Genomic DNA, 144,179 nt, shown 5'->3' on the forward strand with positions numbered 1-144,179 from the left:
TCACCCCTGGCTGGGGTTCCCTGGAGGAGTGGGGACCCCTTAAATCAAGGGGTCCCCCCCCTCCAGGCACCCAAGGGCCAGGAGTGAAGCCTGAGGCTGTCCCCAGCACCCCTGGGCGGTGGGTGCCGGGCTGATAGCCACAAGTGTGTAAAAAAATAATGTTGTTTTTTGTTATGGAACTACAAGGCCCAGCAAGCCTCCCCCGCTTGCTGGTACTTGGAGAACCTCAAGTACCAGCATGCGGGGAAATAAAGGGCCCGCTGGTACCTGTAGTTCTACAACAACAAAAATACCCAAATAAAAACACAACACACACACCTTGAAAGTAAAAATGTATTATACCACACTTACACACTCACACATACTTACCTGCATCCCACGCCGATCACGTCCACTTGTCCATGTAGAATCCAATAGGGGTACCTGTAAAAATGAGAGAGAGTTTACTTACCTACATCCCACGCCGATCATGTCCACTTGTCCAGTAGAATCCACTACCTGTAAAACATGAAATTTAGACTTACAAACTTCAATCCACAGGAGGGGGGGGGGGGGGAAGGAGAGAGAGGAGAGAGAGAGAGAGAGAGAGAGAGAGAGAGAGAGAGAGGAGAGAGATAGACCTGCTGCTGCTGGCTGTTAAAGGATGGAGCTGCGGAGGAGGACAGGGGAGAGCTGCACACTGACCTGCTGCTGCTGGCTGTGGCTGTGAGTGGGAGGGGAGGACGGAGCCGGCGGAGGAGGACAGGGGAGAGCCGCACACTAACATTCTGCTGCTGGCTGTGGCTGTGAGCGGGAGGGAAGGATGGAGCTGGCGTAGGAGGACAGGGGAGAGCAGCACTCACTGCAGGGCCACCGCTGCTCCCGGTTACCTCCAACAGACAGTAACCGCCGGTACCCGTCCTAACTTCTGCCTTGCGCCGCGTGTGGATGATTGGACGGCGGATCCAGCATTGGATCCCCTGTCCAATCACAGGTGCCTCGCTGACATAGGGGTGGTGTCCCTGTCAGCGAGGCACTTGTTTTAGTGCCGCTTTACCTATCTTTTTCAGTGGGCTTTTACAGCCCAGTGCTTGGCCCCACCCCCCGCACCGTCCCCGTTCCTATTATGTATGGGAGGCACTGCTATCAGTGCCTCCCAAAGTCATTTAAGCAAAAAAAACATATTTGCATTAAATCAAGAAGATACTTATGACACCGAATATGTGTCATAAGTATCTTCTTTGTATTATTTTACTAATTATTCACAGGGGAGGCACTGCCTCCCTTGATTGCACATCCCTGCTACCCACCATATTTTGGGTCCTTTGGGTCGCAGCGGCTGTGTGTTACACCACGCAGCTGCCATGGCACACCCCAGCAACAGTCCAATTCCTGCGTTGTCCGGACTGCGCGCCCCCAACAGCATTCCAACGCTGATGGCACGTCCCCTCCTGCCCCGCAACCACCTCTGCCTGTCAATCAGAAATCACAAAAGGATTCAGAGTGCGATTGCTGCCATTGCAGTGATCACTTCTGACTTAGGCCCACTGTTTATTTCACCAAAAATGAGTTGGTTGCAGTGTCGGACTGGGACATGAAGGGCCCACAGGGGAATGCAGTTGTAGCCACCACAGAGATTTGTCTAATCACTGGAAAATGTATGGTCTGGGCCCCTTGATAAATATATATAGTAAATACAGCTAGTGCATGCCTGATAATGTACCAGAGTAATACACTGTAGATATTACACCATAGTCCTGTGCAGTATAATGCAACACATGTACAGTGTATAACTCAAGTGCACAGTCTGGACCCTGCTACCTAGAGAAGGATGTGGGCCCACAGGCAGTGGGGCCCACAGGTGGTTTCCCCAGTACCCCCTGTGGGCCAGTCCAATCCTGGTTGGTAGTAGGGACTGGTGACTTGAAGGGGTGCGCGCGCGTGTGTGTGTGTGTGTGTGTGTGTGTGTGTGTGTGTGTGTTTGTGTGTGTGTGTGTGGGGGGGGGTATTTTTACTACTTTATTTTCAAAACAGTTAAAACTGCAACTATGAGCAGTAGAATAAGCAAGTTACACTTGAAGCATTTTGATGAGACTGTATGTGTGCACTGTGCTGTATTTTGAATTACACATGTCTAAACATACATGTAACTCAACATAGGCCGGTAAGAATACAATTTTAAAAAGGAATCAGTTTGAAGCAGGTGCACTCATTACATTCGACTGGATAATATTTCACTTCTATTCATGTGTTTAAAACTTTGATTAATTTTGCATTAAGCTATCAATACCCATATGACACTTGCTTTTTTTAATAATTATTTCACATGGTGTATCATATATAACCTTGTAATAGGGTTATATAAAGTGAAGTATAAGCATATGATAGAAATAGAATAACATTATGAAAAGAAAAAAGAAAATGTTTTCTGTGAATAAAGAATCATTTTAAAACACAATACTGTGTGCCGTCTCTTTATCTGTATTGTAATTAGTACATCTTTAAGTATTATTGGGTAATATATTCCCAGTGGTCAAAGTAGAATTTTTTCTTGTGGTACTGATAGTAAAAATAAGCATGGTCACGTGTCATGAGGGGGCGTGGTCACACAGAATTAGGGGAGTGGCTACATGACAATAGGGGCATGGCTGCATTATGCCACACACCGTAATGCCCCTTACACATTATGCCAAACAAAGCTGGCCCTAGGCATATGGGAACTAGGAAAAATCCTAGGGGCACATACAGATTCTGATGATTAAAATGATATAGCATGCCTATATTCTGTGTGTGACTGCAGCTGTATCTGCATATGAAATACTACATTACAGTGTATTCCTGGAAATCACTGTAATTCAGCATTTCATATGCAGATGCAGCCACAGTCGCGCACAGAATATAGGCATGTTAATTAAAATTTTAATCGGCAGAAGCTGCTTGTGCATCCTACTCACATAGCAATGAAAATAAGGTACATTTTCTGCAACAAATAAAAGGCGATCAACGTTAGCAGAGCTGGACGGGAGCTGCATGGCATATTGAGGCAAGCTGTTTGAGGAAAAAACTGTATCCAAGCAGAGGCGGATGTCACAATGTTAGCAGCCGTGTGAGTGCTGTGTGTGGGTGGGTTTGTTGTGCTATAGTGTTCGGTATATGTGTAAGGGCATTATTTGTCACGTGTACAAATGCATTAATAATGTGTGACATATGTGTAAGGGGCATTATGTGCGTCATTATGTGTATAAGGGCATTAAAAAGGTTGGCATAATGTGTAAGGTGCATTATGTTTCTAAGAACATTAATAATGTGTGTCATATGTGTAAGGGGCATTACTGTGTGGTATTATGTGTATTAATGTGTGGCATTATGTGTATAAGGTCCTCTACTCTTTGGCATAATGTATAATAAAGGCACTACGGTGTGGTCTAATGTGAATAAAGAGCAATATGGTGTGATATAATGTGAAAAACAATTCAGTGTGATGTATTGTGAAAAATGATCAATTCAGTGTGATGTAATGTGAATAAGGAGCAATATTGTGATTAGTAATGTACATAAAGTGGTACTATTGTGTGATGTAACGTGAATAAGGAACACTATCACATGTTAAACTGTGAATAAAGTTGCACTACTGTGTGGCGTAATTTGAATTGGGGATACTATTGTGTGGCCACGCCCCTTCCCTAAAAACATGCCCCTTTTTGGGTTGCGCGTCAAAAGTGTGCACTGTTCCTGTTTAAAATATAGGAAGTAGGAGCACCAAAATGAGGACTGCTATGACTGAGGGGTGATGGTGATGGGAAAGAGGTGCAGGGTCAGGCGGAACTAGCAGCGGTACTAGGGGAAACTAGCCAAAATCTTGCCTGGGGCATCATATTGATTAGAGCCAGCTCTGATGCCAAACACTGTAATGCCCATTACACATATTCCACACACTGTAATGCTTATTACACATTATGCCAGACACTGTAACACACATTACACATTATGCCACACACCATAATGCCCATCACACATTATTCCAGACACCGTAATGCTTATTACATATTATGCCAGACACTGTAACACCCATTACACATTATGCCAGACACCATAACACCCATCACACATTATGACACACTCCGTAATGCCTATTACTTATTATATCACAGTTATGCCACTGACACCATTTTACAAAAATACCCCTTATAAATGATGCCTCAACGGGGTGCACCATATTTCTTAATGGTACTTCATACCACCCCCTACCACCGTACTTTCAGCACTGTATATTCCCTTAAATTCAGTCTTATGAGTATATTCTCTCTTCTCTCAGTGAAATCAGCTAATGGTTACAATTTCAACCTGTTTGTGTTACAAATATATATTGAGTAGTTACTGTATTGGCAACTAAATGTTGCAAATATGTGTCTAGTTTGGTTGTGTGGTTATAAGTGACACAAGTTTATTTTCAAACTGACAGAGCAATAGAATTCTTTTTAGAGACAGTGCTATAGTTTTCACTGTGGTCCCTTAATGTCCACAGGATGTTGGCCCAAATGTATTAAGCCTTAACAAGAGATAGAGTGAAGATGGATAAAGAATGATAAATCACCATCAAATCATCTCCTAACTGTAATTTTTCAAACACAGCCTGTGACATGGCAGTTAGAAAGCTGATTGGCTGGTTATTTATTACTCGTTATCCGTCTCAACTTTATTTCTTGATAAGGCTTAATACATTTATATGGATTTCATTATCATTTGATAACACAATCTTCTGTGTCAACTAATATTTATTGATTTGCTCTAATTATCCTAATGAACCTTTGATGGAATATAGTATTATTTATAACTGGTTCATTAGTATTTGTGCCATCCAATCTGTATATTATATATACTGTAATTCAGGTTTGATGATAGGTACCTTAAAAGATACCACATTCAGATTATATGGCTCAATTAATCATATATGTTATGCATAAATATGCATCAACTAAATTTGGTGATATTGTTTTTTTATTATTGATATAAATTAAATATCTATTCTTATATTCGTCTCCCTTTATAGGGAGAATAAGATTTTATTGATGAGTCTGGTATCTCTCAATATGTAAATCACCTAATATTAAATCACATCAGCATTTATAACCCTTTACAAGTCATATGAGGTTCTGTGAATTAGTGCTGCAAAAACTTTGTATGCATCATGCAACCTGGCTCCAAATAAGTATAGTTAATAACTCTTTAGACCAGCCCAGTCATCATTGAAGTAAATCTCTCACACTGATCATGTTTTTGTGTTATATATATATATATATATATATATATTACACTAGCATATACTTCAGAATTTTAACTGTACATATGTCTTAATCGACAATAGGTAGACAAATAACATAGTATGAATGGCACATAGCAATGCTGCCAATGTGCATTTCGCTTAGTACTAAAGCTTTTTTCAGGGCTCTGTTTCTATCATTTGCTTATACTTCGCTTTATATAAGCCTATTACAGGGTCATATATGTTACACCATGTGGAATAATTATTAAAATAAGCAAGTTTCATATGGTTATTGATACCTTCAAAAAAAATATTAATGTAAAATTAATAAAAATGTAATAGAAGGAATAGACATGAAATATTGTCCAGTGGAAGGGAATGAGTGTACCTGCTTCTAACAGATTCCCTTTTTTCTTTCTTGTTGCTTTCATGTATATATTGAATCAGTGTGTAGCACCGAGATAATACTCTACACATGGAAATAGCAACCATATGAGTAATATTAATAGAACTTTATAATTCCCTCAAGATTAAAGAACATCTATGAAGCCCCATACACACTACATGATCCCAGCCGATGCTGATATTGGCGGTGGTAGGGACCCGTTGGGGTGCTGGCATCGGCAAGTGCATACACACTTGCCAATGCCAGCGAGGAAAGGGACTGATTGTTATGCACACCAGTGCCTGCAGGAATGTACTGGTGTTTGAACTGTTATGCACACCAGTGCCTGCAGGAATGTACTGGTGTCTGAACAGAGAGGGATGCAAAACAAATGAACTCACAGACAGACTGGGAAATATGACATTACGTACACAGAAGGTGATAGGGTAACAAAACCAACACAAAGTGAACAGAGAAGCCCAGAGGCTAAGAAACTGGGTGTCTCCCTAGTATTAGAAATGCTCAGATGGAAAAAGCAAGATGTTGTGTTTTAATACGTAGAGAACCCGAAATGCTGTTGCTAAGGGCAACAGCAAAACCCTAAAGGGTTACCAACGGGTGTGGCAGTAAACTCCTTGGTTAGAGATGGAATAATAGACACAAGGAGAGTCTCCACAATCCTAATTCTCACTTGCAGGGCCCAGGTTCAGTTTACTGCCACTAAACTGACACATGGACGCCCTGCACTGTGAGAGAGGATTAAGCAGGCAGATCTGAAAGTACAGCCACAAACCTGCTGGGTTCACATAATAGCAAAAGAACCTCAGCAGGCTAAACGACTGACTCCAGTCTTACTGCTAGGTCTGGATTGGCAGAGTATAGTACCAAATCCCCAGGCCTATTTGCAGTAAGCAACAACAAATACAAAGCTACACAGTACTGGCTAACTTTCAGGAACTAACTAACCAACCAACAAAGATTCAGCAGCATCTGCTTAACCTGAGAAGAGGCCTTATAAAGCAGGTGCTGTCCACGCCCCCCTCAGACCTCACAGACTGTGAGCACAAAAACCAGCACCGGATCCCCTGCCTGTAACCACTGCACAGCAAAAGACCCGAACCGGAGTATCAGCTGCGCTCAGGTTACTCCGCTAGCACTTGTCTCCCGGTTGCCATGACGACGTGGCAGCACAGGGCAGGAGACCCTAACACTGATGTGGGGGGAGCAGCAGGAGGAACGACACCCATACTGCATCTGTAGCATAGCTGTCCTTAACGAAGACCTCTCTCATCTGTACATGTTCAGATGAGGGAGGGGGTTATTAGTGATGCGCAGGAGCGCACATCATTAACGACATTGAGTGTACACACTGTATGAGATTGTCCAAGATCTCACTCAGATTGGCCCATCTGAGCGAGATCTTTTACTTTCTCATGCAGTGTGTATGGGTCTTTACATTCTTAGCGCAGGATTTTCCATCCAGTTAAGAATACAATTTTGCAGCCCAACCCCAAATCTTACATTTGCATTCAGGCTGCAATATTGCTTTGGGAATTTACTGATTGGTATATTCTGATCTCTCTCTCTCTCTCTCTGTCTCTCTCTTTCTCTATCTGCTCGGAATGCAGATTGACATGCTGCATGCGTGAACAAGTCCTTATTATTGAAGCTGCAGCTGATTTTATGTTGCTTCTGTAACTCAGTCCCAATGACCTGTCACGCTCACTATGTTATAAATAATATATATTTACTATTAATTAACTTAGCATTGTACAGATAAATTGTATAGTTTAGCTAAAGTTATCCTGAACATCTTCTGGTTCCAAATAAATCAAATAGAGTTGTAAGAATAATGTTATGACATTGATAGCATATAAGGGTTCATTAAGGTTTGTTAGCGAACCGAAAAAGCACACTAATGGGCAAAACCAGATGTAACATGTGCATAGAGATTAGATGTGGGTGGGTTGTGCTCAAACTGAAATCTAAATTGCAGTGTAAAAATAAAGCAGCCAGTATTTACTAGAGATGAGCGGGTTCGGTTTCTCTGAATCCGAACCCGCCAGAACTTCATGTTTTTTTTCACGGGTCCGAGCGACTCGGATCTTCCCGCCTTGCTCGGTTAACCCGAGCGCGCCCGAACGTCATCATGACGCTGTCGGATTCTCGCGAGGCTCGGATTCTATCGCGAGACTCGGATTCTATATAAGGAGCCCGCGTCGCCGCCATTTTCACACGTGCATTGAGATTGATAGGGAGAGGACGTGGCTGGCGTCCTCTCCGTTTAGAATTAGAATAGATTAGAGAGACACTTGATTTACTAATTTTGGGGAGCATTAGGAGTACTCAGTAGTGTACAGTGCAGAGTTTTGCTGATAGTGACCAGTGACCACCACTTTTATTTATAATCCGTTCTCTGCCTGAAAAAAGCGATACACAGCACACAGTGACTCAGTCACATACCATATCTGTGTGCACTGCTCAGGCTCAGGCCAGTGTGCTGCATCATCTATTATCTATATATAATATTATATATATCTGTCTGACTGCTCAGCTCACACAGCTTATAATTGTGGGGGAGACTGGGGAGCACTACTGCAGTGCCAGTTATAGGTTATAGCAGGAGCCAGGAGTACATAATATATTATATAGTGAGTGACCACCAGACACACAGTGCAGTTTATTTAATATATCCGTTCTCTGCCTGAAAAAAGCGATACACACAGTGACTCAGTCAGTCACATACCATATCTGTGTGCACTGCTCAGGCTCAGGCCAGTGTGCTGCATCATCTATATATATATTATATATCTGTCTGACTGCTCAGCTCACACAGCTTATAATTGTGGGGGAGACTGGGGAGCACTACTGCAGTGCCAGTTATAGGTTATAGCAGGAGCCAGGAGTACATAATATTATATTAAAATTAAACAGTGCACACTTTTGCTGCAGGAGTGCCACTGCCAGTGTGACTAGTGACCAGTGACCTGACCACCAGTATATAATATTAGTAGTATACTATCTCTTTATCAACCAGTCTATATTAGCAGCAGACACAGTACAGTGCGGTAGTTCACGGCTGTGGCTACCTCTGTGTCGGCACTCGGCAGCCCGTCCATAATTGTATATACCACCTAACCGTGGTTTTTTTTTCTTTCTTTATACATACATACTAGTTACGAGTATACTATCTCTTTATCAACCAGTCTATATATTAGCAGCAGACACAGTACAGTGCGGTAGTTCACGGCTGTGGCTACCTCTGTGTCGGCACTCGGCAGCCCGTCCATAATTGTATATACCACCTAACCGTGGTTTTTTTTTCTTTCTTTATACATACATACTAGTTACGAGTATACTATCTCTTTATCAACCAGTCTATATATTAGCAGCAGACACAGTACAGTGCGGTAGTTCACGGCTGTGGCTACCTCTGTGTCGGCACTCGGCAGCCCGTCCATAATTGTATATACCACCTAACCGTGGTTTTTTTTTCTTTCTTTATACATACATACTAGTTACGAGTATACTATCTCTTTATCAACCAGTCTATATATTAGCAGCAGACACAGTACAGTGCGGTAGTTCACGGCTGTGGCTACCTCTGTGTCGGCACTCGGCAGCCCGTCCATAATTGTATATACCACCTAACCGTGGTTTTTTTTTCTTTCTTTATACATACATACTAGTTACGAGTATACTATCTCTTTATCAACCAGTCTATATATTAGCAGCAGACACAGTACAGTGCGGTAGTTCACGGCTGTGGCTACCTCTGTGTCGGCACTCGGCAGCCCGTCCATAATTGTATATACCACCTAACCGTGGTTTTTTTTCTTTCTTTATACATACATACTAGTTACGAGTATACTATCTCTTTATCAACCAGTCTATATATTAGCAGCAGACACAGTACAGTGCGGTAGTTCACGGCTGTGGCTACCTCTGTGTCGGCACTCGGCAGCCCGTCCATAATTGTATATACCACCTAACCGTGGTTTTTTTTTCTTTCTTTATACATACATACTAGTTACGAGTATACTATCTCTTTATCAACCAGTCTATATATTAGCAGCAGACACAGTACAGTGCGGTAGTTCACGGCTGTGGCTACCTCTGTGTCGGCACTCGGCAGCCCGTCCATAATTGTATATACCACCTAACCGTGTTTTTTTTTTCTTTCTTTATACATACATACTAGTTACGAGTATACTATCTCTTTATCAACCAGTCTATATATTAGCAGCAGACACAGTACAGTGCGGTAGTTCACGGCTGTGGCTACCTCTGTGTCGGCACTCGGCAGCCCGTCCATAATTGTATATACCACCTAACCGTGGTTTTTTTTTCTTTCTTTATACATACATACTAGTTACGAGTATACTATCTCTTTATCAACCAGTCTATATATTAGCAGCAGACACAGTACAGTGCGGTAGTTCACGGCTGTGGCTACCTCTGTGTCGGCACTCGGCAGCCCGTCCATAATTGTATATACCACCTAACCGTGGTTTTTTTTTCTTTCTTTATACATACATACTAGTTACGAGTATACTATCTCTTTATCAACCAGTCTATATATTAGCAGCAGACACAGTACAGTGCGGTAGTTCACGGCTGTGGCTACCTCTGTGTCGGCACTCGGCAGCCCGTCCATAATTGTATATACCACCTAACCGTGGTTTTTTTTTCTTTCTTTATACATACATACTAGTTACGAGTATACTATCTCTTTATCAACCAGTCTATATATTAGCAGCAGACACAGTACAGTGCGGTAGTTCACGGCTGTGGCTACCTCTGTGTCGGCACTCGGCAGCCCGTCCATAATTGTATATACCACCTAACCGTGGTTTTTTTTTCTTTCTTTATACATACATACTAGTTACGAGTATACTATCTCTTTATCAACCAGTCTATATATTAGCAGCAGACACAGTACAGTGCGGTAGTTCACGGCTGTGGCTACCTCTGTGTCGGCACTCGGCAGCCCGTCCATAATTGTATACACCACCTAACCGTGGTTTTTTTTTCTTTCTTTATACATACATACTAGTTACGAGTATACTATCTCTTTATCAACCAGTCTATATATTAGCAGCAGACACAGTACAGTGCGGTAGTTCACGGCTGTGGCTACCTCTGTGTCGGCACTCGGCAGCCCGTCCATAATTGTATATACCACCTAACCGTGGTTTTTTTTTCTTTCTTTATACATACATACTAGTTACGAGTATACTATCTCTTTATCAACCAGTCTATATATTAGCAGCAGACACAGTACAGTGCGGTAGTTCACGGCTGTGGCTACCTCTGTGTCGGCACTCGGCAGCCCGTCCATAATTGTATATACCACCTAACCGTGGTTTTTTTTTCTTTCTTTATACATACATACTAGTTACGAGTATACTATCTCTTTATCAACCAGTCTATATATTAGCAGCAGACACAGTACAGTGCGGTAGTTCACGGCTGTGGCTACCTCTGTGTCGGCACTCGGCAGCCCGTCCATAATTGTATATACCACCTAACCGTGGTTTTTTTTTCTTTCTTTATACATACATACTAGTTACGAGTATACTATCTCTTTATCAACCAGTCTATATATTAGCAGCAGACACAGTACAGTGCGGTAGTTCACGGCTGTGGCTACCTCTGTGTCGGCACTCGGCAGCCCGTCCATAATTGTATACTAGTATCCAATCCATCCATCTCCATTGTTTACCTGAGGTGCCTTTTAGTTGTGCCTATTAAAATATGGAGAACAAAAATGTTGAGGTTCCAAAATTAGGGAAAGATCAAGATCCACTTCCACCTCGTGCTGAAGCTGCTGCCACTAGTCATGGCCGAGACGATGAAATGCCAGCAACGTCGTCTGCCAAGGCCGATGCCCAATGTCATAGTACAGAGCATGTCAAATCCAAAACACCAAATATCAGTAAAAAGCCTCTTTTTTTCTTTGCGTCATGTGCTGTTTGGGGAGGGTTTTTTGGAAGGGACATCCTGCGTGACACTGCAGTGCCACTCCTAGATGGGCCCGGTGTTTGTGTCGGCCACTAGGGTCGCTAATCTTACTCACACAGCTACCTCATTGCGCCTCTTTTTTTCTTTGCGTCATGTGCTGTTTGGGGAGGGTTTTTTGGAAGGGACATCCTGCGTGACACTGCAGTGCCACTCCTAGATGGGCCCGGTGTTTGTGTCGGCCACTAGGGTCGCTTATCTTACTCACACAGCGACCTCGGTGCAAATTTTAGGACTAAAAATAATATTGTGAGGTATTCAGAATAGACTGAAAATGAGTGTAAATTATGGTTTTTGAGGTTAATAATACTTTGGGATCAAAATGACCCCCAAATTCTATGATTTAAGCTGTTTTTTAGTGTTTTTTGAAAAAAACACCCGAATCCAAAACACACCCGAATCCGACAAAAAAAATTCGGTGAGGTTTTGCCAAAACGCGGTCGAACCCAAAACACGGCCGCGGAACCGAACCCAAAACCAAAACACAAAACCCGAAAAATTTCAGGCGCTCATCTCTAGTATTTACCCTGCACAGAGACATTATAACCCATCCAAATCTAAATCTCTCCGCACATGTTATCTGCCCCACCTGCAGTGCAACATGGTTTTACCCATTAGTGTGCTTTTTTTGGTTTGCTAACAAACCTGAATAACCCCTGTAGTGTCCTGTTTAAAAGCTTAAACTGTTTTTTACATTGTTGAGGGAGCAGAGGCCCCGTGTGCTGACACCCCCTAACCCTGGCACATCATGATGTCACTAAACAATGCAGAGTGAGCACTAGAGCAGAAAAATTGGTCCTTGGAGATGTGACTTGTGTCTTGTAGTGCGGTGCCTCTCAAGGCTCCCTGCAAGTTGGAAAAGGATACCGTCATGGGAATATTCATGTTGCCCCCTCTGCCTACTCTCTGGGTGATGGCAGTGGTCACACCCCTAGTTAGTACCCTTTTTTTCAGGACAGTAAGACTGTGTTCACTATCAGCGGCGGAAGTGACGCACCAGAGATGGCGGTGCGTTCTACCGGCTTTCTAGACGGCGGTGCGTTCCAAAATGCGTTCCACCGCCGTCTTCACACTATATTCATCTATAATCGTGATTTAGTATGTAGATTTGTAATTTCAAGCACATTTCACTATTCCCCTAATGATTAGGAACCACCAAAGGTTTTTTTTTTAAATTCTTCTTTGTCTCTTAACGAACTGACATCCATGAGAACATAGGAAGTGATGTCAGAATGAACAGACATGTGCAACCACCATTTGGATGGTATAAATAGAGCCTCTTGGGCTCACTAGACTGATCCTCTTGAAGAAGTCCAGACTCTGACGGACAAAACGCGTTGGGACTGTTTGCTGCTGAACTCCTTTGATGGACAGATAAGCGATTGAACTTTTTTAATCCTGTACGCATGTTCTCTAGCTATTTTATGTCCTTGGAACAGTTTGCTGCTGATCTCCCCTTTTATGTTGGACAGATAAGCTTTTAATAATTTTAAATCTTGTACGTGTGTTGTCTAGCTATTTATGTTTTTGTATATTAAATTTATATTATGTTTTACTTTGTTAAGTCTGGGCTACGAAATATGTCTTATTGGGAATAAGCACGTTCCCTAATTTATTGCCCTTTATTGCAAATGACATCACTTAATTTTGAGAACGGTACACACTATGTTCTGTTGTATTTCTTTTACATGTAAATCCTAAATGATGAACACCTGTTGGAAGTTCTTATTAACCAGATAAGTGCCCTTGGCCAGAACTATATCCACCTGAGTTTTTCCTTTATATTTGTTATTACACTCACAAGCACTTATTTTCTCTACTACCTATTTTTGTCTATGTGTATACCATACACTAACTCTGTATTAGAGCTGCTACTCTTAAAAGGGTTAAGGAGTGTTATCTATAACATCTTATCACTGCACTATTATCTGTACTAAAGCACCTAGGTCTCTGCTTTTATATATATATATATATATATATATATATATACACACACACACACACACACACACACACACACAGTAGTACACACACACACACACACACACACACACACACACACACACAGTAGTACACACACAGCATACATACACATGGCAGACCAACACATAGCAAACTTACACACACACACAGCATACATGTACACACACATATCATACATACCCACAGGGCATACTTACTTACAAACACACACACAACATACAGTACATATCCGCACACACAAACACAGAGACACACACACACACGCACACAGAGCATACTGTACATGCACATATAGCAAGTATACCGTGCTTACACAAACCACAGGCTGCTGAAGAGAGGAGCGGTCTGGCCTCCGAAGTCTGAAAGAAGTAATGTGGGCGGAACGCTGCTGCAGGTGGTGGCTGCTGTTTGCTGCTCCCTCTTCCTGGCTGAGCTAGAGTCCGCTGCTCCAGGAACTGCCGCTGACTCATCAGTGAGTGCAAGGAGGCTGTTGGATGGCCAATGTATCTGCCTGCGAAGCCGCAGGAAGGCAGGGTGACAGGCTTAACTTCCATTTTGCGTTCTGCAGCGGAACGCAAATACCGGAAGCCCGGCGGCCGGGCCGGCCGGCAGGTGACATACGCGTGCCGAGCACATGGAAGGGTGGGCCAGGCCAGCGGCAATCTCTCCCGCTGTCCCGGTGGCCCAATGTGCCCCTGACTGCACGTTTTATTTCATTCTACCCTCTGGCCGCGGGTGACACCGCCAGGCGGCGACCCTCCTCTGCCGGCGCCCCTGGCAAGTGCCATCCTGGCCAAAGGATAGATACGCCCCTGAACATATGTATCAAATCTTGGAGAGTGATAAAGTGAAAAGTGATAAAGTACCAACCAATCAACTCCTGTTACCATTCAAACACAGCATGTACCATGGCAGTTAGTAGCTGATTAGTTGGTACTTTATTTCTGTCCACTTTATCTCCCAATGAAGATGTACTAAGGGGTCTATTTACTAAGCCTTGGAGAGAGATAAAGTGGACAGAGCTAAAGTACCAGCCAATCAGCTCTGAAATGCCATGTTATAGGCTGGCTTTGAAAAATGACAGTAAGGAGTTGGTTGGTAATTTATCTCTCTACACTTTACCTCTCTCCAATGCTTAGTAAATTGACCATTAAGGGGGATATCCAATTAGCCCCGGTAATTTCCCGGGGCTAATTGTCCCGCCGGGGGCTATCCTATTACCCCTGATAAGCCAGCACGAGCGGTGGCTTATCGGGGTTACCTGATGCTGCACCGGGTGCCGGCTCCTGACAGCTCCCGTTGCAGCGCGCCACCGCTGACTGCCCGTGAGACACACAGACATGGCGCTGCACGCAGACCCCCAGCAGCGGCCACCCGCCGTCTTCCCCAGCCAGTGGCCACACAGCACCGCGTCATAGGGACACCGCAGCTGCACGCAGATCCCCAGCAACAGTAGCAGTCACCCGGCGGCTTCCTTCAGCCAGCCACACAGCATCTGCGTCGTCAGCAGGAGAACGGGGACGCTGCAGGTTTTACCGGTCATCAGGGATTTGGTTTCGCCTGCCTCAGGCAGGTGAAACCAAATCCCCAGAAACAGCCCTGTTCTTGTGTGAAAACGGGTCTGTTTCTACCGAAAACACACAGGTTTCACTGAATATGTGTTTTTTCTGGAGAAAGGGCATTTTTTACAGGCGATCAATCTGGATAGCCTGTAAAAAAAAAAAAAAACGGTGAAACATCTGGAAAAATCACGTAAAACAAACGTTTTTCGCACCCGATGTTTTACCGGGGCTAACAGGATATCCCCCTAAATCTTGGAAAGTGATAAAGTGGAGAGAGATAAAGCATCATGGGCAGACTACACGGGCCAAGTGGTTCGTATCTGTTGTCAAATTGTATGTCTCTATGTTTACCAGCCAATCACCTCCTAACTGTCATATTACAGGCTGTGGGGGTCATTCCGAGTTGTTTGCTCGTTGCCGATTTTCGCTATATTGCGATTAGTCACTTACTGCTCATGCGCAAGGTTCGCAGAGCGCATGCGCTTAGTTATTTTACACAAAAGTTAGGTATTTTACTCACGGCATAACGAGGATTTTACATCGTTCTGGTGATCGTACTGTGATTGACAGGAAGTGGGTGTTTCTGGGCGGAAACTGGCCGTTTTCTGGGCATGTGCGAAAAAACGCTGACGTTTCTGGGAAAAACGCGGGAGTGTCTGAAGAAAAGGGGGAGTGTCTGGGCGAACGCTGGGTATGTTTGTGACGTCAAACCAGGAACGAAACTGACTGAACTGATTGCAATGGCTGAGTAAGTCTGGAGCTACTCAGAAACTGCTAAGAAATTTCTATTTGCAATTCTGCTAATCTTTCGTTCGCAATTCTGCTAAGCTAAGATACACTCCCAGTAGGCGGCGGCTTAGCGTGTGCAATGCTGCTAAAAGCAGCTAGCGAGCGAACAACTCGGAATGAGGGCCGTGTTTGAAAATGACAAGAGCTGATTGGATGGTAATTTATTTCTCCCCACTGTACATCTGCCCCTGCAAGCTGTGATGGATATGCCCCATAATCACAAAATAGTTGTTTAGTGACTTATACATAATTGTGAATGGTATCTGGACTCTGGGTCGACACCACTTGGGTCGACACTCATTAGGTCGACAGTGAACAGGTCCACACTATAAATAGGTCGACACAACCATTAGGTCGACATGAACAAGGTCGACATACAAAAAGGTTGACATGAGTTTTTCACATTTTTGTTTCTTTTTTTGAACTTTTGCATGCTGTACTATCCACGTGGACTACGATTGGGAACGGTAACCTGTACCGAGTGCAGTGGTAGCGGAGGAAGGCACTTTGCCCAAAGCAAGGCGAACAAAGCAAGCCATGCGAGGGGACACGGTGCACCAATTGGGGTTCCTGGCCACTTTACAAAGAAAACGACACAAAAAACATCAAAAACTCATGTCAACCTTTTTCCATGTCGACCTAATGGCCATGTCAACCTAATGGCCATGTCAACCTATTTCTAGTGTCAAACTAGCCACTGTTGACCAATAGGTGCTGACCTAATGGGTGTTGACCTAAACACTGTCGACCCTGAGTCCCATACCCATTGTGAATATAGGGCCTTGGACAATGCTAAAAAAAAAGAAAAAAATTCTACATAACCGAACAATAAAACTTAAATCTAACCTAAGAATAAAAAAATAAAAAAATAAACGAAAAAACATTTGGGAATATAGCAATTTTCTGTAGATAAATTATATAATTTATATTACTCATATCTTTTTTAGGGGATTTTATAAAGATTTTCTGTAAAATCTCCATGAGGATAGAAGGGAAATATGTTGTGATTGGTGCGAGTTAGGGAAGCCAATCCCGAGCCATTTTTTCAATCCCGTGTATCGGGATTGAAAAATGGCCAATCCCGGGATTCCCGGGATTGGCTTTTAGCTATGTGGCCGCCCCCTCGCCCCACCCTGCTCCTCCTGCCCCGATCACATAACTCACCATATACCGGGGGCAGGCGGGTGGGGAACACACTCTGTTCGCTGCTGGCGGCTCCCAGCAGTGGCTGACGGCGCTACGTGACCTCTCACGCTGCGCTGGGGAGCCGGAAGAAGGAAGCCGGGCAGCGTCTGAGTGTCCTGTGGACGCTCAACGCTGATCCCTCAATCCCGAGGATTGGAGCTTCCGATCCCGGGGTTGAATCCCGGACATTTTTGGCCCTAAATCCCGAGATCCCACCGATCCCGGGATTGGTCACCAAAGTGCGGGTCATTATCACACTAATCACATTAATAGGGAGGATATTAATAAGTCCCTGTAACTGGTCATTGAAAGGGCACCTGACCCTGCTGTCCTTAAATATGGAATCAAATATTAATGCCTAGTTTTACCCGATGTTAATGTAGGAATGATGAGATATTGCTAAAATCTTGTAATACCATAGATTACACAATAGTTACACAATAGTTACACATCTTCACTGCATTATACATAAGAATGAGAAAAGATTGATTGACTTGAGAAATGATTCAGGATATTGAGGTTTGGCCTTTTCAATAACTGATTAACAACTTCATTAGCCTGAAGCTAGTAGTTATAATATAGTGATGACTGGACTGGTTTGACTTGTTTCACTGTGCTGCATGCTATTTTACAGGCATTTTCCCACAAAGAGTGATTAAGTAGCATCTTACGCTGGCCAAATTCATTTTTTCTTTCCTTCCCTCACAATTAGTAATTTTATTTATTCCGGAAGATGAGCAGCCAGCATCTCTCCTGCGGGGTGAACCGAGTGGGTTTTGGTTTCCTTCCTAATACAATGGAAACCCACAACGGTCCACTAAATAAATAACATATGCTAATAACAAGGCGTGGGTAGTTAACATCGTACAAGGAGCCTGGAGCTGCAGTTTAATCAATGCCTTTGTTAAAATCTCATAAAACAAAACATTTTGGTTGTCCAGTTCGGTCATTTTTGACACATTAACCCCAAATCACTGCGTATATTGAGCCTAATTTAGACCTGATCGCAGAAGCAATATTTTTCTCTAATGGTCAAAACCATGTCCAGTGCAGGTGGGGCAGATATAACATGTGCAGAGAGAGTTAGATTTGGGGGTGTTCAAACTGAAATCTAAATTGCAGTGTAAAAATAAAGCAGACAGTATTTAACCTGCATTGAAACAAAATATCTCACCCAAATCTAACTCTCTCTGCACATGTTACATCTGACCCACCTGCAGTGCACATGATTTTGCCCATAAGAGAAAAATTTTGCTGCTATCAGATCTGCTATCAGATCTGAATTAGGCCCATAGGTCAGCACTAATTGGGTACTAATGGAATTGGCTGTTCAGCCTTACGATTAAATGGCCATACAACAGACAAATCCCCACCCCTAAATTCCCTTCCGCACACTGAAAATTACCTGTAACCATCCCATTCAATTCCTCTTACACACAAGCAGACAAACAATTTGGAAGCTGTTCAATCATACCTGGAGATAATTGTATATCAGGTGCTGGAAGGGGGAGGGGTCACAGACAAACAACAGACAAAGAGGGGGGGTGCAAATCCCCACCCCTTAATTCCCTTCCACACACTGAAAATTACCTGTAACCATCCCTGAACCTATCTGGTAATAAAATTCAGAGAATAAGTCACAAATGTTTGCAAACACATGTTTAGCTGCTGGCCACTTCACGGCTTCTCTGATACAGCAGTCCTAACACTACATAATAGCAGTGCCCACATAGGGCCATGTAATTTGTCACAGTAGGCCTCACGATAAAGGCTATTACTAAAACACTTCCAGACAGGGAGCTAACTTACCCGGGAGCCACCCCGAGGATCTCCCATTGGCACTACAAGGAACAACATGCCTTCCAAATGCTGCTCCCATTCAATGCCTCTTGCACACAAGCAGACAAACAATTTGGAAGCTGCTCAATCATACCTAGAGATAATTGTATATCAGGTGCTGGAAGGGGGAGGGGTCACAGACAAACAACAGACAAAGAGGGGGGGTGCAAATCTCCACCCCTAAATTTCCTTCCGCACACTGAAAATTACCTGTAACCATCCCTGAACCTATCTGGTAATAAAATTCAGAGAATTAGTCCCAAATGTTTGCAAACACATGTTTAGCTGCTGACCACTTCACGGCTTCTCTGATACAGCAGTCCTAACACTACATAATAGCAGTGCCCAGATAGGGCCATGTAATTTGTCACAGTAGGCCTCATGATACAGGCTATTACTAAAACACTTCCAGACAGAGAGCTAACTTACCCGGGAGCCACCCCCAGGATCTCCCATTGGCACTTCCAAATGCACTTCCAAATGCTGCTCCCATTTAATGCCTCTTGCACACAAGCAGACAAACTATTTGGAAGCTGCTCAATCATACCTGGAGATATTTGTATATCAGGTGCTGGACGGGGGAGGGGTCACAGACAAACAACAGACAAAGAGGGGGGGTGCAAATCCCCACCCCTAAATTCTCTTCCACACACTGAAAATTACCTGTAACCATCCCTGAACCTATCTGGTAATAAAATTCTAAGAATTAGTCACAAATGTTTGCAAACACATGTTAAGCTGCTGGCCACTTCACGGCTTCTCTGATACAGCAGTCCTAACACTACATAATAGCAGTGCCCACATAGGGCCATGTAATTTGTCACAGTAGGCCTCACGATAAAGGCTATTACTAAAACACTTCCAGACAGGGAGCTAACTTACCCGGGAGCCACCCCGAGGATCTCCCATTGGCACTACAAGGAACAACATGCCTTCCAAATGCTGCTCCCATTCAATGCCTCTTGCACACAAGCAGACAAACAATTTGGAAGCTGCTCAATCATACCTGGAGATAATTGTATATCAGGTGCTGGAAGGGGGAGGGGTCACAGACAAACAACAGACAAAGAGGGGGGGTGCAAATCCCCACCCCTAAATTTCCTTCCGCACACTGAAAATTACCTGTAACAATCCCTGAACCTATCTGGTAATAAAATTCAGAGAATTAGTCACAAATGTTTGCAAACACATGTTTAGCTGCTGACCACTTCACGGCTTCTCTGATACAGCAGTCCTAACACTACATAATAGCAGTGCCCAGATAGGGCCATGTAATTTGTCGCAGTAGGCCTCATGATAAAGGCTATTACTAAAACACTTCCAGACAGAGAGCTAACTTACCCGGGAGCCACCCCCAGGATCTCCCATTGGCACTTCCAAATGCACTTCCAAATGCTGCTCCCATTTAATGCCTCTTGTACACAAGCAGACAAACAATTTGGAAGCTGCTCAATCATACCTGGAGATATTTGTATATCAGGTGCTGGACGGGGGAGGGGTCACAGACAAACAACAGACAAAGAGGTGGGGTGCAAATCTCCACCCCTAAATTCTCTTCCACACACTGAAAATTACCTGTAACCATCCCTGAACCTATCTGGTAATAAAATTCAGAGAATTAGTCACAAATGTTTGCAAACACGTTTCGCTGCTGGCCACTTCACGGCTTCTCTGATACAGCAGTCCTAACACTACATAACATGGCCCACAAGGGGCCATGTAATTTGTCACAGTAGGCCTCATGATAAAGGCTATTACTAAAACACTTCCAGACAGAGAGCTAACTTACCCGGGAGCCACCCCCAGGGTCTCCCATTGGCACTACAAGGAACAGCATGCCTTCCAAATGCTGCTCCCATTCAATGCCACTTGCACACAAGCAGACAAACAATTTGGAAGCTGCTCAATCATACCTGGAGATAATTGTATATCAGGTGCTGGAAGGGGGAGGGGTCACAGACAAACAACAGACAAAGAGGGGGTGGGGGTGCAAATCCCCACCCCTAAATTCCCTTCCGCACACTGAAAATTACCTGTAACCATCCCTGAACCCATCTGGTAATAAAATTCAGAGAATTAATCACACATGTTTGCAAACACATGTTTAGCTGCTGGCCACTTCACGGCTTCTCTGATACAGCTGTCCTAACACTACATAATAGCAGTGCCCACATAGGGCCATGTTATTTGTCACAGTAGGCCTCATGATAAAGGCTATTAAATGGCCATACCTGTCCAAAATTGATACCAAAATATTCAAAGAACAAATCCACAGTGTTTAAGATAAAACATTGGATTAAATCTGTCTGTTTATAGGCAATTTTAGTCATGCAAGACCTGAAAACTCGCACAGCCTGTAAAGCTGGGCATGCACTATGCAATTATCTGTAAAATAATCTCCCAGATCTGACTGGTTGGAATAAAAATCTGATAATGGATGAGAGCAAATGACAATCGACCATTTTCTCCCAAACACTGGAAAATAGACAATAACTATTGTTCATACAAACTGGTTACATCGATAATTTAACCCATGTGTCTGAACGATAGTTTTTGTTAATTTTCCAATGTTTGGGAGTAAATGGTTTATTGTCATTTGCTCTAATCCATTACCAGATTTTCATTCCAATCAGTCAGATCTGGGAGATTATCTGCCAGATAACTGTATGGTGTATGTCCATATTAAGTCTGTTGACTTGCCGTCGGCGAACAATACCCAGGGACGTGCAGTCAGGGGAGGCAGGGGAGGCAGTGCCTCCCCTGTCATTAATGATTAAGTTAATACAAAGAAGATGCATATGACACATATTCTGTGTCATATGTATCTTCTTAATATTATTCTTTACATTGCTCCCCTCTGTATGTGTTTGGGAGGCACCGATTGTGGTGCCTCCCGTTGTCACTGGGGACAGTATGGGGAGCGGGGGGCGGGCACGGGCGGGGACTAGCCATGGGCTGTAAAAGCCCATTGAAAATATATGGGAAAGCGGCACCATTAGAGGTGCCGCTTTCCTACAGGGACGTGCTTTCAACCTATGAAAGCACGTTCCTGTCAGTGAGGCCACAGTGATTGGCCAGCGGATCCGTCACTGGATCCGCTGTCAATCACTGTGTCGGCGACGCTGGCGGAGGAGGTGCGGGCGGCTGGATGTGGCGATGGTGCGGGCGGCGGGATGCGGCGGTGGTGCGGGCGGCGGCGGTGCGGGTGGCGGGTTGCGGCGGCGGTGCGGCGGCGGAAATGTACCTTTATCTGCAGAGTTTGGCAGCGGAGCGGTTCCAGTTTAAAAAATGGCGCCTCAGCGTCATTTTTTAAATTCAAGATGGCCGCCGCGAGCCAATCACGGCTCGCCGCCTCATCGCCCCGCCCCCTCCGGCTGACTTATATAAGTCAGCGCGAGGGGGAGGAGAGTCAGTCTGACGGCGGAGGAGGAGCAGTGAAGAGCTCCTGAAGAAAGAAGACGCCGGAAGTCCTGGCTGGGCGGCGGCTATGCAAAAGAGCTTAGCAGCCGCCGCCCACCAGGTGAAGACGCTGGAAGCCCTGGGGGGGGGGGGTGGCGCCCCCCAGGTGAAGACGCCGGAAGCCCTGGGAAGGCGAAGGCCACGCAAAAGAGCTCAAAGGCCGCCGCCCCCAGGTGAAGACCCAGTTTAATAAAGCTTATTTTTGTGTGGTGCTTTATTTTAATATTTTCTTTACAGGTGGACTACAGGTGCCAGCGGGCCCTTTAAGTCCGGGCATGCTGGCACTTGTGGTTCTCCAAGTGCCAGCATGCTGGGGCAGGCTTGCTGGGACCTGTAGGCTACCTGTAAAGAACAATATTACTATTCTTTGCAGGTGGACTACAGGTGCCAGCAGGCCCTTTATGTCCGGGCATGCTGGCACTTGTGGTTCTCCAAGTGCCAGCATGCTGGGGCAGGCTTGCTGGGACCTGTAGGCCACCGGTAAAGAACAATATTAACACACAATGAACCCCGCACCCACCGCCACCAGGGGTGCGGGGCATAGCACTGGGCTATCAGCCCAGTGCTGGTTATTGCTCGGGAGGGGGGACCCCATTTTTATTTTTTGGGGTTCCCACTTTCCGAGGAATTCCAACCCTGGGCTGACTGGCTGGGGGGGCAGATTAATATTATGGCAGGGGGACACCACACTGAGTGTCTCCCCTGCTATGGCATTACTCCCCCTGGCTGGTTCTGCCTAGTGCTGGTTTTACTGATGTGTTGGGGGACCACACTTTTTTTTTTTTCGGGAGGGGGGGGGGGGGGGAGGGCTTGTTAGCTGCCAGTGCCTCCCCAACCAGTGACCTCACCGCACGTCACTGACAATACCTACATGTGAACGTGCTATGGGCTCTCACTCATGGCACTTCAGCCATAAGTAGAAATGCAAGCAAATTGCGTGTGACACTGCTTCACCTACAGTTGCATACACTATGGGCTCCAGAGCAGGAGCAGAGCTCACACATGCAAGAGGTATCCACTGAGCTGATTCGTGTTCTACACTGCATAAGCCCCAAGAATATTTATTTTCCATTCTGTATGATTTCCTGGTAAAAAAAGACATGGTGTTGCATAAAAGCAGTTTTAGGCATCCTACGGCCCTCCAGCTGTTAAGGAACAGGCTGGTACTTATAGTTCAGCATGATTTGAAAAGCTATAGGATGCATACACCGGCAATAGTATTTACCGATGCACAGTAAAGTATAGCACCATTTGCAAAATGAAATCACTCAAATTTACTCTTTGTTAAAAATTTCATATATAATATATATTTATTTAGTTATTTATTTATTAAAAAGGGCAGTTTTGTTCATCATTCATTATAAACATTGAGCATTGCAATTGAGAAAATCACGTATAAAGACATGTATAAAAAAGAAGACAGACAAATGTTGCAACTATAAAATAACATGTGTTTGTCTTGATTAGCAACAAAATTAACTAAAAAGTACATAAAACATCGTTTTTCAGTTTATGTTATTAGTGTTTTTCCTTTTTGTTTATTTTTTTATAACATTCTTTACAAAATAATTTGCTTTCATTTATTTTCTCAACATTTCGAAGGTTATGTATTATTGGTCAGAAATTAGATAAATTCCTACTTTCAAATGACTACAAAACTGTAAACAAAAAAGTTTCTTTCAGGTAGTGACAATCTAGGAATTCAAAGAATTTTGTTTAAGAAACTTTCATTTTGACAGTTTCAGTGGGTTTAACCTATTTGGAGTCTTCATCATAGATGTAAGTAGATACATTTTAAGTACAAAAAATGGACTGATAAAAGGTACGGTATATTACTTCTGCCAAGAAATGTGAGTATACTGTAGTGCATTAGGTTTTGGGATTATGATACCCATACATGGTTGCTTAAAGGAATTCTTGCTCTTGCTAGGCAGCAATAGAACCAGCATCACTACCAGGTGAGCATAAAAATATATATATTTTGCCATGTACCTGTTATTTGTGGCAGTGTGTTAAGGATTAATCAATCATATACATTGGGATTATTACAAAACAAAATTCAAAATAAGTGCAGTTTTTATGATACATGCATGAGTTATGGAAGGGAAATGTATAGAGATTAGTCTACTATGTTAACCACATCATGACCATGTGCAAGGCTACAGGTAGGGCCGACCAGGTATCTAAAAATTAGATCTTATTTTATCATCTTTATGGTCTGTCCAAGTTGGATCTCTAAAGCCTTGTGGCGAAGTTCCAATGGTACTAACATATAAGAAATTGCTACTGTATGCTGCAAAAACAAACTCTTAACTGAGGTCTCTGGATGACTGGTCTACACAACTCAGAATCCCAACCTTGAGTGCAGTGTGTCCCCTTGCGGGCTCACTGCTCTCACCACGCGCCACACTATTACATTCCTCCTCGGATGTGGCATGTACTGCCACCTGAGTGGGAATACCTGGCGGCGGGTGGGATTTTGACCGCTAGCATTTTCCCTGCTATCAGTATTTCATTGTCGGTATTTCGCCAGCTGGCATCCCATCGTTTGGGAAATTAACTGCCAATGTATATATAGGATCCATGTTTTTGCTATTTTATCTAAAGCTATATCCCTGCATGTGGTAGGATTGTGATTAACATACTGGACTTTTTGGAACCCTAAATGTTGTGTGAATGGTATTGCAGTAGTTGACATGTAGTGAGGACATAATTTTAATGTATTTAATGCATTGTTTAATTAATGCTTCATTGAGGTCACATTTTTAGGAGCAAGGTTTAAAGGCAGTTTGCTATCTGTAGCACATGTCATAGTTAGCCAGGTCCCTTGGAAAGACCTCCTCCAATGAGGCAAGATATCCCATACAGTCTGTGTTAGTGTAAGCACAAGAATTCTGGACCTTCACTGACTCTTGATAGTCCACTGAGCAACAATAGGCACAGTAGCAGAATGTGGAATTGTTCTGGTGTTGGTGAGCATGATAATCCATGCCAGCATATACACAGCTCCTGGTGTCCTGGTTTGAAGGGGAGCTATAACTCTGAGGAACAAACTCTGGGCTTTGGTAAGTTGGAGAGTATTCAAAAGAGTTTGACAAGTCAGATGAATCTGATGTCGATTCTGGTGTCTGCAACAAAATAACACAAACATAAGATATAATATCAAGAGGCCTATAGGGATTTCTAAATGTTAATTAAAAAACATGTATAATTGCACATAAGAGTCTTGAAAGGGGGGGGGGGTTATCAAAGCTTGGAGAGAGATAAATTAAGAGGGTTTGATGTATCAAGAAGTGAACAGAATGGAGAAGAGGTTCATTGGAGAAGATGACCAATGGACAAGTGGCAACCAATCACCTTTAAGATAGCATATATTGAGTACAGTCTATAAAATCTATAAAATGATTGGTTGCTATGGGCAATTTCTCCACTGGTCCACTTTTTTCACTGCTTTTTACATTAATGAAACAATCTGCCATGTTACAGGCTGTGTTTGAAAAATGGCATTTAGGAGCTGACTGTTTGATACTTAACCTGTCTCCAATGTATCTCTCTCCAAGCTTTGATAAATATCCCTCATAGAACTCTTTTAGTAGCATTTTTTCCAAAAAAATAAAAGAATAAAATGCCAGAATATATGAAGGACGTTGCTTGTCAGAGGCAACGTGACAGTTATGCACAGGTTTAGAACAGGCAGCACACTTTATGTAGTTATATTCGGTTTGCCTACATTATTTATAGTAGCTAATTGTCGATGTCACACAAAAAGAGGTATTCACTTTCCGGTCATAGCCCCAAGGTCACAATGCATATTGCCGATTATTGAATACCATCATATAGATCTATAGGGGAGATGTTTCAATTAATATGTAAAGATTGGAAAAGACTATCAGTGAGGCTGTTCCCCATAGCAATCAATCATCTTCGAGGCAGTCTTTATCATGTACATTCTATAAAATGATTGGCGAAGCTGGATGGTTGCTATGGGCAACTTCTCCAATCTTTACACTGCTTGATACATAGAGGTAACTAGTCATCTACATTGTTTGACATATGTAGCAACACATGTAGCAACTGCAGGACATTTTAGTATTTGAGTTTGTCTAAACTTATAGAATCCTGTGGCCAGCCAAAACTTGTAACCAATCTGACACAACTAAGAACCAATAAGGAAACTTGTGAGCGGGCTCCTTATACCAGGCTAGTGAAGGGTAGATTGCAGATAAGGTGCAAGTGTGTGAAAGTGATTTTATATCTGCACCCATCTGATTGTGGGGGAGATAAATAAAAACACAGAGAGAGAAAAAGTACGAGCCAATCAGCTGCTAAATGTCATTTTTCAAGCACAGCCTGTAAAATAATATTCAACTGCTGACTGGCTGGTACTTTTTCTATCTTCACTTCATCTCTCTCCAAGTTTTGATACATATCCCCGTATATCTCATGAGGGCTTATTTTACATTGTTTTGTAGCTGGCCATACGTTGCATATATAATACAGATGCTGCAACAGAAGGCCTGAAGAACCTTATGAATTATACATTTGTCTAAAACTGTCATTTCCAGCACTGATCATTTACTTACAGTCATGCTTTAAGGCGATATGATTGTAGACCTTTCCAGAGCAGAACATATATCATTTATCAAGCTTTGGAGAGTGATAAATAGCACGGTGATAAAGTACCAGCCAATCAGCTCCTAACTTCCATGCACAGGCTGTGTTTGAAAAATGACAGTTAGGAGCTGGTTGGCTAGTACTTTATCACCGTGCAATTTATCACTCTCCAAGGCTTGATAAATATGGGCCATAGTCTTCTCTATTAATATTAAGCTGATGCTGAGTCAGACACACACCAGTTTAAGTGAAACAAAATACCCAAATTGATGATGCGTATGCCCAAGAATCATATGCGCAAATTAAGATTTCCCCATATTTGCCAATTATGGTCCAAAAAGGGTAGATAAACATAGGCAGGGTATAGTAAGAGCATGATTGCATGATTACAAAATGAGATGCAACCTTATAAAGAGACACATGTACTGTATGCTTATCATACACGTATTAATTACACGTGTCTGAGGGATGGTGCAAAATCTAATGATTATGGTGATGATGGTGATGACACAATCACTAGCTTCTGATTTGGTGGACAAGATTTTTTCTGTTTTACATGTGATAATCCGTGTATTTCAGGAAGTCTCTTTTATTTTAATCTAATATTCTATGTAATATTGTATGTGTATTTCATTATCAAAGCAAATGTTAAAAATAAATTGTATGTAAATGTATCTGCATTAAGCCTGACATAAGCCTGGTATACTTGTGAGTAGTGTTACGGTAGACCTTCGTACAATTTCAGTTTAGTCAATATTGCAATTTGCATGCATTTGTGGATTCTTTGGTGGACTCTTTGGATGTGAATGTGTTCCAATTAAGCATTAGCTACTGTGTAGAATTCATAATAAAATAAACAATTAGGTAAAGACTTTTCACCATGTAGACAAAGGAAAAAATAGTAATTATTGATAGTACTTTATTTTACCAAAGGGAATAAAATAGAGAGATAATCAGTGAGAGAGAGAGAGAGAGAGAGAGAGAGAGAGAGAGAGAGAGAGAGAGAGAGAGAGAGAGAGAGATTGATAGAAATGTAGAGAAAGACTGAGAAAGAGAAACATTTGAAAAAGAGAGATATTAGAAAGACTGAGAAAGACAATGACAGAAAGCAAGCCAGAGAGAGAGAGAGAGAGAGAGAGAGAGAGAGAGAGAGAGAGAGAGAGAGAGAGAGAGAGAGAGAGAGAGAGAGACTCATATAGACAATGTGAGAAATATAGACAAAGACTGAGAAAGAGAACAATTAGACAAATGGAGATATTAGAAAGACTGAGACATAGACAATGATAGACAGAGCCATTGAGAGATGGAGAGAGTAACATAAAGATGGAAAGATAAATATTTATACAAATAATGACTGATAAAGAGAGGCTAATAAGGACAGATAGAGAGTGAGAGAATGGGGCAAGACATGGTGGGCGGATGGGTGTGTGTAAGTGGAGCAGAGTGGAAGGAAAGAGGGAGTGAGAGAGACAGAAATACAGACATTGGGCATGAGAGGGCTTTTTGTGGCATTTAGGTCACAGGCAACATTTTCACTATTTCAGCGTCTATGAAACTGACTTAATAAATTAACATATTTTATATTTGGTTCTTTCCACGGAACACAGAGCTTATGTAAACCTTTTGCTATTTGCTCATGAAAACCTTCTCAAACCTGCTATCCTACATGTTTCACGGGAGCTTTCAGCTACAGATTCCTTCTTAGAACAGATATTGCAGATCCTCAATGCACTCCACTGACAAACTGTACTATAGAAGTATCAGACCGGGTGACTCCCTGAGTGAGACTACCAGGCCTCTACTGACCTCCTGATAGATGCTCCATTGTTAGTACATACAGTAACAGGAAAGTGATAAAAGTTACCATGTTCTGGTGGAAGATGGGAGATGGCTGGATGGATCCTTCCATGAAGCACATATACTGATTCTGGAAGACGTTAATACTGGAGTCTGTAACATGGTCAGGTTCAAGGTAGGCATCCACTAGCAGCTGATCCAAGAAACTCAAATTATCTTCCTGGGCTACATAGACTGGGAACTCCCTGGTCTGCTGGTGGCTGGGTACAGATGGTGTATGTTCACACGCAATATAAATGTCTAAGGATTAATTCAAGGCCACGGTTAGTTTTTATGTATACAATGCAATATTTGCAAATCAAACAAAAAGTTACTATTTTGCATAATCGTGTTTGCTTTCCACAATGGATTTAATATTTTGGACATATCTATGGAGGAACATATTGTGATTAAAAACCATTTAGTTCTTCATCGGTATCATGAATTCACTGCATACTGCGAAGTCTTTGCTATTGCACAATCTCTTACGGCTAAATGATAAATTGATGATTGAAATAAACGAATTACCTCCGATGTTATAGTGTTAAATAAAGGGCTTGGAAACTATACAATGCTATTAATAGAACTGTACACAGCTAAAGTTAGGATAAAGCAGACGCTAGGTAAGATAGCTGTAGTTAATATTATATTGACATAAAAAATAACGTGTGTTACGTCAGGAGTAAGGTCGTGGACTGTTGGTTTATTTTTTTTTACTGAAGGCAAAATGATTTCTTAGAATTGTCATGTAATTTAAAATTGATAGCAAATCCTCATTATTATCTTGTAGGTTAATCTAAAAAAAACACAATCTAAAAGATCAGCAAATGAGGTTTAGCCTTTTAGAATAAAAAGGCAGTACCATTAGCTAGGAAGAAAAGACAACACGATGAAATCTCTTTTATTTTCCAACAAAGAAACCTGTCTGCTTTCTAAAACTGGAATATATGACTTAAAATCCCTTCAACACCTCTGTAGCAGGTCAAAAATGTCACATTGGGATATTCAAGAAAAAAAAAAAGAAAAAACCTTAAATGGTGATCCTGTTTTCCTCATCTGCATTCCTTTTGCTTTTATCGAATCTGATTGGTTGGAATAATTATTAAGTGGATCGTAAATTGAGCTGCAAGCTTTGAAAGGCTTCCATGTATAAAGAATTCTCTGTGACTTTTCTAATGATTTGTGGACTTTTTGTTTGTGTGATTTTTTGTTTGTTTGGGGTTTTTTTTTATTTTATTTTTTTTAAACACCAACCTGAAGAAGGTATTGGATCAGCAACCTTCATGTTGTCCTGTTGTGGTTCCTGGAAAAGAGAGAGATAATACAAAGATATATGTTATTGGTTGTAAACCTCTACTTGTACAGTATGCTTTGTAGAACGAATAGGAGGCTCCTACATATACTGTAAATGAATGGGTAAGTAATACATTTATTTTATTTTCATTTATTTTTTCAATTATATGTTTTATTATATCGTTTATTTTGATGTGTATTAATACTTAATTTCTCTTGTTTGCATTGTATCGTTTTTGCTAGTAATTACATTGTGTCTGCAGGGGACTGGTCTTACTACTCTTAACTGAGCAAGTATATCAAGGTAAGTCAAGGAAGATACTGTATACTGCGGGCATAAGAACAGTGAGAGAGAGAGAGAGAGAGAGAGAGAGAGAGAGAGAGAGAGAGAGAGAGAGAGAGAGAGAGAGAGAAGCCTGGAAACAGTGACTGATACGAAAGTATGCATATATTATTTATTTCACCTACATGTTCTGAAAGCAGATTAATTTGTATTTTAAATATTACTAATCATGTTAAGTATATAATTATGCACTGGATAAATTATGCACGGTTTTGCCAGCACTCACCCTTACCAACCAACCAACGCTTATATTTAATCCACAACAAATTGATCTATGAAGAACAAATCGGTATGCAGTATATAACAGAGTGAAAAAGAAAATGTCATGTATTACTGAATCTTATGGAGGATCCCCATGATTGGTTTAACTGGTTCCTGTACAATACCAGGTCCAATTTCTGGGGTTTCCTCCGCTGCTCCAGGGTGGAATGGGTTAAGGGTTTAAAGGGACTGAGGTGCTGCTGTGATCACAGTAAACTGGGGGAGGCGTGCTGCTCCACTACTCACTAGCTAGGAGAGGCTGCAGCCTCAGGTATTGTTCCCAGCACAGACATACGTAGTTTCCCAATGTCATGAACCAGGAAGAGCTAATGATTTACCTGGCAGCACCCAACGCAAATATACCAGGCTATAGATACCTTCCAATTTATTTCAGGGAGAGTGAGTGAGAGAGAGAGAGAGAGAGAGAGAGAGAGAGCGAGCGAGCGAGCGAGCGTGCGTGTGTGTGTGTGTGTGTGTGTGTGTGTGTGTATATATATATATATATATATATATATATATATATATATAGATCCACACACTCTTTTTTAACGACTTTATATTTTTACTAGCTTCAGTAAACAGCAGCATACTTCAATGATATCTCACAAGGTTAATATAAATGAAAGGTGCTAACCTTGAACGATAGTCAGATCCTTGTGTTGCTCTCTGACCATAGGTGTGTTTTAGTACTCACGATCTCTTCCTATACTGTAGGTGTGTTTTAGTACTCACGATCTCTTCCTATACTGTAGGTGTAATTTAGTACTCACGATCTCTTCCTATACTTTAGATGTGTTTTAGTACTCACGATCTCTTCCTATACTGTAGGTATAATTTAGTACTCACGATCTCTTCCTATACTGTAGGTGTGTTTTAGTACTCACGATCTCTTCCTATACTGTAGGTGTAATTTAGTACTCACGATCTCTTCCTATACTGTAGGTATAACTTTGCGAGCTCTGACATCATAGAACTGAAATATGGATTTTAGATATCAGGCAAGAGTAGATCTTTTGCATTTTGAGAATTACCTACTGTCACCTATTTAAAATTATCAATACTGCTAATTTCTCAAGACTATTCTACAAAGATATTACAGGGGGTCAATAATTCATAACATCACCAATTAGCTTTAATTGTTAAAGTGAGTTAATTTCAGCAAATATCTGAGTGATTTCATCAGGCTACTAAATATGTTATTTTATTTATGTGCTCTATTTGAAATATCCATAGTGTATTTATATGAATTCGTCAAATATTGATTCCATTTTGTTTTATTTGCTTCTTGGATGTTACTGTGGTGTGGATAGCTACATTATTTGGAATTGACTCATTTAAAGCTAAATAAAAACAATGAAACAACTTACTTCTAAACTCTGCATAGTAGGGATTTTTGAACATATCTGATAATGATCAAGTGATAATATGTATTGATTGAAAATGTTATATATTTTCTTAATGTATGAGTTGTGGACTAACTATAATGGTATAGCTTAAGGTTTACAGAGGAGTGCTGTAGAATACAAAGGAACATTATTACATTTCCTCTGGCTTCTGATTTCTGGAAAGCCTAAGACATGCAGAGCAGAGGGGTCTGTGAATAGATCAGATGAGAGTGGGCAATCATTCTTTTCTGTGCTGTGGATGGGCTATAATAAGAAAAATTTCACAGGTGGACAAAAATGATAGAGGGAATCCGGTATTGTACTGTACAGCTTGCCTAAATTCAGCTGGAGAACTGTGAAATTATATAAATCATTTACACAGAAACTGAGATTTTGATGGTAGATAAGAACCACTTGGTCCATCTAGTTTGCCCCTATTTTTACTATATTGTTACCTCAAAACCTATATGATTCTTATGTCTTTGTAAGGATATCCTTATGTCTACCCTAAGCATGTTTAAATTGATCCACTGTATTAGTCTCTACCACCTCTGATGGGAGGCTATTCCACTTGTCCACTACCCTTTTTGTGAAGTAATTCTTCCTCAAATTTCCCCTTAACTTATTTCTTCCCAGTTTCAGTGCATGTCCTTATGTTCTTCTACTTCTTTTCTTTTGAAGAATGTCTCCCTCCTAGACCTTGTGAAAACCCGTGATATATTTGGAAGTTTCTGTCATGTCCCCCAACTCCCTTCTCTGTTCCACACAATACATATGGGAAGAAGATGTGTATTCAGAACAGTTTTTTCTTATTGGCTGCAAATCAGGTTACATGCATACTGCATTCAAGTTCTATATTGTAAGGTCGGAATTCCGTGTAGTCACGAAATATGTTTAGTGTTCTGTTTTAATATGACAATAGCCATCCAGTGAGTTTGATACCAGCAAATGTACAATATATATATGTAAACAGTGGTATTATTATTATTATTATTATTATTATTATTATTAGTAGTAGTAGTAGTAGTAGTAGTAGTAGTAGTAGTAGTAGTAGTAGTAGTAGTAGTAGAATTTTACTCAGAACTGTAGAACTATCCAAAGATTGATCAGAAGAGTTTGTTTCATTTCATATTTCTATTATAAAATCCCATTTGAAAAATTGTATTTAGACATATACACCTGTCTCTGTATCTAAACACTGTCAGAGCTGGTTTAGACATTCCATATATATGAATTTCATTGAGCCCAATGTGGCTAGAGATCCTTCTCTCGAGTGATCAATTTTAACTCTCCAATTTATGGATAGACATTTTGGACTCACTCTGCATGGCTACGGTGAGTAGCCGTTACTTACGTTCTTGCTGCTACTAGAAAGTGTAAGTGGAGTGGAAAAGTGAGATGCCCATAACAAACAATAAGCTCCTACTGTAGATAACATTTATCAAGTACATTCTTCTCTTCTCTTTTGAATGTGTAATTCATCTCCCCTTTTGACTTTTAAATGTTCATATAGTGGTATCATTGCTAAATGATCTCCTTCTTCAAACTACTTCTAAGTAAATTGTCACTGGCCCACTGGGGTGAGTTGTCTTTAGCTGATATTAATCATCAGACCATATTTGAACTCACACTACAGACCATGATAGGATCTGTCATAATAATGAAAGCAGACAGTCTCACAATGTATGCAGATAGATTAGCTTAATATGAGGGTGGAGGACTTAAACCTCACACAAGCCACACAAAAGACGTTGTGCTCTTTAAACAGTACAGTAACTTGGCCTATTAATTATTACATATATCTGGCACAGCTAGTCACAGGTGAGAAAAGCAAACAGTGGTGTGTGCCTATTAAAATGCAGAAATGAGTATTAACACTTAGTACTAGTATAATGGCTACTGCAGATGTGAGAGATGGAAAACTTACTGAGCCCTTCTTTTCTGCTTGAAGCGCCCTCCTCTGTTCCAACAACTCTTTAACAGTCATCCTAACCTTAACTCCCTGGTATACCTTTGGTTTGGCTGAAAAACAGATAAAAACAAAATTAACAATATGCATCATGCGAAAAGCAAATATCTAATGGGGTGATTGAGGCCTTTTCTTGAGTCATATTTCATGCAGTTTTACTGCCCGTTCACTTTATTTGATACTTTACACACACTTCATGTATAAATGGAACAAGATGCAAAGCTTGGCAAATATTAGCTAATATACTTATATTTGTAACACTCTTTTACATATGGTGAACTTTGTATTCACTTTACTGGCTAAAGAGAATCGTACAGACACATTTACAATCTGCACTAACTATGGCCCTCATTCCGAGTTGTTCGCTCGCTAGCTGCTTTTAGCAGCATTGCAAACGCTAGGCCGCCGCCCTCTGGAAATGTATCTTAGCTTAGCAGAATAGCGAACGAAAGAGTAGCAGAACTGCTACTAAATAATTCTTTGCAGTTTCTGAGTAGCTCCAGACCTACTACTAGATTGCGATCAGCTCGGTCCGTTTAGTTCCTGGTTTGACGTCACAAACACACCCTGCGTTCGACCAGCCACTCCCCCGTTTCTCCAGACACTCCCGCGTTTTTCCCTGACATGCCTGCGTTTTTTAGCACACTCCCGGAAAATGCTCAGTTACCACCCAGAAACGCCCCTTTCCTGTCATTCATTCACCGATCGGCAGTGCGACTGAAAAGCGCCGCACGAATACCAGCAAATCTACTAAGTTTTGTGTAAAATAACTTAGCGCATGCGCTCTGCGTACCATGCGCATACGCATTTAGCAACAAATCGCAGGATAGCGAATATTGGCAACGAGCAAACAACTCGGAATGACCACCTATGAGTGGAAGCAGTGGTGTTAGAACTTTGCCTAGCACACAGTTTGTGTGGTCACTTACCTCCTCTGGAGTGTACATAGATGTATGTATCACAGAAAACCCAACCCTCTTTCATTTAGGTACCACTATTTTCATGGAATGAAAGTTATCCAATAACGACCTCTTGTTTTCACATCATTTATGGCATACTTTGGCAGTGAAGCAATAGCAAATGTACAGTATTTATTACATGTGCCACTCTTGTGTGCTAAACCCATTTTGGCCCAGGTGGGTAGTTTTCTACCCATTTTTCAAGATTTTTTGTGAGATGGCTAATATTGACCCAATTAAGAAAAATGTGGGGGAAGTTTTTATTTTTTGTTCGATATAATGATAAAATATTGAAGTGCTGGGTAGAAAACTACCCACCTGGGCCGATATGGGTTAAAGTACTTTGTTTTTTATTTTACATTAGTGTGCTAAGCATGAACTTCTAGGTGGTGCATTTTAAGCAAAATGTGCCCCGATCCATGGCAGTTTTGGACTGGAAAATATACCATCATACCTGTTCTATTTTATTTCAGTCATTTATTTGCAACATGACATCTCATTTTTTGAGTTGCTCTGCAAGTTTCTGCACACCAATGCATCCACTCTATACTTTTACAGTATGGCACTCTATTGCTGTTCCCCCATTCTCCCATCAGCTCTCTCTATCTCTCTCTCTCTCTCTCTCTCTCTCTCTCTCACACACACACACACACACACACACACACACACACACACACACACACACACACACACACACACTCTCTCTCTCTCTCTCTCTCTCTCTCTGCAAACACCTCTATCTTACTCTACAGAACTGTAGGTACACTTGCAGAAATTGAAGTGCTTGCATGGACAGTTCTTGAGCTTCCATCATGCTGCACTTTCACCCTGCTTGTTAACTTAGCAGCCCCCTGCTTATTAAATTAGCAGCCATGAGGTGGAAGCAGCATTCCCTCCATATGGGAATGCAAGTGTGGTGGTTTGCTGTGACATCACAGAAAAGTGCCATACTCCCAAAGCAAGACTGACATAGAGGAGCAACAATCAGCAGACTACTTCACCAACCAGTCAGTGGCCAGTTGTCTTGGAGGGGGTGACACTAAAATGCTGGAGTGTGACATTATCCTGCAGCTCCTGTCACTGACAAAGAGCCGCCATTGTAAGGACAAGTCTCTGGTAGCAGCCCAACATCTGCAGGGATGTTTAGCCACACCCCCAGTTTGATGTAACCAGTGGGGCTTTCCACTAGGCCATGCCCCCTCTGTGACAGCAGTGGGGTACTCCCATGAAGTCACGCCTCTTTATCAGAGGCCAAACTCTTTTTCAGATGTGTGCAACAGGTGCATGAGGGGGTACTTTTAGATGCACCAGATGTCTCTGACCCCAATGCCGCCACTGCCCACATGTCCCTATTTTCCATGACCATCTAATTTCCTTGAAACTATAAAATCAAACCTTGGAATAATTGATCCAGGTAAGTGAATATGTTTATTTATTTTTACTTAGGCTGGATATAAGGATTGGCCGTCCGGCTGATCACCTGACTGATCTAATAATTAGTAAGGTTTATGCACACACAATCTTGTATATACACACTGACCAGTTTGCAGCCTGAGATTCCTGGCCATAGGAGCCAGAAGTGATGTCATTGTTGCATTGCAGATGTATCTGCAAGATATATTATTATTATTATTATTATCCTTTATTTCTATGGTGCCACATGGGTTCCGCAGCACCCAATTACAGAGTACATAAACAAATAATCAAAACAGGAAAACAGTAACTTACAGTTGACGACAATATAGGACAAGTACAGGGTAAATAAACATAGCCACATCAGCAGATGACCCTGGAATAAGTATCAGGTGGCAGAAGACTGCTGGATTTGGTGCAGTTGAAGATTATTAAAGTAAGAAAAAGGATAAGCACATGAGGGAAGAGAGCCCTGCTAGTGAGAGCTTACATTCTAAAGGGGAGAGTTAGACAGACAGGGGTGACAAAGACGGGGTACATAGAGAGCGTGGAACAGAGGGTTAGGATGAGATTTGGCTGGATTTGGTGAAGAAGTGGGTCTTGAGAGCCCGTTTGAAGTTTTGTAGAGAGGTGGAGAGTCTGAGGGGGAGAGGTAGGGAATTCCAGAAAAATGGAGCAGCACATGAAAAATCTTGGCGGTAGGAGTGGGAGGAAGTAATCAGTAGGCAGTAGAGTCGGCGTGCATTAGCAGAGCGAAGAGGATGGGTGGGAGTGTAAAAGAGATAAGGTCAGAGATGTAGATGGGAGAGGAGTGGGTGAGTGCTTTGTAAGCGAGTGTGAGAAGCTTGAAATGGATTCTGAAAGGGAAGGGGAGCCAGTGAAGGTCTTGTAGGAGAGGAGAGGTAGACGTAGTGCGTTTGGTGAGGAAAATGAGCCGGGCAGCAGCATTGAGGATAGATTGGAGTGGAGAGAGGTATTTGTCAGGAATGCCAGTCAGGAGGAGATTACAGTTATCCAGTCTGGAGATGACCAGTGAGTGGATAAGAATCTTAGTAGCATCCTGGGTCAGAAAGGGTCTAAATATTTTTTAGATGAAAACGGCAGGTTTGCGAGAGGTACTGAATGTGTGGTTTGAAGGAGAGGAAGACTCAAGGATTACTCCAAGACAGAGCACTTGGGGGCTAGAGGAGATAATAGTGCCATCAATAGATAATGAGATTGTAGGAGGTGAGTTTATGCGGGAGGGAGGGAAGATGATCAGCTTGGTCTCAGACATGTTAAGTTTAAGAAAGCGCTGGGACATCCAAACAGAGATAGCAGAGAGACAGTTGGAGATATGAGTGAGGAGAGCAGGGGAGAGGTCTGGAGAGGAAAGGTAGTGTCATCAGCATAGAGATGATATTGGAAACCAAAAGAAGTAATGAGCTTACATAGTGAGGACGTATATAGAGAGAGAAAAGAAGAGGACCAAGGACAGAACCTTGTTGTACACTTACAGTTAGTCGAAGTGAGGGGGAAGTGGAGTCATGAGAGGAGACAGAGAATGAACGGTCAGAGAGGTAGGAAGACAGCCAAAAGAGGGCAGTATCATGCAGACCAATGGAGAGAAGGATTTGCAGTAGGAGAAGGTGGTCCACAGTGTCAAAAGCAGCAGAGAGATCAAGAAGAATAAGTAGAGAATAATGTCCCTTAGATTTAGCAGAATGGATGTCATTGCATACTTTTGTAAAGGCTGTTTCAATTGAGTGGAGAGGATGAAAGCCAAACTGGAATGGGTCAAGCAGTGAATGTGAGGAAAGAAAGGAAGTAAGGTGGTTGTAGACAATACGCTCAAGGAGTTTGAAGGCAAAAGGGAGGAGAGAGATGGGTCGGTAGTTGAGAGAGTGTTTGGATCAAGGGTAGGTTTTTAAGAATAGGAGAGATGAGTGCATGCTTGAAAGCAGAGGGGACAGTGCCTGATTAGAGGGAGAGATTGAGAAGGTGGGAAAGATGGGAACAGGCAGAAGGAGAAAGGTAGCAGAGCAGGCGGGAGGGGATATGGTCAAGTCTGGAGGTGGTGAGGGGACAGGAATGAATGAGGGCCATGACTTTACCTCCAGATGCATGGGAGAAAGATGTCAGAGTTCGCGAGAGAATGGGGAGGGGTGGTAAGGGATGGGAGAAGGCTGGTTGCTGATGGTCTGGTATGATTTGATGTCCTGATGTATGGAGTCAATTTTGGATGTGAAGTAAGTGGCAAAGTCAAGAACAGAGAGTGAGGAAGGGAGACTAGGTGGTGGTGGGCAGAGGAGTGAGTTGAAAGTGGCAAAGAGGCGCCGGGGGTTGGAAGACTGGGAGGAGATGAGGTTCTTAAAGTATGACTGTTTAGCAAGAGAAAGGGCAACACTGAAGGATGAGAGCATAAGTTTGATATGGATGAAGTCTGTCTTAGAATGTGATTATCTCAAGTGTCACTCAGCAGTATGTGAGCATTTATGTAGATATCTTAGCCTCTGCCATGCTGCACAGACGATGTCATATGTCTATGAACAACACCATTCAACGAGATATAGACTGTAACCATCAGCCAATAGTCCATCCAATATATTGTTCATCTACTCTTTGAATGATAGTGTGTACCCAGCATTACATTAATTACATATCTGCCAAGTATTTATCCAGAATTTGTCAATATAAAGCTGGCCACTCTTCCAGATTTGATTGGACAATTGTTTTACCAAATAAGTTGACCAGTGCTCCTAGTATTGCCTATCCTGACAGATCACAATCAGGCCTGTTGATTTAGAATTCCCGTCAGCCTGGTACAGCTTGCCATTTGTGCACACATCTGGATATGTTGGCACCAGCCAATCACTGTCTAACTGCCACGTCACAGGCTGGGTTTGAAAAATGACAGTTAGAAGCTGATTGGCTGGTACTTTATCTCCATCCAAGGCTTAGTAAATAGATCCCAATGACAGTGTTATTTTAAGGGGAGGCAATCACCAGACCACCTGTCAGGATCCAGGCAGTCACAATGCTGATACCAGAATCACAACAGGCGGTGAGATACAGCTGCCAGAATACCGGCGACACAGTCTTTTCTCCCTCTATGGGTGTCCACAACACTAGCGCTCGCCCCACTGTCGGCATACTGGTGGCTGGGATCCCGCTGTTGGGAACATGACAGAAGGGAACCCTGCCACTGGTAAAAAGTGTGTATTCCATTTGAAGTAGAGTGTATAACATCATACAATCATGGCTGGGTGAGGAGGCACACACTGACTGGTGATATATCAATATGCTTTTACACTCTATTTTTAAGTACTACCATGTATGGGAGATGTCTGCTACAATCAGTGGGGCACTGATATATAATCAATACAGACACACTGACTGAGGCGAGTATTATAATGGATGGGGGACCTACTAGGTTGCTACAATCAGCAATGGGGTGGAGAGGCACTTATATATAATGCAGTCTACACTAATATGATTGGGTGTAATAATAAGTATTAGAAGGTATGGGTGCCTGCATTATATATAAGTGCCACCCCACTGATTATAGCATGTCCCCATCCCTTATAATACCCATTTTTGCGCCCCTCAGTCAGTGACTGCATTGATTATATATCAGTCCCTCCCCCCTCCTCACTGATTGTAGCAGGCACTACAATCAGAGAGGGGAGGGGGGGGGGGGACACTGATATATAATCAATATATTCACTGATTGAGGGGTGTAATAATAGGTATTATAAAATGCTGTTACATGCAGTCGGTAAGCCTGGGTCACTCATATACAATGCAGTCAGTGAGTGAGAGTGTAATAATGGGGTATGGGAACCTACTACATTCAATGAGGGAGGAATTGATCTAAAATGCAGTAACTGAGTGGTGTAATAATGGAAATTAGAGGTGAGGGGACATGGTGCAATCAGTGAAGAGGGAATGTAATATACTGTAATAGAACATAAGGAGGAAGACCAGCAGTTAACGTAAGGGGTATAAATCAGGAATGGAAATGTAGTGCTATGGATTGTTTGAGGGACTGGGGCCCTAAATCGGTATGTTACTTCCAGTAGCGGATCTTGCCACGGGCAAGCAGTACTTTTGCCCGGGGCGCCGCCATCCGGAGGGCGCCGCACCATGGCAAGACCCGCTACTGCTGTGCCCCCTGCTGCCCGCTGTGAAGGGAACTAGATGCGTAGCGTCTAGTTTCCCTTCGTGGAGAGGACCTTTAGTGTGCGGTGCCCGATGACGTCATCGCGCACCGCACAGCAAAGGTCCTCTCCACGAAGGGAACTAGACGCTACGCGAGGACCTTTGCTTTGCTGGAGAGGACCTTTGCTACGCATCTAGTTTCCCTTCGTGGAGAGGACCTTTGCTGTGCGGTGCGCGATGATGTCATCGCGCACCGCACAGCATGTCAGCGGCGCTACTACTGTACAGGGGGTGTAACTGACCACGCCCCCTGTGTGAAGCCACGCCCCTATTTCCTGCCCGGGGCGCAAAACGGCCCAGAACCGGCCCTGGTTACTTCGGGCCCTATGAGGTCTAAATCCACTTCTGGTATCACTGCATGGTGGATGTAGCAGAAACAGAGCAAGCTGTGTTGTAAGGACATAAGAGCACTTGTACTGTAAATACTTCCATCCAGGTTAACCACACTATACTACATTCTGAGCTAATGAGTGACTTCTGTATGTAGCTACCTGTTTTTTGGTGACAATGGAGAGTCACAAACATCTGAAGCTGGCAAAGAAAAGTTAGGAGAAGAGAAAACTAATGTATATTTATATCTACAAAACAGAGATAATAATGATACAAGTTTGAAAGATGTTTTATTGATCTTATTGATATGGCCTTGCTTCCTCTCTCTCTCTCTCTCTCTCTCTCTCTCTCTCTCACCCCTCTCCCTCATTTTCCATGATGCCTGCAACTTGTGTTCCTCCAGCAGTTTGGAACTACAAGTCACAGCATGCCATGATAGGGGGGAATTTTGCAGGGGCTAATATGCTGACCTAATTTTCCCAAGCCTACTTTTATCCATAGTTTTCTCATTGGATCTTCTTCCCAAAGATCTGCCCCGAATTTAAGTTTCAGATATAAAATAACGCGTTACAGAATGATGGAAAGTTACTGTCCTGCGGCTATAATTTTATGCTCAGTGGCCAGTATACCCGCAAACTTTTATCACATTGTTATCTATATTTAATTTAGTATACAGCATGGAGAGGTGTCTGCAGTACCTTATATTGTCGGTGGGAATGTATATCCCCCATACGTTCGGGAAAATCACCATAAATTGCCACATGTCAGCAAATATAAATAATTGTGTTGCAATTTTATAACCAGTAGGTGCTTGAGATTACTGTCACTATTATGTGATTCAGATTAATGTCACTATAAAGTGATTCAGATTACTGTCACTATTATGTGATTCAGATTACTTTCACTATTATACGATTTAGATTACTGTCACTATTATACAATTGAGATTACTTTCACTATTATACGACTGCGATTACTTTCACTATTATAAAATTTAGATTCCTGTCACTATTATACGATTGAGATGACTTTCACTATTATACCATTGAGATTACTGTCACAATTATACGATTGAGATTACTGTCACTATTATACGATTGAGATTACTGTCACTATTATACGATTGAGATTACTTTCACTATTATACAACAGCGATTACTGTCACTATTATAAAATTGAGATTACTTTCACTATTATACCATTGAGATTACTGTCACTATTATACGATTGAGATTACTGTCACTATTATACGATTGAGATTACTATCACAATTATATGATTGAGATTACTGTCACTATTATACAATTGAGATTACTGTCACTATTATACGATTGAGATTACTGTCACTATTATGTAACTCAGGTTAATTACACTATAATGTGATTCAGATTACTGTCACTTTTATGTGATTCACTTTACTGTCACTATTATACGATTGAAATTACTGTCACTCGTATTTAATTCAGATTAATGTCACTATTATGTAAATCAGATTACTATCACCATTATAGAAAAAACGATTAGAAAGAATAGACTGCAAATACATCAAATCCAAATGTTTATTTGCTTTTATCTAAGTGACCTAAAATCTAACACTCTCACTTTTACAGCAACAATGTTGCAACATTCGATCCGCACAGCAACAAAGTAGCTCAGACAAATCGCTGCACACATGCGTTAGTAGAGAGTGATTCAGACGTAAAGTCTCGGATATCCCTGGAGCTTTTACGACAACAGAGGGGAAAGCAGACTGCAGTCCCGGAGGAAAGCTTTCCTACTGTGAGATATGTTACTTATTACTGATAGTGGCTGCACCCTGATAGTCGCCCACCCCGTGTGACCCCCTACCTGGACTCAGGACAGCTGATATGTAAGTAATGCTGCCTAGTGTGTAAGAAGCGGAGTACAGGAATGAATGGCGGCAAGGACAGTACATAGCGTGTGTGTGTGTGCGGAAGTGAGCCAGGCATTACACTCACAGCCACCTATATGTATATGTACTAATAACGTTATAGTATTGCAGGCGTATAAGGAGACGATCTTTCTGCCTCTATCATCGTATCTGGCTGTTAAAGCATCCACATTATTAAAGTGATAATAGGGTAAATGTCAGGGCAGATGACTGTACGAGATACCCAGGATAATTCCCAGTTCCCCAGATAATCCGTTCTGCAGCATATTCCTGTCTGTAATAAATAGCACTGTGTGATGTAAGAGATCCCAGAATCGGAGTGGAAATGGAGGAAGCAGACCCCTCCCACAGATAATCAGTTTGCATTGCGTTTTGCATAATGGACTGGGTCAAACAGATATGGACATTAAACGTTTATGTATGTGAATAGTCGGGGAGAGCGATGTCTGATACAATAATAATAATAATAATACCCAACGTCATTATATGGATTTCTCATTCACGTTATAATGTCAGTGTTCAAGTATAATATGGGCATAATATTTATTTATGTTACTTGTAGGATGTTATGTGTTTATCATAAGTAAAAACAATAACAAGATGAGAAATAGTCACATAATCACTGTATTGGTATGTGGAATTAAGAGTATGGTAATACACTGATTGAATAAGATAATGACAGAGTCTTTAGCAGGTAATTAGCTCCTGGGTGGAACGATGCAGGTAATTGTGTACAGATAGATAGGGGAGACAATTGCTCTGTTTTACCACAAGCAAAGTATATAAAAGCGGACACTGCAGGTCTTTACCCACGCCCAATGGCTTTATTGAATAGAAGAGGTAGTGATTTTTCATTAAATCGTTTAAAACTGTGATTCTGGACTTGTGTGTGTGTGTGTATAGAAATGTGATATATGGGAGAATAGTTAGGAAGCAGCTTGATTGCATGATCAGTGCACTGGAATCTACTATACTAGAATGTTCATTTACATGATGGAACGTTCCGGTCTTTGTAATTGTGCAGAATGTAAACAATTTGTAACTGAAATCCGACGCAGTTTTATGGCCTCATAACACCAGATATGAATTATAATAATGCTGAAGCCACTTGTGGATTTGTCGAAAAGTATTAGTATATTCCGGTAGCCCTTATACTCTAATGCATTCATTAAGAACTCAATTTCTACTTTAATACGTGTGTACGTATGTATACACACACACACACACACACACACACACACACACACACACACACACACACACACACCTATGTGTGTCCCATCCCAGTACACAATGACACAAATCGATTATTGCCGTGTAAATCTATGTGTACGTTAGCGTTAAGAGTAACAAACAAAAGCTGCGACCCTGGTCAGGGGGGGATAAGTGCTAGATTTACTGTCCGCAGCTAGCAGTCAGATAGGCGGATAAATGAGCGAGAAATCTCCCTCAGAGAGCGCCCCCTGCCGGCGACAGGCTGCCTAGAGACTCCGCACATGGCTCAGCAGCCTGCACCGATCTCAAGAGTGGGAGAAGAGGGCAGCGCAGCCCCGGGAGACCCAACAGAGACATCGGGCCAGAGGGACTGCACACTGACCCCTTCGCAGGCTCAAGCTACAGGGGGGGAGGGAGGAGGGGATCCCGCTGGGAATCTGGTGGCTTCTCCTAGCCATAGGGGGAATCAGAAACGCCCAGTTTTAACGGTCAGAGATGGGGGGGATCCACAAAACTCTCATTTCTAATCTATTTTTTTTTTTGCAACAGTTTTTTTTTGTGCTTTTTTATTACTAAGATGTCACAAAAAAAAATAAATCACAAGAATTGCAATCTGCATTTACCACGATCAGTGATTTATCACTGCACGAGGTGTGCATGGGACAATAGCTGGGTACATCAGGCTCGGCTACTTCGTAATGTATGATACTAAAAATGTCTAAAACACTGCAATAATACTCTGTAACAGGGTTGGGGATACTCAGAGGAACAGCTGCATCCTCAGGGAGACATAAACTTCCAGTACTGCATGAGAATGCTGTGTCTGATTCATACTCCACTACTGCACATTAATGCTACTTAAAAATAAAAAAGTATCTACTGCTAAAAACACGAAAGTCATGTGAAGCATTGTCATGTAAATATGCAAACGATATATATATTTTTTTTTTGCTTAGTGCATTTTAAAAGCTGCACATTTGCACTGCATATTAATGTGTCTCTCATTTCTTTAAAGGCAACTGCATAGACAGAAGACTGGCAGAAAGGCTTACATATACACACACAAAAAACTGCAAAAGAGGGGAAATAAGAGTAAAGCAAAATAAACTTACCAGACATTTGAGAAGATTATTCGAGGTTTTCCTTATTTAAATAAAAAATAAATAGAAAGAAAATAGAATCCCACTGATGCTGCTGTATGGAACAGCCCCAGAGCCTCTTCTATAGAGGTAAAATAGGGCATAAGAGTGTAATTTCTTCAAAGTTCTTAAAATAAACCAAGTCACTTAGCTGAAATTCAGACAGTAGATATACAATACAAATGTATTATACCTACAGATATATGATTGAAAATTTCCCCCAACATGCCACCTATTTAAAAACTCTAGAAACCAATGATTTGACAATCAATGATTGCGCGATAGTTTCAATTTGAATATTCAAAGCCCTAACAAAAAGGGAGATCTTTCCTTGAAACAAAGCACTTTCACATATAACTGAGGGTCTTTGGGAATAAGATTTGCTCTCAATCCCTCCCACTGTCCCTCTTTTTTCAAAATTTTCCACATTTTATACCCCTTTACCCCAAATTCTCTTTGTGCTCACAAAGAGCCCCTCTATCTTCAGCACAGAGTTAACTGGGTGGCCAAAAACCTGTGGAAGTGTGGTGTCTAACAGTCTGTCATGTGTTGGTGCAGTGGGGATACTTTGGGGGGTCAGGTGGGGCTGATTTTTGCGTTTTTGGGGGATATATGGCTGGGATATGGCTTGCAGGGGGCGTGGCTGCAGAGCAGACAGTGCTGAGCTATTCATTGTGTGAGAGGAGCAGGCCGGGCGCCTCGGCCACTCTGCAGCTATGCTAGCTGCTCTGCGTCCACACTGCGGCTTCCACGCACGACTTCTGCACGCCAATCTGTGCAGCAAATGTCACTTTATCATTAAGGTGTATTTAAGAACGAATTGAAGGGTTTCATCTGCTCTTTCTATACCATTATAAGATGTTATACAACACTATTCCTCACACTTAGAGAGTATATAAATATATACGCATTTAGGTACACACACACACACACACACACACACACACACACACACACACACACACACACACACACCGTGTGTGTGTGTGTGTGTGTGTGTGTGTGTGTGTGTGTGTATGTGTAATTATTGAAATAATTATTTTATTTTATGTTTTGTTTTATATATAATTCAAGGGGGGGTAATGGAGGCATACAGTTGATTTCTTGAAGTACTGTGTAACCATGCGGTTAGTAAACGTATTCACATTAATATTAATTTGTGAATAAATAAAACCTTTGTTATTTAATCAGTAATCTGTGTCATTGAACATTTTTAGTATGCGAAATGGTCCATATAGCAAATGCAAAGTTTAGTTTTGGATCGTCTGTTGTGAAAGAGGAACATATCGTAATAATAGTCGTTCTGGCAAAATACACTATTATACGATCACATGCGGCACACAGTTATAATGAGGCAATCCAATCCCCATTATCACTAGTGCATTGTGTATGCTTGTGTCTGTGTATATGCCACTTACACATTGTACAGTGTACACTGTTGTTTTTTTGATCACACACACACACACACACACACACACACACACACACACACACACACACACACACACACACACACTATCCATCTATCTATCTATCTATCTATCTATCTATCTATCTGTCTGTCTGTCTGTCTGTCTGTCTGTCTGTCTGTCTGTCTATCTATCTATCTATCTATCTATCTATCTATCTATCTATCTATCTATCTATCTATCTCTCCTTACTAACATTTTGCTACACGTGCTAGGTCGTTGTACAGTATCTATTCTTCTGTACACACACACACACACACACACACACACACACACACACACACACACACACACACTATCTATCTATCTATCTATCTATCTATCTATCTATCTATCTATCTATCTATCTCTCCTTACTAACATTTTGCTACACGTGCTAGGTCGTTGTACAGTATCTATTCTTCTGTACACACACACACACACACACACACACACACACACACACACACACACACACACATTATCTATCTATCTATCTATCTATCTATCTATCTATCTATCTATCTATCTATCTATCTATCTATCTATCTATCTATCTATCTCTCCTTACTAACATTTTGCTACACGTGCTAGGTCGTTGTACAGTATCTATTCTTCTGTGTACACACACACACACACACACACCATAGCTAGATAGACAATTTATTTATATATGTACCCTAGATATACTGTATACAGTATATACACTAGATATATACCTGACACTGTTGGTAATTATGCACGATAACTGCTGAACAGTTACTGTTCCACTGCGCACACCGTGCTACGCATGCAGTGAGGAAGGAGCTAGATCTTTCTGCTGCAAAACGTGTGTACAAAAATCATTTGTAATCTTCATGTACATTGCGTATTGTGTTTGTTCTTATAGATTCCCCACATGAGAAGACGTGTGAATGAATAGATGGGGAATTAATAGAAGAAAAGAACAAGGAATAGTAATACTGGTAACACATAACTTAAGGTTTGCACAAATAATGTCAAAGTGTTAGTGACCTAATCTGTACAGTAACTGTACATACTGTACAGACCTTTCTTTATTACAGTAGTAGCACAAATATACATATATAGATATATTTTGATGACAGTTTGCTCTTATTCATAGGATATATAAGACATTTGTAATTTTTTTATTTTTTTTTATTAACACATTTCATGACTGATTAAACTGATAACTGGAAACAAACTTTTTGGTATTGGGTAAATTGCGTTATATAACTAATAAAATGGGTACAGCGCCACCTACTGCTAGAAAGAAGTATTGTGTCTATTCTATAATTCTTTAGTTCTATTCATTTCAATAAGTTTTCAAATGAATTTAAACAAATACATTACTAGAAAAACAATGGTAAATGCCAAGTAAATAATAGTCATTAGGCTGTGTTAATGTATATATTTTCATACTTACATAATTAGGTATTTTGTAGTGTATTGTAAGCTTGCGAGCAGGGCCTTCCTACCTCTATGTCTGTCTGTTTTTACCCAGTTTTGTTCTATTACTGTTGTTCTAATTGTAAATCGCAACAGAATAGGCTGCACTATATGAGAAACTGTTAATATTAAATAATAGTGTGAACTATCATTCTGAAAATGTAGACTGTCATTTACTAGCAACAAATGAATCACAGATGTCAGTGAATACTTAAGTATTGTTAACTAAATAGTATGCTTATGAATATACAGTAAGTGATTACAAAATGGAGCCAGATAAAGACCCCATGGGCTCTGGGCAAGATACTGGTTTGGGACTTCACTAATCCCATTGATCTATACTACTCTATGGGGTCATCCCGAGTTGATTGCTATCTGCCGTTGTTCACAGCGCAGCGATCAGGCTAAAAATTGGCATTTCTGTGCATGCGTATGCACCGCAATACGCAGGAACGTCGTACGGGTACAATGAGCACCGTGGGTTTGCACAGAGTGTAACGAACACGGCCGAACGCAGGAAGATTAACATGAAGTGGGCGTTTCTGGGTGTCAACTGACCATTTTCAGGGAGTGCTTAGAAAAACGCAGGTGTGGCAGAAAAAACGCAGACGTGGCTGAGCATTCGCTGGGCGGGTGTGTGACGTCAAAAGCCATCCCTCCGTCGTTAGAATCAATGCACACGAAGAGTAACTACAGGGCTGGTCTTGTTTTGCACAAAAAGATTTTGCAGGCGCTCTGCTGCACAAGCGTTCGCACTTCTGCAAAGCGACAATACACTCCCCAGTGGGCGGCAACAATGCATTTGCACGGCTGCTAAAAACTGCTAGCGAGCGATCAACTCGGAATGACCCCCTATAAACAGTGATCATTTTACACATTTCTTAACAACATCACACACTTGATTCTGACAACTGTACTGCATATGCTGTACAGTGGTCCGTATCAGGTGTGTGAAATTGATAAGAAATGTTTTTAATTATCAGTGTGCATGGTATACATAGAGTTGTATAGACCTATGGGATGGAAGGAGTCCCAAATCATGGCTGGATCATCCATTATTCAACCTAGGTTGCCACACAGAGTCTAATGAGTAATGGCCAGATTACTGTAACCTGTTATTACTATATGTGTTCTTTTTTGACAAAGAGGGAAAAGTGTCCCCAAGACAGCATGTCACATACAAAAGTCACTCCAATATCACACCCCGGATCTAATCATTGTACAAATGTTGCACTGATATTACACACCAGATACATATTGCTATGATGCCACTAACACACAATGTATGCCCAGGTCACACCAGTATCACACATCTGACATATGGTGCCCATACACTTGTTCGATGCCCCGCAACGCAACATCACGGGGCATCGCACCGACAGTTCAGGTGCGATAAAATCGCACCTGAACTGCCAAAGTGATTACCACGCGATCATGCAATAGATCGCATGGTATTCACGTGATGGGCAAATTACCACCGGCGGGTGCCCATCACGCATCCCAGTGCGATATATCGCATGCGTTTTTAAAAACACATGCAATCGCAATGCGATGCGATAAATATTAAGTGCAGACATTCGACTGGCGTGCCCGCGCATCGCGTCGCATGGCACCTAAAATGTGCATACAATCCTTCGAGTTATCTCACAAATGTGGTTGAAATCAAAGGATTGTACCTGATATCTCACAAGTGTATGGGCTACAATACACTGATTTACAGATGTGGACAAACAGCAATAACCCGTATTTTCTGTGTGATAACTTGAAACTAACAAAAATAGTTGGTGTCCATCATTGTTTATTCCATATTTAACAGAAATCAGACTTTGATTTTTAATTTCACAGAATGTTTTAAATAATGAAACAAATGAAAATTGCATGGATCAAAATGACGGGCCCTTAGCCTAATATTTGGCTGCACAAGCTTTAGAGGCAATAACTACAATCATGTGATTTCTGTAGCTCTCATTGAGGCCTCTGCACTTGTCATCAGGTAGTTTGGTCCACTCTTCCTGAGAAAACTGCTTCAGCTGTCTCAGGTTTGATGAGTGCCTTCTCCAGACTAAGGGCCAAATGTAATAAAAGCCCTACACACTGGGCGATATCACTCAAAGATATGAACGATCTCGTTCATTAATGAACGAGATACCATTCATATCTTTGAGTGTGGAGGCACCAGCGATGAACGATGCGCGGCCCCGCACTCGTTCATCGCTGGTGCCCCGTCGGCTGTGCATGCAGGCCAATATGGACAGTCTCGTCCATATTTGCCTGCACTTCTATGCAGCCGTGTGATGGGGGGAGTGAAGAAACTTCACTCCCCCCGTCACTGTGATTAGACATTGACATACCTTGACCTTGTAGTTCATCTTGTATCTCTTTGGATGTTTTCCTCAGCTCCTTTTATACCATTGGACTTTAAACTTCTTAATCTTTGCAACTGTAGTCAGCTGCTTGGACATGGTCTTCTGGCCGTTTACTTTAGCATACGTACCTGTAAGTTTATTTCTGATCTGCTCAGACAACTTACACCAAACAGAAGAGTGACTACTTTTCTGCACTTAAATAGGCTGAATGACTGCTTAGAAGATTGAAGACATGTGTGATGCAGATGCCAATTGTGAGTGAGATAATGTGGAGTGAGATAAAGTACCGCCCAATCAGGTCCTAGCTGCCATGTGTTTTGAATAATGACAGCTAGGAGCTGGTTGGCTGGTACTTTATCTCTCTCAACTTTATTTTTCTTCAAGACTTAGTAAATACTGTAGGTCCCAAATTACCAACCAATCAGAACCTGTCACTTGATGGATGTGTTACAAAATTGTCAGTTAGGACAGGGCAAAAACTAGGATTATTGCAGTAATTTTGCATGCCCTTTAAAAATAAAAAAAATAGAAAATTTACGCCACATAGTAGTGCAACTTTATTCACATTACATGCACAGTAGTACCCCTTATTAACATTACACCACACAGAAGTTCCCCTTATTCCCGCTACATCATACAGTAGTACCCCCTTATACACGTTATGCCACACAAAAGAGCCCCTTATTCACAATATGCCATACAGTAGAAAAGCCCTTTATAACACGTTATGCCACACAGTAGTACCCTTATACATGTTACGCCACACAGTAGTAGTGTCCTTTGGCTCAAGTTCAGAACATCGGTCCTACAGTTTTACTATCCATGTGGACATCTAGATGGGAATGATGTTCTGAAGCAGTTTAGTTATGCTAATCCAGGGGATCCCATGTTCTGAATTTGAACCATGCCCTTTATATCACTTTGGCTGTACCATTGACAACTAAGCAGCAGCCTTCTTTGCCTTATTTCCAGTGAGAGAGAGTGAGAAGAAAAAGGGAGGGAACGAGAGATGGGAAACAGAGAGATGGGGATAGAGAGGGGAAGAGAGTGGGGGGGAGAGAGTAGAGAGAGCGAGAGAGAGAGGGAGAGAGAGCCCAGGCTTGGAATGGAAATTAGACAAAAAATACACTTACCACACACTGGGGCAGATGTATTAAGCTGGAGAGGGGATAAAGAAGTGATAAACCTGTGATAAGTGCAAGGTGATAACGCACCAGCCAGTAAGCTCCTAATTGTAATTTTTCAAATCCGTAATGATTGGCTGGTGCGTTACCACCCTGTGCTCATTACTGCTTTATCACGTTTTTATCCCTTCTCCAGGTTAATACATCTGCCCCTGTGTCAATTATGAAGATGCAGGTTTCTACTAGTTACAGAACAGTGGCCAGTAGCGGATCTTGCCACGGGCAAGCAGGACTTTTGCCCGGGGCGCCGCACCATGGCAAGATCCGCTGCTGCTGTGCTCCCCGCTGCCCGCTCTGTCCCGCTGCCGCTGTCCGCTCTGTCCCGCTGTGAAGGGAACTAGACGCGTAGTGGAGAGGACCTTTACTGTGCGATGACGTCATCGCGCACCGCACATCATTTCAGCGTAGCTACTACTGTACAGGGGGCGTGACTGACCACGCCCCCTGTATGAAGCCACGCCCTATTGCCCACCCGGGGTGCAAAAAGCCCTAGAACCGGCACTGACAGTGGCAGACAGGATCTGGGAGTGGGTTCCCGCACACAGCAACCAACCCACTGCCCCTACAGGAGTGCTATATATACAGCGACAGCCACTGTCCGGGGGGTCTTACCCAGTGGCAGAGGCTTTCCTGTCATACTCCAGTATAAGCCAGAGTTTTGATTATATAAATTGTATGAAAAATACAAGGGGGTAAATTTACTAAGATGGGAGTTCTATTTAAGATGGTATGTTGACCATAGCAACCAATCAGATTGCAGGTATTATCTTCTAGATGGTTCTAGATAAATGAGAAGTAGAAGCTGATTGGTTGCTATGGGCAACATCCCATCTGAAATAGAACTCCCATCTTAATAAATTTACCCCAAAGAATATATTAGAAATATCATCCTTGTATTATTCTAATAAATTTTGTAGTCAAAATTTTGGAATAAAAAGTCTATGGCAGGTGAGGCAGTGACTCCCCTGCCTATCTTTTACACACATCTCTGATCCAAACTCACCAAATTTCTATGAGTATATACTGCTGCTTCTTATAATGTGCACATGAACCCTTGTGATCATAAATTGTGTGTAAATCTGGCTCTGGCACTAAACAGTGCCTCCTCAACCTCCTCGGTCACTAACCTCACCACACAGCCCTTACCAGGGATGCAGACTCATGCGCTTTGTTCAGCACTTGATTCATTCAGACTGTGGCAGACTTTACAATGAAAGCAGTGATTTGCCGCAAGGATTTTAGATTGATTGTAAAGTCTGCCACAGTCAGGATGAATGGAGTACAGTCAGAGGCGTATCTAGCACGGGGCGAGCAGGGCACGTGCCCTGGGCGCCATGGCAGCCCCAACAGAGGAGGGCGCCACCGGCACCTGCACGGCCCACTCGCCCCATGCTTCAGGGATTCCGCCGGCGCTACCCGCGGCGCTTTCCCTGTCTCCCCGGCTGCTGTGCCTGTCACAATAGACAGGCAGCGGCAGCCAGGAGCCTCCCCCTACTCCCCCCTGCAAAGTGACTGTGTACGCGATCGCGTGCGCGATCGCGACCGCGGAGGTGCGCGCGTGCGCGACCTGGGGGGGGGGCGTGCGGCCCCTGAACAGCAGTGAGTGCAGGTGAGCGGGAAGGGGGTGCGGGACATTTTGTATGTGTGTGTGTTAAGTGTGTGTGTGTTAATTGTGTGTGTGTCGGACAGTGTGCGTGTGTGTTGTGTGTGGGACAGTGCGTATGTGTGAATTGTGTGTGTGTGGGACAGTGTGAGTGTGTTAATTGTGTGTGTGGGACAGTTTGAGTGTGTGTAAATTGTGTGTGTGACAGTGTGCATGTGTTAATTGTGTGTGTGTGGGACTGTGTGTGTGTGCTAATTGTGTGTGACAGTGTGAGTGTGTTAATTGTGTGTGTGGGACAGTGCGTGTTTGTTAATTGTGTGTGTGTGACAGTGTGAGTGTGTTAATTGTGTGTGTCGGACAGTTTTGAGTGCGTGTTAATTGTGTGTGTGTGGGACAGTGTGCGTGTGTGTTAATTGTGTATGTGTGGGACAGTGTGAGTGTGTTAATTGTGTGTGTGTGTGGGACAGTGTGAGTGTGTTAATTGTGTGTGTGTGGGACAGTTTGAGTGTGTGTTAATTGTGTGTGTGTGGGACAGTGTGCGTGTGTGTTAATTGTGTGTGTGGGACAGTGTGCGTGTGTATTGTGTGTGTGTGGGACAGTGTGTGTGTGTGTGTGTTAATTGTGTGTGTGTGGGACAGTGTGCGTGTGTTAATTGTGTGTGTGTGGGACAGTGCGCGTGTGTGTTAATTGTGTGTGTGTGGGACAGTGTGCGTGTGTTAAGTGTGTGTGTGTGTGTGTGTGTGTGTGTGTGTGTGTGGGACAGTGTGAGTGTGTTAATTGTGTGTGTGTGGGACAGTGCGTGTTTGTTAATTGTGTGTGTGGGACAGTGTGCGTGTGTGTTATTTGTGTGTGTGGGACAGTGTGCGTGCGTGTGTGTTAATTGTGTGTGGGACAGTGTGCGTGTGTTAATTGTGTGTGTGTGTTAATTGTCCCGGCGGTTATTGGCGTCTGTAGTGTGCGCCCCGTCCTCCTCCGCTGCCGCTGACAGGAGCGGCGGTGTGCGGCTCTCCCCCTCCTCCGCCGGCTCCGTCCTCCCGTCGTGGCCCTGCAGTGTGTGCCGGTCTCCCCAGCAGCAGCAGCAGCAGCAGCAGTCTCTCCCCCCCCCCTCTCTCTCTCTCTCTCTCTCTCTCTCTCCTCCTGTGGATTGCAGTTTGTAAGTATCATTTTAATTTTTACAGGTACTCCTATTGAATTCTACTGGACAAGTGGACGTGACCGGCGTGGGATGTAGGTAAGTAATCTGTCTCTTATTTTTACAGGTACCCCTATTGGATTCTACTGGACAAGTGGACGTGACCGGCGTGGGATGTAGGTAAGTAATCTGTCTCTCATTTTTACAGGTACCCCTATTGGATTCTACTGGACAAGTGGACGTGACCGGCGTGGGATGTAGGTAAGTAATCTGTCTCTCATTTTTACAGATTCCCCTACTGGATTCTACTGGACAAGTGAACATGACCAGCGTGGGATGTAGGTAAGTAATCTGTCTCTCATTTTTACAGGTACCCCTATTGAATTCTACTGGACAAGTGGACGTGACCAGCGTGGGATGTAGGTAAGTAATCTGTCTCTCATTTTTACAGGTACCCCTATTGGATTCTACTGGACAAGTGGACGTGACCGGCGTGGGATGTAGGTAAGTAATCTGTCTCTCATTTTTACAGATTCCCCTACTGGATTCTACTGGACAAGTGGACGTGACCAGCGTGGGATGTAGGTAAGTAATCTGTCTCTCATTTTTACAGCTACCCCTATTGGATTCTACTGGACAAGTGGACGTGACCGGCGTGGGATATAGGTAAGTATGTGTGAGTGTGTCAGTGTGCTTTAATAAATTTTTACTGTCACGGTGTGTGAGTTGTGTTTTTATTTGGGTATTTTTTCTGTTGTAGAACTACAGGTACCGGCGGGCCCGTTATTTCCCTGCATGTTGGTACTTGAGGTTCTCCAAGTACCAGCAAGCGGGGGAGGCTTTCTGGGCCTTGTAGTTCCACAACAAAAAACAATATTCTTTTTTTACTTACATGGCTATCATCCTCCCATCCACAGCCCACGGATGGGGGGGACAGCCTCGTGCTTCACCCCTGGCCCTTGGGTGCCTGGAGGGGGGGTGACCCCTTGATTTAAGGGGTCCCCACTCCTCCAGGGAACCCCGGCCAGTGGTGACTAGTTGGGGGGGTAATGCCACGGCCGCAGGGACCTACATAAATGTGTCCCCCGGCTGTGGCATTATGTCCCTGGCTAGTTGAGCCCGGTGCTGGTTTTAAAAATACGGGGGGACCCCTACATCTTTTGTCCCCCATATTTTTGGAACCAGGACCGGACTAAGAGCCCGATGCTGGTTGTCTAAATACAGGGAACCCCTGTCCAATTTTTTCCCAGTATTTAAACACCCAGGACCGGCTCAAAGAGCCCGAGGCTGGTTATACTTAGGAGGGGGACCTCACGCAGTTTTTTTTTACATTTTTAACCCATTCAGACCCTTCTCCATTAAGTTAATGGAAACCCTGGACAACAAAATTGCATTCATGTCCTCCTCCCACTCCCTTCCCAGTCCCAAACACTGATTATTATTTTTTTCTATAAAAATGTACAATATATCACAAGTATGATGAGCAGGCATGCAGCGGGCATTGGCGACTTTGGACTGAGTTGCAAATTAGTGGCGGAGGGCTGGGTCAGTTGATGGTGGGCGAGTTTGTAAGCCATTGGTGGTGGCAGCGGGCATCGGCTCAGAGGCAGTGGCGGGCATTGGCTCGGTGGCGGTAGGGGTCATCGGCAGGATTCGGCGGACATTATGGCTGTAGTGCCTCACTGCACGCCACTGACCTCACCGCACGCCACTGGTGTGTGGGACAGTGTGCGTGTGTGTTAATTGTGTGTGTGGGACAGTGTGAGTGTGTGTTAATTGTGTGTGTGGGGCAGTGTGTGTGTGTGTTAATTGTGTGTGTGTGGAACAGTGTCAGTGTGTGTAAATTTTTGCAGTCCAGTGTGTGTGTGGGGGAGAGGAAAGTATGAGAATGTGTGTGTGTAGTCTGAGTGGGTGTGTGTAGGATTTGGGGGTGGCCAGTCTGTGTGTGTGTAATCAGTGTGTGTGGGATGTACTAATGGCCGTTTACCGAAGAGAGATATGTATTAAACCACGGGCACTGAGATGCCCTTCTCACTCACCATCCAGCTGGGTGGGCGAGCCGGGCGGGTGGAAAGCCAGCAGCAGGGGCAGCATGCCGGATATCAGCAGCCGAGGGTGGGGGCTGTAATGCACATGCAGAGCCCAAAGCCGGAGATCAGCAGCATGCTGACCGGCAATAAGCAGCTTCTGCTTCCGCGTTCAACATGCTGCTGATCTCCGGCTTTGGGCTACGCAGGGTTCGGGGGATGGGTGTCCTCTGCCGGTGTACTGCAGCTCCGGGGGTGCGGGCTCCGGAGGCTTTCAGCACTGTTGAATATCCAGCTGCCTCAAGTATGTACAGCCCGCACCCTCTGCTGCTGATATCCGGCATGCTGCTGCTGGCTGTCCCCCCGCCCGGCTCGGCCACACAGCTGTATGGTGAGAAGGGCATCTCAGTTCCTGAGGTTTAACACATATGCCTCAGAAAATGGCCTCTGCGGTAAACGATACTAATGCTTACCGTGACAGTAACAGCGGGGAGGAAGGCGCACATCGGGATCCTGCAGCATGAAACAAGAACCCCTTCGGAGCGCAGCAGACCACACTGAAAAGGGTGCATACCCGGTGCGGTGCTCTGCATCCCGGGTGGTGCCGAAGATGTGGAGTGTCGGAGGTGGCAGAAGCGCCGCAACTTGGGGTGAGAAACCGCTGCAGCCCTTCCGCTGCTAAACTCTGCAATTAGTCTATTAAGGGGGTGGGCTCCCCTCATCATAGTGCCCCACAGGCCATGTTAATTCTGGGTGTAGGATCCCCTAACTCTATAATGGGAATTTTGGCTCATATCATGTGCTGTAACGTGAATTTTGGCTAATACCGTGTGCTATAATGTGAATTTCGGCTCATACTATGTGGGGTAATGTGAATTTTGGCTCATTCCGTGTGCTGTAATGTGAATTTCGGCTCATACCGTGTGCTGTAATGTGAATTTCGGCACATACCATGTGGGGAAATGTAAATTTTGGCTCATACCATGTGGAGTAATGTGAATTTTGGCTCATACCGTGTGCTATAATGTGAATTTCGGCTCATACCGTGTGCTATAATGTGAATTTTGGCTCATACCATGTGGGGTAATGTGAATTTCGGCTCATACTGTGTGCTATAATGTGAATTTCGGCTCATGCCGTGTGGGGCAATGTGAATTTTGGCTCATACTGTGTGCTATAATGTGAATTTCGGCTCATACCGTGTGCTATAATGTGAAAGGGGCACCAGTACTAGATAGTATAAGGGGTCCTACTACACTGAAGGACACGCCCCTTTTGAGTGACCGCGCCCCTTTCCCGGAGCGCGCGCGCCTTTGGCGCGCGCATAATTGCTATCTGCACTCTTTCATTCCACCTTCAAAAATTCTACTTCGACCACTGCACCTACATACACATACATACACACCATGACATCTTTATATGCAGTGACACCGGTGGCGTCTGCACATACTTTCCTTTTGTATTTTTTTTTTTTTATTATCATTTTATTAATTTATTATTTTTATTAAGAAAAAATTATTATTATTTTTTTTTTGTGGGGGGGGGGGGGCGCCATTATTGATCTTGCCCTGGGCTCCAAAAACCCTAGTTACGCCTCTGAGTACAGTGCTTGTGGAAGGACAAAGTGCTTGCAGGCACTCTGTGCTACAGGAGGTGATCATCCCAATCGTGTCCAATGGTGGGCAGGGGGAGGAGGAACATCTGTCTGAGGGAGTCGGGTGGAGGTCTCGGCGCCCCCTCAAATCCGGCACATCCTTAGCGCCCACCCCAGTTGCAGCCCTGGTTAAGAGCTGACTGTTTAGTACTATCTCTCTCTCCACTTTATTTCTCCCTAAGCTTTGATACATAGTTCCCAATGTACCATAAGTTTCCTGTACATTTGTAGTGTGGCAACCAGGATATGCAGCAAAGTATTGTTGGACTTAATGCATACTTGCCTACCTGACCCTCTCCATGAGGGAGAAAATGCTCTGCTCCTGGACTTTCCTGGTAATGTATGATTGCCATCACCTGTGGTGAAACACCTTTCTTATCAATTAACTAGCTCACCACAGGTGATAGCCAGGGCCGGTTCGAGGGCCCTCGGCGCCCCGGGCAGGGAATGGGGGCGTGGTTTAATACAGGGGGCGTGGCCAGTTACGCCTCCTGTACAGTAGAAGCGCCGCTTAAATGCTGAGCGGTGCGCGATGACGTCATCGCGCACCGCACAGCAAAAGGTCCTCTCCGCGAAGGGAAACTAGACGCTACGCGTCTAGTTCCCTTCACAGGGGACCACAGCCGGGACAGCCGCAGAGCCGGGGGACACAGCGGGCAGCGGAGGGCACAGCAGTGGCGGATCTTGCCATGGTGCGGCGCCCTCCGGATGGCGCCAGCGCCCTCCGGAAGGCGGCGCCCCGGGCAAAAGTCCTGCTTGCCCGTGGCAAGATCCGCTACTGGTGATAGCAATCATACATTACCAGGAAAGTCCAGGAACAGAGCATTTTCTCCCTCATGGAGAGGGTCAGGTAGGCAAGTATGACTTAATGATAGCTTGTGTGTCTGTGGGTGGTATTGTGGTGGTGTCCCACACTGATGTGAGCCTACAGCTGTATACATTATCTGTGAGCCTTTATATCTGGTGAGCTTTTATATCTGGTTAGAATGTATTTATTAAAAAAGTCTATTCAAGTTAAGGTAGCTATTGAATAAATGAGAAAATTCTAAACAGTTTTGCAGAAGAAGCAAATAAATTGCATGCTTCCTATCTACCATTATTTATTTATTTAGAGAAAAAAATCAAATTCTAAATCTGACAAAATGAATTTGCTTTCATAGATGTGACGAGAAAAGGGATCCATTCAATATCCCTACACCTGCCAGAACGCTGACGACGGACTACAGAAAACCTCAGTATCCCGACACCGAAATACTGACAGCCAGTATATGGTAAGAATACAGGGCTGGAGTCAGGCACCACCGGGGGTGGGTGGCTAGGTGTTAGCACTAAGGGGGGAGAGTTAGGTTTAGGCAGTGGGGTGTGAAGGGTTTGGTTTAAGCACTTCTCGGGGAGGTTAGGGTTAGGCACTAATGTGGGAGGTTAGGGTTAGGCTGCGGTCATGGAGGGTTAGGGTGGTATATTACAATTAGAGATGTGCGGCGGGCACTTTTCGTGTTTTGTGTTTTGGTTTTGGTTCTGTTCCATGCTCGTGTTTTGTATCTGGATTGGTTTTGCCAAAACCACCCTTTCGTGTTTTGGTTTTGGATCTGGATGATTTTTGAAAAAACATAAAGACAGCTAAAATCACAGAATTTGGGGGTAATTTTGATCCTATGGTATTATTAACCTCAATAACATTCATTTCCATTCATTTCCAATCTATTCTGAACACCTCACACCTCACAATATTGGTTTTAGGCCAAAAGGTTGCACCAAGGTGGCTGTATGACTAAGCTAAGCGACACAAGTGTGCAGCACAAACACCTGGCCCATCTAGGAGTGGCACTGCAATGGCAGACAGGATGGCACTATTAAAAAACAAGGCCCCAAACAGCACATCATGCAAAGAAGAAAAAGAGGCGCAATGAGGTAGCTGTATGACTAGGCTAAGCGATACAAGTGTATGGCACAAACAACATGGGACGTGCTGGAATATGCCCAGATGTAATACACGCACAATATTGGTGGAACAGGAGAGCGTACCCCTAAAGCGCGCACACACACACACACACACACACACACATACACACACACACGGCAAAGCCTGTAAAATTAATTTGTACAATAACCCTTTAATTTGTAGCTATTATAATAATATGCAGCACAGGCGAGCGTACCCCTACACCACACAGGGCAAACCCTGTAAAAATTATTTGGATAATAATATAAGTAATGTATATAAGCCTTTTATTTGGAGTCAATAAAATACAGCATAGGACACCACTACTGGATTTATGACAGCACACAACACCACCACTGGACTGATGCAGCACAAGACAGCACCACTGGACTGGATTTATATGGCAATATCACTGGAATTATACAGCAGTACCACTGGACTAGATTTATACGGCAGTATCACTGGACTGGATTTATACGGCAGTATCTCTGGAATTATACGGCAGTATCACTGGAATTATATGGCAGTATCACTGGAATTGTACGGCAGTTCCACTGGACTGGATTTATACGGCAGTATCACTGGACTGGATTTATACGGCAGTATCACTGGAATTATACGGCAGTATCACTGGAATAATATGGCAGTACCACTGGACTGGATTTATACGGCAGTATCACTGGACTTATACGCCAGTACCACTGGAATTATACGACAGTATCACTGGAATTATACGCCAGTATCACTGGAATTATACGGCAGTATCACTAGAATTGTACAGCAATACCACTGGACTGGATTTATACGGCAGTATCACTGGAATTATACTGCAGTATCACTGGAATTATACTGCAGTATCACTGGAATTATACGGCAGTACCACTGGATTTATACGGCAGTACCACTGGACTGGATTTATACGGCAGTATCACTGGATTTATACGCCAGTACCACTGGAATTATACGGCAGTATCACTGGAATTATACGGCAGTATCACTGGACTTATACGGCAGTATCACTGGACTTATACGGCAGTACCACTGGACTTATACGGCAGTACCACTGGATTTATATGGCAGTACCACTGGACATATATGGCAGTATCAGTACCAATGGATTTATACAACAGTACCACTGGACATATATGGCAGTATCACTGGAATTATATGGCAGTGCCACTGGACATATACGGCAGTATCACTGGATTTATACGGCAGTACCGCTGGACATATACGCCAGTGTCACTGGACATATACAGCAGTATCACTGGACATATACGGCAGTACCACTGGACATATATAGCAGCACAGGGACACCACCACTGGACTGATGCAGGACAACACAGCACCACTGCAATGGACTGGACTTATACAGCAGCACTGGACATATGGCAGCAGAGGACACCACCACTGTGACTGGACTGATGCAGCACAATACACCACCACTGAACTGATGCAGCACAACACAGCACCACTGGACTGATGCAGCACAACACAGCATCACTGACCTGAACTTATACAGCAGCACTGGACATATGGCAGCAGAGGACACCACCACTGTGACTGGACTGATGCAGCACAATACACCACCACTGAACTGATGCAGCACAACACAGCACCACTGAACTGATGCAGCACAACACAGCATCACTGGCCTGTATTTATACAGCAGCACTGGACATATGGTAGCAAGAGGACACAACCACTGTGACTGGACTGATGCAGCATGAGACGCCACCACTGAACTGATGCAGCACAACACAGCATCACTGGCCTGGATTTATACAGCAGCACTGGACATATGGCAGCAGAGGACACCACCACTGTGACTGGACTGATGCAGCACAAGACACTACCACTGTACTGATGCAGGACACTGAGGACGGAGACACGTCCTCTCGCTACACTCTCCAATGCCGGAGTGAAAATGGCGGCGACACGCGGCACCTTATATGGAATCCAAACCCTGCGAGAATCCGACAGCGGGATGATGATGTTTTGCCTCATTCTTGTTTCCGAGTCAGGCGGGAAAACCCGAGCCTGACTCGGATCCGGGCTCAGGATGTGAATTCCAGTAGGGAACCGAACCCGCTCATCTCTAATTACAATACATATCTCACCCATATCTGGATCTTCATCTTTGGAATGCCATCATTGGTATTCTGAGTGTCAGCATCACGTGCGCTGGGATACTCTACCCAACCTCTAGAAAAGACATTAGATTGCTGCACACCTTCGGTACTGTACTCCCAGTATGTTGCTATAAACAGTACTTTAATTACAGTAATAGCAAATGTACTATATAGGAGAAAAACAGCTTTAACTACAATGACACACTTTCTATAGCAGTTAGTAGTTGTATGCGTAGACCCCAAAGTGTTAATATGCTTTACAACTATGACATATACTCTCTGGTTTTCCTTGGATTGACAAAGTTTGGGTGTTTCTACTTGTGAATGATCAGTGTTTGGGGGATAGGAGCTGTGTGTTGAGGCCCCTGTTTGTGAGAAGTTGCTTATACACCAAGTTACTCAGCAATTTTTGGTGCTCAAAAGTGATCGTGAACGTGATCAGCTTACTTCCAGTTTTAGTACCAAGCCCTACTACTGTGCAAGTGGCCATTGCTGGGGAGTGACCCTAACTTTTGCAGCCATTAAAATACACTGGATAATACCTGTCAAAGTCAGAAAAATGTCTCAATGCACGTTGCCATATTTGCACCGCACACTGGTCCGTGCTGCGCATGCGTACGCTCTCCCGTGGAAGCGCATACCCGCAATAGCGTGCACTCGCACGCGCAGTATGCGCATTTACGGTAGAGTTTATGTGATCGTAGCGTGCGACTCATTAGTTACAAATGTTCACAATTAATGTAGTTTATAGATCATGATCCCTTTGATAGTTTCTGTAAGTTTGGTTAAAGTATAGTGTCCCAGAGCTGAGGAATCCCTCTTTGCATCGTACGAAGGGTTTAACAGGAATCATACTGCAGTGTTTGGTACCCATCGGAAGAGTATTTAATTAGCAATATTCCGGTGTTGGTTTGGAGCGTATTAATCGCTCGTGCGAATAGTTATGGACATAAGAAGTTTATGTCCATTTCTATGATTTGCACATACTCAGGTATGCGGCGGGAAACCCAGTTTCCCACCCACCTGAGCTGTTGGAAATCGTCACAGCCCACCTGTATGAATCACCCTATGACCTTTTGTTATGATGCGGGGCCGAATTCCTTCGGCCAATGGACAATGGGATTGTAGGACCAGGAGATTGCATTGTGTGTGGAGCATAAATAGGCAGGCCGACCACATCCAGCTCTCACTCTCTCATCAACGGTTATCTGCTGATAATCGGGAGCTGGATATCGAGGCGCTGGCGATCATACCCTCTGTGCGTAAGTTCTCTCCATAATCATTGTCTTTCTGCGAGCCAATCTCTCTCTCTCTCTATCTCCCTCTCTCCTCTTTTTCTCTTAAATACCTTATAGTATTATAGTATTGTATCGTATTGCATTTAGGTCAGTGTAGTATTGTCTTTTTGTATTTATTGTTTAGTTCTGTGGTTAGGAAGTCTCTGTTATATTGTAGTGTATCATATGTACTGTTATCCCCTTTTACAAGTATATTAGACATAATACAGTTAATAGGCCTTGGAAACCTAAACCAGTATCTGTGTATTTACTATAGTGATAAGTGTTCATTTGAGCGTCGGTGACGCTCATGCAGCTTTGTAGATAGTCAGGTTCCACAAGGTTGCACTTACACCCTGTACTCACATTAAGGTATTCAGTGTATTTCATCGGTATAAGGTTTAACATAAAGGTATAGTGTTGTGAGCGTCTGCACCGCTGGTGACCTCCTCGTGGTCTCTAGCGTATGCTACGTTACAGCGAATCTTTCCCCTAGACATAACCAATAACGTGTCCTGTGATCACTGGGCCGTGAGCGAACGTGACGCTTGAGCGTCTCGCCTACGGCTGAGCGATCGTTACGCAAATAGCGTATCATTACGGTATTTCTTAAATAAACAGCGTACAGTGTTCTTAGCTTCATAAGGGTTGTTTATACGACAAGGAATTTAGCATTGTCAATTGCGGGCTCGTCCGGTCCTTTTCACATCTGCACTAGGTAGATCAGCAGACGTTATCCCCCAGCAAAAGGGTGGGAGGTTGTCTCGCAGTTGCTGACGGGATAAGCGTCTGCTTCGCTTAGGTAAAGAGTGCTGAAGGAATCCGGTAACCGGAAGTAAGAACAAAACGCTTGTGTCTTTTAAAACTGTTTATTTTTCTTTTGTCTTGCGTACGCATACATTTATCTGCTTTTCTTTTTCAAATTTCGTATATCACTATTCCTGTTTGCCAATTTTTTTATAGTTGATAGAAAGTGCTAAAAAGAGATTTGCTGTTATTTAAAAGTAGAGGTAATAGTTAAAGTATAGAACAAACACACGGTTTGTCTGAGATACAAGGCAGTCAGTGTGGATTGCGGTAGATGATCAGGGATCATCTACATTGATAAATAAATATATTGTGTTACGGTGGATCCTTTGCATTGCGTACACGTGTCGCTAACAAAGACTAGCGTACGCAATCCAAAAGGCAGACGCACGCAGCGTTCATTACGCAACGTAGCGTCTGGTTACGCCCACGTAGCCCAAGTCACGAAAAGCGATAATTAGCGCAAAGCGATAATTAGCGCAAGGCGATAAGTATCGCACAGCGGTAGATAACGCGAAGCGGTAAATAACGCAAATCTGTTTTTAGAAAATCTGAAATTTAGTTTAACAGATCCTGCTCCTAATTGGTAACACTTTTGGCCTGAAGACAATTTCTGCGCAGAAATAGATATAGAAACAAAGTGTACATGTGTTGAGTGAGTGTGTTTTGTATACAAAAGTTTATATAACTTTAAGGTGGAACCAAAAGGAAAGTCGGGTACTCGTCAAGGAACATACGTGTAAGTGACATATACGGTGGCCAGGGAGGCATCTCTGGTTAAATAATATTTGAGCATTAGAGTATAGCGGACCATAAGGTAACAAGACCAGGAGGTCATAAGGAACAAGACCAGGAGGTCGTAAGGTAAAAGGTCCGCTATAAAAGTCCAGTGGCACAACGCCTGGGGTGTTGGTGCAGAACCCATATAGGCCATAAGCTCTTGCTGAAGGAATCGCGGCCGGAAACATCGATTCCATTGATCTTTCAGTACATGACAAGTAGTGCTCGTGTACTGAACGATTGGACCACACGTAATTGTGTGCAGTAGTTAGTAATCTGACCTAAATACCATTAGAGTAAAGTGGTCACAAACGCTATTTGTACATTCTGACGTGATTTGTGTAATTTTTTATTTTTGGAAGGGAAGTTCGCTGGTCACTCAGGAACTATCTAACAACCCCAACTTTACTGGAAAGAGTAAGTGTCCTGCGGGTAACCCTCATATGTTCCAGTAAACTGAAGGTTCCATAGGGGCCCTGTATCGAGTACGCTGGCATCATAACGGTGTTTACAGGTCGTATTGGTCGAGGTGGGCGAGTGAGTGGGGTACTCGGTAAACCGCCACCGCCGGCCTACTGTGGAGTAATTTGGTTGTCTGTAAAGGCTTGCTGAAAACCTTGATACAGAAAATCCAAGGAGGACTAAGCAACACCTACAGACTATGGGGGCCAGTTGCTCAGGTAGGGGGCGATCAACCCTGGTTCAGGTTGATTCTGTGAACCGACCAGTTGGGTCGGCACGATATGTAATGTGTGAAAAATATGGAATTCACACCGAATCTTTATGTGATGAATGGGAGAGAATGACTGTACAAGACAGGGACAAGTTCCCAAGAATAGGTAGCTTCAGTCCAGAGGTGTTACAAAATTTAAGGAGGAGGATATGTCTCGTAAAATCAGCAAAGAGACGAATTCAGCATCATGATTATTTACAGTTATGGCACCAGGAAGGTGAGATACAGAGAGGTTTGGCTCTGGCGGCGGGATCTGGGGCAGTCAGGAAGTTGATTGCCACAGCTCCTCCCCCACCATACATTGCAGGAGAGAAGTTGATTGCGGAGAGAAACGCACAGGGTTGTAAAACACAAACTCTTAGTAACACTGTAAATGTTAATGATGTTAACCAAATAACTCATGCAAGTATTAACCCGTGCAAGATGTACCCTGTTTTGAACCTTCCTCAGGAGTGTGATCAAGAAGACGATTCAGCAACAATTTCAGCTCTCTCTCTTGCAGCCACCATAGCAGAGACCACAGTAGGCACAGCGACACCCACGAGATTAGTGAAAGCCCCTAGCGGAGGGATAGGTGAGGTCGTGTCAACGGGTAAGTACGGCACCATGCACTACACTGAAACAATTGTACCACAACAAGCTGTAGAATCTACACAGGAAGAGGCTGTTAGAATTGCTCCTGTAAGGGTAATAGCAGTTCCCAATGGAAAAACAGATGTGTCTGGAGCCACTCCCATAAGGAACATTGCCATGTACACTCCATTTTCCAGAATGGAATTAAGAACAATAGTGTCCGAATTTCCTGACCCCAGGAAGGATTTAGTTGCTAGCCAAAAATACATCAGGGATTTAGGTAACACGGTAGAACCCAACAACAAGGATTGGCAGATACTGCTAAGAGCTTGTTTACCTTCCAATGTTGATGCAACTCAGTTTTTAGCTGATTGTGCATTGGATAAAGATGTACCGCTTACAGACGTGTACAATAAGGATAATGTAAAAAGGATAAATTTACAGCTAAAAGAGTATTTCCCAGCCGTTGTTAAATGGAATAAAATATTTTCCATTAAGCAAAAGGAGTCCGAAACGGCAATAGAATATTTTCACCGGGCACTATTAGAAATGGCAAAGTACACTGGTATAGAAGACATTAAGACCAACCCAAACCATCGAGAAGTAGCAGTATCTGTACTGATGGATGGTTTGAAAGAAACATTAAAAGCTAGGGTACAGACCACGCAGCCATGTTGGCGAGGTCTGTCAGTGTCCACCTTGAGAGAGGCTGCTATTGATCACGACAGAAATATCACTAGGCACAGGGAGTCGCAAAGTGATAAGTTGATGTCCGTAAGTATACAGGCGCTGACCACAAGGCAGCCTGCGTATGTACCACCGAATCCTGTGGGTAAGGCAAGTGTAATAACATGTTTTTCTTGTAACAAACCAGGACATTTTGCACGAGACTGTAGAGTAAGAAATGTACAAAGATCTTTTCAACCCCCTAGACAACAACACCACACACGACATTGGGAGCAGGGTCCACAGAGGCGGAGTTTTGAGCCACATACAGGGGAAACAAAAAGATATCCCCCAAACAGAGACTGGCATGCCTCTGGTAGTTCCCAGCTAACTCCCTCACAAGTAGTTGCTGCCAGCGGGATTCAGGGAGGTCAGCATACCCAATAGGGGTGTGGCCATACCTGTAATCTGCAACCAGTTAAATTGATTGCCAGTCTTGGAAGCGAACCAGAGATTGCAATCAATGTAGCCGGTAAAACTTTAAACTTTCTTGTAGACACAGGGGCGGCCAAGTCAGTGATCAATTCGACAGTGGGCATGAGAACCACTGGTAGGACAGTTCCAGCCATAGGAGTAACAGGAGTAGTCCAGCACTACCCTGTTAGCAAACCAGCCGAGATTACAATAGGGCCTTTGCATACCAAGCATTCCTTTTTGCTGGCTGCATCGGCACCGACCAATCTCCTGGGAAGAGACTTACTATGTAAAATGGGTTGCGTCATTTATTGTACTCCTGAAGGTGTATTCTTGGACATCCCTGAGAATCACGCTCAGGAAGTACGAGACATGTTAGACTCCCCATCAAAATTAATGTCACATTCCATTATGACAAATAGGAATCCATCCCAAGTAGAAGAGATGACATCTCAGATACCAGAGTCACTTTGGACAAAAGATGGACAGGACACTGGATTAATGGCAAATGTAGCTCCAGTAGTTGTACAAGTAAAAGATGGTAGGATAGCTCCAAAAATCCCACAGTATCCTCTGAAGCCAGAGGTGGAGTTAGGAGTTTTCCCGGTAATAGAGCGCTTGCTACAACAGGGCATTCTAGTAAGAACGTCCAGCACAGCAAATAGTCCCATCTTCCCTGTTAAAAAGAGTGGGGGGAGGGGTTACAGGCTAGTGCAGGATCTAAGGGGGATTAACAAAATAGTTGAGAGTCAGTTCCCCGTAGTGCCTAATCCAGCTGTCATCCTAATGCAAATTCCTCCCACTGCCAAATTTTTCACTGTTATTGACCTCTGCTCCGCTTTCTTTTCGGTACCTCTGCACCCTGACAGCCAATATTTGTTTGCATTCACATACAGAGGAGTCCAATATACGTGGACTCGGTTACCCCAAGGTTTCATAGATAGTCCAAGTATATTTTCTCAGGCTTTGCATGATTGTTTACAGTCTTTCCAACCGGAAAGTGGATCAGTGTTGATACAGTACGTGGATGATCTACTGCTGTGTTCTGATTCATTGGAGGCATCCCTGAAGGATACGAAACAGCTCCTGTTTCATCTTTCAGACACAGGTCACAAGGTCTCCAAAGACAAGTTGCAATTATGCCAAGCTAAGGTAAAATACTTGGGACACTGTCTAACACAAGGACTGAGACACCTGACCGCTGATAGAATCCAAGCCATTAGAGACATGACACTGCCACAAACCCAGCAACAGATCAGGACGTTTTTAGGAATGTGTGGGTATTGCCGTAATTGGATCCCAGGGTTTTCCATATTAGCACTACCTTTGCAGGAAATGGTCTCCTCAAACAAACCTGATCGGATTTCGCATACAGACGAATCCGAAACAGCATTTGAGAGACTCAAACAGTGCCTAACGCAGGCACCAGCATTAGGTATGCCAGACTATGGGAAACCCTTTGAGCTATACGGAACAGAAAGTGCTGGGTGCGCAGCAGGGGTACTAACACAAAAACACGGTGATGCCAGCAGGCCAATTGCATACTACAGCGCGCAGCTAGACACGGTAGCGCGATCCCTCCCCACATGCTTGCGTAGCGTTGCAGCGATAGCATTGCTAGTGACGAAAAGCGAAGATGTCGTGCTAGGCCACAACCTCACAATCCATACACCACATGCGGTATCGGCCTTATTGAATTCTGCCCAAACCAGACATGTCTCATCAGCAAGGTTTACGAGATGGGAATTGGCATTAATGGCCCCAGTAAACATCACCATAAGGAGATGCAGCGCATTAAACCCTGCAACATTTCTCCCAGGTGTGCCTGGACAGGCACAAAGGGTGGGAGGTGAGAGTGATGGGGAAGGAGGATTTAATGCAAAGGAAGATACACATGATTGTATGGAATATTTGACCCAAAATTTTTCCGCAAGGCCTGACATCAGTGACAATCCACTAGAAGATGCAGAACTCACGTTCTACACGGACGGTAGTTGTCACAGACAGTCAGACTCGGGAGACTTGTGTACTGGATACGCAGTCGTAGATGACCAAGACACCATAGAAGCGGAACCGCTAGGCCCACCTCACTCAGCCCAGGTTGCTGAACTGGTCGCCCTAACCAGAGCATGTGAATTGGCTAAGGGTAAGTCTGCCAATATCTACACCGATTCTAGATACGCGTTCGGGGTAGTCCATGATTTCGGAGCGCTATGGCGTCTCAGAAATTTCATGACGGCAGCTGGTACACCGATAGCGCATGCAGCTCACATAAAAAGGCTTCTAACAGCGATACAGGAACCCGACAGAGTGGCTGTTATCAAATGTAAAGCACATACATATAGTCAAGACCCAGTATCCCTTGGTAACAGCCGAGCAGACGAAGCTGCAAAGCTTGCAGCTGCTACCCCCATACGGACAGACACCACACAACTGATGGTATTTAATACCATCAACACACAAAAGTTGTGTGAAATGCAGAATTTGTGTTCCACTCAGGAGAAGGCAGTCTGGAAGGCAAAGGGATATGGCCAGGAGTCCTCAGGGCTCTGGACGGATGGACATGGTAAACCAGTGGCCCCCAGGGCATACCTTCCGTGTCTGGCTGAAGCAGCTCACGGGCTGACTCATCTAGGCAAGGAGGGGATGTGCAAATTGGTAAGAGCATACTGGTGCGCCCCAGGATTCTCCTCTCATGCTAGTAAAAGAGCAATGTCATGCCTTACCTGTCTGAGAAAGAATATTGGAAAAGCAATACCAACAGAACCATCCCATATCCCACCTGCCGGCGGCCCTTTCCAAGTAATACAAATTGACTTCATTCAATTACCCCCATGTAGAAATTTGAAATATGTACTTGTTTGTATAGATGTTTTCTCAAATTGGGTCGAAGCTTTTCCAACAGCTACAAATACCGCTATGTTTACAGCTAAGAAAATTGTGCAGGAATTTGTATGTAGATATGGTATCCCTAGAATCATTGAAAGTGATAGGGGTACCCATTTTACAGGTGATGTCTTTCAAGGAATGTGTAAGTTGATGGGAATTGATAGTAAGCTGCACACTCCGTACCGTCCACAGGCGAGTGCGAAGGTCGAAAGAGTGAACAGCACTATTAAAAATAAATTGAGTAAAGTAATGGCAGAGACAGGATTGACGTGGCCAGAAGCTTTACCCATTGTTTTGTATAGTATCAGAACCACTCCCAGGTCCCCTCTTAATCTGTCTCCTTTTGAAATTCTGTTTGGTCGACAACCACATGTCATAATTAACCCTCAGGATGATTTGAAATGTAACAATGAAGTAACTGTAAAGTACTTAATTAATATGAGTAAGCAGTTGAGGAATCAAAATGATAATCTGAAGTTGGTGATTCCTGATTTACCAGATAGTAATTGTCATGACATTGAACCTGGGGATTATGTAATGATACGAAATTTTCTACGCTCAGGTTGTCTTATTGATAGATGGGAAGGACCATACCAGGTCTTATTGACTAGCACCACAGCATTGAAGGTTGCTGAGAGAGAGACTTGGGTCCATTCATCCCACTGCAAGAAGGTTGCTGATCCAGAGAAGTCCCGTGATAAGGAACAGACGGTAGAGGTTGTATCACTAGAGTGTCTGTTCCAGGAGGACTGAGGCGGCACCTGAGCCTTGAAGACCGAAAGCAGCTGTCGACTCCCCTCTCCCTTTTATTGTTTTCTCCACTTCCCATCCCCTCTCCTTTAAAATTTCTTTTTCCCCCTTCTCATTCTTCTCTATTTCCTCCTCAAAGATGGACTTGCCCCAAGAGACTGTGATCCGGATTTTGATGTTAACCATGATGTTGACCAGAGCAGTCTGTTCCGGCGAGAGTACCATAGAGGTCGAAAGAGGTTCTGGAATGGGTTCCGATTATGATGATGGAGGCGTAGTTTTCCAAGATCAACCAAGCCAACAAGCAAAGGCGAGTATCAGAAAACGATCCGATAGAAGAAATTGTGATGGATTGTTAGCTGAGGAAAATTGTATCTGTAGGCTCTGTGATAATCTGGTTGAAGATGGATGCATAAAGAAATGCCAATCTAGTTTTAATATCCATATGGACCGGCATCCATTGAGTGACTATCACTCCTTAGTGGGTAACGTGTTAAACCAAACAGATTGTTGGGTATGCTCTCAAGTACCTCAGGGTCACAGTAAATCAGGGCTAGTACCATTTCCTTTAACGTTAGGGGAGGTACTTGAGCTAAGTGGTGGGAGACCGGTGGACCGGAGGTTTAACATCTCCAGCCCTCCTAGTTTGAAGCTCCACCAATACCATGTGGATAGGTCCCTCATATGTTTTAACATCTCCAATCCCAGAAAACCGGGAAATTGGGAAGTGTCATGGAGCAACCTTACCATGACCTTTTCACACAGAGCAGATAGAATGCCCACAGATACAGAGCTCGTACGCCACATAGCCAGTAGAGGAAAATCATTCCGGTATCGATATACCTTAGGAAATAGGATTACTAAAGTTGGAGAGGTATCACCAGGATACTGTGCACATATCGTACAAACCGATACGTGCATTAGACAGATGGAAGAATTAGGGTCAGGAGATTTCACCTGGAAGGTTTGTAACATGGTCATGTCCTTCTCCGTCCCTTATGTTCTCCCCGATGATGCATATTTCATATGCGGGAGAAAGGCGTACAAGTGGCTTGCCCCAAACTCTGAAGGATTGTGTTATATTGGAAAAGTATTGCCTGAAGTAATGACTGTTACACATGACAAAATGAAGGACATACACCGTGGTGCCCAAACTCCTTATACTCACACTCACTACGAGCACCTTGTTAAAAGACAACTGTCAGAAAGGTTAGAGCATCCGGCCTCTGATCTTATCCATGAATCCACCGGGATTCAGGTTCTGGTAGCGTTAGATTTCACTCGCACCGCTCGAGGTGTGATGAATTATAGATACATTTCCGCACTCGCCAATTTGTTAGATAATATCACTGAAATGTATGATGACACGTTTAGATACACTGGAAGAGAACTTCAAGCTTACAAAACAGAACTAGTTCAGCATAGGATGGTTCTTAATTATCTTACAGCAGTAACAGGCGGATATTGTGTTACATTGGCAACACAGTACGGCATAAAGTGTTGCACGTATATCACAAATAGCACCGAGGATCCGGTAGAGGTCATAGACCAAAAGATGGACGATATTCTGCAATTAAAGTGGGAATTTCGTCGAAAACACAATCTCACCCTTGCTGCTGTAGGTAATGAGCTGACTGGTTGGGTGTCATGGTTGAACCCGCGAAATTGGTTCTCCGGTTTAGGAGACTGGGCTCAAGGAGTCATAATGGATGTTGGAAAGTTTCTCCTATGTATTTTGGGTGTCGTTATATCTATTGGATTGATATTTAGATGCGGGCAGGCTTTAATAAGGTGCAAACAAAGTACAAAAGTGATGAGCTTGAGGAGTGAGGAAACTGTAATTAACCTGGATTTGATTTATGACCCAATGCTAGAAACCATGACGTAATGATGTAATAAGTATACGGTCCGTCTTTCACCCATTTCTATGTTTTCCTCCGAGGTACAAAGACCCACGTAGACGAAGGATTTGATGAGCCAAGGGGCCGACAACGGAAAGATGGAAAGAAGAAGAGCAGACGACCTGATAAACAAGATTTTGATGGACAATGCCATGGGTACCCCAGTTTCCCTAGGAACTTTAAAATCACGCTAGCCCAACATTTTTTGTAAATCCATGGACGTTGTATGCTTTACTCACGATTTATGAGCAAAAGCACAAAGAAGAAGACTCCAATCAACTGACACCAATCAAGACCTCAATCGACGAATGTACATTTCCCTGACATAGAATATTATTGCATTTTTCGTAAGTGTTCTTTATCTTCATCTCTACAACCCTCAGGTAACGACACACATAGACGATAGGGAATACAGGCACAGATATCAGCAACCACATACCTCCCCCATTCATGTATCATCAACTAAAATGTGCATCCCCATTTTGTTACAACTGAAAGCCGAAATGAGCTCGGTAAAGTTTGACAGCCCATCCACAGACCTGTACCACAGGATAAGAAGGAATTCAAATGTATACTTCGCAATACCTCGAAGCTTGATTTACCACACGTACGGCACGATGATACATGACCCTCCAAACATGGACTCATACACACATGCTTCTACTTTCTCACTAGGTCATACCCTCTTCACACCTACTCCATTCTTCTTCCTTTCCCCACCATGGAAATCAATTAACCCCTGACTTACATTTTTCTCCTTAAATATTTTGTGGCAGTTATTATTGACTGCCAAAGGGTGGACTGTCAAAGTCAGAAAAATGTCTCAATGCACGTTGCCATATTTGCACCGCACACTGGTCCGTGCTGCGCATGCGTACGCTCTCCCGTGGAAGCGCATACCCGCAATAGCGTGCACTCGCACGCGCAGTATGCGCATTTACGGTAGAGTTTATGTGATCGTAGCGTGCGACTCATTAGTTACAAATGTTCACAATTAATGTAGTTTATAGATCATGATCCCTTTGATAGTTTCTGTAAGTTTGGTTAAAGTATAGTGTCCCAGAGCTGAGGAATCCCTCTTTGCATCGTACGAAGGGTTTAACAGGAATCATACTGCAGTGTTTGGTACCCATCGGAAGAGTATTTAATTAGCAATATTCCGGTGTTGGTTTGGAGCGTATTAATCGCTCGTGCGAATAGTTATGGACATAAGAAGTTTATGTCCATTTCTATGATTTGCACATACTCAGGTATGCGGCGGGAAACCCAGTTTCCCACCCACCTGAGCTGTTGGAAATCGTCACAGCCCACCTGTATGAATCACCCTATGACCTTTTGTTATGATGCGGGGCCGAATTCCTTCGGCCAATGGACAATGGGATTGTAGGACCAGGAGATTGCATTGTGTGTGGAGCATAAATAGGCAGGCCGACCACATCCAGCTCTCACTCTCTCATCAACGGTTATCTGCTGATAATCGGGAGCTGGATATCGAGGCGCTGGCGATCATACCCTCTGTGCGTAAGTTCTCTCCATAATCATTGTCTTTCTGCGAGCCAATCTCTCTCTCTCTCTATCTCCCTCTCTCCTCTTTTTCTCTTAAATACCTTATAGTATTATAGTATTGTATCGTATTGCATTTAGGTCAGTGTAGTATTGTCTTTTTGTATTTATTGTTTAGTTCTGTGGTTAGGAAGTCTCTGTTATATTGTAGTGTATCATATGTACTGTTATCCCCTTTTACAAGTATATTAGACATAATACAGTTAATAGGCCTTGGAAACCTAAACCAGTATCTGTGTATTTACTATAGTGATAAGTGTTCATTTGAGCGTCGGTGACGCTCATGCAGCTTTGTAGATAGTCAGGTTCCACAAGGTTGCACTTACACCCTGTACTCACATTAAGGTATTCAGTGTATTTCATCGGTATAAGGTTTAACATAAAGGTATAGTGTTGTGAGCGTCTGCACCGCTGGTGACCTCCTCGTGGTCTCTAGCGTATGCTACGTTACAGCGAATCTTTCCCCTAGACATAACCAATAACGTGTCCTGTGATCACTGGGCCGTGAGCGAACGTGACGCTTGAGCGTCTCGCCTACGGCTGAGCGATCGTTACGCAAATAGCGTATCATTACGGTATTTCTTAAATAAACAGCGTACAGTGTTCTTAGCTTCATAAGGGTTGTTTATACGACAAGGAATTTAGCATTGTCATACCATATGAAGATGCATTAGATACTGGGGTCAAGCTCTAGAAAGCTTAGCAGTAGGCGGAGCCATCAGAGCCGACATAGAGTTGGGGGCGTCAGGGCCGTCTTAACAGCAGTGTAGGCCCCTGGGCAAAACAATGCACTCTGGCACCTACTCATCCTTCAGCAGTAGGGGTGGGGGGTGCTATCAGCAGCAGTTTTTATGTCCTGGGGGCGGTAGGGGGTGTTCTATCTTCCGCTCAGCATGTAGGACCTGGAGCAGTAAATTCTGCTAATTACTCCTTTACTGCATGGATGGGAGGAGATGGGGCGGTATGGACACCAGTAAACTATAAGAGGGGACATTGGTTTGAATGAAGGAGCCCCAAATCATTATTTTCAGGGTGGTAGGGGGTGTTTAATATGCAGGGGAGGGATGGAAAGTGGAGAGGGATTAATATAAATTTTCCGGTGGGAAGGCAGCTTGCTTGACTGCAGATATCTCCTGTTCCTGGAAGTAGATTTCTTAGCTTTCAATGGGATAAAAAAAACTAGAGTCACACCTTGCAGAAGGTACTGGGAACTTGGAGATCAGAATTCAGGAGCCGGAGCAATCCACCAATGAAAATATAAAACTGCATACCAAACGTGTGGAGCTGGAGCAGGGACCACCTGCTGGAAGGCTGATATCTCTGGTTCTGGGCATAGTGGATAATCCCCTCAGAAAAGCTGAAAGTCATAAAGAACCTGTAATATCTGGCTGGAAAGAGCAATTAACAGGCTCGGATGGGAACCACCAGGGCCGGCGCTTCCATTAGGCAGCTTTAGGCAGCTGCCTATGGGCGGGTGATCTGAAGGGGCGGCCCGCTGAGAATGCCCTGGAAAATATATGCTGCAAAGTGAAGGTATGCAGCGCTACAGTGAGGAGGGCGTCGCTTTAGTGGCGGGTCACGGCATCACGCTGAGGAGCAGCAGTGGCAGGGGAGAGGATTTGTCTTCGTGTCAAGAGGTGCAGCGCGCGTATCTACAATAGAGTGACAGAGGCGGCATTTTGAATGCTGCACTAGCTGTGAGCCAATCGCAGCTAGTGCTGCATTCAAAATGCCGCCGCTGTCACTTTATTTCAGGTCCGTGCGCTGCACCGCTTGACAGTGGCCCTACAGCAGCCTTGAGGTGTCAGTCCGGCTTAGACTCTGTTCCGGACACTGAGGTATTTGAAACCCCTGAGCTGCTGCAGGATAGGAAAGGTCCTTCTCCACCTTCCGGGAAGAGAAGGTGCTGCAGGGGCAGGCAGTAGTAGGTAACGACCGGGAGCGGAGAAAGGAGCACGCAAGAGAAGCAAGAGCACCTCACAAGCCCCCTTTCTGAGTAAGTATGTGCATCTATAGGGTTAGAGAGAATAGTGTTTTTACTGCACTCAGGCTGCTGCTGGCTCCCCCGCACTCTGTAAAGTGGCTGCTCTTGGTGCTCCATACACTGCGCCTACAAGTGTGCTACCCCACCCCACTTCCGGTGATCATTGTGTCCGTGATCACCCTTGTCTAAAGAAGAAATTGGATTGTCAACTGCGCACTGTGGTGCTGCTAATGGTGCGGGGAGTGCTGCTAATATATTGACAAGGTTGTCCATCTTGCTAGTTCAATACAAATTATACAAGTATATAGCGCTCAACCCCTAAGGTATGTTGAAATGTTCTATTGTACAAATAACAGTGGATATGAATCAGTTGCTTTATCAATGCTTATTTTACTTGTATTAATTCCAAATGTATCGCTGATCCTTATTAGCGCAGGTACTGTATAATGCGGTACCTATCTTAAAATGACTATCATGCAATTACAAACAATACAATTAATGGATGATATTACAATGCAATTGTCAAACAGTGCAGATGCTCCAGATTATAGTAATGTCTTAAGGGGGGTACTCACGGGAGAGATGTGTGCTGAGCGATCTTAACACAGACCGCTCAGCACACATCTCTCACCCCGCTCAGCACAGCGCGATGTGCTGAGCGAGGGGGAAAGCCGACGGGGGGCCGCTCACTTCACACAACGGTGAAGTGAGCGACTCGCTAGATTGAGCCTGCATGCAGGCTCAATCTAGCATTGGCGATAGCGATGTGCGGGGCCGCGCATCGCTATCGCTGGAGGGCATACACACGGCAGATCCGTGCTTAAAATCTAAGCAATCTAGCAAGATTGCTTAGATTTTAAGCACGGATCTCTCCGTGTGTACCCCCCTTTACTTCTGCAATGCTTAAGTAAGTTTCTTAGGCTTGTACAGTACTGTATATGCCTGTTTCTGCAATGCACTTCTTAATAGTTCCTAATTGATAATCTGATGCCGATAGCTGCATTACGCTTGTCTGCTATTTGATTAGCGCAATCTCAGCCTTGGCCAGTCGTTCACCCGGGGGTACGTGATCAGATTGGCTTCGGACGGGAGGACGTGCTTGAGGAACACAGAGTAATGGGCCCTATACATTAGGTGAACGATATGAACGTTCCCATTCATTAATGAACGAGAACTCATTCATATCTTTCAGTGTGTAGGCACCAATAATGAATGATGCGCGGCCCCGCGCTCGTTCATCATTGGTGCCGGGTCGCTTGTGCAAGCAGGCCAATATGGACAATCTCGTCTATATTAGCATGCAGTGCTTTGGAGCCGGATGACGGGGCAAGTGAAGAAACTTTACTTCCCCCGTCACCTCCCCCCCGCTGCCAGGTCGCCTGTCTGCCGTATTGCCCGGTAGGCATCTTGGTGGAGGGTCGCGTGATGTGTAGGCCCCATAAGTCCAGGGGATCCGGCCCTGCCTTCCACAGTGTGGCTGCCTATAGTGTTACCTATCAGGGTCACTCGCTGGCGTCACTAACTGTCTCGAGCGGGTAATGGTCTGGGGGACAGGATACTCCTGCCGGAGCTGATTTGCCGTGTTCCTCCATCTTACAGAGCTTACCTGGATACTCGTTCTCTTAGTGCACAGTCCTCCACCGCCGATCTTTTCTGTCTTCCGGTCACTTGACCGCGATGCGGCTTGTGCTCAAAGCTGTTTGCCGTGGTCCTGGTTGAAGTTGCTTAGGGGGTGATGTACTAAGCAGTGATAAGAGCGGAGGAGTGAGCCAGTGGAGAAGCTGCTCATGGCAACCAATCAGCATTAAAGTAACATTTATAATTTGCATACTATAACATTATACAGAGCTGCTGATTGGTTGCCAAGGGCAACTTCTCCACTGGCTCTCTTCTCTACTCTTATCACTGCTTCATGAATTGACTACTTAGTGCTTTGTGTCAAAGAGTACTTGTAGTCTCGTTGATATCACCCTTATCTATGCTGACTCTGAGGCTGCGGAGCAGACTCAGCAATCACATTAGGCTGATTGGGGGAGGGAGCAAGGAACCTCCTTTTCCTCCTCCATTCCGCTCCCTTTCCCAGCAGTCCTGTGCAGTTTAACAGCCTGCAGGGAGTGGGACAATCTGACTCCTACACATGAAAAGCGACAGCCTGCCTGCAGAAAGGGAGGTTGTCACAACTGCAGTGGCGATCCCTGCGGCATGGTGCCTCACCTATATTGTCATCATGGTCTTACATGTCAGCATGGAAAGAAAGAGGTAAATAAAAACTTAGGTCTAAACCCTACTACGCTAAAGGTCCCATGATGTCACACGCATGTGGCAACAGGGGGAGGAGCAAAGTCCAAACATGGGTGCCCAAATGTACGCTCTCCACGCTTCGGGCATGGCTACTAAAGGCAATAGATGGTGAAGTGGATAGTGACAGTGCTATCCCGACCTTGCTGCTTCCCCTGCCGGTGCGTGTCACATGACCGAGAAGCCAGAGGTACTAGGATTTAGCATCAACCATAAATAATTACTGGGGTCCTATCAGTAATTACTGCTTATCCAGGTGTGATGAGGCTACTAGTCCCAGCACATCTATGCCAACTGAATGTGTTGGGACTGTAGTGCCATCACAGCTAGAGAGGCACGACGAGTTCTTTTCTGGCACGTGTTCAATTTATATGTGCACATTAGTATGGTTGTTCTTATTTGAGGTGGCATATCAACCTATTTTGTCCTCTACCATACACATATCCTGATTTCTTTTTTTTTTTTATTAAGTTTTACATATTTGTCTATTTTCTATGTACTTACTGGGTAAAATGTTGGCTATTTTGGCCTCTACCATTTGTGGCTATACATTTCTACTTTTCAGGGTTTTTTTTTATCTTTTTTTTTGCATATGTGTCTAGTTTAGTTTATATTTGCTAATTGGCATTGTTACCATTATCAAGCTTTTTCACACCACACTTTCTAATTGCAGTATTAACATTTTTCTTTGAAAGCATATTACATAAGTGGACTAAGCGACTCCCTATTTTTTTAAACTATGGCCACCTGTTTGTTCCATGTGATGTTGAGATAAGCACCTCTCACCATCATCCTGTGCTTCTCTCCATCCCCCACTGCCTCACCCTGTCACTGCCTCTCCCTATCACCTTCTCCCAGTCATCCACTGCCTTTCCCTGTCACCCACTACCTCTCTCTCCGTCACCTCTCTCTGTGTCACCCACTTGCTCCCCCTGTCACCCATTCCCCGACGTCAACCACTGCATCCCTCTGTTACCCATTCTCTGGTGTCAACTACTGCCTCTCACTGTCACCCTCTCCTGTCACCCACTGCTCCTCCGTCTCCCACTATCTCCCTGTCACTAAATGCCTCATCATCTGCCTCATCTCAAGCTTTCCATTGCCCACTCTCCTGTCACTCTGCCTCTTCAAGGCATTATTCTTTCCCAGTCATGTGGATATGACATTCTCTTTGAGGCCATGCATCTTGGGGCGAGACCACACCCACTTTTCCAGGGGTGCTTATGCCTTTGGCGCATGCAGATAACACCCTTCCCCTGTCATGGTGCCCACCCAGTCATTTTGCTCTGGGTCTGCCACTGTATACCTCAGTGGCATTAGGGAGTGCCAGCTGCCACCTCATTGCACCCAGGTCAAAACTAATGGGAAATACACTTATTAATATACAAAATACTATGCCCTGCTCAAAAATACTATCCTATAAATAAATAAATAAACTTTTGTCCCATGCAGACACACTTTATCAAATATTGTTGCAAAAAGTTTCCAACAAACACAAAGTTTATACAGTATGTGTAATATTTGTTATTTGCACACTGTGACCTGCAGATACACTACTGCTCTCCCACATGCCCCCACATCCACTGACCAATCACAGTGGCACCAGCTGCGAGAGGTCCACACTGTACACAGGAACAAGCCCACCAGCCGGCCAAACAGAGGTCACCGCACAATGCCAGTTGAACACAGACATAAATATATCAACTCAACACTTTTTCTTCTAAGGGGGTGTGCATGGGGGGAGGGGGGTGGGATGCGGCTGGTCATGAGTTTTGCCTAGGGTGCCAAATTACCTTGCACCGGCCCTGGGAACCACTGCTTTAAAGTCGGATATCTCCAGTTCACCAGTGACGATTTTAAAAAATATGGTACCCCTGAAAAAAAGGTGACCCTCAGCTTTCAGCCTAGGGCTCTTATACTCTTGGGGCCTTGGGAAAGTACCCATTGAGCCCATACAAAAAGACGTTCTTGGGGGGCGGGCGCCGGCAAACTGATGTAATGTGCCCATCAGCTTTAGCTCCACCTCTAGGTCAGGAGAACAATGGTAAATGAAGTGGCTTATCTATTCATGAGTCAGACCCCACAGCTGGCCACACTGGTAAGAGGAAGACTCCATCAAACCTGTGCTCTTCCTCCCCTCTGTGCTCAGTTCCTGTCTGAGCACCCTGCTCCCTTTACACTGTACTTTTCTCTCTCCCCAGTCACCAGTGTATGTGTTTCTATGTCTCCAGTGCGACTGTCACCACAACACCCCCAAACCTAGTCACCAGTGTTTGTCTCCAGCCACACAAGTGTGTATGTACCACCAGGCCCCAGTGTATATGTCTCCATGTCCTCCCTCCAGCCGCAGTGTGTATTTCTTTTTCACCCACTAGGGGTCACTGGAGTACTCTTGGGATATGGACGGTTCCACAGGAACTAGGCACTGAATAAATTAAAATTTGAGACTACTCCTCCCCTCCATATCCCAGAGTACCTCAGTGTTTTTTCGGTGCTCACAGAGCAACAAGGCTTGTGGAGTTGGTCCACAATTATTGGATTTCTTTTGATTTTTTTCAATGTTCCACATCCCTTCCCCCCTTTCAGAAAGGCAAGGGTCCGGGATAGTGGAAGCTGCTGAAGCAGCTGTGGGTGTCGGGCCTCTCTGAAAGAGCTCCCTCACCACCACGTGCAGGACTCCTTGCAGAAAAGGCTGGACGGAGCTTACAGAAGAAGCCCCATCATAGCCCTCACCACAGGGTCCAGGTATGTTGGGATGGGGCGGTCAGCTCACGCTGCTGCCCCGCTGTATGGGGATACTGTGTGTGTGGCTGCCCGCCGCTGCTTTCAGCCGCCCGCCGCCGCTAACAGCGCCGCTGATTACGCTGCCTCCCCGCCGCTCTGAGCCGCGCCGGCCATGTGTATTTATGCATAGGCCGCTCGACGGCTCTATGCAGCGCGCTCCCCGGCCCTCGATGCCGCTTCCGGCTCCCTCTCCACCATAGCCCGGCTCCGTGTATAGAGAGCGGCGGTACATGCAGCGCGGGGGGGGGGGGGGGGGGGGCACACAAATGAGAGTTAGTTGTAAAAGGCAGGCTCCATAGCCTAGTGAGTTACTTTGCAGCCACAGTGATGTTCCCTGCACACAGAAATGTCAGGGTCACTGGATAAAATCTCATGTTCAACTCTTGTTGATAAAAGGGAAAGTATGTTTACTAGAATACAGCAGCGCTGCATATGTATTACAATAGGCTATTAAGTCTTTGTTAAACAGGATACAAGTTATATGTGCAGGTTTGAATGCAACATAAGATGTTTATTAAATCTGCTTACATAATTATAAGTCTGCACATTGTGTTATACTGTGAGCATGGGGACATATTTAACCATGCTTCCTGTTGTTTTTCCTGTTGTATTTCCAGAATTTCCTGTATTACATCTCTCCTCCATTGAAGGCGCAGGGGTGTTAAGGGGAATTTGGGATCAGGCATATTGCTGGCGTGCACTGCACTTGGCCAGATATATATTTATAGAGACACCTTAGTGCTATTTACTGAGTCGCGCAAGTTGTCTGTCTTTGTATTTTGTATTGTCTATCTGCATAATGAGTAAGACACCAGCAAAGACTAAAAAGCAGTTTCCCTGCCATGTCTGTAAGAGTGTATTACACTCTTACTATTATTTTTATCATAACTGTTTATAATGATATTATCCTAAAGACTGTAAATCTGAATCATGGCTGTGGTCAGCCAAATACTGGCTTTGTTCACTGTTGTAAAGTAAGATGTGTTATACAATTGGTCAGCACATGGTGCTTATAAAACAGTATCTGTGGAGCACTGCAAGCATTGTGAGTTCAGGTCTCACCTGCAGCTGCTTTGCTTAATTCACTTAGCCACACCACACTGGATACACCCAATCTCATCTGATCTTGGAAGCTAAGCAGTGTTGGGACTGGTTAGCCACCTGGGAATACAAGGTGCTGTAGGTATTTTTAATCTACAGCCACACCACACTGGATGCGCCCAATCTCATCTGATCTTGGAAGCTAAGCAGTGTTGCATATTGTTCTGCCATCTGGGAGGAAACTGGTGATCCAACTAGATTGCATACTAATGCATGCTAGTTTAAACTGTTAAAAATATACATTCTGGTTAGCTCAGTTTGGGCTTACACTATCAATATAAACCTACCATAGGTTTTACAGTCATGATAGCTCCCCAGAGCCCGCTCCCTAGAGCCCGCTCCCGGCGCTGGCCACTAGATAGGGCCCATTAACTAAGCTGCAGTTAAGCAGCAGACATCTCAGGTTTTTAAGCCTGTGAGAGGTCACATTTAGTTTCAGACTTCTAAGAATTATTATACCTCTGAATCAGGATATATCTGGATATATGTATATGGGCAGCATGACTGTACGGGAAGATTCACTATTGCTGGTAACCACATGCACGGTAATGCAGGTTTATACACACGTTACTTCCGTGGTGTACTTACTGGTCGGGGTACATGATCACTAAGTCTAATGCATAGTCAAACAAGCAGCTTCGCTGCAAAGTCGGTCACACAGTGTGTCGGACAAATACGACTGCACAGACAGACCCTTACCGGTCCTCTTTGGGGGGAATGCGGGCGCATGTACTGCCTGAGAGGAAAAATTGACTGTTTCAGCTAGATTGTTGCGGTCGATTCGCCGCCAGCCCTCATAGCACCAGGCCAGTACGTCAGGTTCTCAGCGAAGGCTGAACAATTTCCAATGAGAGACAATTACAATTATTGGGCGTTTAACTACCTATCGGAGTGTACCCTACATAGCAGTAGGGCTATTGCTTCACCCTGCTTTGGTAAGGGTTTGAGGTAACAAGGCTGTAGTGGCAGGGCACTCCAGTTCAGGTTTGCCCTAAACAAAGACCACCTTACACTTCTTGCTGCCTACAGCTTCTGTGGACGTTGGCAGTTGGTTTTTGCGTTTTCAGCTTCGCTAGTGGCGCACAACGTCCACTTTGGCTACGTTCCTACCAGACGGAGTCGGATTCCAAACGAGAATAGATCGCAGACCAAGTGGGGGAAAAATCTGATTTCCTACCATTGTCTACGCAAATTCCTGAATGATTCCGTCTCAACGACTTCAATTCCTAGGTATGATTCTCGATACGGTAAATCAAAGAATTTACCTACCCAAACAGAAAGTACAGGTCATTCGTCATCTGGTACAATTAATGCTCAAGCCACGCACAGTCTCGGTTCATTTGTGCATTCGCCTATTAGGCACAATGGTGGCAGCTTTCGAATCGCTAGTTCGGAAGACTTCACTCACGTCCTTTTCAACTGGATGTGCTCGCACAGTGGTCGGGCTCGCTTCTGCAGATTCACCGCAGGGTGAGGTTGTCTCCAAGGGCCAGAGTGTCTCTACTCTGGTGGCTCAAAGTACAGAATCTAACTGCAGGGAAACGGTTCTGTGCCTGGAATTGGATAATTCTCACTGTGGACGCGAGTCTCAGAGGTTGGGGAGCTGTAGTTCAAAATTATCAGCTCCAGGGTATCTGGGAGGCTCACGAAAGATTGCTGTCTATAAATGTCCTGGAACTCCGGGCAATTTACAATGCGCTACGACAAGCAGTGCACATGCTGCAGGCTCAGGCTGTTCAGGTGCAGTCAGACAATGCGACGGCGGTCGCATACATCAACAAACAAGGAGGAACGAAAAGCCGTATGGCAATGCGGGAAGTAGCTCGAATCCTCAATTGGGCCGAGTATCACCAAGTGATATTGGCGGCAGTATTCATTCCGGGAGTGGACAACTGGGAGGCGGATTATCTCAGCCGTCTGGATTTTCATCCAGGAGAATGGGCATTAAATCCAGAACTGTTTCACATGCTGGTCCAGAAGTGGGGTTACCCGCAAGTGGACCTGATGGCATCTCGCCACAATCATCAAACGCCCCAGTACGTGTCCAGAACGAGAGATCCAAAGGCAGTGTTGGTGGATGCTCTCACAATCACGTGGCCATACAGTCTCGTGTATCTGTTTCCACCGTTTCCACTGCTCCCTCTGTTGCTAAAACGGATCAAAAGAGAGTCCATCACAGTCATACTAGTGGCGCCTCTTTGGCCTCGGAGAGCTTGGTTCTCGGATCTCTGCGGTCTACTCGCAGACGATCCTTGGCCGCTCCCACTACATCCGGACCTGTTACAACAGGGTCCGTTCCTTTACCCCGATTTAGCGCGGCTGCGTTTGACGGGGTGGCTGTTGAGACAGCCCTCTTAAGAAGAGAGGGCATTCCAGAATCGGTTATACCAACCATGTTACGAGCTAGGAAGCCGGTTATGGCAGCTCATTATTACAGAATTTGGCGTGCCTATATAGGTTGGTGTGAAGCTCGGAAGTTTCCGACATCATCTTTCAAGTTTTCAAGTCTTTTTTTATTTCTACAGATGGGGTTAGATGGAGGTCTGCGTTTCTCCACACTAAAAGTGCAGATATCTGCGTTGTCAATTTATTTTCAAAGAAGATTGGCTCTATTGCCGTCGGTTCACACCTTTATGCAGGGTGTCCTCAGAGTACAGCCTCCATTCACTCCACCTACTGCGCCATGGGACTTGAATCTGGTTTTAGATTTCTTACAGTCTTTTTATTTCGAACCCTTACAACAAGTGGATATTAAGTTTCTCACTTGGAAAACAATTTTTCTCCCTACCAAAAGTAGTGTCCTCTTTTCACATCAATCAACCAATAGTAGTTCCTGTGTTAACAGGAGATTCTGGAACCTTGGATGTGGTACGCGCACTACGCGTTTATGTAGCCCGAACGTCTACAGTTCGTAAGACGGATACATTGTTTGTCCTCTATGATGCGGCCAAGATGGGTTGGCCAGCTTCTAAGCAGACCTTATCCAGATGGATAAAACTGACCATATACGTCAGGCTTACCTTCATGCTAGGTTACAGCCGCCTACATCAGTAACAGCTCATTCCACACGTTCTGTGGGAACGTCATGGGCAGCTGGTCGTGGAGCTTCTACGACACAGCTTTGCCGTGCGGCTACATGGTCTTCAGTGCACACGTTTGTGCGCTTTTACAAGTTTGATACTTTTGCGGCATCAGCATCTAGCTTTGGCCGTCTAGTGTTACAGGTGCCAAACAGCTCTCCCGCCCACGGGGGAAACTTTGGTACGTCCCAAGAGTACTCCAGTGACCCCTAGTGGATGAAAAAGAAAATAGGATTTTGGTACTTACCAGGTAAATCCTTTTCTTTGAATCCATAGGGAGCACTGGACGCCCACCCAGAGCAGTTATACCTGGTTTGTGGTAGGTTCAGAGAATCTTATGGTAACACACTCTCACCGACTGGTTCAAATTAGCAAGTTCTATCGGGTTTGGTGTCAACTGTTAGTTGTCAGTAACGTTATGTGTCAACTTTATTGTTGTCCGTTTTCTTATATGTAATTCTCCATTGTCAACCTCTATAGCTCCTGTTCGGCTCAGTAAAAAAAACACTGAGGTACTCTGGGATATGGAGGGGAGGAGTAGTCTCAAATTTTAATTTATTTAGTGCCTAGTTCCTGTGGAACCGTCCATATCCCAAGAGTACTCCAGTGCCCCCTATGGATTCAAAGAAAAGGATTTACCTGGTAAGTACCAAAATCCTATTTTCTCCATGCTCTCCCCCCCCCCCCCCTCAGTGAGAAATCCACGCTCACCTATCAGCATAGAGAGTTTGCTGGTAAGTCAACGCCATGAGATTGGTGTCACGTAGGCGTCTAGTAAAGATCATGGCTAGGTGTGTTCCTGGTTATATGTGGTCAGTGGCCCATGTATATGTGGCTCTGCAGACTGGGATAAAATTGTCTGCCCCGCTCATTTCTTGTGAGACCACACACCTTTTTGTGGCAAGCGCTGTCTCTTTAAGAAGTTTATCCCATCAAAGGGCACCAAAAATTGAATTTGCTTACTAAAAAGAAATATGCTCGGGCCGGGTCTGAAAACAGTACAAATACAGATATGTTCAAATATTTCACCACATAAGTCACACGTAATTATCCTTAATTGCTCACAATAGTGGTAGTAAAGATAGGCACATCAGGTGGATCTTTACAGTAGAAGTCTTACTTTCCTCCTTATTTCCAGGTGCAGTAAACCCCTCACAAATGGTGCAAAGGCACATAAACAGGAGAGAAAGTTCATAAAAAATTTATTTTATTGTTTCACAGTAAGCAGATATAAACAAATAAAAATAAAATGTTTAAAGAGGCAGCTGTTGTTGTAGCAAACTGAGGGGTCATTGCGACCTGATCGCGCGCTAGGATTTTTCGCTGCGCTGCAATCAGTTCACTACTGCGCATGCGTATGCACCGCAATGCGCAGGCGCTTCATACGGGTACAAAGCGGATCGTTGCTGAGCAATGGATTTAACGAAGAATCCATTCGCACAGCCGATTGCAAGGAGACTGCAAGGAGAGGGCGTTTGTGGGTGGCAACTGACCGTTTTCTGGGAGTGTTTGGAAAAATGTAGGCATGTCCAAGCGTTTGCAGGGCTGGCGTCTGACGTCAAATTCCGGGCAAGAACAGGCTGAAGTGATTGCAGTGGCTGAGTAAGTTCTGAGCTACTCAGAAACTGCACAAAACTTTTTTGTACCGCTCGGCTGCACTTGCGTCCTGCAAAACAAACAGACACTCCCCTATAAGCGGCGACTATCTGTTCGCAGCGCGGCAAAAAATAGCTAGCGAGCGATCAACTCGGAATGACCCTCTGGGTCCTCATTAACAAGCGTCTCCTCCTTTCATCCTCAAGTATGGTCACCAACAGCTCATAAACGGCTCTCCCACCCAGTCTGACTCATTGTAATGCCTCTGGCTGCTTCACTGCAGCGGGCCCAGGTGCAATGCACTAGCTGCACCGCTGCTAGTTCCGCCTCTGCTTTAGAGGCCATACTCAGATGAAAAATCTTCAACAGCCATAGGGCTAGTGCAGATTTCAATGGTACAACCAATAATGGCATCCAAAGATGCAGCAGGCAGTATTACAGCGTCTATGGATGCTAAAAGTGGGTGTCTCAGGCCTTGCACTTCCATATACATGGCCCTACACAAAGTGAGGTATTTGCATAATGTTGTATATGGAAGACAGACTGCCAGTATATGTAGCTGCAGCCATATCCACATCCACCCTAAATTACATTTTGAATATGGTAACAATAAAATAAACATTAAAACAGTACAATATAATTATCAATAAAATGCACACACACATAATTACATTTATACAACTTTATAACCTTAGAGATGCTAATAACAAAAAGGGCTATTTCCTCTTCGTGCTGGAATTTAAACGCATTTTATTGCTCCTACAGTGACACCTAGAGGCTGATCCAGAGATGGTTGCAAAATTACTTTTAAAATTGTATGCAAACAATGGGGGTAATTCAGATCTGATCACTGGGCTGCTAGTTTTGCTGTCCTGTGATCAGATAGTCACCGCCTCCAGTGGGAGTGTAAATTTGCCACGCAAGTGTGCGATCGCATGTGTATGCAAGGTGCGAAAATACAGTGTGTGCCGTCTGTGCAACCCAGAACTTACTCCTCCAGTGCGATGAAAAGAGGCTGATCGGGACTGGAGCTGATGTGAAACACCCTCCCTGAAAATGCTTGGTAACATCTGTGGTTTTCCGGACACTCCCAATAAACAGTCAGTTGCCACCCACAAACGACCTCATTTCAATCACATTGCGAACGCCTCTGGAAACAGATTTTTCGCACCATCCCATCACTTACTGGCGATGCCCGTTGTTTTTGTACGACATGCGTGCGCATTGCGGTGCATACGCATGTGCAGTTAGGACCTTATCGCCCGCTGTGAAAAAACGCACAGCAGCGTTCAGATCTGAACCACCCCCAATATCCTAACATATGCAGACCTCAAGGTTCTGTGGTCAACAACAGTCACAAATGTATCTTGTTTACGCCAGGCACACATTACAGATACTAACGTGTGCACGTGCTGGGAACCATTCATTTGGTTTTAAACAAATGCATTTAGTATTAGGCATCAATTAAACTACAAACATGTCTTTATTACTCCCCATCTTCTGTGCACCAAAAATGAAACCTCTGAAAAGGATTTCCTTAACCAGGCTCAGAGCAGCATAATCAGTGCTCACAAACATCCAATCACAACGCTTTGCTCATGCCAGCGACCTTCAATGTCCATTTTCCATTATTTGCACCTGTCACTAACACCTGCTTTTCATATGGATTTCTCAGGGAGGGGTATATGTATATTCTCCTCAGTCTGTATGTGTGCACAATTGCGCACACACACCCTTATTTGGTATACTTTAAAATGTCCTGTCCTGCACAGATCTGCCCATCCAGGTACATGCAGGTATAAGTGGCTGCGCAAGCATAGTGCAAATGCAATCTACCGTACATCAGTTTACAAAGTATCATACTGCAAAGTGATCATTTGAGGTTCCGCGTCATGATATTTACATTTATTAACCAATATTATAGTGATGGTCTGTTTCAGTGAAACTGCATTACACGTTTATGTGTAGGTAGAGGTTTGCAGAAGCAGACAAACCTTTAGCGAGAAATGTAAATCTGTATTGGTAGTAATTATACAAACTAATGACATTTTCCTGGTGGGCTGAACACTAAATACAGCTGTTGCTGTTCCATTACCTGTCATTTAATTGACTGTCTTTAAAAGGACAATTCTAAGCATAGGTGAATGGTTTGTAAAGTATTTTCAGAGATTTACTTCTTTAGCTAAAGTGTACAGCACCCTTCAAGGTTTATAAGCTTTTATTAATTCTATTGACTTATTGCCATAACTGAAACTTCAGCACACACCCATACTGTGCTTAGGTAGACTTGGTTCCAGAGCATGCATAGTGTGAAAACACACAAGATACACTTAGCAAATTGTATATATATATATATATATATATATATATATATATAAACTCTGCATCAGCTCTATACTCTTATCTTCTTTTTCTATCTTTATATATTACTAAACAGCACATACTGTACATTTCTCATTCATTGAACTATTTCCATTTGCCACTTTTTTCTACATGCTTTCATTACCAGTCAGTGGTCCCAGTTGCTCATCAGTATGAAACCCATGGCCCCAGTTGCTCATCAGTATCAAACCCTAGCTTGTTACCCAACTATGGCCCCACCTCCCAACCATCTTAGTGCTCAATGTGTCACCTACTCACCAGTGTACCTTTCTCATCAATTTACCTGGCGCAAAGTGTATAACGTGCTTTACCTGGTGCAATGTGTATAATGTGCTCTACCTGGTGCAATGTGTATAACGTGCTCTACCTGGTGCAATGTCTGTAATGTGCTCTGCCTGGCACAATATGTATAATGTACTCTACCTGGTGCAATGTCTGTAATGTGCTCTGCCTGGCACAATATGTATAATGTGCTCTACCTGGTGCAATGTGTATAACGTGCTCTACCTGGTTTTGCTTATTACATTGACCATAAATAATTTGAATTGGTCCTGGACCACCAATCCAAGGCAGCCCTGCAAGTGTCCTGAGGCACCCCAGGTTGCCACGGCACACAGTGTGAGAACCAATGCACTATGTGATTGTAATCACATGACATAATGATGTCATGATAATAGCTCACCATCTGTAAAAATCAATATTAAGAAAGTAAAAAATTAGAGATTTTATTACTATTTTCACCAGAGGTGTGACTTGCTCTTCTGAAGTGCTAGGGTGCCTTCAACATCTCTCTCATCCCTTGGAGATACCTCTTCATTGATGCCAACAGTGAGTGGTACATACCTAAGTCAGGCAAGTTGGGAGGCATAATTAAATCAATTTAAATGTATTTGTGTATATGTCTTTCAAGGAACTGGTAATGCATGGAGTGAGCAATCAGGGGAAGTAACCACTTTGGCATTATGGGCTCAGAATATCTATATCTATATATTATTGTTCTTTAGCAACAAAGAAATTAAGATTTCTATTAGTAGCATACTAATATGAATATTTTAATGTAGTTATATTATACTAAGAGTAAGCAAAAGTAACAAGCATTGCATTGACAGAAAGAGAAGCCTAGCATTATTTTTAGGAATAGCAAATATGTGCTTTATAAATTTCATCTGTCACAGTAAGTTAGTTTAACAGTTTTTCCAAATGATTATTTTTGATTACTTTTTATGTATTATGTCCAATACTGTTTTGAACATTATAGATGTATAAGTGCTAACTACAGGCTCTTTGTCAACGTTTATGTCACTTTCATAAATTGTAATATTTCATCCTTAATTAACATGGACAAAATGTGTTAAATAAACACGAACCGATAGGACGTCATTTAGAATGTGGTTCATGTAAATCTGAGACTTGTGTTTGGCCACATTTTCAGTTGGTTGTGATAAAAATAAAAATGTCCAGTTACAGAATCAATTTAGCCTTATTCATTACTTCCAGTAAGACAGTCCTCAAGTAACAAAAACCGGTCATGTTATATGGATATATTTAATCATGCACAGCTGAATTAATTTATTTTGCTGAAGAGAGTTAGATTATACAGAAATGAGAATCATGGGCATCCATTGTAAAGTCCGGGCATGAAGTCATCCAGACCACTTAGAGATTTGGTTTTAGACGCATCTTTCAGATAGGACCTTAAGAGATGCGTATCATTGTACAACCTATAAGCCTTGTGTAAGTTTAAATATTGATGATGATGATGATGTCTTTATTTTTGCATCAGACACAGGACATATGTATACACTAGATTTGAAGCACATCTCTTAACACAAAACATAGAATGGTAAGTGTACTGATGTATTTTTGGGTTAACGGACAAGTTGAAGTTCTTCATTCAAGTGCAAATGAGGCCCACAGACCAGGAAGACCGGCTCAACAGATACTCTTGATTACTCATACCCTGCCAACCAGAGGAGTACGTCTGTGTTCCTCATTTGCCTCGTAGCCCATGAAGTGACCAGCCTGAGAAGATAAGAGTAAGAGACTGTGTGCGTGGGAGGGGAGCAAGCACTGGACACGGTACTGCTTCTACAATGGTGTATGTGTGTGAGGGGATCCAGCATTGTGCTGCCTGGAATCATCAACAAATGTCAGATGGAGAAGTTGAAAGTCTGGGTAAAAACCAGGTAGTTAGTGTGGGTTGGGGGATGGTACTATGCGGGCAAGCATCCCATATTAAATAGGGTCAAGCCACAGACCACAATAGTCAGAAAGGGGTTGAAAGGGACATGCATTACTCCTTCCTCTGGACAGCCTCAACAATATTACAGGCCTTCGACAACTTGTAGAATCAGTCATTACTTCTATCTACATTTCAGTCTGTCTCTAAATATGTGCATGTGTAGATCAATAGTTAACCACAACATCTAAAGGCCCGTATTCACGGGCAGATCTAGGGAGAGATGTGTGCTAAGCGAACCGCTCAGCACATATCTCTCCCCCCGCTCAGCACAGCGCGATGTGTACTGAGCGTGCAGGGGGAGCAGGGGGGGGCGCTCATTTCACCCAGCGACCTGCTAGATTAAGCCTGCATGCAGGCCAAACTAGCACCAGAGATAGCGATGCGCGGGGCTGCGCATCGCTATCACTGTAGGGGGTACACACGGAGCGATCATGCTTTAAATCTAAGCAATCTAGTCAGATTAATTAGATTATCGCTCCGTGAGTACCCCCCTTAAGGGGAATGTTTGAATTCCACTTTATTGAACTATTAAACTTTATAAGAGCTTACTATTTCTTGATGCTTGTATTGATTATACATATAATAACATTGTAAGGATTGTGCCTGTATATAGCAATTTAAAATAATATATATATCTTCTGTATGTATGTGAAATATGACTGTTTATGAAATATGGTGAAGAAAAATCTTTTTTTTTCCAGAATTCTTGTCTGTTTGTGGCTCTGTTCTGGTATCACACAAAAACTACTGGACACATTTGGATAGCGTTTTCACTATTGCATAGCCTAGTGACCTAGAAAAAACAGAGCTATGTATAAGAGGAGCACTAAAGGAACAAACAGATGCTTGACACTAGGCATGTGCAGTGTGCATGCTCCTCAGGTACAAAATGACTATATGTATGTATATATGAAAATTGTACTGTGTATTAATCACAAATCAGGCAAGTTATCTTGATTCATGAAGTTTCACTTTACATGTCAATCCAGTAGATAACTCACCAAGCCAAAAACTACAAGCTATGGTAACGCACAATGGTGGTCATTCCGAGTTGTTCGCTCTGTAAATTTTTTCGCATCGCAGCGATTTTCCGCTTAGTGCGCATGCGCAATGTCCGCACTGCGAATGCGCCAAGTAAATTTGCTATGCAGTTAGGTATTTTACTCACGGTTTTTTCTTCGGTCTGGTGATCGTAATGTGATTGACAGGAAGTGGGTGTTTCTGGGCGGAAACTGTCCGTTTTATGGGTGTGTGCGAAAAAATGCTACCGTTTCTGGGAAAAACGCGGGAGTGGCTGGAGAAACGGAGGAGTGTCTGGGCGAACACTGGGTGTGTTTGTGACGTCAAACCAGGAACGACAAGCACTGAACTGATCGCAGATGCCGAGTAAGTCTGGAGCTACTCAGAAACTGCTAAGAGGTGTGTGGTCGCAATTTTGAGAATCTTTCGTTCGCAATTTTAAGAAGCTAAGATTCACTCCCAGTAGGCGGCGGCTTAGCGTGTGTAAAGCTGCTAAAAGCAGCTTGCGAGTGAACAACTCGGAATGAGGGCCCATGGGGGTAATTCCAAGTTGATCGCAGCAGGAAATTTTTTAGCAGTTGGGCAAAACCATGTGCACTGCAGGGGAGGCAGATATAACATTTGCAGAGAGAGTTAGACTTGGGTGGGTTATTTAGTTTCTGTGCATGGTAAATACTGGCTGCTTTATTTTTATACTGCAATTTAGATTGCAGATTGAACTCACCACACCCAAATCTAACTCTCTCTGCACATGTTATATCTGCCCCACCTGCAGTGCACATGGTTTTGCCCAACTGCTAAAAAATTTCCTGCTGCGATCAACTTGGAATTACCCCCAATATGAGTTGATATATATTACAGAGTCACTGGTCATGTTACTTGCAACATTCAACAATTTTCCATTTCAAATCAAGTGCCTGCAGCCAGTTTCCTCTAAATGTCTGCTTCACTATGATGATCAACAATTTGCAGAGGAATATGCTCAGGGCTGCAGGTGAGAATCTCAGGACTAGCTGCTGCTCCCAGGGGCAGCTTTACATGGCTTGCTCATGAGTTAGTAGGCAAAATCATCTTTTTGTGTTAATCCCTGACAGAAAAACTTTAAATATTGTTTGGGAAGAATTTTTGTGATCAATGTGTACAATAAAAAAATATACATAATATTAGATGGCACTACTGTCTTTATAAAATTAGTTCCGCTGAGCAATAACAGACATATACGCGAGCAAAGCCACAGGCAAATGCTAGTTCTACATATTATTTATACAGTAAACAATTGTTTTTGTTGCTCATTTTTATTTAAACACTAATTGTTCTGCACTGGTGTTTGTCAAAAATGTTTGTTTCATTTATTTGATTATAATGTGTAGAAATTCAGTTTGTTTCTATCTCAGCCACTGTTTTATGAAAATACAAGTCCAAGGCTTAAGCAAAGGTGCTAATTGCCCTTGTAGGGCTTATACTTTATGTGGTCTTTCCATGATGCGCATTGACAATGGGGGTGATTCAGACCTGATTGTAGATGTGCTAAATTTAGCACATCTACGATCAGCTTCCCTGACATGCGGGGGGATGCCCAGCACAGGGCTAGTCTGCCCCGCATGTCAGGCCTTGCCCCACCGCACAAGTACAACAGCATCTCACGGCAGCGATGCTTTTGTACTGGTAGAGTAGCTCACCACCAGCGCAGCTCCCGTGCGCTGGCCGGGAGCTACTCATCGCTGGTCTGGTCGCAGCGGCTGCATGTGACATCACACTGCCACCGCGGCCCTCCCCCCCAATGGTCCGGGCATGCCTGCGTTGCCCGGACCGCACCCCCTAAACGATGGCCAAGCGCCGCTGGCCCGCTCCCTCCCGCCCAGCGACCGCCTCTGCCTGTCAATATATATATATATTCCACAAATTATAGATCAATGATCAATATTTCAAAGAATAAATGTGTTACAATCAGCAGAAGTCTCAATATCCAATGGAGTAATTTACTGGTCCTACACACTCCTCTTCTACAGTCCCTCGCGATGCCACTAGGTAAATAGCCAGAGAAAAACAGAAAGAGGAACAAGCACTTGTGGTGTAGTATTTTCTGGTGCACACTCAACACGCTAATAAACATACTGCTTACCAGATTGTGACTTATGTCATGCCCATCGAATCACTACCTTGTGCTCTCCATATCATACCGAGATCTCTTGTCCTGCAGTGTTTTCAGGATTTCTCCCAGCCTTGCTTTAAGCTTCATTCAGACATTCAGCTTCTAAGCTGCTACACCTTCAGTGTGAGACTGTGTAACTTCTGCAGCACTTTCCCCAAGGCTGATTGTGCACCTGTGCACAATCCAGATTGCAGGAAGAGATCTTGGCATTATCTGGAGATCACAAGGTGGTGATTTGATGGGCTTGACACAAGTCACAATTAGTGATGAGCGGGTTCGGTTCCTCGGAATCCGAACCCCCCCGAACTTCACCCATTTTACACGGGTCCGAGGCAGACTCGGATTCTCCCGTATGGCTCGGTTAACCCGAGCGCGCCCGAACTTCATCATCCCGCTGTCGGATTCTCGCGAGATTCGGATTCTATATAAGGAGCCGTGCGATGACGCCATTTTTCACTCGTACATTGGAAATGATAGTGAGAGGACGTGGCTGGCGTCCTTTCACTTTGTTTCAGGGGGCTGCAAAAATCTTTATTCTGGGGACCAGCAGTATTATAGGAGGAGTACAGTGCAGAGTTTTGCTGACCAGTGACCACCAGTATTATACGTTCTCTGCCTGAAAAACACTCCATATCTGTGCTCAGTGTGCTGCATATATCTGTGCTCACACTGCTTTATTGTGGGGACTGGGGACCAGCAGTATTATATAGGAGGAGTACAGTGCAGAGTTTTGCTGACCAGTGACCACCAGTATTATACGTTCTCTGCCTGAAAAACGCTCCATATCAGTGCTCAGTGTGCTGCATATATCTGTGCTCACACTGCTTTATTGTGGGGACTGGGGACCAGCAGTATTATATAGGAGGAGTACAGTGCACAGTTTTGCTGACCAGTGACCACCAGTATTATACGTTCTCTGCCTGAAAAACGCTCCATATCTGTGCTGCATTGTAGTATATAGTAGGAGTACAGTGCATAATTTTGCTGACCACCAGTATATAATATATAGGAGTACGGTACAGAAGGCCACTGCTCTACCTACCTCTGTGTCGTCAAGTATACTATCCATCCATACCTGTGGTGCATTTCAGTTTTGCACAGTTTGCTGACCACCAGTATATAATATATAGCAGTACGGTACAGTAGGCCACTGCTCTACCTACCTCTGTGTCGTCAAGTATACTATCCATCCATACCTGTGGTGCATTTCAGTTTTGCACAGTTTGCTGACCACCAGTATATAATATATAGCAGTACGGTACAGTAGGCCACTGCTCTACCTACCTCTGTGTCGTCAAGTATACTATCCATCCATACCTGTGGTGCATTTCAGTTTTGCACAGTTTGCTGACCACCAGTATATAATATATAGCAGTACAGTACAGTAGGCCACTGCTCTACCTACCTCTGTGTTGTAAAGTATACTATCCATCCATACCTGTAGTGCATTTCAGTTTTGCACAGTTTGCTGACCACCAGTATATAATATATAGCAGTACGGTACAGTAGGCCACTGCTCTACCTACCTCTGTGTCGTCAAGTATACTATCCATCCATACCTGTGGTGCATTTCAGTTTTGCACAGTTTGCTGACCACCAGTATATAATATATAGCAGTATGGTACAGTAGGCCACTGCTCTACCTACCTCTGTGTCGTCAAGTATACTATCCATCCATACCTGTGGTGCATTTCAGTTCTGCACAGTTTTCTGACCACCAGTATATAATATATAGCAGTACGGTACAGTAGGCCACTGCTCTACCTACCTCTGTGTCGTCAAGTATACTATCCATCCATACCTGTGGTGCATTTCAGTTTTGCACAGTTTGCTGACCACCAGTATATAATATATAGCAGTACGGTACAGTAGGCCACTGCTCTACCTACCTCTGTGTCGTCAAGTATACTATCCATCCATACCTGTGGTGCATTTCAGTTTTGCACAGTTTGCTGACCACCAGTATATAATATATAGCAGTACAGTACAGTAGGCCACTGCTCTACCTTCCTCTGTGTCGTCAAGTATACTATCCATCCATACCTGTGGTGCATTTCAGTTGTGCGCAGTATATATAGTAGTAGGCCATTGCTATTGATACTGGCATATAATTCCACACATTAAAAAATGGAGAACAAAAATGTGGAGGGTAAAATAGGAAAGCTGCTGCCACTAGTCATGGCCGAGACGATGAAATGCCATCAACGTCGTCTGCCAAGGCCGATGCCCAATGTCATAGTAGAGAGCATGTAAAATACAAAAAACAAAAGTTCAGTAAAATGACCCAAAAATCAAAATTAAAAGCGTCTGAGGAGAAGCGTAAACTTGCCAATATGCCATTTACGACACGGAGTGGCAAGGAACGGCTGAGGCCCTGGCCTATGTTCATGGCTAGTGGTTCAGCTTCACATGAGGATGGAAGCACTCATCCTCTCGCTAGAAAAATGAAAAGACTTAAGCTGGCAAAAGCACAGCAAAGAACTGTGCTTTCTTCTAAATCACAAATCCCCAAGGAGAGTCCAATTGTGTCGGCTGCGATGCCTGACCTTCCCAACACTGGACGGGAAGAGGTGGCGCCTTCCACCATTTCCACGCCCCCTGCAAGTGCTGGAAGGAGCACCCGCAGTCCAGTTCCTGATAGTCAAATTGAAGATGTCACTGTTGAAGTACACCAGGATGAGGATATGGGTGTTGCTGGCGCTGAGGAGGAAATTGACAAGGAGGATTCTGATGGTGAGGTGGTTTGTTTAAGTCAGGCACCTGGGGAGACACCTGTTGTCCGTGGGACGAATATGGCCATTGACATGCCTGGTCAAATTACATAAAAAAATCACCTCTTCGGTGTGGAATTATTTTAACACAAATGCGGACAACAGGTGTCAAGCCGTGTGTTGCCTTTGTCAAGCTGTAATAAGTAGGGGTAAGGACGTTAACCACCTCGGAACATCCCCCCTTATACGTCACCTGCAGCGCATTCTTCATAAGTCAGTGACAAGTTCATAAACTTTGGATGACAGCGGAAGCAGTCCACTGACCACTAAATCCCTTCCTCTTGTAACCAAGGTCCTGCAAATCACACCACCAACTCCCTCAGTGTCAATTTCCTCCTTACACAGGAAAGCCAATAGTCCTGCAGGCCATGTCACTGGCAAGTCTGACAAGTCCTCTCCTGCCTGGGATTCCTCCGATGCATCCTTGAGTGTAACGCCTACTGCTGCTGGCGCTGCTGTTGTTGCTGCTGGGAGTCGATCGTCATCCCAGAGGGGAAGTCGGAAGACCACTTGTACTACTTCCAGTAAGTACTTGACTGTCCAACAGTCCTTTGCGAGGAAGATGAAATATCACAGCAGTCATCCTGCTGCAAAGCGGATAACTCAGGCCTTGGCAGCCTGGGCGGTGAGAAACGTGTTTCCGTTATCCACCGTTAATTCACAGGCAACTACAGACTTGATTGAGGTACTGTGTTCCCGGTACCAAATACCATCTAGGTTCCATTTCTCTAGGCAGGCGATACCGAAAATGTACACAGACCTCAGAAAAAGAGTCACCAGTGTCCTAAAAAATGCAGTTGTACCCAATATCCACTTAACCACGGACATGTGGACAAGTGAAGCAGGGCAGACTCAGGACTATATGACTGTGACAGCCCACTGGGTAGATGTATTGCCTCCCGCAGCAAGAACAGCAGCGGCGGCACCAGTAGCAGCATCTCGCAAACGCCAACTCGTTCCTAGGCAGGCCATGCTTTGTATCACTGCTTTCCAGAAGAGGCACACAGCTGACAACCTCTTACGGAAACTGAGGAACATCATCGCAGAATGGCTTACCCCAAATGGACTCTCCTGGGGATTTGTGACATCGGACAACGCCAGCAATATTGTGCGTGCATTACATCTGGGCAAATTCCAGCACGTCCCATGTTTTGCACATACATTGAATTTGGTGGTGCAGAATTTTTTAAAAAACGACAGGGGCGTGCAAGAGATGCTGTCAGTGGCCCGAAGAATTGTGGGCCACTTTCGGCATTCAGCCTCCGAGTGCCGAAGACTGGAGTACCAGCAAACAGTCCTGAACCTGCCCTGTCATCATCTGAAGCAAGAGGTGGTAACGAGGTGGAATTCAACCCTCTATATGCTTCAGAGGATGCAGGAGCAGCAAAAGGCCATTCAAGCCTATACATCTGCCCATGATATAGGCAAAGGAGGGGGAATGCATCTGACTCAAGTGCAGTGGAGAATGATTTCAACGTTGTGCAAGGTTCTGCAATCCTTTGAACTTGCCACACGTGAAGTCAGTTCAGACACTGCCAGCCTGAGTCAGGTCATTCCCCTCATCAGGCTTTTGCAGAAGAAGCTGGAGACATTGAAGGAGGAGCTAAAACAGAGCGATTCCGCTAGGCATGTGGGACTTGTGGATGGAGCCCTTAATTTGCTTAACCAGGATTCACGGGTAGTCAATCTGTTGAAATCAGAGCACTACATTTTGTCCACCGTGCTCGATCCTAGATTTAAAACCTACGTTGGATCTCTCTTTCCGGCAGACACAAGTCTGCAGAGGTTCAAAGACCTGCTGGTGAGAAAATTGTCAAGTCAAGTGGAACGTGACCCGTCAACAGCTGCTCCTTCACTTTCTCCCGCAACTGGGGGTGCGAGGAAAAGGTTAAGAATTCCGAGCCCACCTGCTGGCGGTGATGCAGGGCAGTCTGGAGCGAGTGCTGACATCTGGTCCGGACTGAAGGACCTGCCAACGATTACTGACATGTCGTCTACTGTCACTGCATATGATTCTCTCACCATTGAAAGAATGGTGGAGGATTATATGAGTGATCGCATCCAAGTAGGCACGTCAGACAGTCCGTACGTATACTGGCAGGAAAAAGAGGCAATTTGGAGGCACTTGCAGAAACTGGCATTATTTTACCTAAATTGCCCCCCCTCCAGTGTGTACTCCGAAAGAGTGTTTAGTGCAGCCGCTCACCTTGTCAGCAATCGGCGTACGAGGTTACTTCCAGAAAATGTGGAGAAGATGATATTCATCAAAATTAATTATAATCAATTCCTCCGTGGAGACATTCACCAGCAATTGCCTCCAGAAAGTACACAGGGACCTGAGATGGTGGATTCCAGTGGGGACAATTAATAATCTGTGAGGAGGGGGATGTACACAGTGAAAGGGGTGAGGAATGGGACGATGAGGAGGAGGTGGACATCTTGTCTCTGTAGAGCCAGTTTGTGCAAGGAGAGATTGATTGCTTCTTTTTTGGTGGGGGCCCAAACCAACCAGTCATTTCAGTCACAGTTGTGTGGCAGACCCTGTCGCTGAAATAATGGGTTTGTTAAAGTGTGCATGTCCTGTTTATACAACATAAGGGTGGGTGGGAGGGCCCAAGGACAATTCCATCTTGCACCTCTTTTTTCTTTAATTTTTCTTTGCATCATGTGTTGTTTGGGGACTATTTTTTTGAAGTGCCATCCTGCCTGACACTGCAGTGCCACTCCTAGATGGGCCAGGTGTTTGTGTCGGCCACTTGTGTCGCTTAGCTTAGCCATCCAGCGACCACAGTGCACCTCTTTTTTTCTTTGCATCATGTGCTGTTTGGGGACTATTTTGTAAATCGACCATCCTGCCTGACACTGCAGTGCCACTCCTAGATGGGCCAGGTGTTTGTGTCGGCCACTTGGGTCGCTTAGCTTAGTCATCCAACGACCTCGGTGCAAATTTTAGGACTAATAATAATATTGTGAGGTGTGAGGTGTTCAGAATAGACTGGAAATGAGTGTAAATTATGGTTATTGAGGTTAATAATACTATGGGATCAAAATGACCCCCAAATCCTATGATTTAAGCTGTTTTTGAGGGTTTTTTTGTAAAAAACACCCGAATCCAAAACACACCCGAATCCGACAAAAAAATTTCACAGAGGTTTTGCCAAAACGCGTCCGAATCCAAAACACGGCCGCGGAACCGAATCCAAAACCAAAACACAATACCCGAAAAATGTCCGGTGCACATCACTAGTCACAATCTGGTACAAAGTATTTTTATTAGCGTGTTGAGTGTGCACCTTTACCAGAAAATACTACACCATAGGTGCTTGTTCCTCTTCCTGTTTATATATATATATATATATATATATATATATATATAAACTATATATATAAACAGGAAGAAGCACCTTTAGTTTGTCCCTTCCACCACCTGTCATATTTATTTATTAACAGTTTCTTATATAGCGCAGAAAATTCCATTGCTCTTTACAAGGACACAATGACAAAACAAAATTGGGTAATAACAAATAGTCATAGAGGTAGGAAGGCGCTACTTGCAAGCTTACAATCTATAGAGAAATAGGAGGGATAGACAAGGATAGGGACTATCTATTGCAAAGGTTCTAGGTGGGCTGCATAATATCATATCACTGCAATAATGAACCAGGGTAAGAAAGAAGGGAAAGTGAAGAAAGAGAAAATATATGGAGGATTTGTGCGGACTGTACAGTGGGGATGTAATTGGATAAGAAAGCTTATGAAGGTTGAGTGAGCGGTTCTGGAATGTGATAAGCTTGTCTGAATAGGTGAGTTTTCAGGGAAGGTTGGAGACTAGGGGAGAGTCTTATTGCGCATGGTAGGGCATTCCACAAAGTGGGTGCAGCCCGAAGAAAGTTCTGCAATTGTGCATGGGAGTGAGTAATGAGTGTGGATGAGAAACTTAGATCTTGTGAAGAGCAAAGAGGTCGGGTTGAGAGCTATTTTGAGATAAGCAAAGAGATGTAAATTGGTGTAGTTTGGTTAATGGCCATGTGTGAGTAAAAGTATTTTAGATTGAATACGGTAGAATACAGGAAACCAATGGAGGGACTGACAGAGTGGATCTGCAGCTGATGAACATCTAGCTAGTAAGACTAGCCTGGCAGCTGCTTTCAGAGGCTAAGCCATAGAGGCTAAGGGGGTCATTCCGAGTTGATCGCTCGCTAGCTGTTTTTAGCAGCAGTGCAAACGCTAAGCCGCTGACCTCTGGGAGTGTATCTTAGCTTAGCAGAAGTGCGACCGAAAGGATCGCAGAACGGCGGCAAAATATTTTCAAGCAGTTTCACAGTAGCTGCAGACTTACTCCTACCTTGCGATGACTTCAGTCTGTTTAGTTCCTGTTTTCACATCACAAACACGCCATGCGTTCGGCCAGCCACTCCCCCATTTCCCCAGCAACTCCTGCTTTTTATCTGGCATGCCTGCGTTTTTACACACACTCCCCGAAAACAGTCAGTTACCACCCAGAAACACCCACTTCCTGTCAATCACTCATCGATCAGCAGTGCGACTGAAAAGCGTCGCTAGACCTTGTGTGAAACGACACAGTTTTTTGTGAAAGTTCGTCGTGCGTGCGCACTGCAGCCCATACGCATGCGCAGAAATGCAGATTTTTAGCCTGATCGCTGCACTGCTAACAACGGCAGCTAGCGATCAACTCGGAATGACCCACTAAGCCACATGCTGACCAGTCTAGTAGCTGAAAAGTATCTGTAAAAAGCTATAGCAGTAGGCAGTCTGGTCTGGTTGTGTAATTTGCAGGAGAATGGGGGGCTTTGTAGGTGAGCAGGGGCTTGCCATCTGTTATTAATGCACCTTTAGATGTGTGAGGAATATACATATCAAATATCTGACTTTACGAGAGAGGACAGTGTCCTGCAAAAAGGGTTATGTCATGCAGGAGTAGAATTGGATAAAACTTAAACCGAAGATAAAAAAAGTGTTCGCCAGAGTTACATACAAGTAATAAAACTAATCCCTGTTTTAGTATATATTTATTACTTATTTGCCTAAATATAGACAATTAATATTTTCTGTTTTTCCATTTACTGTTACTTTTCTCATTTAATTTTTCCCATTTTCTGGTATTTTCATTAAACAGAAATTAGAAGATAACATTTGTTACATCTTATTTTTGGATGTAGTTACAATGTCGACAGTTATGATGTGAAATGTCAACATTCTGCGTCGCCACGGGACCCAGAAGGCCCGACTGTAGCTGCCAGACCTGCAGTACCAGATAAGTCACCACATTTCATCAGTGTCAACATGACGAATGTTGACGTGGTCAACACTGCATGTTGGCATTATGATCATGTTGACACTCTCATATCGACATCATGAATGTCAACATAGTGAATGGCGACAGAATATACCACACACTTTACATTATATTATTTATATCGAATAGTTTCTGATTTTGCTAAGAACTGCCTGTCTGTTGAAAGCTGGGGAAAAATAAAAGCTTTCTTGTAACACTACTTTATTGACTCGTCATTCATTTATTCATACTGCAACAATCATCACAGTACACAGTTATATTTGTACATTTCCATTTATTCACATTGTTCCATTTTCATCACTCTCTCGTTCTCCCATATTTCCATTCTCCGCACTCCCCCCTTGGTTTTAATGCTATACTGTATCTTCTTGCTTTCTAACATAATTCAAATTGGAGGTTGGACACCTCCCAGACACAGCGGTACCAATTAAATCAGTGATGGCTAACCTCGACACTTCAGCTGTTGTTGAACTACACATCCCAGCATGCCCTACTACAGTTTTGTTATTTGGCCATGCTAAATCTGATGCAGGGCATGCTGGGGTGTGTAGTTCAACAACAGCTGGAGTGTCAAGGTTAGCCATCACTGAATTAAACCATCCATAGCCGGCCTTAGCTATAGGCAGGCTAGGCATTTGCCTAGGGCATCCAAGCATGTCCCTGCAGTATCTCATGCTGGGAGGGACAGTCTGCAAACTAACTTTTACTTTCCAAATGTATTCAATAAGTACTTATATACACTGCTGTTTACATTTGTCAAATAAAATGCACACTGTCCCTTAAACTCCCTCTGACATGATTGAATGCCCCTGACTTGTGAAGACAGCAGAAGCCTGGTAACTGCAATTCCTGGACCTGTGACATTTTCACTGACTATATAAGGTTATTACTGGATGGCTCGTTATGATACCACATGTGTATTTGGAAGACTGCTTCACATAAATTTGACCACCTATACTGCTTGTGCACATGGGGGAGGGGGACCCTGCTATCCTGTGTGTGTTTGTCCCTTATCCCTGTGCAAACCCCAGGTGTCTGCAGGGACATAACATGGGCAGTGTTCTACTCACACTTTATTTCCTAGTCAGTCCATGCTGTAAAATTCCCCTGCCAGGATGGCATACCCTGTGAGGTCACATCCCTTGTATGGGTGCCCCTTTAACGGGTGCGAGCACAAGCACGCACCCACCCACCCATCCTGCCACCCCCATCTCACAAAACACAGTCACGGATCCAGGGAGCTGCATGGGCGCACACACTGACTGCAAGCACGCCAGCAAGCAAAAGTAAGTTTTATAAAAAAAGCTACTAGCATTACTAATGTGGGGCATACGTGTCAGGTGCATCACTGTGTGAAATTATGTGTATTATGGGCATTACTAATGTGGGTCATATGTGTAAGGTGCATTACTGTGTGGAATTATGTGTATTATGGGCATTACTGTGTGCCATTATGCAGGGTTGAATTGGCCCACAGGGTAACCCCCCGGTGGGCCCCACTGCCTGAGTGTTGCTGGCTCAGATGCAGAACTAGCGGCGGTGCTAGGAGGCATCAGACAAAATTTTGCCTAGGGCATCAAATTGGCTAGGGCCGGCTCTGAAACCATCCCGACTTCAAAGGTGAGCACATTATTACCCTCAAAATGGGTTGGGTATGATTTTACGACATTCGGGATGCCGGTGGTCAAAAAACTGACCTTGGAATACCAATGATTAGAATCCAGTATACTTATCTTCCCCCTGGCCTCCTAACCCTATCTTTCTGTAGCCTACACCTAACCCTTCCCCCTCTGCCTAACCCTTCCTGTGGGGTGCATAAACCTAACCCCCCCTCCCGGCAGCCTAAACCTAACCCAACCCACTGGGGCGCAGCGGTCAGGAGATGCTGGGCTTCAAAAAGAAGGCTAGGTGCAAGTGAAAGTAATTAGATAATTCATAATTGAAAAGTGCTGCCAACAGCGCCTCCTGCCCTGCAGTGCTATATGCGGTGCACACTCCACACACACCTAGTTACGGCCCTGCAAGAGTGTATGCACATTTTGTTCCCTGAACTGAAGTACTATGCTGAGATATACAGTCAGGTCCATAATTATTGGGACATCGACACAATTCTCATATTTTGGGCTCTATACACCACCACGATGGATTTGAAATGAGACAAACAAGATGTGCTTTAACTGCAGACTTTCCACTTTAATTTGAGGGTATTTACATCCAAATCAGGTGCACAGTGTAGGAATTACAACGGTTTCTATATGTGCCTCCCACTTTTTAAGGGACCAAAAGTAATGGGACAGACTAAACAATCCTAAATCAAACTTTCACTTTTTAATACTTTTTTGCAAATCCTTTGCAGTCAATTACAGCCTTAAGTCTGGAACGCATAGACATCACCAGATGCTGGGTTTCATCCCTGGTGATGCTCTGTCAGGCCTCTACTGCAAATGTCTTCAGTTCCTGCTTGTTTTGGGGGCATTTTCCCTTCAGTTTTGTCTTCATCAAGTGAAATGCATGCTCAATCGGATTCAGGTCAGGTGATTGACTTGGCCATTGCATAACATTCCGCTTATTTGCCTTAAAAAACTCTTTGGTTGCTTTCGCAGTATGTTTCGGGTCATTGTCCATCTGCACTGTGAAGCGCCGTCCAATGAGTTCTGAAGCATTTGACTGAATATGAGCAGATAATATTGCCAAAACACTTCAGAATTCATCCTGCTGCTTTTGTCAGCAGTCACATTATCAATAAATACAAGGGAACCAGTTCCATTGGCAGCCATACATGCCCACTCCATGACACTACCACCACCATGCTTCACTGATGAGGTGGTTTGTTTTGGATCATGAGCAGTTCCTTTCCTTCTCCATAATCTTCTCTTCCCATTACTCTGGTACAAATTGATCTTTGTCTCATCTGTCCATAGGATGTTGTTCCAGAACTATAAAGGCTTTTTTAGATGTTATTTGTCAAACTCTAATCTGGACTTCCTGTTTTTGTGGCTCACCAGTGGTTTACATCTTGTGGTGAACCCTCTATATTCACTCTTGTGAAGTCTTCTCTTGATTGTTGACTTTGACACATATACACCTAACTCCTGGAGAGTGTTATTGATCTGGGCAACTGTTGTGAAGGGGTTTTTCTTCACCAGGGAAATAATTCTTCTGTCATCCACCACAGTTGTTTTCCGTGGTCTTCCTGGTCTTTTGGTATTGCTAAGCTCTCTGGTGCGTTCTTTCTTTTTAAGAATGTTCCAAACAGTTGATTTGGCCACGCCTAATGTTTTTGCTATCTCTCTGATGGGTTTGTTTTGATTTTTCAGCCTAAAGGACCGTATTCACGGGCCGATGTGGGAGAAATGTGTGCTGAGCGAACCGCTCAGCACACATCTCTCCCACTGCTCAGCACAGCGCGATGTGTGCTGAGCGTACAGGGGGAGATGGGGGGGGGGGGTCGCTCCTTTTACCCAGTGGGTGAAGTGAGCGACCTGCTAGATTGGCCTGCTTGCAGGCCAATCTAGCACCAGCGATAGCGATGCGTGGTGCTGCGCATCGCTATTGCGGTGGGGGGGAGATGGGGGGTCGCTCATTTCACCCAGTGGGTGAAGTGAGCGACCTGCTAGATTGGCCTGCATGCAGGCCAATCTAGCACCAGCGATAGCAATGCACGGGGCTGCACATCGCTTTTGCTGTGGGGGCTACACACGGAGCGATCATGCTTAAAATCTAAGCAATCTAGTCAGGCCCCTAAAGGCCCGTATTCATGGGCCGATGTGGGAGAGATGTGTTCTGAGCGAACTGCTCAGCACACATCTCTCCCACTGCTCAGCACAGCGCGATGTGTGCTGAGCGTACGGGGGGAGACGGGGGGGGTCGCTCATTTCACCCAGCGGGTGAAGTGAGCGACCTGCTAGATTGGCCTGCATGCAGGCCAATCTGGCACCAGCGATAGCGATGCGCGGACCTGCGCATCGCTATTGCTGTGGAGGCTACACACGGAGCTCAGTCTAGTCAGATTGCTTAGATTTTAAGCAGCGATCGCTCCGTGAGTACCCCCCTTAATGATGGCTTGCTTCACGGATAGTGGCAGCTCTTTGGATCTCATATTGAGAGTCAACAGTAAGATAAGATAAGAATAATTTATTGTCACTGTACATGGACAGATTGCCAATGTAAATGTCACACCTGGAATCTACTCCAGACCTTTTACCTGCTTAATTGATGATGAAATAACGAGGGAATAGCACACTCCTGTCCATGAAATAGCTTTTGTGTCGATTGTCCCATTACTTTTGGTCCCTTAAAAAGTGGGAGGCACATATAGAAACCGTTGCAATTCCTACACCGTTCACCTGATTTGGATGTAAATACCCCCAAATTAAAGTGGAAAGTCTGCAGTTAAAGCACATCTTGTTTGTTTCATTTCAAATCCATTGTGGTGGTGTATAGAGCCCAAAATATGAGAATTGTGTCGATGTCCCAATATTTATGGACCTGACTGTAAATATAAGTTCCTTGACAGAGAGTGATCATCAAGTTATATGCACTATGCAAAGACCTTTAAAAAAACATGTATGGATCACGTTCAGAATTTATGAAAGCAATGAAATGTAATTGCTGATACTGAAGCCCACAATAGAGCTAATCAAGGAAATAAAGTGTTTTAAGATGATAAATACATCCTATTTTGAATAACCCTATAATTGGTCTAGGCATGGTAGGCTGAATTTTGAATGCACTGTATAATGTATTGAAGATTTGACAAGTATTACTGTATACACCTCTGAATAACAATAAAGATACTACTCTGTCATGATTAATCTATGACTATTGGACCGTATTTATCAATATAACTTTAAAAGAATAATTGAAAGTTATGCAACTGTTCTTTTGAAGACTACAATATAGTATATGAGTAAAGAAACATAGACAACACATTGAAGACATTAGTATTTTAATATTCACATTTGATTCACAATTCACATTTTTCACATGATAATTTGCTGGCCTCCCTGTTTTAAGGAATCTGGCAGGATGACACATGGGTGCCGTCCGCTCCCTCCACACACCTCTAGTGAAGCCAGTGCTTCACACAGATAGAGCAATGATGCTCAGATTTGCTTCTTAAGTGAGAAAGAATTAGAAAGATATTATTGGTCCTATAAGGGTCAGGACTGGAAACATTGGTGTAAGCTGGGGATGGACTGGTACAATTTAAAATATTGCATTCTTTTTATTATACAACAAAGACTACATGCTGTACAATGCGCTCATAGACGACAGGGTTCTGATTTTTAATTTGTTGTGGAATTGTTCTAAAATCAACTTTATCAGAAGAAGTGTCTAGGTTTTCTTTTGACGGTGTCCTTGACCCTGCTGGTGAGATTTCCCAAGATTCTCTTTGGATTGCTTGAGCATTTGACTCCACAAAACATGAAAGGACCCAGGGGAGTCACTACCGCTGTCTCTGTATAATTGAAAGTTTTTTTAATTTTTAAGTGGCCCAGTTTTTATTTTTTTAATTGAGAATTTGTTACTGTGTACAATACTAAAGCAAATAAATAGTAACATAGCATAAGAATTCACAGACAGTCCATTTGTAATGCAAATTGGCTATAGTGAATGCGGTACTTTTCACACAACATCGTAAATAAAAATAGTATATGAAAGGGAAGACATAAACTTCTAGCAAAGGGGTTTTCAAAATTCACCTTTACAACACCACGGTCTGACAGTATGGTTATGTCAATTTCAGGCCAGTATAACTGATAGGGACATAAGCCAATAACAAAAGTACAACCACTCTATGTGTACTTGTAAGGATACACTGTAGCCTGAAGTACAGTTTCAAACATGGAATTAGTGTTCAGATTTGCATTCACTGTGGCCCAGATTTACACATTGATGAAGTACCAACCAACCAGCTCCTAACTGTCATGTTACAGGCTGTGTTTGAAAAATGACAGTTAGGAGCTGATTGGTTGGTACTTTATAACTGTGCTTTTTATCACTGTCCAAGGCTTCATAAATCTGGGCCTAAATGTCTGGCACATCACAGGGACTGGCTGCTATTGAAGCCTCTGTCCATGGATGTGAATATTGATTCTATATCCTTGCACTTTTTTGCTTATGCTAATGAATACTGTTGGGACCTAATCGCTGTTGTGCGATTTTGCATGACAGGTGATTATCGAACGACTGAGTATGGATCGCAATCAGCAGGTGCAAGGCCAAATTGCGAAAGAACGGTGCAAAAATTTTGATCTCTAGGCGTATGCAAGCTGATTGACAGGAAGCGGACATTTGGGGTGGTAACTGTGTAAAAGCTGATTAACATACAGGACAGAAAAAGCAATACCTTTTACACTGAAATTCGAGCAGCTGTGGCTGCTGGATGTAATCTTTAACCTATGTACTTTTTACACAGTTAGCGTACAAAGGTCCATACCATGTACGCACTTTGCATACACACACCGCGACAGACGTACAAAGTACACGCAGTGCATACACACACACACACCGACACACTGAGAGCACAATGCAGCTACACGTGTGTCTGAAATACACTTTAAACTTTAGCAGGAAGGAGACACGACACCAATTGTATTTAAGATGTTGGGATCCAACCCACCAACATATAATTGATAAAAAGGGGGTTACAATAACAATACAATCACAATAAGAGAAAAGAGGCTACAATACAATGGTACATACGTTTTGTTTCGCCAGCACCACACGGACCGGTGCTCAGTCAATCAGCAAGATAACCTTCAGAGAGAGAGAGAGTGACCGGCTAGGCAGCTTAGCTTTTATACAGTTGGTAAAAACACTATACAATGGAAACTGTAACCTCTTCATCCATAGGTCAAAGGGCTGGTCATTTACAGTACAGGAGGGGTCATAGGTTGGTTTGAATAGGTGGGCGATGTCTGATCCAGGTGCACTTGCAGTCTCCACTGGGTTCCCGCCGAATATCAGAGTACAGTAAATACAGTATAATAGTAATAATCTGTTCCTGTGCATAATTATGCGCAGGAGCGTGCTATCTTCTACAAACTGCTACCGGAATGTTGCCCTTAAAATACCCTACAGTTGGATACCAAACACCACCTCATAACATAATGCTGTCCCCTCATATCCTGTATAGGTGAATCCCTTTGTTGTTGTACCTTTTAAACAAGTATAACTTGCTGGTGTGGTGCGTGTGGGCTATGTGTACATTGTGCACTATGTGGATTAAATATGAGATATGTCTTTATGGCTTTTCCATGCGAGTACCAATGCTACCGTAATTACCCATACCACGCGCTAATACGCAGGACCGCGTGAGCGGTCATATGCAACTTGCGAATATGTGCACGCACGGCAGAACAAGTACGCGCACGGAGGCCATCTGTGTGGAGTTTGTACGTGATGTATGTACTGTAATATTTTCCGACTTTGACAGTCCACCCTTTGGCAGTCATCAATAACTGCCACTCTTAACTAATAAACTAAAAATATTACCTATACAATTTATATACAAGCTTGGATGATCGGGGGAGAGTTGTAGGTGGGAAATGTATAGCGTAGTGGGATAGTAAAAGCATGTATGTATGAATCAATGTCTGAGGGAGCATGTATCATCGTGCCGTATATGTTCTAAGTAAGCTTTGAGGTATTGCGAAGTATACATTATATCCTTCTCATCCCATATTAAGGGTCTGTAAATGGGCAAACAAACATTACCGAGCTCTTTTCGGCTTCTAATTCCAACAAATGGGGAGCACATTTAGTTGATGATACATGGAGGGGGAACATATGTGAATGCTACTATATGTGGGCAACACCTGTCGACTATGTGTGCCATTAACTGAGGGTTGCAGAGATGAAGATAAGACACATATTTAAAAATACATTCACATAAACATTGGGTAGGGTTGATGGCTTTTCCGGTTGGATGTTTCTGGGTAAAGGGGGAGACAGAGAAAAATGGTGAAAGAAACAGACTATAAAATTCATTTGCAATCCTTATCATAACACTGTTTCTATTGATGGGTCATAAATCAAATCTGCTGCTGTAACAGCGCTCTCGCTCCTTAGACTCATCAAATTTGTGCCGTGCTTGCGCCGCGTTAGAATTCGAACATACCTGAATATCAGACCAATAATTATGATGACTCCCAGGATACAAAGGAGAACCTTTCCCACACTCATAATAACATTCTGTGCCCACTCTCCTAACCCTGCCTGTACTGGATCAATTCTTTCTTGTAGGCTTGTAACTCCCTTCCCGTATACCTGAAGGTGTCATCCTGCTGGTGAGATATACTGGATTTGGGCAGTACTCTGAAGGACCGAGTAAGCATGTGGTGTTTGAACTGTAATCGGGTCCATGTATTGCACCCTCCTGTAGGTGAATGTAAGAGATGAAGAGGAAACTGTGAAGAAAAAGCAAATAGAGGTTGATAACAGATAAGTTTGTAGAGGTAAAGAGGATTTTATAAAATTTGACAACTGGATTGGGCACTATGGGGAATGACTTTCTACTTGGTCTACTCCCCTTAAAAAAAAATCTATATGTGTTGTATCTCTACTGGGACTATCCCAGCCATCAATTCAGTGTCCTGTCCATCCTAAGTTCATAGGGAACCTGGTATTTTAGCGAGACATTTTCCTCTATCTCTGATGGACATGAATCTAGAACAGTGAAATGCAACATTAGTCTTTGTGGGTGTCTAACATACTTTGTACTTCCTGAGCGAGAGCACATTATATGTATATCATATCTAACAAAGCTCCTGTTAAGTTAAACAGGGACCATTTCTGCTAGGAAAAAAAAGCAAAAGTTTAGAGGCCACATCTTAACCCCAGCAAGTTTTGTCAAAGGGTAATGTTGCGTTTATTTTGTTCTTCCCATTGGCCGAATTTGTATTTTCTATATGGCTTGTGATTCCTTACTATATGTCCCTTGATCCCATCTATGGTGGTCATTCCGAGTTGTTCGCTCGGTAATTTTCATCGCATCGCAGCGATTTTCCGCTAAATGCGCATGCGCAATGTTCGCACTGCGACTGCGCCAAGTAAATTTGCTGTGCAGTTAGGAATTTTACTCACGGCATTTTCTTCGTTCTGGTGATCGTAATGTGATTGACAGGAAGTGGGTGTTTCTGGGCGGAAACTGGCCGTTTTATGGGTGTGTGCGAAAAAACGCTGCCGTTTCTGGGAAAAAAGCGGGAGTGTCTGAAGAAACGGGGGAGTGTCTGGGCGAACGCTGGGAGTGTTTGTGACGTCAAACCAGGAACGAAACTGACTGAACTGATCGCAGTTGCTGAGTAAGTGTGGAGCTACTCAGAAACTGCTAAGAAGTGTCTATTCGCAATTCTGCTAATCTTTCGTTCGCAATTTTACTATGCTAAGATTCACTCGCAGTAGGCGGCGGCTTAGCGTGTGCAAAGCTGCTAAAAGCAGCTTGCGAGCGAACAACTCGGAATGAGGGCCTATGTGTTTAATAATGTGGCTTGTGTATTCTGTCTAGGGGGTCTCTGAGATTATCTACTGTGACCCCTCTCCAATTAGGCAAAGATATTTGCACCCTGTCCCTCAATGCCTTATTTAGCCTGTCCATTAGCACAGAGACAGCTACCTCCCTGTAATTTGCATCGTTCCCTATATCCGATACCCCAGTGTATCTAGCCATTATTTGCAAAGCCCTATGGAAATATTCAGATGTCATTTCTAGAGATGAGCGGGTTCGGTTTCTCTGAAACCGAACCCGCACGAACTTCATGTTTTTTTTACGGGTCCGAGCAGACTCGGATCCTCCCGCCTTGCTCGGTTAACCCGAGCGCGCCCGAACGTCATCATGACGCTGTCGGATTCTCGCGAGACTCGGATTCTATATAAGGAGCCGCGCGTCGCCGCCATTTTCACACGTGCATTGAGATTGATAGGGAGAGGACGTGGCTGGCGTCCTCTCCATTAGAAATTAGATTAGAAGAGAGAGAGAGATTGTGCAGAGTCAGACAGAGTTTACCACAGTGACCAGTGCAGTTGTTGTTAGTTAACTTTTATTTATTTTAATATAATATATCCGTTCTCTGCTATATCCGTTCTCTGCCTGAAAAAAAACGATACACAGCAGCAGCCAGTCACACAGTGTGACTCAGTCTGTGTGCACTCAGCTCAGCCCAGTGTGCTGCACATCAATGTATAAAAGGCAAAGCTTATAATAATTGTGGGGGAGACTGGGGAGCACTGCAGGTTGTTATAGCAGGAGCCCCCAGGAGTACATAATATTATATTAATTTAAAATTAAACAGTGCACACTTTTGCTGCAGGAGTGCCACTGCCAGTGTGACTAGTGGTGACCAGTGCCTGACCACCAGTATAGTAGTATATTGTTGTATGTATTGTATACTATCTCTTTATCAACCAGTCTATATTAGCAGCAGACACAGTACAGTGCGGTAGTTCACGGCTGTGGCTACCTCTGTGTCGGCAGTCGGAACTCGGCAGGCAGTCCGTCCATCCATAATTGTATTACAATATATACCACCTAACCGTGGTATTTTTTTTTCTTTCTTTATACCGTCGTCATAGTGTCATACTAGTTGTTACGAGTATACTACTATCTCTTTATCAACCAGTGTACAGTGCGGTAGTTCACGGCTGTGGCTACCTCTGTGTCGGCAGTCGGCAGGCAGTCCGTCCATCCATAATTGTATTATTATTATAATATATACCACCTAACCGTGGTTTTTTTTTCATTCTTTATACCGTCATAGTGTCATACTAGTTGTTACGAGTATACTACTATCTCTTTATCAACCAGTGTACAGTGCGGTAGTTCACGGCTGTGGCTACCTCTGTGTCGGCAGGCAGTCCGTCCATCCATAATTGTATTATTATTATAATATATACCACCTAACCGTGGTTTTTTTTTCATTCTTTATACCGTCATAGTGTCATACTAGTTGTTACGAGTATACTACTATCTCTTTATCAACCAGTGTACAGTGCGGTAGTTCACGGCTGTGGCTACCTCTGTGTCGGCAGTCGGCAGGCAGTCCGTCCATCCATAATTGTATTATTATTATAATATATACCACCTAACCGTGGTTTTTTTTTCATTCTTTATACCGTCGTCATAGTGTCATACTAGTTGTTACGAGTATACTACTATCTCTTTATCAACCAGTGTACAGTGCGGTAGTTCACGGCTGTGGCTACCTCTGTGTCGGCACTCGGCAGGCAGTCCGTCCATCCATAATTGTATTATTATTATAATATATACCACCTAACTGTGGTATTTTTTTTTCTTTCTTTATACCGTCGTCATAGTGTCATACTAGTTGTTACGAGTATACTACTATCTCTTTATCAACCAGTGTACAGTGCGGTAGTTCACGGCTGTGGCTACCTCTGTGTCGGCAGTCGGCAGGCAGTCCGTCCATCCATAATTGTATTATTATTATAATATATACCACCTAACTGTGGTATTTTTTTTTCTTTCTTTATACCGTCGTCATAGTGTCATACTAGTTGTTACGAGTATACTACTATCTCTTTATCAACCAGTGTACAGTGCGGTAGTTCACGGCTGTGGCTACCTCTGTGTCGGCAGTCGGCAGGCAGTCCGTCCATCCATAATTGTATTATTATTATAATATATACCACCTAACCGTGGTTTTTTTTTTCATTCTTTATACCGTCGTCATAGTGTCATACTAGTTGTTACGAGTATACTACTATCTCTTTATCAACCAGTGTACAGTGCGGTAGTTCACGGCTGTGGCTACCTCTGTGTCGGCAGTCGGCAGGCAGTCCGTCCATCCATAATTGTATTATTATTATAATATATACCACCTAACTGTGGTATTTTTTTTTCTTTCTTTATACCGTCGTCATAGTGTCATACTAGTTGTTACGAGTATACTACTATCTCTTTATCAACCAGTGTACAGTGCGGTAGTTCACGGCTGTGGCTACCTCTGTGTCGGCAGTCGGCAGGCAGTCCGTCCATCCATAATTGTATTATTATTATAATATATACCACCTAACCGTGGTTTTTTTATACCACCTAACCGTGGCAGTCCATCCATAATTGTATACTAGTATCCAATCCATCCATCTCCATTGTTTACCTGAGGTGCCTTTTAGTTCTGCCTATAAAATATGGAGAACAAAAAAGTTGAGGTTCCAAAATTAGGGAAAGATCAAGATCCACTTCCACCTCGTGCTGAAGCTGCTGCCACTAGTCATGGCCGAGACGATGAAATGCCAGCAACGTCGTCTGCCAAGGCCGATGCCCAATGTCATAGTACAGAGCATGTCAAATCCAAAACACCAAATATCAGAAAAAAAAGGACTCCAAAACCTAAAATAAAATTGTCGGAGGAGAAGCGTAAACTTGCCAATATGCCATTTACCACACGGAGTGGCAAGGAACGGCTGAGGCCCTGGCCTATGTTCATGGCTAGTGGTTCAGCTTCACATGAGGATGGAAGCACTCAGCCTCTCGCTAGAAAACTGAAAAGACTCAAGCTGGCAAAAGCACCGCAAAGAACTGTGCGTTCTTTGAAATCCCAAATCCACAAGTAGAGTCCAATTGTGTCGTTTGCGATGCCTGACCTTCCCAACACTGGACGTGAAGAGCATGCGCCTTCCACTATTTGCATGCCCCCTGCAAGTGCTGGAAGGAGCACCCGCAGTCCAGTTCCTGATAGTCAGATTGAAGATGTCAGTGTTGAAGTACACCAGGATGAGGAGGATATGGGTGTTGCTGGCGCTGGGGAGGAAATTGACCAGGAGGATTCTGATGGTGAGGTGGTTTGTTTAAGTCAGGCACCCGGGGAGACACCTGTTGTCCGTGGGAGGAATATGGCCGTTGACATGCCAGGTGAAAATACCAAAAAAATCAGCTCTTCGGTGTGGAGGTATTTCACCAGAAATGCGGACAACAGGTGTCAAGCCGTGTGTTCCCTTTGTCAAGCTGTAATAAGTAGGGGTAAGGACGTTAACCACCTCGGAACATCCTCCCTTATACGTCACCTGCAGCGCATTCATAATAAGTCAGTGACAAGTTCAAAAACTTTGGGTGACAGCGGAAGCAGTCCACTGACCAGTAAATCCCTTCCTCTTGTAACCAAGCTCACGCAAACCACCCCACCAACTCCCTCAGTGTCAATTTCCTCCTTCCCCAGGAATGCCAATAGTCCTGCAGGCCATGTCACTGGCAAGTCTGACGAGTCCTCTCCTGCCTGTGATTCCTCCGATGCATCCTTGCGTGTAACGCCTACTGCTGCTGGCGCTGCTGTTGTTGCCGCTGGGAGTCGATGGTCATCCCAGAGGGGAAGTCGTAAGCCCACTTGTACTACTTCCAGTAAGCAATTGACTGTTCAACAGTCCTTTGCGAGGAAGATGAAATATCACAGCAGTCATCCTACTGCAAAGCGGATAACTGAGTCCTTGACAACTATGTTGGTGTTAGACGTGCGTCCGGTATCCGCCGTTAGTTCACAGGGAACTAGACAATTTATTGAGGCAGTGTGCCCCCGTTACCAAATACCATCTAGGTTCCACTTCTCTAGGCAGGCGATACCGAGAATGTACACGGACGTCAGAAAAAGACTCACCAGTGTCCTAAAAAATGCAGTTGTACCCAATGTCCACTTAACCACGGACATGTGGACAAGTGGAGCAGGGCAGGGTCAGGACTATATGACTGTGACAGCCCACTGGGTAGATGTATGGACTCCCGCCGCAAGAACAGCAGCGGCGGCACCAGTAGCAGCATCTCGCAAACGCCAACTCTTTCCTAGGCAGGCTACGCTTTGTATCACCGCTTTCCAGAATACGCACACAGCTGAAAACCTCTTACGGCAACTGAGGAAGATCATCGCGGAATGGCTTACCCCAATTGGACTCTCCTGTGGATTTGTGGCATCGGACAACGCCAGCAATATTGTGTGTGCATTAAATATGGGCAAATTCCAGCACGTCCCATGTTTTGCACATACCTTGAATTTGGTGGTGCAGAATTTTTTTAAAAACGACAGGGGCGTGCAAGAGATGCTGTCGGTGGCCAGAAAAATTGCGGGACACTTTCGGCGTACAGGCACCACGTACAGAAGACTGGAGCACCACCAAAAACTACTGAACCTGCCCTGCCATCATCTGAAGCAAGAAGTGGTAACGAGGTGGAATTCAACCCTCTATATGCTTCAGAGGTTGGAGGAGCAGCAAAAGGCCATTCAAGCCTATACAATTGAGCACGATATAGGAGATGGAATGCACCTGTCTCAAGTGCAGTGGAGAATGATTTCAACGTTGTGCAAGGTTCTGATGCCCTTTGAACTTGCCACACGTGAAGTCAGTTCAGACACTGCCAGCCTGAGTCAGGTCATTCCCCTCATCAGGCTTTTGCAGAAGAAGCTGGAGGCATTGAAGAAGGAGCTAACACGGAGCGATTCCGCTAGGCATGTGGGACTTGTGGATGCAGCCCTTAATTCGCTTAACAAGGATTCACGGGTGGTCAATCTGTTGAAATCAGAGCACTACATTTTGGCCACCGTGCTCGATCCTAGATTTAAAGCCTACCTTGGATCTCTCTTTCCGGCAGACACAGGTCTGCTGGGGTTGAAAGACCTGCTGGTGACAAAATTGTCAAGTCAAGCGGAACGCGACCTGTCAACATCTCCTCCTTCACATTCTCCCGCAACTGGGGGTGCGAGGAAAAGGCTCAGAATTCCGAGCCCACCCGCTGGCGGTGATGCAGGGCAGTCTGGAGCGACTGCTGATGCTGACATCTGGTCCGGACTGAAGGACCTGACAACGATTACGGACATGTCGTCTACTGTCACTGCATATGATTCTCTCAACATTGATAGAATGGTGGAGGATTATATGAGTGACCGCATCCAAGTAGGCACGTCACACAGTCCGTACTTATACTGGCAGGAAAAAGAGGCAATTTGGAGGCCCTTGCACAAACTGGCTTTATTCTACCTAAGTTGCCCTCCCACAAGTGTGTACTCCGAAAGAGTGTTTAGTGCCGCCGCTCACCTTGTCAGCAATCGGCGTACGAGGTTACATCCAGAAAATGTGGAGAAGATGATGTTCATTAAAATGAATTATAATCAATTCCTCCGCGGAGACATTGACCAGCAGCAATTGCCTCCACAAAGTACACAGGGAGCTGAGATGGTGGATTCCAGTGGGGACGAATTGATAATCTGTGAGGAGGGGGATGTACACGGTGATATATCGGAGGGTGAAGATGAGGTGGACATCTTGCCTCTGTAGAGCCAGTTTGTGCAAGGAGAGATTAATTGCTTCTTTTTTTGGGGGGGTCCAAACCAACCCGTCATATCAGTCACAGTCGTGTGGCAGACCCTGTCACTGAAATGATGGGTTGGTTAAAGTGTGCATGTCCTGTTTTGTTTATACAACATAAGGGTGGGTGGGAGGGCCCAAGGATAATTCCATCTTGCACCTCTTTTTTCTTTTCTTTTTCTTTGCATCATGTGCTGATTGGGGAGGGTTTTTTGGAAGGGACATCCTGCGTGACACTGCAGTGCCACTCCTAGATGGGCCCGGTGTTTGTGTCGGCCACTAGGGTCGCTTATCTTTCTCACACAGTCAGCTACCTCATTGCGCCTCTTTTTTTCTTTGCGTCATGTGCTGTTTGGGGAGGGTTTTTTGGAAGGGACATCCTGCGTGACACTGCAGTGCCACTCCTAGATGGGCCCGGTGTTTGTGTCGGCCACTAGGGTCGCTTATCTTACTCACACAGCGACCTCGGTGCAAATTTTAGGACTAAAAATAATATTGTGAGGTGTGATGTGTTCAGAATAGGCTGAAAATGAGTGTAAATTATGTTTTTTGAGGTTAATAATACTTTGGGATCAAAATTACCCCCAAATTCTATGATTTAAGCTGTTTTTTAGGGTTTTTTGAAAAAAACACCCGAATCCAAAACACACCCGAATCCGACAAAAAAAATTCGGTGAGGTTTTGCCAAAACGCGGTCGAACCCAAAACACGGCCGCGGAACCGAACCCAAAACCAAAACACAAAACCCGAAAAATTTCAGGCGCTCATCTCTAGTCATTTCACTGTTCTTCTGTCTTATGGAGAAAATTTTGCTCCACTTAACAGCAGTGGGAAAATACAATCCTAGTTGTATGTTAATTCGTTCCACGTTCTCCTGATTGTGTTCATCGGTCATAGGACCATCTGACTTTAATTTAAAATCCGTAATAAATTTTTGGGTGTCAATATTAGGGGATAAGCACGCTTTCAAGAATATCCGCCAATCTTTGCAGGTTCATGGGTATTACCCAGATCCCTGATAAACCTCTGACATCTGGCTAAATGCTTCCGGGGATCGGGGAATTCTGAAATGATTGACCGCAGCTCAGATCTGGATAACGGGCAATACATTGCATTATTCCTGGTGAGGATTATTCCCTGACTATCGGTCCTCCTATTGGGAGTTACTATTTCCAAGACAGGATGTAATCCTACCATTCTATTCCTAATCTGCTCACTGTGAGGTCTTAATGTCTCTGTGTAATGAACAGTCTCACACTTACCGATGTCTGAGATCTCACCAGTCCTTTCAGTGGGGGATACTGTTACTGCTCTTACTGGTTGGGCCGGGCCCACCTGAGTTTCCTGTAAGGCGACTGGCTGAATGAGGGCTGAGATTTGGCTGAGTCCTTCATCTTCCTGTGACCTATAACCTTGGAAAGAATTCAAAACAGGATACAACTGGCAAGGGTTAGGGTTAACACATTGATTCTGCATTCTACTATCATTTACAGATGTACCATTGATTGTAGCCATTTCCTCCCCTTCGACTTGTGTCGGTAATGGTATGCTCATACTCACATTCCTGCCAGATTTGGAACTTGCTTTGCGAGTTTGTTCCCTTTGCACCTCCCCCTCTTGCTGCCACAGATTTAAACAATCGTTAGGTCTGATCCTTTGTTTTCTAGATTTGATCAGACATATTCTAATACCTACATTCTGCAGTACCTCTGGTTCAAAGCTACCCCCCCTTGGGAATGCGACCCTATCTTTAGCAGTCATACGTTCCCATTCATTGCAAAAAGCCTCCGTGTGTGAACCATATTTCTCACACATAATAAACCTTGCTGACCCTCTTGGTCTCAATTCTTCAGCCTGAACCCTAGCTACCAAACGCCCACTGCTTGTGCAATTGGATCCCATCGCAGACTTTTTGCCTGTAAACGCAATCCCCAAATGCACAACACAATAGACGGTGAAAGACACCTAACGCTTTCACTCGCTCCTTCTCCGCTGATGTACCATGACTCACTCCAATAGTGACCACCGCGTACCCAGTGAGGCCCTAACTGGCTTCTGGAAACAAGCAAATCTTTCCTGTGCACCACGAACAGCGCAACAGTGTAAAACAAAGGAGGGCTGCCCTTAGATTATTTACACCTGGATAGGTGCCTCTCCATAGACACCAAAGAATAGCATAAACCAAAAGGAAAGATAGGAGTAAAATATCACAAAGGCACCACAGAATATTACAAACAATGCTAAATATAAACCATACGTCCCTTATATGGCTGAATCCAATCTCAGGAATCCAGATTTTCCACCTCGTTCCGTATGTCAGACGTCCCGCCAGAAAGAGGTTGTTTGATTGGCTGCTATTGTGTTTAAATAGTTCACCCCTTTCTACATGTTCATTATGCCTTGAAAAAGACTCCAAGAAGGAGTTGAAATACGTTGGCTGTTTGTACCAGCTACATACAGCAGATCCTTCACAGCAAGAACCAGGTCTTTTTCCCAGTTTCCAGATCCGGGTGGTTTCATGGTGATTTAAGAGCTTGTTTGAGAACTGATTTTATGGTTCTCAGATCATCTGGTAATTGTTCTGTGGATCTACTGTGGCTGTTATTCCATTGAATGTTCTGTTTTAACTAGTCTCTATCCTGTACTGTTTGAATGAGGTGGAAAATCTGGATTCCTGAGATTGGATTTAGCCATATAAGGGATGTATGGTTTATATTTAGCATTGTTTGGAATATTCAGTGGCGCCTTTGTGATATTTTACTCCTATCTTTCCTTTTGGTTTATCCTAACTGGCTTCTTTTCACTGGAAGTTTTTGGTGTAACTTACCTTTTCCAGTGAATATCCACCGTTGAAGATTTTCCTGAGAGAGACCAGCGAAAACTTCCCTTTATGCAATACACAAATCACTCTTGCGTATGCTCTACACGGCGCTAATGATACCTTTGTTTACACAAAAAGCTCGCAAAGGGGGTATCAAGTTGCATCACGTATCACACCCACAAACATGCGGTCCAATCACACAGCATATAGGTACTTGTTACCTATCCGCCCTACGATCACTGGAGTCAAATATACAAGCTGCGCTCCTCAGCCGGAGCGTAACACAAAACCTTTAAACTTCAATTCACAATTTCTATACTTCTGCACAATGCACAATTCTATATCACGCTCCTCTGCAAATCACCTCACGATTTGCGTATTATCTCTATCTGTATTAATGTAAGTCAGCCGCTTCACGCCACCAAGCCTCCACTTATTGGGTGTACCACGGGTCCCGATTTCTGGGGTTCAAATCCACTCACTCTGCTTTCACTCACTCAAATACACCTTGTTTTTCTTTTCTGTACAGAAAATTTCCACTCCCTTAGGTTGGTTACTTTACCCCAGAGGTACTTACAGTTTTTAAACTAAATATTTAAGGTAACCTGTTTTTGAAATCAGATTGTTATGTGCTATTGTATTAAATGTATACTACCCCGCCTTTTAATTGAACAACTATCGTGTGATTTGTACTTAGCGTCCATACTCCTACGCAACCTTGCCTACACATGCTACCGTGCATGCCTTTTACACCGTGTGTGCGACCCTGTACTTTGTCCGTGCCACGTGTACAAATGTGCATCCGCAATTCAACAAATCACACAATCTCTATAAATGTGAGCAATACAAACTATAATAGCTCACAAACACTACCCACGCTTGTTCTGTATAAACCTTTACGACTACGCCAGAACTGCGTTTTGTGTCTTTATAATTACTCCCTTAATACACTTATTTCAAATTTATCTATATAGCAAACAAATGTATCCGATTTCACACAGGTCTAAAATGACTAATAACCTATGGCAACACTATGTGGGGGGAGTATGCAAAATATTGGTATGCTTTTTGTATGCTTTTGGCACCAAAATTTTACACACATATTTTTAAATAGCTTTTTTGCTTTGTTCTTTCGGGTTCTATCAGCACTTCTGTAGACTAGACAGAGCAGACGTGATCTAATCAGAACACAAAAGAGGGTTTTAAAAGACCCAAGCAAGCAGGAAAAGGTTTCAATTAAAGATGAGTCTCCACCCTTTGCTGATAGATCAAAGTCTGCTATGGTCTGCAAATCTATGAATGTGTGACATCTCTGACTAAGCTCCCAATTGTAAAAGCTGATTAACATACAGGACAGAAAAAGCAATACCTTTTACACTGAAATTCGAGCAGCTGTGGCTGCTGGATGTAATCTTTAACCTACGTACTTTTTACACAGCGTACAAAGGTCCATACCGTGTACGCACTTTGCGTACACACGCCGCGACAGACGTACAAAGTACACGCAGTGCATACACACACACACACACACACCGACACACTGAGAGCACAATGCAGCTACACGTGTGTCTGAAATACACTTTAAACCTTAGCAGGAAGGAGACACGACACCAATTGTATTTAAGATGTTGGGATCCGACCCGCCAACATATAATTGATAAAAAGGGGGTTACAATAACAATACAATCACAATAAGAGAAAAGAGGCTACAATACAATGGTACATACATTTTGTTTCGCCAGCGCCACACGGTCCTGTGCTCAGTCAATCAGCAAGATGACCTTCAGAGAGAGAGAGAGAGTGACCGGCTAGGCAGCTTAGCTTTTATACAGTTGGTAAAAACACAATACAATGGAAACTGTAACCTCTTCATCCATAGGTCAAAGGGCTTGTCATTTACAGTACAGGAGGGGTCATAGGTTGGTTTGAATAGGTGGGCAATGTCTGATCCAGGTGCACTTGCAGTTGGTCTCCACTGGATTCCCGCCGAATATCAGAGTACAGTAAATACAGTATAATAGTAATAATAAGATTTTACTTACCGATAAATCTATTTCTCGTAGTCCGTAGTGGATGCTGGGACTCCGTAAGGACCATGGGGATATAGCGGCTCCGCAGGAGACAGGGCACAATAATAAAAGCTTTAGGATCAGGTGGTGTGCACTGGCTCCTCCCCCTATGACCCTCCTCCAAGCCTCAGTTAGGATACTGTGCCCGGACGAGCGTGCATAATAAGGAAGGATATTGAATCCCGGGTAAGACTCATACCAGCCACACCAATCACACCGTACAACCTGTGATCTGAACCCAGTTAACAGTATGATAACAACGAAGGAGCCTCTGAAAAGACGGCTCACAACAAGAATAACCCGATTTTTGTAACAATAACTATGTACAAGTATTGCAGACAATCCGCACTTGGGATGGGCGCCCAGCATCCACTACGGACTACGAGAAATAGATTTATCGGTAAGTAAAATCTTATTTTCTCTGACGTCCTAGTGGATGCTGGGACTCCGTAAGGACCATGGGGATTATACCAAAGCTCCCAAACGGGCGGGAGAGTGCGGATGACCCTGCAGCACCGAATGAGAGAACTCCATGTCCTCCTCAGCCATGGTATCAAATTTGTAGAATTTAGCAAACGTGTTTGCCCCTGACCAAGTAACTGCTCGGCAAAGTTGTAAAGCCGAGACCCCTCGGGCAGTCGCCCAAGATGAGCCCCCTTCCTTTTGGAATGGGCTTTTACAGATTTTGGCTGTGGCAGGCCTGCCACAGAATGTTTAAACTGAATTGTATTACAAATCCAGCGAGCAATCGTCTGCTTAGAAGCAGGAGCACCCATCTTGTTGGGTGCATACAGGCTAAACAGCGAGTCAGATTTTCTGACTCCAGCCGTCCTGGAAACATATTTTTCAGGGCCCTGACAACGTCAATTAACTTGGAGTCCTCCAAGTCCCTAGTACCCGCAGGTACCACAATAGGTTGGTTCATGTGAAAAACAGAAAACACCTTAAGGAGAAATTGAGGACGAGTCCTCAATTCTGCCCTGTCAGAATGAAAAATTAAGTAAGGGCTTTATATATGATAAAGCCGCCAATTCTGACACACGCCTGGCTGAAGCCAGGGCTAATAGCATCGTCACCTTCCATGTGAGATATTTTAAGTCCACAGTGGTGAGTGGTTCAAACCAATGTGACTTTAGGAAACTCAAAACAACATTGAGATCCCAAGATGCCACTGGGGCACAAAAGGAGGCTGTATATGCAGTACCCCTTTTACAAACATCTGAACATCAGGCACTAAAGCCAGTTCTTTCTGGAAGAAATTCGACAGGGCCGAAATTTGAACCTTAATGGACCCTAATTTTAGGCCCATAGACAGTCCTGTTTTCAGGAAATGTAGGAAACGACCCAGTTGGAATTCCTCTGTAGGGGCCTTCTTGGCCTCACACCACGCAACATATCTTCACCAAATGCGGTGAAAATGTTTTGCGGTTACATCCTTCCTGTCTTCGACCAGGGTAGGGATGACTTCATCTGGAATGCCCTTTCAGGATCCGGCGTTCAACCGCCATGCCGTCAAACGCGGCCGCGGTAAGTCTTGGAACAGACAAGGCCCCTGCTGGAGCAGGTCCTTTCTTAAAGGTAGAGGCCACGGGTCTTCCGTGAATATCTCTTGAAGTTTCGGGTACCAAGTCCTTCTTGGCCAATCCGGAACCACGAGTATCGTTCTTACTCATCTCCCTCTTATGATTCTCAGTACTTTTGGTATGAGAGGCATAAGAGGGAACACATACTCTGACTGGTACACCCACAGTGTTACCAGAGCGTCCACCGCTATTGCCTGAGGGTCCCTTGACCTGGCGCAATATCTGTCTAGTTTTTTGTTCAGGCGGGACGCCATCATGTCCACCTTTGGTTTTTCCCAACGGTTTACAATCATGTGGAAGACTTCCCGATGAAGTCCCCACTCTCCCGGGTGGAGGTCATGCCTGCTGAGGAAGTCTGCTTCCCAGTTTTCCACTCCCGGAATGAACACTGTTGAGAGTGTTATCACATGATTTCTCGCCCAGCGAAGAATCCTTGTAGTTTCTGCCATTTCCCTCCTGCTTCTTGTGCCGCCCTGTCTGTTTACGTGGGCGACTGCCGTGATGTTGTCCCACTGGATCAATACCGGCTGACCTTGAAGCAGAGGTCTTGCTAAGCTTAGAGCATTGTAAATTGCCCTTAGCTCCAGTATATTTATGTGGAGAGAAGTCTCCAGACTTGATCACACTCTCTGGAAATTTTTTCCTTGTGTGACTGCTCCCCAGCCACTCAGGCTGGCATCCGTGGTCACCAGGACCCAGTCCTGAATGCCGAATCTGCGGCCCTTTCATAGATGAGCACTCTGCAGCCACCGCAGAAGAAACACCCTTGTCCTTGGAGACAGGGTTATCCGTTGATGCATCTGAAGATGCGATCCGGACCATTTTTCCAGCAGATCCCACGGAAAGGTTCTTGCGTGAAATCTACCGAATGGGATCTTTTGTAAGAAACCACCATTTTTCACAGGATCCTTGTGCAATGATGCACTGATACTTTTCCTGGTTTTAGGAGGTTCCTGACTAGCTCGGATAACTCCCTGGCTTTCTTCTCCGGGAGAAAACATCCTTTTCTGGACTGTGTCCAGAATCATCCCTAGGAACAGTAGACGTGTCGTCGGAAAAAACTGCGATTTTGGAATATTTAGAATCCACTCGTGCTGTCGTAGAACTACTTAAGATAGTGCTACTCCGACCTCCAACTGTTCTCTGGACCTTTCTCTTATCAGGAAAGCGTCCATATTTCTTTTAAGAAGAATCATCATTTCGGCCATTACCTTGGTAAAGACCCGGGGTGCCGTGGACAATCCAAACGGCAGCGTCTGAACTGATAGTGACAGTTCTGTACCACGAACCTGAGGTACCCTTGGTGAGAAGGCAAATTTGGACATGTAGGTAAGCGTCCCTGATATCCAGTGACACCATATCGTCCCCTTCTTCCTGGTTCGCTATCACTACTCTGAGTGACTCCATCTTGATTTGAACGCTTGTATGTAAGTGTTCAAATATTTCAGATCTCACCGAGCCGTCTGGCTTCAGTACCACAATATAGTGTGGAATAATACCCCTTCCCTTGTTGTAGAAGGGGTACTTTGATTATCACCTGCTGGGAATACAGCCTGTGAATTGTTCCCAATACTGCCTCCCTGTCGGAGGGAGACGTTGGTAAAGCAGACTTCAGGAACTTGTGAGGGGGAGACGTCTCGAATTTCCAATGTACACCTGGGATACTACGAATAGGATCCAGGAGTCCACTTGTGAGTGAGCCCCCTGCGTGCTGAAACTCTTGAGATTACCCCCTACCGCACCTGAGTCCGCTTGTACGGCCCCAGCGTCATGCTGCGGACTTGGCAGAAGCTGTGGAGGGCTTCTGTTCCTGGGAATGGGCTGCCTGCTGCAGTCTTCTTCCCTTTCCTCTACCCCTGGGCAGATATGACTGGCCCTTTTGCCCGCCTGCCCTTATGGGGACGAAAGGACTGAGACTGAAAAGACTGTGTCCTTTTCTGCTGAGATGTGACTTGGGGTAACAAAAGGTGGATTTTTCAGCTGTTGCCATGGCCACCAGGTCCGATGGACCGCCCCTTTATACGGCAATACTTCCATGTGCCGTCTGGAATCTGCATCACCTGACCACTGTCGTGTCTTCGTCTGGCAGATATGGACATCACATTTACTCTTGATGCCAGAATGCAAATATCCCTCTGCGCATCTCGCATATATAGAAATGCATCTATAGTCAATAATGTCAAGGGTATCAATATTTTCAGTCAGGAAATCCGACCAAGCCCCCTCAGCTCTGCACATCCAGGCTGAGGCGATTGCTGGTCGTAGTATAACACCAGTATGTGTGTATATACTTTTAGGATATTTTTCAGCTTCCTATCAGCTGGCTCCTTGAGGGCTGCCGTATCTGGAGACGGTAACGCCCCTTGTTTTTATAAGCGTGTGAGCGCCTTATCCACCCTAAGGTGTGTTTCCCAACTCGCCCTAACTTCTGGCGGGAAAGGGTATACCGCCAATAATTTTCTATCGGAGGAAACCCACGTATCATCACACACTTCATTTAATTTATCTGATTCAGGAAAAACTACAAGTAGTTTATTCACACCCTACATAATACCCTTATTTGTGGTACTTGTAGTATCAGAAATATGTAACACCTCCTTCATTGCCCTTAACATGAAACGTGTGGCCCTAAAGGAAAATACGTTTGTTTCTTCACCGTCGACACTGGAGTCAGTGTCCGTGTCTGTGTCTGTGTCGACCGACTGAGGTAAATGGGCGTTTTTACAAGCCCCTGACGGTGTCTGAGACGCCTGGACAGGTACTAATTTGTTTGCCGGCCGTCTCATGTCGTCAACCGACCTTGCAGCGTGTTGACATTATCACGTAATTCCTAAATAAGCCATCCATTCCAGTGTCGACTCCCTAGAGAGTGACATCACCAATACAGGCAATTTGCTCCGCCTCCTCACCAACATCGTCCTCCTACATGTCGACACACACGTACCGACACACATCACACACACAGGGAATGCTCTGATAGAGGACAGGACCCCACTAGCCCTTTGGGGAGACAGAGGGAGAGTTTGCCAGCACACACCAAAAACGCTATAATTATACAGGGACAACCCCTTATACAAGTGTTTTCCCTTATAGCATTTTTATATATGTAATCATATCGCCAAATAAGTGCCCCCCCTCTCTGTTTTAACCCTGTTTCTGTAGTGCAGTGCAGGGGAGAGCCTGGGAGCCTTCCTCACAGCAGAGCTGAGCAGGAAAATGGCGCCGTGTGCTGAGGAGAATAGGCCCCGCCCCCTTTTCGGCGGGCTCTTCTCCCGGAGTTTGTGAGATCTGGCAGGGGTTAAATACATCCATATAGCCTCAAGGGCTATATGTGATGTATTTTAGCCATAAAAAGGTATTATACATTGCTGCCCAGGGCGCCCCCCCCAGCGCCCTGCACCCTCAGTGACAGTTGGTGACTGTTGGTGAAGTGTGCTGACAACAATGGCGCACAGCTGCAGTGCTGTGCGCTACCTTATGAAGACTGAAAGTCTTCTGCCGCCTGTTTCTGGACCTCTTCAACTTCGGCATCTGCAAGGGGGGTCGGCGGCACGGCTCCGGGACCGGACTCCATGGCTGGGCCTGTGTTCGATCCCTCTGGAGCTAATGGTGTCCAGTAGCCTAAGAAGCAAATCCATCCTGCACGCAGGTGAGTTTACTTCTCTCCCCTAAGTCCCTCGTAGCAGTGATCCTGTTGCCAGCAGGACTCACTGAAAATAAAAAAACCTAACTTAAACTTTTATTCTAAGCAGCTCAGGAGAGCCACCTAGATTGCACCCTTCTCGTCGGGCACAAAAATCTAACTGAGGCTTGGAGGAGGGTCATAGGGGGAGGAGCCAGTGCACACCACCTGATCCTAAAGCTTTTATTATTGTGCCCTGTCTCCTGCGGAGCCGCTATATCCCCATGGTCCTTACGGAGTCCCAGCATCCACTAGGACGTCAGAGAAATTCTGTTCCTGCGCATAATTATGCGCAGGAGCGTGCTATCTTCTGCAAACTGCTACCGGAATGTTGCCCTTAAAATACCCTACAGTTGGATACCAAACACCACCTCATAACCTAATGCTGTCCCCTCATATCCTGTATAGGTGAATCCCTTTGTTGTTGTACCTTTTAAACAAGTATAAATTGCTGGTGTGGTGCGTGTGGTCTATGTGTACATTGTGCACTATGTGGATTAAATATGAGATATGTCTTTATGGCTTTTCCATGCGAGTTGTAAAGAAAGGAGAAAAAGACAAAAAACCCTTTTGTTGGGAGCACTCTTTTGTTATATGTGAAGTGGTATGTGTAGCGAGAAATATTAAAACTTAACCTTTAATAAATCTTTTTCTCCTTTCTTTACAAATTGTAGTTCACCTACAAAATTCCTGGGAGCACCGCCAATCAATAACAGTTTAAGAATTATTTGTTAACTGTTCAACTGTTTGCATATTGGTATTTCATTATTTTATTATTTAATTATCTCAGCATTTATAATAATTGTTCGACTAGTGCGCTTCCACACAAAATAACTTTCTGCTTTTCCATGCGAGTACCAATGCTACCGTAATTACCTATACCACGCGTTAATACACAGGACCGCGTGAGCGGTCATACGCAACTTGCAAATATGTGCACGCACGGCAGAACAAGTATGCGCACGGAGGCCATCTGTGTGGAGTTTGTACGTGATGTGTGTACTGTAATATTTTCCGACTTCGACAACTGTTTCCTGGGATTGTCAGGAAAAACGCAGGCATGCCCAAGCGTTTTCTGATAGGGTGTGTGACGTCAGCTCCAGCCCCTGATCAGCCTGTTTGTATTGCACTGTAGGAGTAAGTCCTGGGCTACGCACAGACTGGAAAAATAATTCGATGGTGAGTGAGTTGCGAATGGTTTATCAGATGTCCGCTGTCTGGCAAAGTTTTCACATGCCATACACATGCATTCGCACACTCTTTATGGGCGGTGGCTATCTGAACTCAGAGATGCGATCAGGTCTGAATTAGGCCTTAAACATGATGGATAGACACAGTCTGTCTTTGCTATGTTAGGAATACATCTTAAATTACATGTAACATTGTAAAAGGAGGAGACATAGGGGGACATTTACTAAGCAGTGATAAGAGCGGAGAAGTGAGCCGGAGGAGAAATTGCCCATGGCAACCAATCAGCGCTGAAGAAACATCTATAATGTGCATAATATAAAATGATACAGAGCTGCAGATTGGTTGATGGGGCAACTTCTCCATTAGCTCACTTCTAAGCTCTTATCACTGCTTAGTAAATGTCCCCCTAAATCTGTCAGTGAAAAGTGAAGAATGTCGGCCTGATAAGAAGAATTATTGTCTGGAACATAAAATAAATGGAAAATGAAATCAGCAGAGATCAGGGCCAGATTAAGGTCTGTGGGGGCCCCTGGGCAACAAACTTGTGGGGGCCCCTGGGCAACAAACTTGTGGGGCCCCCACACACTGTCCTCATAACTGCAAAAAAAACATCGGAGTAGGAGTACAGCATTTACCTGTCTCCTCTCCGTCCTCCTCGGCAGCTAAGCTGTTCCTTTACTGTTGCGGCCGCCGAGGAGCTTCACTCACAGCAGTCTCACGAGATAATGTCAAATCTCGCGAGACTTCGCACTGCAGTGAGTGAAGCTTCTCGGCGGTCGCAGCTGTAATGGAACAGCTTAGCTGCCGAGGAGGACGGAGAGGAGACAGGTAAATGCTGTATTCCTACTCTGATTTTTTTTGCAGTTGTGAGGACAGTGTGTGGGGGCCCCGGGACGACCGCCCCTTCCGCCCTGCCATTAATCCGGCTCTGGCAGAGATAACAGTAGATCAGGATAGTATCTTAGGATGCAATGGAATATCACTACATACATAATCATAAAAATAATTGTAGATGTACGCTTCAAGTAGATCTTTTATACTTCTTTATACCCCTGTGCTGTGTAGCCCCCAGCATGTGATCGCAGGCAGTTGCAATTTTGCTAAAATAGCAAAACTGCAACTGAAATTGAGGGTGTTGGGGGTAATTCAGAGTTGATCGCAGCAGCAAATTTGTTAGTAGTTGGGCAAAACCATGGCCCTCATTCCGAGTTGTTCGCTCGGTAAAAATCTTCGCATCGCAGCGATTTTCCGCTTAATGCGCATGCGCAATGTCCGCACTGCGACTGCGCCAAGTAAATTTGCTATGCACTTCTGAATTTTACTCACGGCATTTTCATCGTTCTGGCGATCGTAATGTGATTGACAGGAAATGGGTGTTACTGGGCTGAAACAGGCCGTTTTATGGGCGTGTGGGAAAAAACGCTACCGTTTCCGGAAAAAACGCAGGAGTGGCTGGAGAAACGGGGGAGTGTCTGGGCGAACGCTGGGTGTGTTTGTGACGTCAAACCAGGAACGACAAGCAGTGAAATGATCGCAGATGCCGAGTAAGTCTGAAGCTACTCAGAAACTGCTACGAGGTGTGTAATCGCAATATTGCGAATACATCGTTCGCAATTTTAAGATGCTAAGATTCACTCCCAGTAGGCGGCGGCTTAGCATGAGCAAATCTGCTAAAATCCGCTTGCGAGCGAACAACTCGGAATGACCCCCCATGTGCACTACAGGTGTGTGTGTGGGGGTGGGGGGTGGGCAGATATAACATGTGCAGAGAGAGTTAAGTCCCATACACACGGTGAGATTCGGGCTATGCCCGATTCTCACTATTCAACAGGGGCTAGGTCTGCATCGCAAACACATAATGAGTGTGCTTGCGATACTGACTGTGCGATTTTGGCTAAGTGTAAATTTTGACTATCTTTTCTACGAGATAGTCAAAATTGACTTGCCTACACAGTCTATCAAGGCTTGCGATGCCGACCGCGCGGGGCCGCGCATTGGCATCAAATCGGGATCGCAAGGTGACTTTCACCTTGCGATCTGCACTAACTTTTCTTACGATTTTGACTATATAGTCAAAATCGTAAGAAAATATCTCCCCGTGTGTACACACCATTAGATTTGGGTGGGTTATATTGTTTCTGTGCAGGGTAAATACTGGCTGCTTTATTTTTACACTGCAATTTAGATTTCAGTTTCAACACACCACACCCAAATCTAACTCTCACTGCACATGTTACATCTGACCCCCTGCAGTGCACATGGTTTTGCCCAACTGCTAATTATTTGTTGGTGCGATCAACTCTGAATTACCCCCCTTATTCAGAGATGGATGCAGATCTTGCTCCCTGCAGCAAGATCAGCGTCCATCTACTCACATGCTGGGGGCCGCCCAGCACAGGGCAAGCAATATAATGGCAATATAATGGCTGCACTAGCAGGTGGTCCGGCGCCATTTTTTTATCGTACTGGCTGCATGTGAAATCACAAAGCCGCCCTGAAAACTCTCCCAACACGCCCCCGTTTTGCCCGCCATGCCAGCAAAACTTTGTCCCCGAATGCCTGCTACTGTCAATCACCTTGCAGCCTGTTGTGGCTGCAAGGCGATGGGTTGCGCACGTACACTGCGACCAGTGCGCATGCACAGACCAGATGGACTTGGCCGCTGCGTACAGACACATGGCTGCGTCCATCTCTGAATCGCCCCCTGAATAAGGTCCTAGATTCATGTTTCTGACCACTTCAATGCTGGTTCATCTATAACTATAAGTTGTATGATATGTAAATATCCTGAAGAATTGAAATTTTTGGCGATATATAATATACATTTACATTTTATTAAATATATATGTTATATTTGTGTCTAATCAGCTAAATAGGTCACATATTTATTCAGTTTAAACTGAGATCAGTGATGGTTTATTTAAATTATTTTTACAGTTACATTAAATAACACAACTAAATTATTTAAGTATTTTCTATTAACTAATATCACTTCAAGTATACAATTGTTTTGTTCTGTTAGAGATTTCTCATTATGATAGAACATTTATAATGTAAATGTCAGGATTCACAGGTGTTTTATGATGCTGTGTTGTCACACGCCAGGAGCAGGTACTGCTATTCACCAGGGATTCCTGTAAGGGAATTTGGACGTTGCTGAGTGGAAACCAACAGAGGGCAGCTTGGAGGATGAAACAAGCCAGTACCAGTAGCGTGCGGAGGAAATAACACTTAAACTGGGCATACACTATACAATTACCTGGAGCAGAGACCTGTTTGGTGGTCACCACAGAAACAGTCAGGGGCCATACCTTTGAAACCACCAGAGAGGCCTCCTACCCTGGTAATGACACCCTTGTGTAAAATACCCAGGACACTAAGGAATGGCGGGTACAAGAAGTACCCCTTGAGACATCCAGGGAGGCATAAAAATGCCCCAAAAAGATGGTTCCGCCCTGATTGCAGCTTCAGCATAAGCTGTAGCTATACCAGTTGCCCAGTTCCAGGATCATTTGGCCTCTCAGAAAATACCAAGAGGCTGCTTGAAAGAAAGTCAGATGTATGAGTATTCCCTAAGTTCTCCATGGAAAATATGTGTTTTAAAAGCATAACATTTTTTTACAGTGTGGGTTAAACACAAGTTAAACAAAGTGTCACAATGAATGTTTTATTATTTTTGTTTAGTAGTTTTACCTTGTGTGTTTATCCCAAATTATACAAAAAGAAGTCTTTGTTAGTAATAAGTTTAATTATGAAGTAGGCTTATCACTAGTATTTCGTTTTTTTTTAAAATAAAGATCAAAATAAAAAAGGTCTAATATTCAGTTCCATATATTCTGACAGGTTCTCAGTGAAGTAAAGTGGAGAGCTTATATATATCTTACCATATCATAGGGTCGCTAAGTATAAAACACAAGTTTTTTTGACACAAATATACAACTTGCAGCATTCAAGTTTCCTGTATGTAAAATCTATTTTATTCATTTTTCTTTATACATGACACTAATTTATTTTTCTCTCTTAAGGCAGTAACTTAGCTCAACACATATAGAACAGCTAAAGGCCACAGGATGAAAAAATGCTTAATATTAATTTAATTTACTTTTCTTCTTATTTTCTTTTGCTTAGTAAATTGATCTTACAAACTATTTTCCCATCAATGAATAAATAAAAATAGTGAGTTTTGAACAGTCTAGGGTTATTCATTTACAAAAACCTAAGAAAGCATGAACTCTAAATGCAGCCCTTCATCTTAGACCTATAGCTTAGGACAGAGGTTCTCAAACGTGGTCCTCAAGGCACCCCAACGGTCCAAGTTTTAAGTATATCCATGTTTGGCCACAGGTGACTTAAGTAGTGCCTCAGTCAATTTGATTTAACCATCTGTGCTGAGCTTTGGATAGACTTAAAATCTGTCCCGTAGGGGTGCCTTGAGGACCACGTTTGAGAACCTCTGGCTAAGCAGATAGTTATAGAGATTCCCTTTTGGCATAACATGATATATCACTTTGGGATTACTGTACATGTGTTCCATCTGTGTATAAGAGTAGGTTTTAATAAAAAGTAGTACGTATTTTATACTAGCTAACTTGTATTTTAGGTGTAAGTTCAGTAAGTGCACCATGTATTTGGGTATTATATCTTAGCAATTGTTTTCCATTTTCTTGTAAAGTTAAAGTATGTTAAAGCATGGGCGCCTATTATGAGAGTAATTTACTAATTGCAAAATTTGCAAATGCACAGGGGAAATAAACTGTATTTAAAAAAAATAAGCCTTTAAATTAACTTATATATAACTTATATATACAGTGACATATTTATAATGGGCGCAGGGTATTTAGTGCACATGGGCCCTGAGTCAAGGAGGGAACACAGCACACACCCTGCACCCATGTATTATACTTTCGTCTCTCGAGTCCTACATAGGCAATGCAGAAATAACTGGGAAAATGAGGAGGCTACCTTTTCCCCTACATTTGCATATGTGCAATAGAGAAGTCACTGAGCGCATACAGGGCCGCATGGAAAATCCCCGATGGGCCCTACTGCCTGGGCCACACCCATTTCTCTAGGGATCAGGTTCCAGACTGTGCTCTTGAATTATACCTATGTTACAGTATACTGTACAGGACTGTGGTGTATTTTCTACAGTGCATTTCCATTATTATTCTGGTACATTATCATGCATGCATTAGAAGTATATTTACTATATTTATTTACTTAGGTCCAGACCATGGGCTCACTAATGGTTAGGCAAGCATCTAAGCATGGGCCCCTACCACTGCATTTACCCCGGTGGGCCCTTCCGGTCCCAGTAAGACATTGAGCACATGGCAGAGCCACCATGTTCCTGCAGACTTCCACACGCGCAGTAGACTCCGACACAGAGACAGCATCTACTGCACCACAGGAGAGGAGAGTTCCTGCACAGAGCTTGCACATGGGCCTCCTCCTCTCTTAAACTGCCCCTGTATCTGTATAGATGTGTTGTTGCCGATTTTGGGAAGTGACCTTCTGCAAGTGGTTTATTTCCGGATTTAGCACCCAATGGGCATGCACCTATTGGCAAAAGCAGAAGGTCACTTTGAATTTAAATATTTACAACTTTTAGATTTTCTGTCATGAAATACTGCTGGTTTGAACCTCAATTATGTCTTAAAATAACATAATGTTTTTTTTGTTTTGTTTTTGGGTGTAATATAAATTGCATTCCTGTGTCACTACTAATTCCAGTAGATGGAGCCAAATGTTGCACACCTGCTTTCATCACCGTCTTGAGTCATTCATTTGTGTGCTTGTCACTCCAAACAGAAGCAATAATGTAAAAATAATTGCATGACTTCACAACTTATAATTTGCGCTGTAGACACACATTGTTGGAGATTAGTAAGGGACCCCTATTGCCCTGGTTATCTGTTAAGTGAACAATAATATGAACCACTTGCTATTGTTACTATGATCTATTGATGTATTACCAGAGCTATAATGATTGCACAGACCATTACATTTCGGCATTAAATAATATAGTTCTTTAGTAGCTTCTCCTAGCTTCATATGGTCCCCATACTGTGTTTGCATCATCCTTTGGCCAAGCGGTATTGTCTTGTAGAGAATTTGTCTCCGAGGAGTCCTCTGGAGATAGATGATGAACCATTTTGGGAGCAAGTTCATTGGTCACTGTCATAAATGGTGAGAAAGCATAGGAGGACGTGCTTGGGAAGCTGGTGGAATAATGCACATCATCCAGAGCATGCAATGAGTAAGACTGTGTCCCCTGTGTGGAAGAAGAGCCTCTGCTTGCACTGCGATAGTGAACAGCTCCATTTTCAGATGAGAGGCAATTTGTAGATGAGGATACAGTTTGTGAGGTGTCTGTGCACAAAGAATCCAACTGGTTTATTGTGTCGGGTACAGTCTGCTCCCACGAGTCTCTCTATGAAGCAAAATGAAATCAGCACATTAATTAACACTTACTTGTCCTGTGTATATAATAAGTATGGGTTACTACGAGGCATTTTCAGTCACATATACAGTTATGTACATACAGTATGTATTATATACATATTATGTAGGGGATGTAGTTAAATGTTTAACTGTATTATGTAATTAAACATGATAGTAAAGCCTCATGTGTAGAGTTATAATGCTGACACTGCTAACATGATTGAAGTAACAGTGATAATGCGTCAGCATTATCCCGTTGACATGACAGTGTCAACCTTTTATCTGCAATGCTACAGCTGCTTACTGGTATCACTTACCTTTTCTTCTTTATTTTCACTTGGTTTTATCATTAATATTATTATTTTTTTTAGCAAACTCTATGTTATATTGCTCCAAGAACCTAATTCATGTTTATACGCAATGCTGATGTTTTCGCAATAGAGTGATTATCAGCAGACTGCGCATGTGCTGCGATCGCATTGCATGCGCACCAAGTTACCTGTACAATGTGCTACCAGTGAGATTTTTAATGCAGGGTGATTGAAAGGAAGGGACTATTTGGGGGAGGAGGAAGCAGTTAGTTTCTCGGCTGTCGGGATCCTGGTGGTCAGGATAACGGTGCCGGAATCCCGACAGCCAAGGGAAACCCGGCGGTCAGAATCCTGACAGGGTCCACGCCACCCCCCCAAGGGGAAATAAATTAGTGTGGAGAGCTAAGCCCGCCACCGTGCCCAAAGCATGGCAAGCGCAGCAAGCTCATGAATGGACATGCCGTGCATGCTGTCAGGATCCCACCTGTTGGGATTCCAGCGTTGGTCTTATGACCGCCGGGATCCCGACCGTAGGGATCCCATACTGAATCCCAGGGAGGTAATGGGGTGTGGCGGCAAAAATGCAGGTGTGTCATGGCCGTTTTCAGGGCATGTATATGCCGTAAGCTGTGGTCATGTATGTACAAAAACATGGCACCAGCATCGCTACTGCCGTGTTCAGTTTGCGTAGCCATAGCAGTCGATGTTCCTCCTTATTGTGTATAGGCTGTGTATGTGTAAACAGTTATGAATGAGTTTGCAATGGTTCCATTGGGCATTTATCTTCTTCTCTGGGCAGCACCTTCACGTGCAATGATTAGCAATTCTGTAGCCTAAAAATTTGCAGGTGTGTAGGCAAGTGCGTACAAACATGAATTAGGCCCTAAATAATTAATTTTGTTTTATGCAATTTAGCCTGTTGTCATTGAATCTTAATATTTATTTATTTATTAACAGTTTCTTATAAAGCGCAGCAAATTGCGCTTTTCAGTTGGACACAATGATACAACAAAACTGGGTAATAAACCAACAGTCAGAGGTAGCTTACAATCTATAGGGAAATAGACATTGATACACAAGGAAAGGCACTATCTATTGCATATTTGTCCACCGGATTGCAAAGGTTCTAGGTGGGTTGCATGATATCACATCATAGCAATGATGAACCCATGTCAGAAAGAAGGGAAAGTGAAGAAAGAGAAAATATATGGAGGATATGTGCGTACTGTACAGTGGGGATATAATCAGATAGGATAGCTTATGAAGGTTGACTGAGCGGTTCTGGAATGTGATAAGCTAGCCTGAAGAGGTGAGTTTTCAGGGAACGTTTGGAGACTAGGGGAGAGTCTTATTGTGCGTGGTAGGGCATTCCACAGAGTGGGTGCAGCCCGAAGGAAGTCCTGCAATTGTGCATGGGAAAAAGTAATGAGTGTGGATGAGAGACGTAGATCTTGTGAAGATCAGAGAGGTCGGGTTGGGAAATATTTTGAGATGAGTGAAGAGATGTACATTGGTGTAGTATGGTTAATGCCCTTATGTGTGAGTAAAAGTATTTTATATTGAATACGGTAGAATACAGGTAACCAATGGAGGGACTTACAGAGTGGATCTGCAGACGATGAATGTTTAGCTAGGAAGATTAGCCTCGCAGCTGCAGTCAGAATGGATTGTAGTGGTGAGAGTCTCATTTTGGTAAGACCAGTAAGAAGACTATTGCAATAATCAATGCGGGAGATAGTGAGAGCAGGGATTAGAGTTTTTGCAGTGTCTTGTGTAAGGTATTGTCGTATTTTGGATATGTTTTTTAGATGCATGTAACATGATCTTGAGACATATTGAATGTGGGGAGCAAAGGACAGTTCTGAGTAAAGTATGACACCTAGGAAGCAAGCTTGTGGGGTAGAATTGATTGTTGAGTTCTCAACAGTGATAGAGATATCAGGTTGGTAACTACTATTGGCCGGTGGAAATATAAGTAGCTCTGTTTTGTAAATATTAAGTTAGAGGTGGCGAGATGACATCCAAGATGAAACAGCAGAAAGGCATTCAGTGACCCTGACCAATACAGATGTTGACAAATCTGGGGAGGATAAGTACAGATGATACTGAAATCCAAAAGAGCTGATTAATTTACCAAGAGAAGAGGTATAGATTGAGAAAAGCAGAGGACCTAAGACCGAGCCTTGTGGTACTCCAACTGGTAGGATAGGAACCAAGAGAGGACTGTGTCTTTAAGACCTAGGGATTGTAGTATTTGTATGAGAAGAAAATGGTCAACAGTGTCAAAAGCAGCAGAGAGATCTAGAAGAATAAGAAGTGAGTAATGGCCGTTGGACTTTGCAGTGACTAGATCATTCACTACTTTAGTCAGTGCTGTCTCTGTAGAGTGCTGGGAACAAAAGCCTGACTGAAGTGGGTCAAATAAATTGTGTGTTTTAAGAAAGTGTGTGAGGTGAGTGTAGGCAAGTCAGTGGCGCACGCAGGGGGTGTTTCCAAGTACCCAGAACCCCCCTAATGGACAAAAAAACTTCAGAGTCGGAGACAGCATTGTCTCCGCACCAGCCGCAGACCCCCGCGATCAGAGCTGCCTGCCACTTCCTGCCTGTTTGTGCTGCCAGCGCTTCCACATCAGGACACTGTGGCTTTACGTAAAGTAAAGGAAGCGCTGGCTGCTGATCCATCATCCCACCAATTGCCGGGCAGTGCGCAAGGGAAGAGAGAGGGAGGAGGCTCTTCACCGACCAGCAGCTAAGCCCGGCACCAAGAGTCACGGAGGAGACTCGCAGGTACACTGACCCTGGCGGGATAGAACGGGGAGCGGACGCCGGGCACGCTGACGGGATACAACACAGAGGAGGGCACAGGTATAATGGGTGCAGCGTAAACTGGGTCTTTAAGCCAAGTGCCCTGGAGAAGGCACAGCTGTGGTGGGCAGGGGACAGCATCAACAGGCGTCATGATGGCCAAGTTTACCACAAGTTTTTCAGTATTTTCCTACGGTATCTATAGAAAATATATTTTTTTGTAACACTGTTATCATGTCCAGTTTACTAATATTAATAGGGTGATACCATGATCTGCTGGAGTGCAGATCAACTTGTCTAATATAAAAAAAAAAAGTAGTAGTGAGGTCACCGCTTGACCTCACTACTACTTTTTTTTTTTTATATTAGACAAGTTGATCCGCACTCCAGCAGATCATGGTATCACCCTATTAATATTAGAACGATGGACATGATAACAGTGTTATAAAAAATATATTTATATATTGATTTGGAGAATGTAGGAAAGTGAATGCACTGGTTCACATAAATCATGGTATTGCAGTAGTATGGGGATAGGAACAGTGCTGCTGTTGTAGTGTGGGTGGAATGTAGTATTACTGTATTGAGGGGTTTGGATGTTATGTAGTGTGTAATACTCATCCAAAGGTGCAGCACTCTGTACAATGAACGGCACAAATGATTTGAGAGTACTGCGTGTTGTGCCGATCATTGGGGGTCATTCCGAGTTGATCGTAGCTGTGCTAAATTTAGCACAGCTACGATCATCTTTCCTGACCAGCACAGGGCTAGTCTGCCCCGCATGTCAGTCCGACCCCCCCTCGCAGAAGTGCAAAGGCATCACACAGCGGCGCTGCCTTTGCACTTCAGGAGTAACTCCCGGCCAGCGCAGCTTTAGCGTGCTGGTCGGGAGCTACTCCTCGCTCCCTGGCCAGCAGCGGCTGTGTATGACATCACGCAGTGGCTGCAGCCCGCCCCCCGTTCGGTCTGGCCATGCCTGCGTTGGCCGGACTGCGCCTACAAAACGGCTGCCAAACGCCACCGTTTCACCCCCTTCCGCCCATCGATCGCCTCTGCCTGTCAATCAGGCAGAGGCAATTGCTGTCCTGCTACGGCCTTCATCCATCCCGCAGGCGCACTACGGTGCCGGCGCATGCGCAGCATGGAGCCGATCACTCTGCTGCGTTAAAACGCAATGAGCGAACGGGTCGGAATGACCCCCATTGTACAGAGCCTTTGGATGAGTATGTCGATTTACATGTGAAAGCATCTGTCACAGATCTATCTGTTTTTTGAGTACTGGAGCCAAGCTTCATTAACACCATAATTTTGTGTGTCTATCTATCTATCTATCTATCTATCTATCTATCTATCTATCTATCTATCTACATGCCAATTACATGTGTGAGTGTATATATATATATATATATATATATATATATATATGGAAACCCCACCATAAAAATCCTGCGTTTGCCCCTGCAAGTCTCTCAAGTAGCTTGGAGAGGCATGGCAGCTGAGAGATGGGACGGTAGTTTGAGAGAGTGTTAGGGTCAGAATTTTGTTTTTTCTAAATAGGAGTAATCAGTGCATGCTTGAACAGTGAAGTAATGATACCAGTAGAGAGAGAGAGAGAGAGAGAGAGAGAGAGATTACAGATGTTAGTTAAGGTTGGGATGAGCACAGGAGACAGAGATTTACTTACTTCTGAGGGTATAGGCTCAAGAGGAGAGGTAGTAGAGTAGCAGGCTCAGAAGAGTGTTGACACTTCATCTACACTTGTGGGATCAAATGAGGAGAGAGTGCCAGGGGGGTTCAGGTAGAGAATTGAGCAGGTCACTGGCTGAGGAAAAGCATACCATTTCATCTCGGATCTCATCAATCTTGTCCTTGAAGTAGGATGCAAGGTCTTGCGCCTTGATAGTGGCTGGTGGGTTGGGTGAGGGAGGGTTCAGAAGTGATTTAAATGTATTAAAAAGTCATTTGGGGTTTTAGGCTTGAGCAGAGATAAGAGTTTGGAAATATGTTTGTTTGGCAGAGTCCAGGGCATTACTGTAAGAGTGGTAGACAGTCTTATATGTGAGAAAGTCACTAGGAATATGATATATACGCCACTAATGTTCAGCTTTGCATGAGAGTTTTTGTAGGTGTCTTGTTAATTTAGAGTGCCACGGTTGACATCTTGACCTACGTGGAGTGTGATGGGCATCTGGAGCCACTTGGTCAAGGGCTATTTCTAATCTGGTTCAGGTGTGATACAGCAGTCTCAGGAAAAGTAAATGCAGAATTAGGTGAGAGCAGTTGTTGCAGAGAGGTGGACAGTTCTTGAAAATTAATTGTGTTAATATTCTATGGGTTTGAGGAGGATTAGAGGACTTCAATGACTGAGTTTGAAGTAATGGTGGAGAGCATATGTGATACTCTGATATATCTAAATCTATATATATCTCCCCATTGGCCCTTAATGAGCCCAGCAACACAGAAGGGGTTAATACCCTCTCTCCTAGTCCCCGGATGATGTGAGCTGCAGCCCCCAAAAACACGGGGGGCACAAGGACCTGGGGATTCCCGATCGCCGCTGCACAGAGCGGGAAGCATCCGGGGATTTGATTTGAACGGTTTTTAAGGCGGGCCGCGAGGAGTCGTGAAGGCAGTGCTGAGGAGACCTCTGAACGGGACGGAGCTGCGCTGAGGAGAAGAGACGGAGCTGCACTGAGGAGAAGAGACGGAGCTGCTGCTGAAAGAAGGATCGCACCGCCGCTGAGTGGAGAGGAGCTGGGTTGAGCACTGCTGCCGGAAGCGCCGCTGTGAGGAGGAGAGGCGACGACGCTGAAGAGAGACGGGAGCCGTGACTGACGACGAGACCTGCCAGCCGCCACTAAAGAAGACACGCCAGCCGCTGCCAATGGGAACCCACCAGCCGCTGCCAAAGGGGCCCCGCCAGCCGCCGTGGAGGAGACACAGTGGCCGCTGTCAGAGGGAGACGGAGCCGCCACAGAAGAGACCTGCCAGCCAGCGCTACAAGGTAGAGAAGGGAGCTGTCGGGCGCTGTGGGGACAGAGCCACCATAGAGGTGGGAGCCGCTGCTGGGTTAATTGAGGCTGCTGAGGTGAGTGTTGCCGCCAAAGGGGAGCCGCACTGAGGGGACTGTAAATCGGCCAGTGATTGGGGAGCCCTAAGCTGCCGGCCGCAAATAAATAGTTAAAAGCAACTTCCTTATTGCTGCCCGCCGATCTGAGGGAGCAAGAGGGGTAAAGTAAAGTGGGGGTCACCCTGAGAGTCAGAAAAAGCAGCATTCAGGAACTTCTTCACCTCAATCCTCCTCACCTTTCCTGTCAGAGATAGTCAGCATCCAGATTGTTTATACTTCTCACTACAAATATTACAGCTCCAAAGGAGAGACAGAGGGAAAGTGTTATGGTTTCCGTGTACTCCAGCCCTAAACAGGGAAAGACAGTGAGCCAGGAGCAAGCTTTTCCTTAGATAGCTCAGACTGACAAATAGGATAAAGAGTCCAGCTGATGGTCGTCCTTCCATTTCCATTTGCTTGCTTTGCAAAGATATTGGCATATAATCAGTCATCGTGTGCACTGTAACTAACATCTGCTACTTGCATGCCAAGGGATTCCTGTCAACCATTTCTGCATTCCTGTTTCCTACTACTCCCACTAATCTGCTTGCTTTGAACTATAACCCGGTTTGTTTGTTTTTATAATGCACCACTGACTTTGCTTGAGAGACACTCAAAGTTTAGATACAGCCTATGCTAAAGCTAATTACTTCACTAACTGATTGCCATTGTAGGCTTAACTGTTATATGGTATAACCTGTACTGAGGGAACTATCTTTTATATCGTAATAGCCTTACTCAGAGCAAAACTGTGTAGCGTAGACTTTATAGCGCCAATGGGGATAAATGTTGGTAAATGTCATGAAAATATTAATTTCGCTGACTAATGTTACCTATGTACTGAATTTATTTCTTATACTTAAACTGTAAATGTTGTTACCTCATTATATCTAAGTTGAAATTAATAACGGTGAACACTCTTCCTGATCCAGCATAATAAAATTCTTAGTCACCGTCCAAACGTGTGGTGACTTGTGTTTGGGGTTGGGGTTCCTTGTTCCTCTGCCTAGGGTTTCAGCAGCTGATCCGGTCTAAGACGCGATCCCGGGTGAAAAATCCAGGTACGACCACCGACACCTACCTGAAACCACATTCTCAACAGATTGACCTGTTACACATGCAGGTAATAAGGTTGTGATCTGAGAGGGGGAAAGCGGTGTTAGTGAAGTCAGAAACTGAGCATAGTCTGGTGAATACTAGATCAAGGCAGTGGCCCTCCTGATGAGTAGAGGAGTCAGTCCATTGGTAGAGGCCGAGAGAGGAGGTTAGAGAGAGTAGTTTGGAGGCATGAGCAGCAGTTTTTGGACTATTAATAGCAATATTGAAATCACCATTGATGATTGTGGAGATGTCAGAGGATAGAAAGCGAGGGAGCTAGGCAGAAAAATCTTCCAGTAATTGTTTGGGTTGCCCAGTTGAGCGATAGATAGCTGCAACACACAGAG

General features: G+C 44.0%; 2 protein-coding genes and 1 long non-coding RNA gene across 4 annotated transcripts in view; 1 reads left to right on the forward strand and 2 right to left on the reverse strand.

Annotated features, from left to right (window-relative positions):
- Window positions 1-23,814: 23,814 nt before the first annotated feature.
- On the reverse strand, window positions 23,815-95,484 carry POU2AF3 (POU class 2 homeobox associating factor 3). Of its 2 annotated transcripts, XM_063941905.1 has the most exons (5): window positions 95,294-95,484; window positions 34,125-34,219; window positions 30,170-30,218; window positions 28,944-29,176; window positions 23,815-25,593 (listed from the first exon to the last, which is right to left on the reverse strand). In XM_063941905.1, the coding sequence occupies exons 2-5, from the start codon at window positions 34,182-34,184 to the stop codon at window positions 25,258-25,260; spliced, it is 678 nt and encodes a 225-aa protein (XP_063797975.1). In that variant the 5' UTR covers window positions 34,185-34,219; window positions 95,294-95,484; the 3' UTR covers window positions 23,815-25,257. The 2 variants fall into 2 exon arrangements, with proteins under 2 accessions (XP_063797975.1, XP_063797976.1); XM_063941906.1 differs by lacking the exons at window positions 34,125-34,219; window positions 95,294-95,484 and adding an exon at window positions 30,886-31,002.
- Window positions 30,451-93,033, forward strand: LOC134965511 (uncharacterized). Its single transcript, XR_010188407.1, has 5 exons — window positions 30,451-30,512; window positions 42,679-42,938; window positions 47,672-47,764; window positions 59,358-59,468; window positions 92,853-93,033. It is a non-coding gene; the product is annotated as an uncharacterized LOC134965511 (long non-coding RNA).
- Window positions 95,485-133,831: 38,347 nt separating the features above from the next.
- POU2AF2 (POU class 2 homeobox associating factor 2) overlaps window positions 133,832-144,179 on the reverse strand; it is a 206,545-nt gene continuing 196,197 nt past the window's right edge. Inside the window, exon 5 of the mRNA XM_063943265.1 lies at window positions 133,832-136,499. Coding sequence (XP_063799335.1) covers window positions 136,098-136,499 — 402 coding nt within the window. The 3' untranslated portion in view covers window positions 133,832-136,097. The remainder of the gene's footprint in view (window positions 136,500-144,179) is intronic.

This window comes from Pseudophryne corroboree, chromosome 10 (genome assembly GCF_028390025.1).
Source record: "Pseudophryne corroboree isolate aPseCor3 chromosome 10, aPseCor3.hap2, whole genome shotgun sequence".
Lineage (NCBI taxonomy): Eukaryota > Metazoa > Chordata > Amphibia > Anura > Myobatrachidae > Pseudophryne > Pseudophryne corroboree.

What these genes read in the sequence shown, in the direction of transcription:
- POU2AF3 (XM_063941905.1), bottom strand. Translation starts at nt 34,184, where the DNA reads ATGACTGTTAAAGAGTTGTTGGAACAGAGGAGGGCGCTTCAAGCAGAA. An exon ending in AAGCAGAAAAGAAGGGCTCA is followed by an intron (nt 30,219 to 34,124) that starts GTAAGTTTTCCA and finishes TCTCTTTTCCAG; the next exon opens with GAACCACAACAGGACAACAT. An exon ending in CCATCTTCCACCAGAACATG is followed by an intron (nt 25,594 to 28,943) that starts GTAACTTTTATC and finishes ATTTTGTTGCAG; the next exon opens with ACACCAGAATCGACATCAGA.